The sequence below is a fragment of the Anopheles moucheti genome, chromosome 3 (genome assembly GCF_943734755.1).
Source record: "Anopheles moucheti chromosome 3, idAnoMoucSN_F20_07, whole genome shotgun sequence".
Taxonomy (NCBI): Eukaryota; Metazoa; Arthropoda; class Insecta; order Diptera; family Culicidae; genus Anopheles; species Anopheles moucheti.
The window spans coordinates 91,525,465-91,666,606 of record NC_069141.1 but is presented as its reverse complement, the minus strand read 5'-3'; the positions used below and the strand labels follow the sequence as shown (position 1 = coordinate 91,666,606).

Sequence of the window (141,142 nt, the reverse complement as noted above, 5' to 3'; positions counted from 1 at the left end):
CCAGTGAACGATTGGCGCGTTTTCTGAATTTTCCGCTCATGCTCCGACTGGCGCTGGTGTATGATGCCGGCGGTTTCTTTTTTTCCGAGCGTGGAAATGTTGCTGAAACACACACGCAGCTGATGCAATGGGTTCATGTATGCGTTTTGGGGAAGCGTCCATTATGGAAGGCAGAAAAGAGATACCAGCTTGTAGGGATAATCGTATGATAATTGTGATGAAGGTGATTAGGAGATTCCAGCGCCACAATGTGCAACAGAGTGCTGGGCAAATCACGAAACACAAACGGTGCGCTTTCACCGCATTCTGAGTTTACAAAACAAATTAACCAAATAATTGATGAGATATTGTTTTTGATGGTATAGTTTCTCACAAAAGGGTTTGCTCATTCCATTCCCATCAGAGTGCACATGATGAACAAATAATCATTCCCTTACCAGGAATTCTGTAGTTAAAAGATTGAAACATAACAAAATGCTAAGCCCAAAAGAGTAGCTTCAAAACACACTTGACCTTGACCCTTCGAAGCATACTTCCAGCTGACAAACAGCATCCTTCTGAAGGCCTATTTAATGGGAGTTTCGGGCCAGAATTTCAATACATCCAAGCAATAGCGTACGTACCAACCGTTGCCTCTACGAGAAACTCAAGTGGGAATAAGATTCGTACCAATCGAACATCGAAATGATGACATCCATGTCGCGGATGTGCTTTCCCGTTGTCAAATGCTCTTATTATAAACATCCAAGGGTGGCCCCTTGTCGAGCGAGAATATGACGAAGGATTGGTTGAAGGGATGTTGAAATGTTTATATACGCGGATGTGGAACTGTAACAAGGCGCTGAGACGCGCTTTAGATGGGTCTTGATTGTGACAATCGACACATATTTGGGTCGAAACGGCAACAACTTGACAAAGTTTTATCCATTACAACTTCAGTTTATCGATCGGTGCAATAATTTTTTATAATGCAACTGTACGTTGTACGTGGATGACGCTTTAAAATGCTCTTAAAAAGTTGCCCTCTTGGTGAGAGATTTTTTACTGTTTTAGTCCTAAGAGTCATGTCATGGGAGCCTTATTGCAAACTTCAGGTAGGGTTTGTTTTTGGTTTGGTCTCGACCAGCGCATTTAATTGGATCATCCAGACTTTTGTTCCTCAAAATATCGATCCCAATCGAGAGGCTGTGTCAAACGACGTGCATGGCATCGATCGGTCGATGTTGCTGGAATTGAATTACATTTTCAATCTGCACTGTTCGACCCCGAAAAAGCGATGCCTCTGTGCACTGCCGGGGACGGCAGACCATCCTCGGCTGAAACTGCCCAAAAACGGAAAGTCATTTCCATGCACAGCGAAGAAACTGTTCGGATGATGTATGGAGGTGTCTTATGACGGTTGAGCTACATGAGTTCCATTATTTGGATGCCAACGGCGAAGAAGAGACCTTGCGGTTGTGCTCGAAACGACCGAAAGGTAAATTGCAAACCAATGCTCGAGCATCCCCCGAGGGTCGGACAAGTAAGCGCCGAACAGGATCCGGTATCTTCTGAATGGTCCAATAAATTATGTAGCAGCCAGCAGCATATGGAGAGAGCTTTTGGCGAAAATGTTATACTACACCTTCGAAGGGTAATTTTTGGCATGGACAGGACAGTATGAGACGTGGACGTGGTACAATTTCAAAGTAAATGTGTCATTCGGTTTCAACGCTTTGTATGACATAAGCGGGACGGGAATACAATTTCATGCAAACGTTCTACGCAGGAATGCAAAACCACATCTTTCTTGTACTCATTTGGCTCGAATCGCGGACGTTAGGCGTGGGGGCACCACTGATAAAACGGCTACCCCAACATGTACCGGTCGGGGGAGGTGCATTACTGACTCCTTCCCGTGCAACTGTTGCGTTTGCAGGATCGTTTAGTTTCATTCGCTTATTTTCCACCGGTAGCTATATCATGATGAGTGGCAGTGCGAAGTGTCCTCGGAGAGTTGCTGCAAAAGATACAACTAAAAGCTCATCCCATCCCTTACGAGAAGCGTACGAGTTTTCCAACCGACCATCATGACACGCACGCGAGTCGAATCCACGCGCTAAAGGGTAGGTCTACGGCACATTCAAAACATTCTCGTCCTCTACAACACCGGCGACCGTGCTTCGGGTGTCATAAAGCGTTGAATAATGTATGATCTCATGTGTGACCGCCCGGCGACTGATGCCGAATTTGCGATTAGAGTGTCGAATTATAGATGAGAATCGGTGACTCTACAGTACGTGCAAATAGAACGGCAGTAGTTGGATAAGCCGTTGTACAAATAGGATTTAAACAAATCATTTCGAAGAGTTACCTTAAACATTAAGGAAACATTGCTTGTTATTACCAGAAGTTTGTACCTTTCTAACCACCACCAAATGTGGTGAATTTTGCTTTTAATCTCCAACAATCTAACACCTGTTACTACTCTACCTAATAGCTTCAATGCATTGATTAGTCCACGAGCGGTAGACACATTGTGCAATATTGGTTTCATTGTAACTCTTTGCCTCCTTTCGCCCATACAACATCGATGTGCGTCCCCACGTCCCTATAAGCTTATTACTAATCTATTATTCAGCACACCAGCTCCATCGATTCCGTCGGATCGACTTTTCCTAATCAGCTTGTGGTAATTGTGGAGCAATCAATAGCTTATACGCCCTGGATGACGGGCGGAGAAGTGGAGAATTTCTCCTAATGGGAACAGGGAACAGGGTCGTGGAAGTCCTAATACTCGGGCGGGTTCAATTGAAGGCGACGTGTTGCATCGAACACTGTTTAATTATGCCAGCATTGTTTTCAGCTGTAAAAGAGCAGCTTGTGCTTGTGCAGGGCAAGAAAATGTTATTGTGTAGCTTCGGCACACTTTATAAAGCCTAGATGTGGGCCCGTCGGAAGTGTAAAATAATTGTGAATAATTATTCCCTACGGCCATGGCATGTGCACACAAGGTTTATACGGCTGTTAACTATGGTGCTTTAGTCTAAAAGCATACAAAATACAAACCTCCCTGCTATGGAGGACACCGTACAGACGGTTGGCTAATATCTAAAGTTGCTAAATTTAGGTCCCGGTAGTGGAATAAAACCGAATGTCTCTTCTAGTGGAAGTATCTCATTGCCCTAGTTGGATTAGGGCTGGCTGATTTTATTGTACTTTTTATTGGGATGATTATTATGTTCGTTATTTATGTTTGCTCTAGTTACATCCCCGCTTCATGGGTGTTATTTAAAATTTAATTTGCGACTGTCCGTTAGGTTGTACCTTTGGTACGTGGGTCTGGAAGTAAGGTACATTTTTGAAGATTTGCAGACACTGGAGCTTGAACTTCTTGTTGTATAGGCCGTACTTGCGTTACTTCATAATGTTCTAAAAAGTACCCAAGATGGGATTTGGCCATCTTTCGTATTTCATGACGTTTTGCCTTGTACGTGTTTTCCTGCAACACCTTCACGTGCATCATTGTTTTCGCTTCAAAATTAATTGCGGTTTAACGCTGGACGAGAGGGTGTCGTTGGATCAAACGTCGACGGGGGTTCTACGGACCATACCATAACTCTGTAGCACCTATATTTATCCTCCCCAATGAATTTGCTCGCCACCAAACAGGGGAATGTCGCTGCCGAATGGTGCGCAAGAAGCGAAAGCATCAAGTTCGAACCTGAATAGCCCCGAGTCATTTAACATTCGTGAAATATTAATTATCAATTTGGGGCCTTCAGGCGACCGCCGTGCCTGCTAGCGTGCCTACAGCAAAGGAGACACGCACACGTGGACTCTGTGGAGTATCGGTATCACGTTGAGTTTTGCCCTAGCGGAGCCACAAACCATGGCGCTAGCATCTAGCAAGGACACACTAAGCAGAAAGCAAAGAGCCACGACATCAAAGCGCAAACGAGAAAAAGGTGCGATACTTACTGCTTCCGCTGCTACTACTGCCGCCTCCACTGCCTCCTATTCCACCTCCAGTGCTGATGCTTGTCATTCCTCCACCTCCTCCTCCTCCTCCACCACCACCGAGGCTACTACTTCCTGCCCCAGGTGTGACCGATGTGGAACATGCGGTTGCCGCCATTACTGCTTGTATCTGCTGAAACGATGACGTTGAGCTTGCCTACTTGCCTTCCCTTTTGTGGCTGATAAACGAGGCCGGAACAGATGTTGGCGAGCGCTCTTATCTTTTCGACGAGTTATGTTTTCTGTCTCCCAGTGCTTCTGCTTGCCGTCAACACACAACCAACACTTGTTTGTCTACGGGTTCAGCTATTCCGCGCCCTGTTCCACGTGTCGGACGATCGCGTGCTTTCGAGGGTGGATATTGAGCACTGTTTACATTGGTGTACGCGCTCGGAGATTTGGTCCTGCGGTCACTTAAGGGTTGTTCTTCGTCCTTTTTTTTCAAGATAAATATACCTCACTCACACGAAACACATACACGCGGGTTGTTCCATTGACATTTAGCAGCTTTTCGAACGAAATCTTAAAGCTGAACCCCGACAGTCTTCATGTCCTGTTTTTTACTACGCTCACCTACATTTTGCCCGAGCGCGGACACACTTCATTTTTCACGCATCGTTTTCGTTTAGCTCGGCAGGGAAAATGGCGAGAAGAACCGGGTGGGAGGAGAAAATGAGTCACCGGGGATGGAAATAACTCAACCCCCGAAAGCTTAAGTGAGCGAAGGAGTTCTTTCTGCTTGCGCTTCACGCCCTTCACGAGTGGATAAAGAACGCGTTAAAAAGGCGGACAGAAAAGGCCTAGAGGAAGGAATCGATGAGCTCACACACCATCGCGAACACTAACTGCAAAGTGACTGGTTCGGTTGGCACTGTTGCACGGTCCGCGAGCGAGCCACACCGTTCGGAAGCACCGCTGAGGAAAGGCCAAACAGAATGGGCCAGCGCACAGAAGGAGAAGAAGGCGGCGAAGGATTCGTTACGGTGAGACACATTTTTCTTCGCAACTTCGCGGGGAATGTGTTCCAACTGTGCTGCTGCTGCTGGCTGTGTGATGTTGTTCGGCGATGGTTGTTAGTTCCTTTCCCGCGGCAAAAAAGGTGTTGCACGGTTCGGCTTTTCCTTTTTGATGATTGCAAATTCCTTCCCGGGGCGACTTGTGGGACGAAGTTTTCCTCCACGGTGTGAGACAATGCGGAAGCGTTTTGTTCGACTTCCGCTGGCGAATTGTGTGTTTTGCCGCTGTGTTTCCGTGTTTCGATTTTTTATCTTTCGTTTGTCATTGTCGTGGCTCTCGAGTTTACAGGCCTGCCGGTTCCTTCTTCATGGCTTGAATGATATCCTTCGCGAGCTGCAAATTGATTGAAGTTGTCAACTGATGGCGGCGTTAGCATGAGAGCTGTTTGACGAAGGAGCTTTTATTCTGAAAAAAAACGGAGGGAATGTGAAACGAAAAGCTTTTGTTAGTGGGAGTTCGGTACTTCGTCGATGCTATTGGTCTGGTAGCATTTAATAATAAGATTTTTTTAAATGACATTTACAATTTCATAATTCCATCCAAAGGGTTAATAATTCGGCCGAATGCCGTGACTTTTACTCTTCGAGTAACTTGTCGAGCGCTCATGTCGAGTTGTCGTCATAAGCGAGGGTGGCTTCGAGTGTAACCAGTTGCAAATTTGGTTTATTGACACCATTTTTCAACCCGTCCGTAAAAGGTGAACATATTTGTCAGACTCAACCAACCGAAAAACGTCCACCAGTGTGGGGGGAAAACATACAGGCGCAGGTACTGGCGTTTGCTGATTTGCAACTAGTTCTTTTTATTAGGTGCTTTTTGCGTGCCTATTCGTGTTGCATGCACCAATTTATAGTGCCCTAGCCGTTTTGTACCTTTGGTACATTTTTATACGAAACGCGAAGTGGAAGTGGAACTGTTTTGTACCACCTGTCTGGTATAATTTTACGCTGGTCTGAACGTCGTAGCTCATCGAATTGAGAGTTTTCAGCGTTGGGTTTAAAGTAGCCGAAATAGAAGTGCGGGGAAATAAAAGGGGTGATAATAAGAGATAAATTGAAAACGATCAATAACAACTCGTTTTAAATGAAATATTTATTTTCCACCATTACCTTTTTTAACTTCTATACATTGGTGTGTTGCAACAAGAAAAAATAACTATTGCATAAAAACTTAAGTGACACCTCTTGTCACTTAGAACGAACATAAATTGTACGTGTTTCAGACGGTAGGGATACTGAACTTTCCCAGTAAATCCTTTAGGATGTGCCGTCTGAAAAAGAAATCAAATGTCCCACACGTGGTGTTGGTCTTAGCAAATAAACATTTTACGATTCCTTTACTGCCCGCCTGCAGTGAAGCAGAAACGCTCCTCAACAACCATCATCGTCCGGATCGTCCGTTGAACTTTATTGGAATTTGTTTTACCGAGCGCGTCAAACAACCACATGACCAGCCAACACCTGTTCTCCTTTACAAGAGACAGCGAAGGAAATAAAACTCGCCTCATCGCAGACACGAGAACATTGCGCACAGACTGAGTCTTGGGTGATGTTGGGTGACGTTTTTCACTTTCCTTTTTTCCCTCAAAATCCCATCCCAACGGAGCGGCATAATCGATCAACGGAAAGCAAACACGCCGACCATTATAGCAGTGAAAACCGCCGGACACAATGCAGCAGCAATTGTTTTCGGTTGGCATTAGGCCAATCGTCATTAAGTTTCCCAGTGCCTGCATGTGTTACGTTTCCGCCGTCTACGTCATCAGCGACGGCGAGAAATGGAATAAAAGAAAGAAATTTAATTTTTAGGCGACATTTAACCGAACTCTCGTTAGATTGCGTACCACGTGTCGCTGCAGTAGTGGTGAGCCGAGATGGAAGAAAAAAAATCCAAATACAAGACTAGAGAATACAGACAGAATGAGTAGCTTGTCAGTGACTAGCCGCAGTCAAACGAAACGATCGTCAGGCGACTGAGCAGTTCTAGGACCAAGAGCTCTAGAAGCAGTACAATCTCGAAGTCGTAACCACCAGTCAGTTCTCAAGCAGTGAAAAATAGCTCGGGGACATGTCGGCGACAATCCGGCAAGGACGAAACGGTCGCAACGTGCCTCCTATCATCACCAAGTCTGGCATGTTTGTTTCATTTTCCCCGCGAACTCTTATTGCTCACCATGTAGCGGGTTTACTTTCGCTAGCCGCGGCTGCTCTTGCGCTGCTGGTAATTTGAATTGTAAATTGAAAAGTTAACGTTCTCTGACAGCAAGATGGGGTGCTTCTGCGATTCGCGCAATGCACTGCCACAGACTCGTCAAAATGGGGCGTTTAAATTTGCTACGAATAAATAGCAACAAATCGGTGGACATTAATCGCGATTTGCTGTACGATCGCAAGTCGGCCAGGGTCATCAACAGTATTGTCCAACGCAACCCAAACTGGTGGCTGTTGACGTCACGTGGGCGAGAAAATGTAATCGGAAGATGCAGGGGTCAAAGCAATGAGGATAGACCATTTAAAAGAGATAAAAAGATCATGTCCTGTAAATGATCCAAATGGCCAGCAACTCCACGTCCTGTCCATGAACTGCTTCGGCACAAGACGTTATGGAGAATTGAAGAAATTTGTCCTACGCGAACTGGAAAGGTCTTGTGCTAAGTGATACATAGCCTCCACCAAACGGCAGAGCATATTGGAGGGGTTCTGGAAAGTGGCTCGTTCAAACAAATCGAATCATAAATCGAGTTAGTAACAACGACGCTTGGGCAAAGGATGAGTATACGCTCGAAGCGATAGGGGGCCTTTTGCCGAAGAAAACACACAGCGCGTTTCGATTCGAGACGGATGATATTTCATCACCAGGCATCATCCGTCGTCTTTCTCATCATTACCATCATCATCAACATCATCATGGATGTCGCTTTGCGAAGGTTGACGAACAGAAACCATGATGGGATTAAATGCATATAAAAGCAAATCCTGGACAAATCACGGAAGGAACATCTTCACGTACATGCTCATCCTTTTGGTGTCTAATTCTGGGTTCGCTTCTTCGCTTTGCTCGCAGGTAGGAGTGGTTGCGTGAAGTGAAGCATAATCGGTGTGCAATACTAGTCTCATGTAATCGCAAACCAAACCCAGGCCGAGCTGACTCCTAAGGGGTGCGCGTACTCCATGGATGGAAATGAAAAATGTTCACGTGGCATGGTGTACGTGGCCTGTTTGATACGTGATGCTCGTTAGTGAAGTGTGAAAACGAAGGCAAATGTGTCACTAGCACTGGGTTGGCGAGAGTTGAAGAAAAGTATTTGACTGTGATATGGGTAGACTCCTTAGGCATGATATGCATCTATTCAATCAGCCATATTGAGAAGCATTCGGGATATTGCTAGGTCTTGTAGGTAGCATCAAGTTTCACTTTATATAATTCTAACAAATACACATTTAAAATGCCATTTTTCATACTAATTATTCAGAGCATCCCCATATGTGTGCAAGATGAAATAACGCAGTTTGAGAAAGAATTATTGATAACCGTCCCATAATGATGTCTCATAATTATTTGTTTTTTTTTTCACTCAATGCCAACCCATGAAAAACAATAAATTACGTGCTGCTGTTTTAATGGATATTATGTTCACAAACAAAACAAGTCTTCCGCTGGCACGGCAAGATTTTCTAGCCGAGCGCCGAGCCAAAATGAAAAGAACATGGTACATAAAAATCGAAATCTTGTACCGAGCAAACGATACCGCTGGCTGGTGGTGGCTGGAGATAATTATGGTATACACGGCCGAGAGGAAATTCACAACACGAGCCAGCAGCACAAACGGCGTTCAACATGCGATTTGTGTGGCCCCGTTCTAGTCGATGCAATGGGCATGGACCTGATGGGGTCTTGCACATACTGGCACGAAAGCAAGCACCCCGAATGATCAACCATCAAGTATAAACCCGTAGCGTAGTACCCGTTGGGGCGAGAAAACGGAATCAACCCTCCAGTCCTTGACACTGCGGAGAAGAAGGGGAGTGGGCCAAAAATCAATGTTTTGCTGATTAATTATGCGACCATTTTGGGGCTGTGTCCGATTGGAGTGATTCCATGGTTTCTGGAAGGAAAAAAAATGAGAGCTGGGTTTTTTTGCTTCCCAGCTCTGTTTCTCCTCTCATTGCATGCCACACGACAATGACTGCGTGCGTGTACTGCGTTCGATTGTGTGGAGGGTTTAAATGAGCTCACTGGACCATGTGGCAATCTTAGCCCGTCGCGATTAGGTCCCGAGGGATTTGCACGTTAGTCACGCTTTCTCACTCCTTGAAAAACCATGCTTCGCAGGTAGAACTCGAGCACACTGGTGTAATGTTTCACTGCATAAATTCAGCCGCCGGCACGAGCACACGCACAGGATTGGGTACGGGAAATGTGCAACAGCGTATTCCTTTAGACACGAATACCACGCGCCTGAATATTCAGAATACCGGTCGAGCCGCCGGGGATCGGTGTAGCGTCTACGCGCGCTAGTGTTTTCGCAAATTTTATGACCAACTAGCACCTCGGTGGCGCCAGAAGGACATCCTAACCTGCCTGCGTTCCCTGCCACCCGTGTGCGCCGGAACTGCAGGGGTCGTATAGTCGGAAGTCGGAGGATGGAAAGTAATTATTTTGTCAACCTTACAGCAAACAAAACGGGACGGTAAGGTGGAACGGAAACCAGTGAGTCTCTTCGTGTGGTTCCGGTTTGGTGGTTTGGGGTTTCCCGCGAGACCGAAGACACAAGCCCGTGGCAGAAGCTTGGGCAACCCAACGAATTCCAATTAATTTCGCATCAACACAGTGCAAGTCTGCTTTTTCACCGCAGGACACGCAAGCGAGGGTTGAGTTTTTCTTCTTATGTTGTTGCATAGTTTACCATTCCGAAACGAAGGATTCGTTTGGTGTCTCTGTGTGTATGTGTGCCGACTTTACCTGGTAGAGCTAAGTTTGAATGTAAAATTGTGTTTCTTTCTTACCTGTGAATTATTGTCGAGAAGAACAAACGTAACGCCGGCGAAGAATACATTAATTCCCACTTAAGCTGATTAACATTATGTCTGTTTCGGATGCTTGTTCGGTTCCTTGGCTCTATTCTACATCTTCACCTTTGTTTTTAGAGAAAAGTGTAATATTCGACGCACAAATACCACCACAGTTATCTGCCTTACAGATTTGTTCACGGCCTGTAGAAAAAGAAAATCGCAGCACACAAAGACGGCCACCAAACTAAAGTAATCACTTGCTTTGTAAAGATAAAGAGTAGAATACAACCACACACAAAAGCACGCAGTAAATGAATGGGTCAAAGGGTGTCCTTTCCTGAACGAACGCCTGGTTGTATCCTTACGGCTCCCCAACGATAACGACACATGATACCGCGTGGTGTATTGTCACGCAAGAATCACTCACGCACTCACGAAACGCTTTGCACTCACTCTCGTCACATCAAGGCAAAACGACGGGACCTTAAACTAATTGAGGGGTGCGACTTCTTCGACGAAAAAAAGTGCCCGTATAGCCTACACTACACTTCGCTGCCTGCTTTCGCAATGAATTATTGCGTTTTCACCCGTAGGCTCGGTTGCTGAGGTAGACGAGCATGAATTAGAAGCATTTCGTCAACGACGAACGTTGGTAGTAGCAGTGTGAGGAGGTTTTTCCCCCATCAGAAAGGCCTGGCCCAATAGCTTTGATGTATTTGGTACTGAGTAGGCCTAGCTTCTCACAAACGTCGAATCGTTGTGCATCTGCTGCTCACCACCTTGGGCGACACAACTTCCTCACTATCATCTACCATCAATCGTGTGAAAAATCATTCACTGCCCACTGGAACGCACGGCTAACGACTTTGCGTTTGTCGACACAATACACTTGATTGTGTGTTGGTTAGCATCGACCCAACAGGGTCAAGCCGGGTGCTGAGCGAATCACATAAAAAACATCACAACCCTGCCTTCTCGCTAATCACGTTGCTCTGCTGCTGTGATTCACCTGGAAGGCACGCTCTGCGGAACGAATGCTCAGTTGCGAGTGTTGTTCGAAAGACGCACGAATTGTTAGACGAACCAATTCTTTGAGATTCTCACCGAAGATGCACAGATGACCGTCGCGAAATGACTCAACGCAAATACGCGTTTGGTGAACGGCAAACACTTGAAAACAAAGCTAACCTTAAAGCAGCGAAACGTCAAATGGTTTTGGAGTTTGCTTGGGTCTCCCCAAACAATAGCGTTTTTGACAGCTAAAGGGAAGATTTGGACGGCCAAATAGCGGATGAGGCCACGAACGCACCTAACGCGTTCCGCACGGTTCCCGGTTTTGATCTCAACTGAAAGAGGAGCACACTCTCTGTTGGGGAACTCACGACTAGCGCAGAATTTCTCGGCTCTCCGTATGTTGCGGCGGGGCCTTCCGGTGACACCCCTTGGCACGCATTCGCAAGGGATGATAGGAAATCCAAGCAAAATAAAAAAAATAGGCACACTTGCACACAGAGCTTCTGAACCGTGTTTTGGTTTGTTGTGCTCTCCATTTAGAATACAAGGGGAGGCAAAACCGGATCGAGAGAGCTACATTTCGCGAAGCTTGCAGCGGAAGAGCAATCGAACAACCACGTTGGAAACGCGTGCGCGTTACTCACTCACACAGATGCTTCAACTTGTTCTAAGGAAATTATAGCGAAGGAAGGTGGGGGCACGGGGAATCCAGTATGCCAACAAGTCATGCAAACGAGCTGCACGGAACTACGCGGGTCTCCGCTGAACGGGGATAACTGTTACTGGCGTTACATGCTTCATTTCACAAGAGGCACTGCGTGTAACGCTGGGGCAGATGAGGGTATGTCTCGTATCTCGCGTCGCAGTAAACGACCTGCGGCAGACTGACTGCATCTGCAATCTTGACAACAGGGATGCACACCCAAGTGCATCCAAAATGAACACGGTTTTGTGAATAATGTATGCGCGTTGTCTTGTGCAGCTGATGCACTGTTGAAATCATTGTATTTAACCGTTGCACTGCGTACGCTTTGCAAGTTCCATCACATTTAGAATTAAGTTTAATCCATAATCAGTCTTAAGTCGTAATTTGGCTATAAGAACATGGTTAAAGATGCTATCTGTTTGAGTACCGCCGCATTACTATCGTAGTAGTTCACTTAAAATGCATTTTTCATTGATAAATGTTGATTGCCAGCTGTACCAGCTGTAGGGCTGTAGGGGAGCCAAGGCGCGCGGGAGCAGTGAGTGCAATAGTACAACACGCGAATGAACGACGATCGAAGAAACACTCATCAGCGTAATCTTGACACATTGACTAGGCAGATGGGTGAGAAAAAGGTAATTTCCCTTGTCTGTCTGTCGTCGTCTGTGTCAATTATCACTAGGAAAGCTACTTTCAAGACTGCGACTAACGGATTTGCCGCGAGATCCAACGTAGTACAGCACGCTATCATTGACATTGTGTCACAATTAACAAACCTACACGGGGGAATAATGCACCGAAATGCATTCAACGATAGCACCCCATGGCGAACGCGACCCGGAACGAACAATGTTGTGCCGTTGAGGTTGACAACCGAACTGTACGCTCTTCGCTAGACGAGAAATGGTTGTTGTCTCTTGTTATGCTGGCATGAGTTGCTTTTGCCAGTTTTCATGCGCAATCGAAACGACACTCACTCACACAGCGATTGAAGGTTCACCTTTTGGGAAAATGCTTCTTGTGATAAAAAAACACGCCACAGGCGTTGTTGGCTGCGTTGTACCGGCAAACAAAATTTGTTCGGAGGAGAATTTCATGAAATTTCTATTTGAAACTCTGTATATGCTTCTATCAAAGTCAGATTGAAATGAAACGACATTGAATAGAGTAAGAAACAAGACGCTTGTGGGCAAAATTTATTAACGATCGCTACCGCGAAACTACAGTAAAACCACGAAGAAACAAAACAGACCCATTTCAAACATTATTCAAACATAAACAAGACAAATTACATATTACAACAATATTATAACATATGCAGCGCAACACGAGAAACGAACAAGTAACGGAAGGCAGCGTTCACGTCCTTCCCTCCTAAGCAGCGATACCATTACCCTGGGTTCCTAAGCAACGGGCTGAGTGGGTCCCTTCTTGTTGCGAGATTTCGCGCCATTGCCGACATACTGCTGCTGTTGCTGCTGTTGTGGTGCAGATTGTTGCGACTGTTGCTGATGATGAGCGGCCGCGCCGGATGAAGCGAGGAGCTTTTGACTCGCTTGTTTCTGCTGCTGAAAATTAGTGCGAACCTCGCTCATGGTCGGGGACTGCTTGGCCCCCGTTGCCTTAAGCACCGTCGGTGATGGTGATTTGATCTGAGACGCAGCAGCAACGGTCGGCCCACCAGATACGTTCTGATTGATCGGTTTGTTTTCATTGTTTTCGGGCGAACTGGAAAGATTTGGGATGCTCTTGGAAGGTGTAGTATGGCTGGACATGTTGGTGGTGCCCGCATTTTTGCCATCCGGAGCAGCTGTGTGAGACGATTGAACGTTTCCATTTTCTACAACGGTGAAAAAGCAAGTCAAATTCAATATTAGAGAGGTTCATCAGCTGATGGTGTGGAAAAAGTCTTACCCAAGTCAGCGGCAGATTTGGATCGATTGCCAGCATTGATATTCTTTTGTGTGGAAGGCTTCGGGACCGATGGTTGCGATTCGACGCCATTCTTATTTTCACTTGACGAACGCTTCAAAGCGTCTGCCTTAGATGGTGGTTGCTGTGCTCCGTTTTGTTTCGGCTGGGAGTGCTGTTGTTGTGGGCGTGAAATATTGTCACTGTCGAGCGTAGGTTTCTTGGGCGAAGGATCAGCATCGGAAAGGGAACTGTCGGTACCGTCCGAGCTTGCGGACGAAGCTTCCTCCATCTGGGCGGGGAATGGACAACAAAACACAGAGTATCGATTGAAGACAATGCTTACGTTTTTCTCGAGGATACTTACGTTAAAACTCGAATCTTCCTCGTGTGCGTACTTGTCCAGCAGTTCCTTGCATCCCGCATCCTCGAACGAGTCCTCATCACTTGCCTCTTCTTCGGCACTTTCCGCTTCGCGCTGGTTTAGATTTCGCTTCTTCGAGACAACACGCTTCTGTCCAGTGCTCGATGGGCGATCCTTGCGGAATATGACGGCATGCGCTACGTCAGAGTTGGCATCGAACGTACTGTAGGGGCGCGTGCAGATAACCATTCGTAGCGGTAGAATGATCCGCTGCAGCCAAGTCACCTGTTTGGGATCTGCCTCCTGCTCGACTTTGGCGATTCTCTGCAATCGCTGACCTCGGTACTTAAGAGCACGTAGCTTCCGTCGCTTGTTTTGCAAAAACCCTACCACGGACGAGGGTAGCACGGGACCCCGGCCAACAAAGCGAGCACCCATGGACAGCGCACTACGCACCATCCGCAGTGCGATCAGTGCCGGAAGGAAGAGTAACCACGGCAGCGGCCGTATCAATGGTGGGCCGGAAATGTTACCGCCAATGTCTTCGCTCTCTTCGGCTGCTGACGCTTTGGAGCTTACTGCAGCCGGCGACGGTTGTGGAAGAGACCATCGGGCCGTTTTCTCTATCGTCCACAATAAGTTGTCGACGCGTTTATATATGAACTGTCCGACGGATGTTGTTGCAGCGCGGGCCACCACATCGTAAAGCATGTCCGGAACGGTCGTACCGCGTGCTTCGGCAATCTCCTGCACATACGGGATCGAAAGTCCAGGAAAAACGAAAAGCGTAAATGAAAGGAATCACACAGTGCATGGTGTGTTATCAGAGTGAGCAATCAAAACATGTCTACCGGCAGTTGGAAGCGTCTATGTGTTGTCACTTAGCTTTGCGGCCTCCCGTGCCTCTGTGCACTTACCTGCTCATCGGCCGTACTGATCGCCGTGGTCTTTCCCATGACTTCTATAGTAGTTGTTGCTGCTGCGGCTGCTGGTCACACCCTGACTCAGTGCTCGATCCCAAAGGCAGAAACAATTGGTTGTCCGTTGATCGTATCGATCAAATCTGCGGTTTGAGGGGTTTGAGATGATAAGTGAGGTTAGAGTTCCCAAGCGTATGTAGGCGAGCAAGGACGTGTGCGGAGGAGGGCGCCATCATCTTAATTCGATGGCTAATAGTACGTTGCTGTAAGTTTTTACAACTACCAACCAAACCGGCAAATCGATCTGATGCTCACTACTACACAAGACGAAGCAACAGGTAGAGCAAGCGGCAGCATGGCTCCTAAATCTTTTTGTTCTACAAATTGATTGGGTTGTAAAAAAATAATAATTCACTTCCAAAACTGACCTAATCGCTACTGGGGGTCATTCGGCAAAGTGTGGTGAATTCGTAAATATTGCGTTCGGAACGGTTTATTTCGTTTTCTGACTTTCAGTCGTTGCTATCATTCAGAGGCAGAATTGCATTCCTAACCACTATCAAAGACCGCGTGCATGTTGAGCGAGTGAGAGTTCAGAGATTATCGCATGTCGGGTGGGTTTATTAAATAGTAGAGCCTGTATAAACAGCCGAAGCGCGGCACACTGGGGCGCACAGTTTGGCCACCGAGGACTTCTCCTGGGGCCGTTGATGATGTTGTCTTACCTTTGGTTACGACACCTTCACAGCTTCCCGCAGGAAGCGACTGCTCAGAGGGAAGCGCTAGGAATGATAACGCGTTGCTTTCTCCGGACGGCAACTAGTAGATAGAAGAGAACATGCACGACTAACACTAACGATCACCCGCACAATAAAAGCACTCACGCAAACAAACGGGGATGCACACTAGAACGAGGAATGATCAGGAAAGATCACAGAAACGGGCTCCGGTCATCACAGGCGCACCGCTGATAACACACAGTCAGAGTGCACTTATAGGTGGCACAGGCAAGCGAGCTTTTTTTTTGGCTTCGTTCTGCCCTCGATCAGACGTGGTTGACAAATAATTCAGTTACATTTCCCGACCTACTGACGTGCTCCGTTTCATTCTTTCATTTAGCCTTTCTTCTTCTTCTTGTTCTGCCCTTTCGTTAAGTCTTTTAACTTGTACAGTATTACCACCTGTTTAACCGTAAACTAATCACTTTAAAAATCGACGAAGCACATTAAACGATCAAATGAGATCGCCCGGTTGCGCTGTTATTCGGTTTACTCCTGATGTTAGTAGCAGCTACAAAGCTTCGACAGGTTTAAAGGACAGTAGCAGCACCAGCAGCCACCGTTCCGACTGTGCACCTGCAGTGAATTGACGAAGTAAACTGAAACGAATGCATCCTTCGAACGGAGGTAATCTTGGGGTCGCGGTTTGTGTGTTTTGGTGTTTGCAAAAATATCATCCCTCTTGACACCCTTCAGACGCGTGCGCCCTGCTAAGACAGCTTATCCCCACATTCACGATCGTGTACGAAGTTTTGCTGGGGTGCGGTGATGGCTGAAGTCAGTGCTCCAAGGCAGAACGTTTGTAAATATACAGCCTCCTCTCGCAACTGGATGCATTCGGTGATCGATAGCGCTTGGAAAGTGCAGCCAGCCAAGAGCAAAAAAGTGCTAGGGAAGTGTTGCGAGCTCTGCACTTCGGTCGGAAGGGGGAGTTCGACACTGAAGATGTTTTCCATTTGCGATGGTTAATGAATTGTGTGCGATAATTCTTCGTGCGTCGTTTCAGTCCAATGGTTATCGGAGATGGAAACGTATTTCTCTTCCAGTAAACAGTTTGTCCGAAGTGTGTCAGATTCCAACGATCCAGAGGCTATGAAAAGTACGTTCAGAACACGTTAGCTAGTGTGCGAATATTGTTTTCATTAATTAATTTTATATTTTGTATTATAAGGTTGGATTCGTGTAACAATAACGGTCAAGTCGTACAAAATTGAAATTTCATTAAAAATTTCCTGCGGAAACGAATAGCTTCAGAGGTTTGACAAACAGATGGCGCTAGAGAAGTCATCGCACGCGGGGTTTACTCATCGTAACACCAACGCATAACGCTAGCCGAGTTTTTACATCGTTTGTGTTTCAATAATTGGAAATAATGCGACTGCTCCGGTTGAATTGAAATAGGATGTAAATTGAAATAGTTAAATGTTGTTCAACCCGTATCCACAGTTCGTTAGAAATTTACCATTTTTACAAGCACGTTTAAAAAATCCGGAACGAGAGAGCTGTGCCGTGTGCGGGCACCTTTAGCGCACATGATATTTCTCACTGTTTCTCTCGAGTGAATCTCGTAAATGTGTGAGTGTTGCAGGCTACAGGGGTTGGACAGAAAACCCCTGCAAAGCGTAGGGAACGCGTAGCATAACCGTGCGAAGCCTCCCGACATTAAATTCAGTTCTCTCTTTCACCTCTCGAAGCGAACATCGAAGCGCGAGGTCGCAGTCGATTTCTTTGCCGTAAAACAGAAGAACTTTTCAAAACAATCGAAAAGTCCGAAAGCTGAAATAGTTAGCAAAGAGAAAAGTGGTTTAAAGCTATATTACCGGTACGTTTGGTGATTAACAGTATGTAGACTAACAATGTACGAAGTGCTGAAACAAGGGGAGATTGCACGGCACAATTCTTCGCTCCAGTGGCCTGTGTGGATGACTCACTCGCTGATCCTTAACGGTTTGACTTCGACAGGTTGCAGTGAAGTCTGTATGTAGTCCTTGATCGGACCAGCAGTGCGTTCCCTATCGGCATTTTATTGCAATCACCTGGCGCTTTATGTGTGACTTCTGTGAAGAAGCGCGGAAAAAGAGCAGTGCTACTGACCCTTTCAAGAGGACGGTTGTCGTTTGTTTTCTGTTCGCTTTTGTGCTGTGGCCAACTGTGTATCTATTTGCACACTCTCCTTTTTGCTGCTCCGTTCCGTTTCGTTTTATCCGTCCCATCCCGCCCGGGCTCTAGACGACCCTTACGGCTGTTCTGTTCAAACCTGATTTGGTCAAGTGTCTGCGATCGATCGGGGTTGAGTTTTCGGTGTGCGTCCAGAGCACCAACACAGGAAAGGTCGTTTTGCTGACGGTGGATGTTGCTTGGGTTAAAACCAACATCTAACAGCTTCCGGTCCCGGCCATAACGCGCAGGGGAGGAATTTCGGGTTCGTGTTCTGTGCTCGCCGAGATCGCGTCCACGAGCAGAGGATGAGAAACCACGCGTACCACATGGGTGACATTTGCGTGTGTCCGAGTTCGAGCACGGCGCACTGGAAAAGCGGGGCGGTTTGTTGTTCTCGTTTCGCGCAACAGGGCGCGCGATCTATTCTTCACATGTGCGCCCGTCCTTGTACGGTCAATTCCGTGGTCCTCAGGCATCCCCCATCCAAACCCCATTCTGTGTCGTTTAGCGTAATGTCGGTGTGCTGCGTAGTGTTTTGCTTTAATTTGCCTGCTAATGAAATGAGCAACATTACTAGAGCGCGTGCGCGTGTGTGTATGTGCATTACTTCATCGTCCGTGTACAGCACAATATCCAGTTTTGCTCGTGTGTCCAGTTTCCAAGCATGATGCAGCATCCGTCCACCCCTTTCGCCACCCTTTTCATCGCTAGTCGCGGTACGTGATGGTGGTGGCAATGGTGTGTGGTGGTTGTCCTTCTCGAAAGCAAGTTTGCTGCTGCCCGTGGAGACCGTAGAGAGTGCAAAACAGAAGTAAAGAGTCACACATTCTCTGAGCTCATTGCGCCTTTTGCGACTCTTGCCACGAGTGGGACCACGTGTGCGTGTGTGTGTGTGTGTGTGTGTGTTTGTGTGCTTAGCTTCGTATTACGCACAAACCCCGAAGGAGAAGGAGAAGGAGATCTAGCAGGCTAGCAGCGAAAGCAATCACTAGCGCTTGACCGCACTGCTAGTAGCTGTCAAACGCAACATGTTGTCAACAAAAATCACGGGGTTGTTCACTTCTCTACATAAAAGGAGCATGGAGTGAAATCTTGAATATCCAAACAACGGAACAAAAAAGCGCTGCCTCGCCCGGGGACTGGTCAGAAATCGAAAGCAACTTAATTTATGCGGAAAGCAACAACAGCGAGTCGTAGAACCGAATCTCTTTGTACTTCTAATGGACGGCTTATCAGGACGGGGTGAAAATGGAAAGATCGCAACCGCAACGCTATCATTATCATAATTTCCGCTTCGACTGTGGGTGCCTTCCATTCCTTAGACGACGCCTGCGTGCCTATTGTGATCGATGGGATTATTGTAAAATGGATGAATCCGCGCGCATGGGCAGTGCTTACTTTTGTGCGGTTTTGAAGATGTTACCTCCGGCGTCTTGAGTGTGATTGCGTGCGTAGCATTGAAACAATTCAAACAAGAAGGTGTTCGTGTATGTGTCCACGGGCGGTGTGTATGTGTGAAGATGTGTGGTGTGGGCAGAGCACTCTTCGTTAATAGTAGTTGTTGGAAGATGCAAGATTCCAGTAATGTGGTGATTGTTGGTCAATTACTGGCAGCTCATCATCATCATCATCATCATCATGAGCATCACCATCATCACGCTCATCGTCATTGGCGGGTTTCGGATGCTGCGTCAAATGCAGAGTTTTTCACCCCCTCGAAACAGGCTAAATTGTTACTTCCAACAGAAAGCTTTTGTTTTATTTTTGTATTTTGTATGTTGTTTTCTTGCTTCTGTTCGGTGCACCCATACAACCCCAATTTCACGTAACACACTCGCCGGGGTTCGATGGGCTGTGGGACCAGGCACGAGGAGAGTCATTATCTGAAGTGGATATCCATCATCAGCGTAAGTCTGAAGTGCGTATGGCGGGGTGTTTGCGTGTGTTAGTGGCGTTGGAGTCGATTGGAAATCGATTGGTTTCGGAGCAATTTTCGTCAATCTCGAATCCCGATTCCGCCCTCCTGTCAGTTGCGCTTTCATGCGATGAACGGAAAGCTCGATCGGCGAGCACACCCCGGCATGAGAAGTGGTTTTATGGGCACCAGAAAAACAAAGGCAAGAAAAGGTAAATCACTTCAACGCCAGGCCTGGTTGGTTGGGAGGGTCCTAAACTACACCCGCAACAAGAAAACACACAAACCGTGGGAGCAATCTGGCATCAAAAGCGGAATTAAACAAACGACCCCTGGAAGGCAGGACGATCGATTGTGATTGAAAATGGCAATAGAAGTGTGGCGCGATGGGTATCTCGTTCGTTGTTGCTCTGGCGAGGACATTGTGCTGGGAAGCGGAAAAGGAAAGTAAACGCAATCGGCACAAATATGGCACGACTGTTGGCACAACATGCAGAGAAAGTCACCAATCTGCGAATGCATTGTCTCGGTCGGTGTAGGACCAATCTGGGCACAGGAATTTCGCCGTCCGCACGTCGCATTGTACGAACGACTTCAACGGGAGGATAAGCAAGAAATGGTGCTCCGCTCAATACACTCGGGTCAATGTTTTATTTTGTGGGGGAATTTTCGGGGGAATCACAAACCGTGATGAATGTTTCATGTCGAGTACGGCAAATCTCTCTAAGGCCTCATCAAGGAAATAATATACATGGAGGCGGACTAATTATCGGAGCCCGGAGGTTTATTGATTGAGACATCTCCGGCGGGTCGTGTGCAGCCAGTTGAAAAACAGGGCAAAAACGGGATGGTTTGCGGGTCATGGTGTGGAAAATTGGAAGCCGTGCATGTAAGTCTCAGCTCGGAATGCGCGCCGAGTGGAAGTTATCGGTCCAAAAGAATCGGCCGCAGTGAAGAAGTGAAGCCGTGGATTTCCGAAGCCGAACCGAAACCGTAAATTATTCCAAACCGAACGGAAAAGTTCACCGATCAGTGAACCTCCGGATGGTGTGCGAGAGCAAAAAGCCTTCCCAAAACGATGGAGGAGTAGATCGGCGATGGACGGTGAATGCTCCGTTGGTTTCACCGAACCGACCCGGAGTTTGTACTTAATGTCTGCAACCCTCGCTACCCCCTCTTTCCCAGCCCAACGCCACAGACGAATCGGTGCGCCACCCGCGTACGAATAAATTTCCCTCCACCGTATGGCCAGGAAGATTTTGTGTTGCTGTCCTTGTCCTGCTGCTACGGAACGGTGCTCCATACATGCCGGGTCCCGTGCTAAGGCCACGATCACCGGCCCGTCTCGACCAGCAAAACACAGCCAAACCAGCAAATGCCGCAATTGGCGCTCGGGTTATAATAATCTAATTATAGTCCGTAAAGTCAACATACGGTACTCAATACAAACATGATTTATTTAGAAGGAATTTCCACCACCACCACCGAGACGGAACGCACACACTGGTGTGTTTGCCTGTGGAAGAGATGCTGGAGTGCCAGGGTAAACGCATACAGCGGCACACTGCGCGCGCCATTCTTGGCTGACGAGTGCGCGTGTGCCGGTTTTTGCGCATCGCCACCAACCTCTTGCTTCCAACGCCGTCGGGACTGTCGATGAAACGCGATCGCTTGCACGGTGCTCCAAAGGTTGGACGGAGAGCGCCCTGGTAAGGGTTGGAGACGATGCGCTCCATCATCTCATCCTTCAGCGTTTTGTGTCTGTGGGGCGCTGGAAAGAAGGAAACCGCAAAACCGGAGCCGGTCATGCTCGAGTATTATTTCATCCAGCGCGTTTTTTCCTTCTTCTCTCGTTGTGCTGTGTGTAGCCGTTTTGATTTACCTTCTTTCCACCGGTGTGGAGAGAATCTTTTGTCCTAATGTTTCTGTTCCTACTGCCTGCTGCTTCGAGAGTGAACGGCTAATAACGGTGACTGATATATTTTTCCTTTAATAACAAACATTAAGGGTTTATTTTATCGCAAGCGATGTACCGAAAATCAATCACGGAAAAGCGAAGGTTCCGAGGGCTCCGTTACAGGGTGGTTCCATGCACGTGGTCGTGAGATGCTATGTTAGCGAATCGTTGCTTTCGCGACCCACATTGACAGACCGATTGACAAGTGAGATGATGATTGGATCTTTACATTTCTAGACGGTTGGTCTCATCATACACGATGACCAGTCGTTCTTACGCACCCATTTTAAAACACATTCCGGTTGGTCACACTATTCGCTCTCCATGCCACGTGGGAGGTAATGTGCATGGTTCGGTTCGTCCCGTTCGTACTACATACGCAACGTAGAGACAGCTTGGCAAGCAAAACCAGAAGAACCACCTTGCTAACGGATTGCACATTGGATCGTATTACACGCCGAGAGATGCAAGAGAGTCAGGTCAGGTCTATATCAAGTCATCATGAAACGGTCTCGTAAGATAAGAACATGATCTTTTTAGTTGCAAGCTTGCGTCAGTTGTTACTTTGGGTTCCAGATCTACTCAACAGGATGCCCTTTTCCTACTTGCTGAATATCCGATGGATTTTCGTTTATTAAACTTTTTCATATTTGTTTTGGGGATTTTGAAAACTGTACAATTTTTAATGCGAAATAATATTAAACACGAAAGTACTTTATTTCCGAGCAACTATCCACGGGCTTCTTTGAAGATTCTTTGCTTACAAAGAATGCCTTCTGAAGTTTGTCAAGCAAGCGGTTTAAATAAAAGTGTTTGAATTTTGACGTTCCAACGGTCGTCTCCGAGGGATCGTCAGTTCGAAACGGCTCGCGCTCTCACTATAAGCCGATGATGATCGGTCATGAATTAAAAGCCACAATAAAGTACGATAAAAAGGAGGCAAACGGGCAGAAAGCAAAAAACCCCGCGCAAGATGTCTGTCTGCACTCTCCTCCCGTGCCGCTTACGGACGGCATCTTCCACAAGCAAAGTGAAGCATACAACGGCATGGACAACAAAAAAATATCTCCCCCTTTTAGACGTGATGATGGAACACACGGCGGAGGGATTGAACCACTCATACACTTACTTGCGCAGAAGGGAGCGAAGCGAAGGAACGGGCCAATATATTGATGAATTTTATTGAAACAAAACCGATACAAAAAAGCGTTCGTTCGACGAGCTCGGGCGTGTGTTGGGTCGTTGCGGTCTTGGCTGCTTTTGCGCGCGTTGATGGATTGATTTGTAAAGTCGGTCGAGCGAGCGAGAGAGCTTTTCTTCTCGCCACGCAATGGCCGGGTGGAAAATTCGATCTTTCATCCGAATCGGATCAGGGGGAACAAAAAAACTCGGTCCCGGGGGTTGTTTTCTCTCTCCAGCCTGCAAACAACACCGCAACGAATCATCCGCAGCCACTGCAGCACCTGCCACGCCGCACGTCCTTCTTCCGTTCCCACTGCGCGTAAAGGTTAAGTCCCGCCAACGGTGGTACGGTGGTATGCGTTGGTACAGTTCGCACCCGGCGAACAAGTTTCGCGTTGTCCTTCGGGGGCCCGGGTCCTCCCCGATGCAAGTCCCCGTCGAAAGCTTCGACGCGAACGATGCGAGATCAATCGATTAATCAGCCGGCCGGAGCTTCGATCGATCGGACGGGTGGGTAGGCCGATGCTCCCCGAATGTTTGGTGTCACATGCATATGCGGGCTTAAAATGTCAACGTAAATGTTGCACGGAAAGTTGTTCCGTTCTGGTTGATGGAGGTTGGTCGCTTTAGGCTATCCTTGGACTGAAACTGTCATCTGATTTAGGGGCTGAATGCGAGATGACGGTAAAAAGAAGCAGTTCCAACCTTTTGATGTCCGTAACATATCATTCTCCAATTGACGCACGAGGAACGCGCGAGTGTGTGTGCGTTTTTAGCGACTCTTAATTCTAGTAGAAAATGTGTGAAAATGATCATAAATGAAAGCGCCAAAACAATGCCAAGCGATTCATTATTACCAACAAGAAAAAAACTTGTGAAACTTCCGCCTTCTCCAGAAATGGACATCGGCGCAGAAATTGCTCTATCATCGTAATCGTCGTTATGCACGCGTCTGTCGTTGTTGTTGTTTTTTTTTGTTTGTTTGCTCTCAACCGCTTCCACATGCGTAATTACATAGCGCGCTCATCAATCGTCAAGTTTCCATTTCGTCATCCATCATCAGCGTGTTCGCGTGTGCTGATCAGGAAGACGGAAAAACGGTCCACTTAGCCTGAACCCGTACGGGATAAATATAAAACGATGGTCCCTGAACCGCTGAAGTGCACGTGTCGTTTGTTGTTTAGTTGTGTCGCTGAAGAAAGGCCCCAGATGCAACTCCCTTTGATGTTTCCTTGAGACATGGAGAGAAAGCAGAAACAGCTAAACGCAGTACTTGTTTAAGGCACATGGAAAGAAAGTGAAGCGTGTGCGGTTCGCTTCGTTCTAAACAAACCCCGGCAATAGTTTGTTTAATTTCCATTTTTCTACCTTTTCCACAGGAAACGGTCGGTTTGGTGTTTTGGAATACTTCGGGGAGCGAATACCCCGGGAGCGGCGGGATAAGGCAATAAATTCTCGATCAACTGAAACTTCGTCGATCACGACGCAGAAGGATCGTGCAGCATCGCGAACGCGAGTTCGGTGACCCTGCCGGTGTTCCGGGGCAGCAGTGGCAGGTTCAATTGGTTGATACGAGTACGCTGGTGCACTTGGTGGTGCACTACAATGCGTTGAGTAGCGGCGGTGAGTGGCAGTGTGTGGGAAGTGAGCAAGAGAGCACCGCGGGCAGAAAGAATGCAGGGTGATCTGGTGCATTCGGTGTACAAATGATATTAGAAGTTGTAGGTGCGCGGTGTACGCGGAGGGAGTGCACCTCCGAGTGGTGATGTGGAGCGGCAAATGTTGCACCAAGGCAAGAAGTGTTTACGAGTGCGTATCTAGTGCGAGTGGCGAGTGAAGGGTCGTGGTAGCCTCGTGGTAAAGCAAAAAGCGAAAAGATCACATTATTCCGAAGTGTAAATCAACACAGAATAGATTGTGGTGGTGATTTTGTTCCTGGTCTAGCAGTTGAGTGTCTATGTAGTGCGAGAACCAGACGCATTGCAGCTGGAGCAAGGATACTGCAGATCGATCCTGTGACCTGTTCCTTCCAGCTTCACTCAAAACCGCAGCAAGAAAAAGGTAAGTCAACTTAATGTTTTCCACTCTATACGGTTGTTTTTGCTACATAAAGATAACTATGCTGCATGTTGCGAGCTGTGCAACAAGTGCTTCCAGCGTGAAGACTGCAAACCCGCTCCCCAGTCCAGTTTCCTTTTGCGATGGCGCAATAATGATGCGGAATTCCTTCGCGTGCGTTGATGAGCATGAGGCCGTGCAGTTCGCACTCGTTCGCAGGACAGGACACTTTGGGGACGACTGTGCGTTGAGCTGCACAATGGGGATTTGGATAAAATGCCGTGGAAGTTTGCGAAGAATCATAAGCAGCAAATATAAGCAGCACCGACCCGATCGACTATTGTTGCTGTCGGTTTTTTTGGTCCTCTGCAAGATGGACTCTTGAGAGATCTCGGCAAGAGCTATCAGATTGAAGCGGAGGGCAAAAACTGTCCTTCACTCGACCCGTGCGCGTAGAGCCTGAAGTGTACTTGGAACCTTGGAATGGTTTATGGGAATGCACTTAAAAAAATGGACAACCATTCGACACCGTCGATTATTTCGACTCCACCGGCGTTGCGATAATGAGCCGGATAATTGGAATAATGAGCGTAGAGCGAGTTTTTTTTGCATGTGAGGCTCTTGTGCAACAAGGTTGCAACAAGAGAACACGTTAGTCGTTAGTCGCCGGAGTCTTCAAAACGTTATGGTTGGGATTTTTTTTTTTGCTTTGGGGAATTGGCGCTGGGAAAAACAGCTTGACAACCTGTTTCGTTCGGCTACCAAAGGTCTCCAAAAACTAAGCATTTTATCATTAATAACGTTGGGAACGGGTTAGGTTTGCTTCGCGAGATGAATATTGATTTCATTTCCCATACCTATTTATTCATATCTTTATGATGCTCAAAACGCACATAAATAAGCTTTAACGTCCATGGTCCATAAACGTTTACCGAAAGCGTATACAAAAAAAAATCTCCACAAAACCCCAGAAATTCTTCAGCCTTATTAAACGTAGGATCAATATTTAAAAGTCTATCAAAAGCAGACGATTCGTTACCGATCCGCAGCTCAATCGAACGTCGGCGGGAAAGTTAATAATATTTCCACATAAAATAATTATCGAGCTATGCTCATGCTCATGCACGGGAATTGATTCGCTGCTTATCCGCCTTTATTGCCTTTCGGGTGAATATTTCTTCCACTGTCAAGCTGATCGTAAAACGCAGCATCTCAAATCTCATTCGAGCGTACCGATTTTAAGACGATCGAATTTCAACGGCAACAATGAAATGTTTTGAACTTGAATCGGTCACCTCTGGATTGAAAAATCGAAAAAGTAAGGAATGCACGAAAGAAGGGAAACAAACAAAATAAAAAAGAAGGTCGAACTAATTTCGGGGACATTCGGTGACAAAGCCACCCAGGACGAAGCATCGCGTGAGGAAGGCGTTCCGATCCACGCGAAGATCGTTTGATTCGTTCGCTGTGATTATGAATTTCGGTTGCCGGAAGAAAGGCGGCGATAGAAATGGACCACCGAAACGTTCGACACGGGAGCGAAAATTGCCTCCAAAGGTATATATTTGTATCGAACCGATGGTTCCGTGGCCCTTTGCAGACCCCGTGTGTCTTCCTGGGATAAACACACGTATCACCTAAAAACCAGGTATCATTCCGTGCGGACCCGGCAGGGGTGCTTCCCAAATGAGCTCCGATAAACGATAAACAACGGCGAACAGACAATTAATAACGCGCCTAGGCGCCGGCAAAGAAACGAAGGCGGGACGTTCTCCGGTTTTTCTTCGGTGGCTGCTATACAGTTGCTCCACAGCACCGGGGGCTTGTTCTGTTCCGGGCTTCACCGCAAAGCACGGGAGATGCGTAATTTTCCAGCGCCACACGGGAGATGCCACACATTAATGCGCTAATGATTCAATTTATCCACACCGGTATGCCGACTATCGGCACAGGCACAGGGTAATTAGTGTTTAGCTTTACGATCACGTGCGATCACACGGGCTGAGCATGTTTTTGGGTGGTTGGCAACATGGCGAAACAAAAGAAGTGATCATGCATGAAACCTATGTTTGTATATTGGACCGATCCATCTTCGGTTCATGTCGTGGAAATGTGAAAAACATCATTCTTTGGATTGTCGTGTGACGACGTGGGAATGAGTCGTGAAGCTGCCATTTAAATTTAACGACTCTAGCTGACTGATAATCTCATTAACCTACTGCCAAATGAACAGGTGTTATCCTACAATCATTGTTTAAGTTGGAGAAAATAATAAAAAAATCTCACAACTCCTCACGAATAAAGAAAATGATATTACACATTTTTAGCGACTGCTTCTAAAATCAGCTTTGAAAATTAGAAATTGATTAAGCTTGAGATGTTTTGAGACTTAGTATTGTGAGCACTTTTGATTAGTAACGCTTTGACACTCGACTGCTAATCAACCTCTATTTGAAAATGCTTTTGACACCTTTTTCCATGCTCAAGTATTTTTTTTCCTTTTCCAAACACCCTAAATCAGATATAAACAATAAACTCCATTCAAATCACAATCCATCTCTGTCATTAGTGGAGGGAATCGCATTCCATCACTGAAATTGTATTTACGTAAACTCGTCTTTATTACGTGGGAAATAACCATCTGCATTGCAGCGGGAAAAGGTGTGAAAACTAAACTCGCCCAGTGCTAAGAGTTGGACGCATTCCGACGCAGTTAGAAAAAGTGGCTTCTTCGTGCTGCTGGAAAGAAAAATGAGATATCCAAAAATTAGGCTACAATTGAGCGGATGAAGCTCATTTAACAAATTGCTGTTTCTTCGGAGAAATTTTCCTAACCAAAAACAGACGTCACCGCCACAGCGCCGGGTTCTGCGTTGCTGGACACGCTGGACTGGAAAAAGGTCAAGTAGAACCTGTAGCTGTTTGGTTGATTTCCTCCAGCCCACATCCTCTCCTCGGGGGTGTATCCTTTGCCATCCAGCGCAACAGTTAACTGCTGCTGTCTTGTGCTGTCTCTATTAGGAACGCTTTGTTTCGCTGCGTTTACCACGCCATCGACTTTAATAGATAGATTTATGAACACGGCCGATTGATACGCCGGCCCGGCAGACGGTCGGTTTGGGATTGGTAGTTCGGCTATGTCGATAGGCATCAATTTATGCTGCTCGCGCGCGTTGTGACGAGACTCACCGGGTTCAGAAGCTCGAGCTCGAAGTATTCGTTTGAATGAAGCAAAATAAAAAAACAACATGTAAACGGCGTCTCGCGCATCATCGAGCCCGAATTATGCCGTGATTGACGCTTGCTGCTATTACTCGTGATTATTATTCTGGACGGCTCGGAAAGTAGTCATTCCACCGAGAACGATCGTGGATCACGTACAAGTACAGGCACGTATATACACTCACACCTTCATGAACAACCCCCACCCAACGTACATCGCCGGCGATAGAGAGCTCCCGTAATAACTGTCTTTTGCTACGGTAAATGATGCTGCGGCTCGACTGGCTTTAAGGGTTCTTGTGGTGATCTTCTCGACGCGGTCTTTTTTGTTGCCAGGGTCTTCACTCTCCGCAGAAATGGTGCTGTGTTGAATGATAATTTTCATCGTTTTCGTTTCCCCAACCGTGAAGTCGCTGTGGGTCCACCCGAACCGGGGGGCAATATCTCGTGGATTGCGCCTTTCGGAAAGACGTCAGAACAAGAACGGAAGCTACTGGAAGAGGGACACTTCTGCTGGGCAGAACTTTTTTTGACACGAGGTGGGGCAGGGTAAAAATCGTGCATGAAAATCGTATTTTCCCGCCAGGTCGCCGCACGACTTCATGTACGGCACGACTTCCTTCCAACCTCGGTTCAATCCATCCGTCATGTCGAATTAAAGACGCACAATTTTCCTCGCTGCAGCAATCATTTTCGGACGGATGGAGACGAGCGATCGGTCGCGGACGGCCATGATCGTCCTGCAAGGGAGGAGAAATAATTAAACGATCGAATGATTCCGTCCCATCCAAGGTGCCATGGATTTTGGGCAACGTTTAACATCCGAGCATATTCCCACAGCGCCAAAAATTACCTTCTCCAGTTCCAGAAGTTCCAAACGAGCAAAGTATGAGGCTCCCAATGCGTTAAGTCGAATAATAACGAAAGACCCAACGACAGCCATTCGACACGCAGCATCAGCCTTCATTTGTACGACACGTTAATCTTCTTCGAACCAGCAGGAGAAAGAGTGGACCGTAGACGCGGTGGAATCTTCTTAATTCGGCTGATTTTGGAGTCCGATTTAGCGGCGGCCGAAACAACGGCAACGACAAATCGGCGATGCGAATCGGGGACTCCTCCGCCGGGGCTGGCCGTGCAGCGAGGCTTCCACAACATTCCAGCAAGTTGTCATCACGTCCAGACCACGGACACATGCTGGACTTTGGACAATTAGCTTTATTTATCTTCTTTCCTTTTTACTTCGCTTTGCTGCGTGTGCCAGCGAGTATGTACGCTGCGGGAAGAACAAGCAGCGACGAAAATTATTGTAAAATATATGAAATATTTGTTGGTTGATGGGCCGAATTGAAGTTACACTTGAGTGGAGATCATCTTTTGGTGGAACGATTTGTTGATTTGCGGAACAAAAGCCAAATGGACCAAAGGTGTGTCTACCGTAGTTGGGAGCCATTTTCGAACGAAAAAGCAACCGACCTACACTCAGGTCAAAGCTATTACAATTATTATTTTACTTGCCAGGTTTGAGGTTGTTGTGTGTGTGTGTGTTAGGTAGACGGAGACGAATGGACAGCGAACATCCCGCAACGGCAAACTCGGGACACTCGGAAGGGGTTGAACTGACTTGTGGGTAAGAAGGTCAGCAGAAGAGATGAAAGTACGTGATGAAACATTCACCAATCCGGGTGGAGCCCCGAGTGAGAGCATCCCGTGAGAGTGGTCTTTCATGCTTAACCATGTCGATGCGTTGATGCGTTACATTCGTCTTACTATTCTTTAAAATTTCCTGCCCCGTGAACCCTCCCTCCTTTCGGGCTACCTTCATGCTCCTCCCCCCCCCCCCCCCCCCCCCCATCAGGAACTAACCCCAGGATCTCCAAGGGGTAAAGTTGATCGCTGGCGCAATTTATAACGGAAGACGAAGAGCTCCAAATTGTCCGATAAACGGACGCGCATTCCGAGTGAACTGGTTGACTGGAAATAAGGACCTGGCAGTGTAGAGTGTTGCGCAAAACGAGAAAAAAGGCCATAACGAAGCGAAGAAAAGGAGCACGATTGGGTGCGCCTGTACGGTGCGGCGATGGCGGCGGCGTCATGAGAAGCGTTTCCAAGCCGTCAAAGAACAAACGAGCGCAGTTTGAAGGATGTGGAGCGCATTCCGGGGCGAGCTGTCTTGCTTGAGGATTTCTTTGGAATGCGCCAATTGTAGCAAAAGTGCATCAGAAGATTTCTTGCGCTGGTCATTAAGTGAGTCGTGGTGGGGAAATGTAGTGTTTGGGAAAGAATAGTTATTACAGACAGAGCGATATACTGAGTAGAGAATTTTGAGAATAAAATATACGAGATAAACGGCTATATCCTTCCACGTGGATCTTCTCGATCTTTGTGTCTATTTCGCAAGCCCATGAAGGCTTGAACTGAGCGGAATCAATTTTTATTTCTGAGGTTTTGCTCTCCAAATTACAGAGCGCCGTTTTTGAAGTAATCTATTACACGACTCCAAAATGAGCACTATACTTATGATGCTATCCAAAACGGTTCGTCAATTTTTCTCGCATTTTCACGGCTTTTAGCACGCGTTAATTTCTCGATTTCCCCTTTTAACTTGAGAACCGTCGCACTAATATCATCCATTCTCGTTACATCTCCGCTCCATGAAGACGCAAAAGCGCGTAAATGAATGCTACTACTTCTCAGAACGGAGTACTTCGAGGGCAACCGAAGCTTCCTGGGACCCTAAAAATGCCATCGCGCTTGCGTGTTGTGTTCCATCGTAGCAGATCGTGAAGCCGCTGTTGGTGGGAAAGTGCAAAAAAAAAACGCCAAAAGAAAGAAGGAAAGCAAAATGGAAAACCGAGAAATTGTACGTTTGCGGTCAGCAACAATGACCACCACCAGGGACACACCGTCGAAAAGCAGTTGCCAAACAAAAATCAAAGCAAAACCTCAAACCCCTCCCGCTTGTTCCCCTCACTCGGGCCCGGTCCCATCCCGTTCCGTGGGTGATGGAAAACGGAAACCGCGACTGGTAATTTTCTCACCACTTTTGCTCCCAATAACATCGCATGAAACAAAAACTAGGTGTCTGTCAGCAGTTGGGATTGGTTCGGGTTCGGCGTTTAGCTGTCGAACGTGGGCTATTACTCAAGCCAAAGTCGTACTACAACCGTCGTCCGCTTATAGCTGCGTGCCTCGGATTGGACTGTTGCGACGTTCGTGGACGGGCACAAATCTATGGAATGGTCGGATGTACATGAAAGGTACGATAGGTACAATGTTTTTTAATTAGACAGACACACACAGACACATTTAGCTTTGCTTTCCGAGCTGCCGTAGTCTCGTGTCGTGCTGTCATCAGCACCACCGACTGTCCAGCTTGTGGCACTGTTACGATCTCCAGCGTTCCGCCGGGGGTGCAATAAATTTTTCCCGCAACCGTAAGAAAACGCAATTGTTGTAAAACGTCTCCACGGCTCAGCAGCAGCTATCATTGGCCGGGCGCCAAATAAATATTCTCTTTGCGCGTTTGCCACACTCTGCCTTCTTGGGTGGCGTTGATTTTCCGTCTTGGGTTTCGGTTGCAAAGTGGAAAGATGACGAACGGGAGGGGGCCAAGCATTGCAATACGAGCGCAGAGCTAGAGCTAAACGTTTCTAAGCCACTGTATTATGGCTTTGGGGCATTCTGGTGGGATTTCCGGTGGATCTTCTGTGAGATATTCTTCATAACTGGAGGCAACATAAATTCTCTCGTTTGCATCTGGAAAGGAAGGTGATAGGAATCAGACCGAAAGTAATAAAATCCAAAGCAATAATAAAAAGTTTGTTTTGGTATGCTCGATCGCTATCACTGGGAAAAGATTTTCTAATGTGTCCCTTTTTTGTTTACAAAGATTTCGCTCAATGTCGAAGAACTCTTTTAGCTAAAAGGTTAATAAAACTTAATTTATGGGAATAGATGAAGAATTACGGTCAATGTTTGTTCTAGCAGATTTAGTTAAATTCATACTTCCCCTAATGGGGAACTACACTTTAAGCTACATTTGTACAGCAAAACATGCGTTATCTTGTTTCGGTCCCAACAGGTTGTGCTGTGTTTACGTTGAGGCAGATTCATTTATTGCGACATACTGTTTAAAATTTAATTTCATCCCAAACTTCCCATACCGCCTCTGCACAGAAAAAGGGTAAGCAAAAGGGTGCCACCCGCATTTCTGTCCCCCGAAATCGACTCCAAACCTGTGCGGAACCTTTTTATCAAAGTTAACGCACGATGACTGGTCGTTCGGTAAAGTTCCACCGAGCAGTTCAATCCGTCCGATGACACATAGCCGTCGGCACAAGCTGTGGCGACCCCGGAAAGTTGGTTGAAAATGGGATGGAAAAAGGGACGCTTTGGTCCGTCTGTACATCGGGCTGTGTGTTGAACGTGTGCTACCGTGAGCTATAAAAGGTGATTAACAGATGGGAGCTGTACATAAGGTTTGGTGGGAGGTTTTACGACTGCTGCCCGATCCGTTTACTGTTTGGTGCCGATATTAAAATTGGGGGAATATTTAATCTGATGGAATGGATTTCGAACCGTAACCGAGCTGGGTTACGGTCCAACGTTTCTTGGTGTCGGTGATGGTGATTATTCCGTTCCCTGCTGATGCTGAATCGAGTAGAACAGGAGATACATTTGGCAGAGTATCTTCTAGAGAAACGCGTTGCATTTTTTTCCAAATCGTAAACGATTCACCCAAGGCTCCTCGGGGACTTGTTCGCTTTTGCAAGTGCCCGCACCAAGGAGACAGAACGTCCAGACACACAACATAAAGTAAGAAATGTAATAGGGGGACCCTTGAAAACAGCCGCGAGGACACCGGAAAATACCTCTCAGCTATTTCCCATCGGGAAATTTGAACGCATGTCGCGAACGACGCATACGATCCACCTTCCGAGTTGGCCAAGCGGGAAAATTCGTAATAGGAATTTCCCCCCTATCAAGGACGTAAACATTTCGGCAACACACGCGTATCATCCGGGGTACGAATTCAAGTGGTTTGCTTTGGCACGTCGCCGTCTGTGCGCATGTGCCTCAACAGAACGCGTTCGTCCTTTTGTGTGTTGAGCTCACCCTAAGGATTTTTTTTCTTCTGATGGCTTCACGTGGAGTACACTGCCAAACGCATGCTGGGCGAGTTCTGCAGGGGGAGAGTTTTCATTTCATTCATTGGAAAATTGAGTATGGTTTTTTTTTGAGGGAGAAAGTGTTACTACGACTACGACGGCTGTGTCGTTCCCGGCGTCGGTGTTTTGGGTTGGAAGTTCTTAGTGGTGGTGAGATTTCTTGCGCTAGAAGCTAAGGACGCATACAGAAACGTGACACCACACGCAGTACCGTGGCTGGCGTCCTTTCTTTAGATGATTTGACAAACGAAGAGTGGAAGAATGGTAACAGTTTTCGTTGTTTGGCAAACAATGAGCGAGCGGTTGTTCCCCTTCGGTAGGGTCGTTTTGATGTCAACCCCCGAATGCTCGTTAAGCTCCCAGTTTTTGTGTGCGAAACATGTTAGTTTGTCCACACTTCCACGACGCTGCTCGGGGTATTTCTGGACCATCACCAAGCACTTACCGAGCCGATTGTACTGATGGTAGTGTGTTTAACTGTTTAATTTCGATCTGCCTATTGACTTGCTTCACTTCATCGGCATGCTTTGATGAAATTTATCTTCAGTTTTATTTGATTGGTTAAATTTCCTCCCGGAACACCGAACATCGCGATAGAGTGTGTGTTGTGCGGTGAGCGGTAACAAAACACAGGACAGTGATGGACGAGTAGCATGAATGAATGAATTTCCCGTCCCGTTGCTTACACTTCACACTGGAAAACGAAACGCTAGAGCACAAGCCAAAAAGCCGTCTAAAGTAAACACCGGAAGTGTCAAAGCGAGGTTTTGAGCTTTTTGTGGGATGTGGTTCTTTTCGCCTCCACTTCGGTGTGTGTGTGTTTTAATTTGATACTGTTTCTTTGTCACCATTCTGGGCGTTCGTTTCCGCTGCTTTCGAAAGGGGATTTCCTTTTCATCCGAACTGTTGATCGGGTTTGCATAAGTGGTTGGCTGGTTTGTGGTTTTCCTGATTTTTCCTACACGATGCACCCATCCTCCTCGTGTTCGTCTCTTTCGCTCGATTCTCATACACGTACCGGTCGTCTTTGTGCCAAGTGTTCTCGCTGCCAGGCATCAATATTTCACTGTCATCTCACCCTCTATCTGCCCCGCGATGTGGCCAGGGAAAAGCGGGAACGTCCCAGGCGAGTGTCCCGTGCGGTGGCGAGCGGGAAATGCTAAATAAGAAAATAATTTAATGTTTGCAAGCTTAGGCGGATCGTTGCGGAGCTGCCTGCCTGCCTGCCTGCAGGATTATGTCCAACGGTAGGCACTCGAGTGAAGGGGCTAGATCCACTAGCCGTGTGAAGGGAAAGGGCAAACGTTTAAGCGCTCCGAGAACACGACCGAAAAGACACGGAAACCACATTAGCCCACTTGTGCCGGTTGGTTATCAGCATCTTACACACCGGTGGGTCCGCAAACTGTATTGCGAAATCCATCGGTAAAGAGAGAAAAATTAAGCTTGAAGGGCTACAACATTGGCGTGTGAGTAATTTTTTGCGAGAGACTTTTTATCAAAACCCTTTTATTATGTACAAGATAAGGAAAGTGTTGGTTCAGTTTTCTAAAAAAAAGCTTCTTGCTTTAGAGTGACACATTTAGACATTTATTTTGAGCTCGAATCACCAATCTTTTGTGTAGAGAAAATTAAAGAAAAGCTTAATCAAATCAAGCTTACATCTGTATTGATAAATTTAGTTGTTTTCGACGATAAACATCGCACCAAACGCGCGTACAATTTAACGAGACTGTAAAGTCTTTATTCTTGTGCGTGGTTATTTAAATCCTCGATTACATTTGCCCTCATATCCATGTCCGCATCATCATCGTCGGTCGGTAAGCTTACAAGTCTCACACCATAGAATTAGTCAGCAAGCGCAGATAAGGCCTCGGTCCAAAAGAAACCTTGTACTGTAATTACCCATATCTGACTCGTCCAGACGCCCGGGACTCTATATGGTTCGCCTGCATAAAGTGAACGTTCAATTTCCAAAATTGCTAAATCGCTACATTGCCGGGCATGTTGTAGCTCGCATCACCTTGCTGGTAACCTTCTGGCTATGGAACGGGATTTGGCCTGCCAGGCGGACAGGGAGTAGTTTCGCTCGAAATCAGGCCCTTCCTACATACACACACGCCTTCGGACGACCGTTGGTAAGGAAATGGAAAAATCGTAACAGTGCGCTCGTTATTATGTTGCGCGAGCACCGCGTGAGCATTATACTGCTTGGGGGCCATCCTCCTGCTCGGCGTGTCGTGGAACATAAAGAATCCTATGCACCCGAGGGGGCGATACCATGACGCGCTGGTATGATCCGGAGTTATGATGGAGTTTGATGAGCAACCGGGCAACGGTGGCAGGCAGTCTGTGGAGGAAAGGGTAAAGGGATTTTTTTTCTGTTGCAGTACGTAGCATTACCAATTCATTCGGCACAAGATTATCTTTATCTCCGTTCCATGGTGACGTTGAGAAGGTTGAGGAGAACTATTAAAATCCCTCGTCGAAGAGTCTGCGCGCGAAGGAAGGAATCCTGTTCTGTACTTTGTTTCGTCCTGCTGTTGCTGCCTGGTATGTTCTTTTCGCTGCGGGATGGCTGATAAGAGATGCATTAGCAGTTCCCATAAGTAATACGGGCAGCATAAAACTCATCAGCAGCGAGCAATAATGTTGCTTCTTATTTTCAACGATTCGCTCGCACCATCTGCGGCCGATATTGACACATTGCACGTTGGGATAAGGCATTGCACGTTGAGCCTTTCTTTGTGAGTGTGCTTGAAGCAAAACTTCCCTCCACTTACCGTGTGGTGTGTTGGTCCGATGCAATCTCGCTCTGTGGAGAGTAACTCCAAAAGAAAGGACGCCCTTGTTTGCTCCTCTATTAATAATCGCCCATGCGAATCACGTGACTAACTTGCAGGAGGAACGAGCAAACCTTACGTTGTGAATGTTCCCAAAGTCCCCCTTTCGGAAGGGAACTTTCTGTCCCCGATTTTCTAAAGCGTCCCTAGAAGGTATGCTTCGTTTCCCACTCTTCGAGCGGAACCAAAATTCGAAGAAATTTTCGAAGACGATGAATTTTCACACCAACTTCCACACCACCGGGATACATGTGGCCGTTTCTTGATTTTGGGGAGTGTTCCATGTCAGTCCCTTGGTACTAAATGAATTTCTCTGTAGAAACCCGTAGGGGATGTTTTATTCTTCACGGAAATAGGGTCGTGGCCACTTGCTGCCGGGAAGATCCGGAGATTGAAGTTCGATTCGGTTTCGTTTGCTGCTCATATTTTACGACCCGTTTTTGTATGTGCCTTCGCTGCCTAGGAAAATAAGGTACATACCTCTAACCGTGTAAGAATACGTGTGCATCGTAAACTGCTTGCGATCCGGTAGCCAAGCAGAACGTACGTAGTGCGATCCCTTCACATCGGAAAATCCCCCATGTGCGTTCACTGTAGCATAACCGCACTGGAATGTTTCGTTGTCGCTCTCTTCCTCACACTGTTTCATATCGTCCACAATGACCGCCTTGTCGTTGGACACGCTGTTCAGGTGTGTGGAGGAGAGTTCGAGCGGTGTATACTAGCCGGTGCACCAGTTGCATCGGTCACAATACCATCATACGGTCCAGCTGCCGAGTCAGTGCAGTCAGTGACTCTAAACACGCAGAAATGAAAAAAAAAGAACAAGACCAACTCGTCTGCTGTAGTTTTTGTTTGGCTAGAACTGCAACTTTTGTGTGTTCGTTTTTCACCGAGCGATCGCGGGAGAGTGAAAGACTTTGTATCCATTGAATATGAAAGAGCGAGTTTGTTTTGCTTTTTTGTGTGTGAAAATGAATTGGAAGCAGGCAGTCCCGTGCATCGAACCAAGAACCGATGCAGTTCCATTTCATTGCACCTGTAGGACCGGGGGAAAGCTTGGGGAATTCAGGGTAAGAATGTACGTGATGGAATTGAGGGTGGAAAATGAGTTCGTTCTGGAAATGTTGTAGCACATGTGCAAATCATAATAATATGCCACAGCGAGTCAATTCTGATACACTTCAACTGCTGGGCGAAACATGGCAGTATGGGAGTTGTTATGAATTGGTTCTGGATGCATTTAAACTCGATGCACTCGGGAGGGTGGGCGAACTGAGTGCATCGGTGAAAGGCTCCAGACTATTTCCAATGGGGTGGTAGGTACGCTGTGAAACGGGCGGCAAAACTCAACTCAACGCGGATGAATGGATGCATTGGGTGGAAAGTGTGTGTACTGTAGGTGCAGGTGCCGAGTGAGTAAAACCAGCCCGATGCAGAGAGCAAAGGGTTGTCCCTACATTTCCTGTCCCGTCGTCTACAGAGCCGCCTTGGTGGAGTCTCTCTTCGGAGGAACTGACACTGGAGACGGTAGCATCTCGTTGGGTGTTTTTTTGTTGTTGTTTTGTTTAGTTTGCGTTTTAACTTTCGGTTTGTTTGTGTGTTTGTTTGTTTGTGTTATGCATTCATGACTGCCCGCCACTGTACTGACGCGCAAGGGTGGAATTGGGTTTTTTCTTCCTCTGGTGAGTATTTTGTTTTGTGCTTCTTGTGGATAAACATTGAACGAAAAGACCTCTTCCTGATCAAAGCTTGTGAGCGGAAAGACAACAGATTTGCGTTCTCTGTTTGCTCAACTGCACACGTGAATGAACTCCCCACGAGGACTGATCATATAGTACGTTGGATGAAGAGCAAAACATATTTGTATGTTTTACCTTCGAAGAGGAATTATTCGTCTAAAATCAAGGACCCAGGAAGCGCTCTAGGAAGGGTTACGTTGCTTGCTCTTGTTTTTATCTTCCTTGGTCGTCGTAAAAGAGAAGAAGAAAGTCTACTTTCATGGAGCAGCAACAGTAATGTATTAGGGCCGTATATTAACTAGTTTAATTTACATAATCATTAATGTATACTTACATCTCTTCAACACAGCATCAGTACGAACTGAGGAATTCTATTTGATGCATTTGGGCTAAATCTGTATACCAGTTGCATCGATTGCATGCAATATTGTGTTATACATTTTCCTGGTCATAACAGCTTGCATGCTTGTTATGAATTGTATGCAACCTTTCAAGCTACTGATTGTGTACAAGGTTAAGCACTTGCTACACGTTGTCATCGTGTACTGAATAGTTGCAAATGAAATAATATAAGTTTGTATAGTGTCATATTTTTTATGAATATTTTTTAGAATAAATTGGAATAGAAAATTGGAACAAAAGAAATATTGTCATAAAACTTGGGCTTATTACGTACAATTATGTCTTCATAATTATTAAAACGTAGCGCACAAAATTATACATATAGAGAAACAAATAAACATGTCACTTTATCAGTTAAAAAACATTAGGCACCGCTTTGTCGGTGGGTCAATTCATGTGTTCCGTTTTTCAAAATTTTCCCACCAAAATCAGTGACACGGAACCGGAAAGGACCATGAATTTAGGGGTCTGTTAGGTTAGCCCTCATCATGAGGCAACAAGTGCATGCGATCCATTCTCCCCTCGATTACTCTATCGAGAAGCATTTCCTGTGTCTTTGCTCCTTCCTCCTCGCTTAGCGTTTCAGTTCGTTGAATACCTCACTTGATTTTAAAGGGATGGCGCCCTCCCTCGGTCATCAAAATTTGGCGTCGGTGTTTTAAAATCGATTTGCGTCAAGATGATTGTGCGTTGGAGGTCCTTCTATTCTGGTTCGCGTTTACGTTCAAAAGTCGCATAAAAACATCTTGCGCATCATCAATCGTAAGAAGAAATGGACGTCTTCGGATTCGGAGAGACACCTATGGCCATGGTGTATTTGATGTTTCAAAGAGTAGCATACATTCTGCTCGCGAGTATTTTATGCGGCATGCTCTCATCGTCTCTCCATCACTGCGGGGAACTCGGGAGAAACTCTCGCGGTCATATTTTCTTGAAGTATCCGTGAGGTATTCAGCGCGGCATTTAAAACCCTCTCATTCATTTTGAGTCACGATCTTGGACGATTCGAACGTGGGTCAACGCGATTCTTTCAGTTTTCAGTTCGTGTGTTGTGTGCATAGTTGTTTGGTTCCAAAAACAACTATTCGTTTTCCTTTTTCTACATTTGGTGTTTTGTGTATCTCTGGTTTAAATATTCAAATAAATGGTAGGATCTCAAATGGAACAAATTGTGCTTCTGACGTAATTATCTTCTGCAGTGTAGTGCTCAGAAAATGCAACCAAAACCACGGTTCAGTTTATGCTGCGGTGACTTTTATTACATCTCGTGCTCTCGTGCGTGATAGCATCAAAAGGATCGGAAGCCTTTTGCAGATCGCCCTCCGGTCTTGGGAAAGCCGGCAAGGGTGCGGTGCGCCGCGAGGTGAAAACGAAAGAAAACACTCGAAAAAGGCAATTTATGTCGCTGTTGTGTGTGCGCGCGCTCGAAGGCTCTTCGAACCGGGCTGTACGGTGCAGGTGAAATGGTGCACTGGTGCAGCAGACAGGCGGGATCGATCGCACCAAACACAACGACAAAACCCTTGCGGACGAACAAGTCGAACGATCGAGGATCGTGCGATCATAAAGTATTGCGCGGGCCCCTTGGCAGCCTCACGTTTCTTCCTTTATGTTCATATTTTCAACGGCACCGGTGACTCTCTGTATATGTGCGCTACTAGAGAAGTGTCCACGTGTGTGTATGTGTGTGTATGTGTGAGTGTTTTTTGTAAATGCAAAGCGCAAGTGTGGAATTTGTAGTTTAATGCGCGGAAAAGCGAAAAAAAAAAATAAGAGTACTCGAGTCGAGCAGGCTTCCGGCTGCTAAGTATGAGCACCTTTTCGCCAGCAACTGTGAAGCACACTTGAGCATTTGTTGCTGCCAACCAGCAGTAGATAGAAAACATAGTAACTACCTTGTCTCTAATAAACAATTTGTCGATGCGAGTCATTTAGGCATTATTTATGGTAAAACGCACTTGATTCCGGTAACTAAAATGGTTATTACTGCATTTGATACACATCGCATAAGGAATCGCTAAATCCATCCCTGTGATGCACTTTGTGGAGCTGCGTGTTGTGCATAATTCCTCCAGTTGATTCGCTTGGCACAAAAATGCCATTCGATCGAAAAAACTCGTTTTCCTCGGCACGGTGTTCGATGTGTTTGTGTACTTGGTTGCATGGTCGTTTTCTTTCGGCGTCGGGGTTTGTTTGTTTTATTTTTCGAATGTCTCAACATTTCGATGGCGCAGAGCGATGCAGAGATTAAAAGGAAATCGAATCAGCTTAACTTCCATGTGTGTGCGCATTTGGCTTTATGTTGGCGGTTTTCGCGTGTGTGGAATTGGTTAACACATTACCGAAGCCATTATGTTCGCTAGAAAGACGCAAGCAAAGGCGCCAGTCTGGATGGGATGTGAACCAATAATTTGTTAGTGCTCCATCCACATTATTAAAAGCTTTACGTCCTTTAGCCGAGATTTTGACAAGTAATCAGAAAGAATTCTGCTTTCTATATTTCACCTATATTTCCTTGTTCAATATATAAGTCAAGAAAGGTAGCTCAACGTATTACTACGTTATGAATATGGCTGCCTTGCATCGGAAACTGTTACTTAATATATGCAACTAGCAAAGGAACGGAAGCGAAAAAGCAAATCCCTCGAGCCCGAGCTGTAACGTACGGTGGTTTGTGGTCGTATGTCGCAATTACGACAAATGTAACGCAAGATCCGGTGGACCCAGATAATAACAAAAATAAAGGCGGCTTAAAATCGAAAGGCAACCGCAAGCCCTTAACGCCTGATTCGGATCTTGGCCCTGCTGGCAAACACGCAAAACTCAATCCTGCAAGTCGTTTTGCTCTCTTTCACGTTCCGTTTCTAGCACTGTGGAACGCAAGAAGTGATCGCCATACAGTCCACGGTTGTATTAGTTGATTATGATTAATGGTCGCCAGCGGGACGGGAAGTCGTAGTAGGTAGGGAATGGTGTTCCGAAGGGTGTTTAGATGTCTGGCCAGTAAGGCGGGAGTCGATCATATTTGTTGCTTCCACTCCTAGGGCAAGTCCACGAATGGAACACATAAGACTGAAGAGCGCCCACCAGAAGAGCACCTTCTTGAGAGCACATGTTGCGCGATCACTCGCAGTTCCGATTGGTACACGAGGCTGGCCTCAAAGGAGGGGTGGGGTGGTAAGATTGAACAGGATGGGAGAGGAAATAGACACTGGTTTAGTGTAAAGACAAAAATAAAAAAGAAGGAAGTATCTAGAGACAGCGACCAGCATCAGGCACCAAGCAAACGTAAATCAAACGATCAACCTGAAAGAAGGCAAGGCAAGACACAAAACCTGTTGAAGAGAAACCACGCACTTAAGGATCAAGAAAACAAAAACAGCAATGGAGTGTGGGGGAGAGATACTGGTGGTGGGGGGAAGGGAAAATAAAAGCATTTGATGGCGGGTCAGACAAGAAAATGAAGCGAGAGGCAAAAAACCTTACATGCTCCAGGGGAAGAAAGCCACGCGAATGTCGTCTTGTCGGTGATCAATGAAAACCGATGCGATAGAGAGAAGTTAAAAATTTCGGTTACACCATCGAAAGACTTCAACGCGCGTCGGGGTTTTTAAACGACGAACCCTCCATGTTAGGGCGGTACCCGAGCGTGTGATCGCAGTTAATTTGAATCGCTCTTGTACCCTGACGGGTAATGTCATGCAATGTTGTTACGTGTGTGTCACTTGATGGGGCTTCATTGGGGCTGCTTAAAAAAAGGGTATTTCTTCCCTTCGGGAAAGGACAGAAACATGACCTGAGATCAAATTGACTGTTGATACGAAATGTTACTGGTTTTTTTTACGCCTTCTTCAAGTGCGGCTTCAGAAACGTGAGCATGGGTTGGAAAGAAAGCGAGAGAACAATCCAAACAAATGCCGACAGTGCCTGCATGATCGAGGCGCGATCGAGCCCCAAAGGGGCAATGTGATCGCATGTGATTCACGCTCTCGTTTCGCGCTTCGTTTGTATTTGATGTTCTTTTGCCTGTGTGGGAAGTGTTTAGAAGGCTCGAACGAATTTCACTCTGCTCCCTGACACACGAACGTACACCGAAACCGATCAGGTTTAGAGGCTGGGTCACACGGTGAGAGAGTATGAAGGGAGCGGATCATGTTAGGAGCCAAGTGCGAAAACACTCTTAATCCCAATCTGCCAGACCGAGATCAGGTCTCTAGCTTACGGTAAATCACCGCAAATGGAAACCCGCTCGTAGAGTAGTCGCTCTTTGGTGGAAGGGGGGAATGTTTTGAGCCTCCCGTTTCCCCACACACTTGCACCCCATACAAAGTATTCCGATTACGCTGGCAGCACCATAAAATAGCACTCTGGACGCGCGTGCGTGTGTGTTGCCGTCGGGAACGAAGTGATGAAAGAAAAAATCTATCTAGCAAAGCGGATTGTTTTACGCTAATTCTATTTTCTTTACTGGTGGCTCGAAATAAGGAATGCAGAGGCATCGTTAGAGTTTTATGTCCATGAAAATTAGGACATAAAATTATCCCAAGCGGCAAACCGTATGCTCCAGGAACACCTTGAAATAGCTAAGCATATTTTACATTTTTGGCATGGAAATGGAGAAGTTGATTGTAGACACCAACCTGCTGAACCATGCTGACAGTTGTCTTGATTGATCTTTATTTGATATGAAACATGAAAGATTGCGGTATCCCGATCCCGAATGATGGATGGAAACGCTACAAAGGAATGCAAAATTCGGTAACCAAAAAATGTCGTGCTGCTTGGGAATTTCCTTTTCCGAAACACCGAAATGGAGCTTTCAAACCCGTTTACGAGATACGGTTTTCATTACGAAACGCTTCAAACATTTTGTGTACTTTTGTTCCTCGGTTCGTTTCAAGTGGTGTAAGGCGTAAACTCGCACACACGTTATCTCCAATCGGAAAGATCGTCATGTTGCGTGTTCTTTTATCACTCGAAAGCAATGTGCCGGTCGGTTAAGGTTCACGTGTTTGCGCGAGAGTTTCCATCGCAGAATGAAACAGTCGTAAAACAAATTCTTCTGCAGATAACACGGCAAAAAGGCTTTGGGACATCATTGAATGAAGCTCCGCGGTATAAAATGGAGGGAGAAACAGAAACCCAAGCCAGAAAGAAGGGAAGAAAATAGATTCCATTTTTAAAACGCACCATAATAAGGCCCAGCAGCTGCATGAAAAAGCTATTTTCTTTTGGCCCTTGCTGCTACGAAGAGGGCGTCGTAATAAGGGGCGGACATGACACCGATATGAGACGAGCGGTTTCTTTTTCTTTTTGCTGTTGTTTGCTGGTTCCGTTTGTGCGCAAGTAGTAGAATTAATGGCAGGCAAAAATGGGAACAAAGGGGGACTGGGGGAGAACATTTCCAGGGCAGGTGTACGGGGATAAGCTGTGAATGAGCTTCCAAAAGGCACCAAAGGTAAAGGGAGCCGGAGGTTGGCAATAATTTGTAATCGTTACGCACGAAGCCATACGATCAGTCTGATTGTGGTGTTGATACCAGCTCTATGTTGCACCGATTTCATGATTTTTTTTGCAGGTCGTACAGCAATGTGCATCCTTGCACTGGCTCTGATGTAGCAAACAATACAGGAAGTAATTATTTCTTGCGTAGCGAAAATCTAAACCATAGTATGGCGCGCCAGAAAGAAGCACAGATTCTACCGCATACCTGGTTGCATATTTTCGCAGTTTATTCCCGTATTTCTGTTCCTGTGGATCGCGGCTCGGGTGTGAAAAGAATGCTGCAACGGTGCAAGAAATCACTGCTGAGAAAATTAAGTTGAAACCGCAAGGAAAACCCTTAAAGTGGCAACAGTGAACTAAATTCATGCCTTATAAGCCGAGCCAAAGCAGGTATGGATAGGAATTCAGGCCGTAAATGCACATGCATTCTTTAAAGTTAGAGGCATGATTCGTTGAAGGGTTAACCAGTACTGTTTTGCATCGCACAGTGCCTTGATGGTGCCTTTGAAAATATGCAGAAAAAGGAAAAAGTTGCGAGGAATAAATTGCGCGGAAAAGTGTTGCCAATGCGACGGTAGATTTGAGCTTTCCGCAAGGTGCAACCAGTGTAGCCGTGCGGATCTCAACCGTGTGCACAATTGGAATCAGAACATTTTCTGCAGCAGCACAGCTCTCAATGGATGGGAGTGAAAAAAGGTGCTGGTTGTTAGTTTAGCTTGTTCGTCCTCTCCGATGGAGTTGGCAGGCGTAGGTTTACAACAACCTTTTTCAGCGATCACGGCCTTAAAAGCGAGGGGAAAGAAAAAGTTTACGTTCAAGAGACGACAGACGGTTAAAGACACCATCGGGTTCCCGTGTGTTCCCGCGATGTGCGTCTGTGGTTCCTTTTAACGTTTCCCTTCGATGGGCCAACGGCTCTTCAAACTATTATTAGTATTATAATACACCTCATGCATACAGTGTGTGTGCGAGAAAGAGAGCGCACGGTTGCACTTGCAGTTCTGCTCCACCAAGAACGTCCAGAAACAGAAGCAGAAGCTGCCCTCCGGGGCTCCATGCAGCGTTTTATTCAACGGTTTTTTTTGTTTGTCTCTTGCGAGTTTTTCTTCCCTACATGCTGTACGAAAGACTTCAATGATCTTCGTCGAACGTACAGCGACGAACCCGAACCTCGTGCTAGGGTCACTTGCGATGCATACACGTGAAAGAAAAGAGAATAGCAGAAAGGTTCGTAAAGAAGTTGTATATGCGTCTGTTTGCTGCAGTACGGCCTGAGGCGTTCCGTGGATGGAATTCATAAAGATTGCGGTGAGGTGACGCGTTGGTGGGTGGGTAAAAGGGAAGAAGGGCAAAGATCAAGCGAGAGGTACAGAAAGCGTGGAGTGGTAGCAACGACACGCAAATCAACCTGCCCAGTTGGCCAGTTGGCTAGGGCGTAAAGAGTTCGATGAAGTGGTAGCTATTTGCTTTGGCTCATAATTTGTTCCTCGTTGCCAGCAGCAGCAGCAGTACGGGCTTGCGGTGCGTTTTTGCACGTTTGTTTCACGATCATTCTGCGCCATCTTTTGGCATACGGATAAAGGATCCAATTCCGTTGGAGTATGCTTCCAATATGATACTATCAACGCAGAGTTTTTCGTGCTTCTTTCTTTTTTGTCGTATCCATTTTTTTGGTTCTTCAAGGCTTGGAAAATTGTGAACACAAAAAAATCACTGCCACCGTTGCATCTATTCTTAGGTGTGTTGTGACTCCGCCATCGCAATTAAGTCGATACAGAGGAATCTACTTCGGGGCAAAAGTGATCATTTTTCAAACGCACAGCAAACCCGTCCAGAGTCAGCAAGAGAGATGATTGTGTGTTGGCTTGCGGCTATCGAAATGTTGGATGATTAAGCGGGAAGTTTTGTGTTTATACGAAATGGCCATTTATACCACGAATTCTGGCAAACGTAAATGATCAAGAGGCGGGCCCCGGCTGTCTGGTAGCCGTCGGAGTGTTGTCGAGTTCGGTAGCGATAATTGGAGGACTTTTTGGTGGAAAACTTCTTCCCTTAGGGATCTGCTGTTCCTTTGTCATGGATCAAGCGGGCAAACCGCCTCAGTTGCATTAATTTAGTAAAAGTAAAATGCCATTCATCAGTAAAAGTCCTGAAGGAAGAACACACTCACAAAGAGAGAGAGAAAGAGGGATTGTTAATTGTACGCACGAATAAAAACTGACGCATAATCATGGAGTCATAACTCAAAACGAAGGCATGAAACTGTACCAGAAAACATCCTGGAGGAATATAAAGGTGACTTAACCAGAAATATGGCAATACAACTCGAAAAGAAACCAGATATATGATTCAACCCTTCATTTTCAATTATTTAAAATAGTTCCACTGGTTTGGTGTGATGTAACGGCAGGTAGATTCGTACGGACACGAGGATCTTAGCACACGAAACACATGCCTCACTGCCCCGCTGTCTCGCTGAATGCAGAAAAGTGACATCTGAGAATAACCTTTTGCACTTTCGTTCGACTCAGCGAAGGAAACCCTCGAATCTTGAGCTTATTATTTTCCCGCCCATCTTCTACCGATGTAAGTGGTGAAAAATTCACACGCGTCCAATTAAGCTCAGTTAATAAAGCCAGCCCAAAATCTTGTTTGCAACTGCACACTCCACTCGTTCCGACAGTGCTGCTCATCATTGTCAATGCTCCTATGCTTTCATGCCAGATCACACACTGTAAAGCGCTTTTGCATTGTTTTCTTTTTGGGGATTTTCAATCTCATCTGCAGCACCGGGCCAGGCTGAGAGACTGGCGAGCAAAAAGTGCTAGTAGTCGGAATGGGGTTCAGCAAACGACCCACAAGCAAATCCCACCCCAATCCCTGCCCTCCTTGGCGCAGTTCGGGAATGCGAACGCGTTTATGAACCCGCATTTTCGTTGCGTTGATTGTGCCGAGCTCAATTTTACGCGCACGTAATTCGCAGTAATTGAGGCAAGCGATGCAAGAGCCACCAGGAGGGGAAGAGAGTAGCCAGGAGCGGGGAGTGGAGAACAAAAACCCCACACAAGATAGGTTAAACTGGGCAGAGGGCAGTGTGTTTTTGGGACTTTTGCGTGATGGTGGCTGCCGCCGGGTACGGCAAGAAAACTAAGTCACGGAGGGAACTTATGAAAGAGGAACACAGCGCTCAAATGCATTTGAAAGCAGAGAGCCGGGAAGAGGATCATGAAGAGGATCGGGTTGAGCTGAGCAGATAATTAGCATAGCATAGTTCGAGGCAATCATCATCACCCATCGGTTCGTTCCGTTCCGTTCCAAGCCGATTGTGATGGTAGCATGCAAGCGAAGAGGAACAAACTAACAAAAAATACACACACACAAGCAAAAAGAAGCCTCCTGGAATGGACATTTAAATATGGCATCGTTTTAAAGGTGCAACACACACGGGCTAGTTTGTTGGTTTAAGCGTGCCTTTCAGCAGCAACAGGTCCCGCACCGGAAAGGGTTCCTTTCTGTTTGACCCATTCCGGATAATGTACGACGGTTTCACGCTGCCTTCTATCACAATTTTACGGCGGGCTACCGACCCAACCATCAATCATCGGCACAACCTACTTCGGGTCACCTGTTGTCGCGGCCTATTCCCGAGGCAGAATGTGGCGACGTTGGGGAGCGAAGGAGGTCACCATCGGTCTATTGAATCGAGCTCAGCGGTTCGTCGCCTGCCGTTGATTGGCCTTCAATTACCGGTTGTGGCGTTCGGTATGGTCGGGAGCGGGGCACGATGAGCGACTTTAATTATATTGCATACTCAAACCGTGATGCTTTCGATGTTTGCGCTTCATCACCGGCGACATGGGTACTCCGACGATCGTGTGAACGTCTGCCGAAGAAAATATGACGGGTTCGTCGCTTGCTGTCTCTTCGTTCGACGCAAGTCTTGCGTTGTGCGTTGTGTTGTAAATCAATAAAAATGAAATCGATTCGTATAAAACGATACATATCCGTGCATCGGTATATGATCATCGAATTTTGTCTGTGTGTGTGTGTGTGCTCCGTCTCTTTCTGTAACCTCCTTCCTCATGGCTTATTATCGGGTGGTGGTGGATTGTTTTATAAGCATACGAACGTCTTTAATCCGCCGTGAAGTTTTATTGGTAGCGCGGTCGTTTTCCGAATCGTCTGCCACGCCATCGTAAGGTGGCCAATTTAAACGCCCGAATCTCAGTGGAATGGGAAAATGGCACCTACACACAACACCACCCATACTTAACACACAAAATATGGCTAGCTTTACGCTTGGGCTTCTGCGCCCGATCGCAAAACCGTACGGCTGAGCCAGGAGTGAACGAAAAGCGGTTGATGTCTTGCTGTGCCGATTCCTGCACGGTGCAAGTGGCCAGCAGATAATTTGGAGATGTCGCAACATATGCAGCGGGTGTTGCGTAGTTCAACGTCAGCTCGATCTTCCCATGCTGGGTTTTTGGCGATCCAAAATAATTTATAGTGCGATCCTTCGTACGCAACGCCACCGGTGAACTTTTGTACGTACAGTACAGCTGCAAGCGCACCGTAAATTTAATGTTATGAGCATGATTTCACACAAACACGGTTCATGTCCCAGCACGGACAGATGACTTAAAAATTCGATTAACGTGGATTCGAGCTGCTCAATCTGACTGGCTGATACGCTAGAGCGGGTGGTAAGCTTCATCTCACACGAACGCAAGCATTAGGCCATTTAATCTGTGACGACTTTCAACGATATGACCCAATTTATTTGCCACGGGAGATCTGAAATTGACTAGAAGCATGAACCAACCCAGCGGCAGTCACAAAAACCCAGTGTGGATGGGAATCCATGAATGGTGTTTCTTTTGAATGTTTCCATTTCCGGTTAGCTCAGTTCCTAGCGTGAGTGGAAGCTCACAGAAAATGTGTCAACGTTTGAACGATATGTACGACGTTCCCGGAGGCTTCAAAAGGGAATCATTAAACAGAATGGTGCAGAGTTAGAAGACGGCAGATAAACCATTAGATTACAAACAACTTTCGATTGAAAAACCGTTCCAGCCTTTTCTCGATTCGTTCCCGTTCGAACAGAATTAGTCCCCCAAAACAACACGCGCGCCGTATTTAAATGGTTCTCCTCAGCGGGTGACTTTGGCCGCGATGAATGGGTATGTTTTTTCGCCACGGGCTACTCCCCATTTTCTGACTGTGCTGGGTGAATTTTTGCTGTCATAATTTTTCTACTACCAACTGTTTGATGGTGGTCTTTCCGTAACGGTTACTTTCGTCGCTTAGCTCATCCATCAAATCTTTCGTGTGTTTCGCGTTTGGGCAAGTGCGCTTCTGGTGGATACGGCTTGGATGAAACTAGTGGTCGTTTGTTTTAGGCGGCGCACCGTTGTTGGAATGTTTTACAATAACCGGCACGAGCTTTTCTTCGTAGCGTACTGCCAGCAAAAGGGTGAAATATTCAAATTTTTCGGGTCTGCAGCCTAACAGAAGTTGTTGTCCTTTACACACCGCCCATGGTAGACTTGTTGAGCTCAAATCGAACAAACGAAGAAAAAATACTTTAAACATTTCAACATTCTGCTTCGGAATTTGGGTTGAGCTGTCTACGGCAAAAAATCCCGGTGTGCTATACAGTGACCGATGTTATGTAGTGGCCATCAACATGGGCAATAAAACCAACCTTCAGAACCGGACATCCAACAGAACCGGCCGATGATGATTAACCACATTTTGTTTTCCAATTAGCCGGATTTAAATTTTCTTCTGCTCCTCATCAATTCTCATAGAGTCTTCGGGTCTTTCTTTGGGGGATAAGATGAGACGGCAGTCTTCCTCAACAGACGGTCGATTGCAATAAAACCCGTACTGCTCTTATGTGTGTATCGGTTTGTGAGGGTATTTGTGTGTGTATGTGTGCATATGCTCGCCAGGTTGGTGAGATGTGTGAACATATTCATCGTGAACGAGGGCATTGTGCGAACACAGCGAAGAAGTTAGTTATGAGGCCCGTTCCGTTCTTCAGGCACTAAACCGTTTCTAATATGATTTATCTTTCCTATCGACCGCCTCCCGCGTTGGCCGGTGTTTTGGCATGTGTGTAGAATTGGCGTGAGAAGTGGAGTAATTCCATTTCGGATTTGATGGGAGTTAAACATGAACTTAAATTGAAGGTATGCACGCTAAGCGAGAATGCCGCGAAGAAGCAGTCCGGAAATACAAACAATATTTCACGCGATCTTTTTTTTACCAACGCAACGCATAAACCCCACTCACAAAGTAAATCTTCCACTTCCTTTTGCAGCACAAATTTAAAGAATTGTAACATTCAAAAATCAATCCGCAACACTCCCCACGCATGATGGGACGAATCGATTTCGTAACCCATTCTACACGCCAGTTAGGAGGACTGTCTTCTGACAGTGATTTACCGTAAAATCTCATAAAAAGAACGGTAGCGTAAACGATGCACTTCGGACGGCGATGGTGTTTTCAGCCCGTTTATTTTAATGCTCTTGTGCGTTGGACAACATCGTGTGTGTTGCGTGAATTATTGGATTAATGTTGGATTAAAGATTGACAAGCAGGATGAAGCAGAGGAATGAATGTGTTTAAATGGATGTTATTTCACAGCCAAACGAAGAAAAAAGGGTGTGACTTTTAGCTGATGGCGAAGGAATAAATTAGTTCCCCGAATCGCATATCCTGATGGGGCGACGTTCCGCCACCTTACCGGAAAGGTGTGAAATTATTTGTACGCCTGTTAATTCTCACACCTTACGGGTGCCCCAATCAATCCCGGTTGAGCCCCGTGAAGGAGAGTCATTCGGATCGTTTCTCCAAGCCCGTAAAATTGTATCTGCATGTGGCTAACAAGAAACCCAACCCGACCATAATGATCACTTTTGTTTCATGCGGTGGGATGCGATGTGATGCTGCTGGCCAATCACACCGATGCGTCCTTACGTCAGCAGGGAAGAAAGCACCCTCATTTAATTAATGATTTCCCAAACTTCCAACGCAAATCGTACGGACCGTTTTTTCCAAGTGTTCCTGCTAACGAAATCACCTCCATCCTGCCGGGGGTATCTCTTCTTTCTTTCTTCATGTCGACTGCCAAACACTTGATCGTGGTGTACTAACGATCTTCAGTTAATCGTGTGGAGCGTTGTTTAAGCACCAGCACCAGCAAAGTGGGAATGGGAGATTTTGGTCGAATGAAAACTTTCGTTTTTCCCAGCGAAATGTTGTTGATTTTCTGTTTCCTTTCCGTTTTGGGTTGTTTTATTTGTTATCACCATTCCCACATTCCCGCAGCATAGCTTAAGGCTAAGGCCAAGACTTTTCACATTTTACGATGATTTACATTCGGTGGAAGTTTGTGTGTTTTTGCTCTCTCTCTCTCGCTCTATGCCGGTGGGCTTTTTTCCGGTGGCCACCGTTTAGCCTGCGGGTGATTTTCAGTTTCATTTAATTGTTGCTGGCAACATTCCGCATTCATTGTAAGTCAAATACATGCCATACATCCGGTCAGCGACGGGTAAAATAATGGTGAAGAGATAAACGACAGATTACGATTTACAGGTTGTGTTATCTAATAATTCACCTCACGAGCAGTACGGCACGAGGCTTGGGAAATTGCAATAAAATTTGAAGGTGTTTTAAGATACATTTCACTCGCTTTCTTAATACACTCGGAATGCTCGTTTACCGAATTGTTTTGTTGAGTGATTTCTTTTTCTCTCGTGCATTTTACGATGGGATGCAATCGACTTAACGACCTGACCTGCTGCGGGTGACGCTCGTATAATTTTAGCCCTCTATCGGGGTCCCAGGGTGTTCGGGTGGTAGATTTTCTCACTCAAACAGCGCATGACAACAATTACACGGTTGGGAATGAAATTGGAGCATAAAACCCGGACATAAATGGCATAATAAAGTCACAAACAGTGCCGTCGCAGGAGAGCGTATTTCATATGACGGGGGCCTAGCGATCATTTAATTTCCTTGCGAGTTTTTATTAGATCACTAACTCTTGTTAGTCCGTTATTGTTTTGGGTAAGATTCCAAAACTCTCGAGATTTGCAACACCTCCGCATGGCATAGGTACTGTACACCACCACCCCGCGAACATCTTGATTTGCGTTTCACATCGCAACCATTCAACATGATCAACAGTGCTTCATTAGAAGCAACGATAAAGAACCTGTTTACTTCGTGCAAACGGATCGTTAGCGGTGTGGACGACGCGTATTGATGGGCGTTTTGCGTGATGCCGCTGATCCGTGCGTGAGGAACTTTAGAACTCGCACAAGCACAATCCGCTGGTGCTAAATTGAGGAATCGCATCGCAAACGCAACGTATTTATGGCTTCGCGACCAGCCATGCTCAGCGCCTTCTCAACGCAACGGCCTTGTTTTACGAGCTTGTTCGAATAAATTGAAAACTTATTAGGAAGAAAATGTCTAGGAACAGTGGGCAGAGACGGCAGACAACCCATCGAAAACTCATAACCCAAAGGCACCCCAATCAACGCGCGCAACGAGAGGGAGTTAAAGGGCTCGTGTTCAGCTTGCGATACTGACTAGACAAACTAGTGGCTAACGGCACATGATAATCAAATCCTTTCTATCGCGATACCCGATCGCTTCTATCGCGTATAGCCTAGAACGCGAGGAAGGCGTTCCGGGTACGATCGGCGAGCCTTACCCATAGCCCGTCGTCATCCAATCAATTCCCAATCGAATTTATGAGCATCTAAAAACAAGCTAAAAGCTTTGACTGATTGGCTCGCGGGGGTGCTTTCGTCGTTCGTCTCATCAACATCGCTTAAGTCTTTCCTGTGACTGTGCCTTTCCTTGAACTCAAGGGTCAATGATTACCGCCTGAACCTTCTGGTGAAGCCCTTGGGTGACCTTTAGATGGGGAAATAAGATTGAATGGGTGGACCAATAGGGATGAAGCAGACCAACAGTTAGTAAGCTTAACAGCGACACGTGAAATCGTTCGCCCCGAAGCAGAAATTGCGATCAAATTGAAAAATGTCGGCGTTTTAAAGCTGTTGTTTATGCAACATCAAGAGTCTCCGTATGTACATTTAGTATTGCAGCTCATGAATTGTGTATATTTGATGCTCAAAAATTATCTTATCATTTGGAAGGGAACTTGAGAAAGCTAATCGAGCTTGTGCCAATTGTTGTTCATTCAACCTGGTGTAGTTTTTTTGCCTTTCGCTTAACAGCTCATTAACAAACTTCGTTTAGGCTTTATTAGGAGGCATCAATCTATTTAAACTTATGTTGAGTATGACGAATTTAATGTTTGTACGTCCTTTGACTTCGTTTCAGCACCAGATTAGATACTTTCACTTTTTGTGAGCTTTTTCATCATCGATTAACCCCTGTCGTGCTTTGAACTTTAGTTACGTCGCACTGGATTTGCCCTGCCGAAAAATATCAATCGAGTGTATCCAACACGAACCCATACCCGACTGCATCTTGGCAAGAAGGTGAAGGGTTTGAAAGTAAAAAAAATATAACCACACTTTTACTCTTTCACTGAGAAACTCAAAATCGAACGAACGCTTAAGCCTTCCAAACGCACATAATGAAAGCTTAGTGACACTGGAACAACACGCCGAGCGGGGATTAGCTTCCGCATCTTCGACCGGATTTTTCGTTCGGTTTTATCCCGTGGCGAATCGGGTTGGAACTTAATCAAACAACAAATAAAAGCAAAAAAATGCAAACAACCCTCGGCACGCAATCTCGCAATGCAAGATGCCATTTGGGAGGATGCGAACTTTGGAGCTTCTGGCGCTCGTTTTGTTGAGGGGTGAAAGTTTGGAATATGGATGGAAACTGGCGCCTTTTCGTTGATGGATGATTGTTTCGAAAACGAGAGAACCCTGCACTGAGCGATGTTACCCGTGCGTTTCCCGGAAGCCACCGGCCGTCGAGTCATCATTTATCATGTTGGAAAAAGGTTCATTTTTCACTCGCAAAATTTCGCCAACAATATAATCGCGGTCAACCGTCTTGCGCAAGGCTTTCTCTTGGATAAGAAGGAAAACACTGAGGCAAGCTGAATTGCAACGCCCAAACCCATGACAATATTCTGAGCGTGAGACCTCAGAGATCAGGTGAATAACGTTACGAAGACAGATATGCAATAATTCAAACTCAAACAATCATTGGAGATGAAATCGTGATGGTCATTGTGCCGCGCCCTTCCAATTGCCTTTAAAGAATACCAGTGTCGTTGTATGCAGCCTATCAAGAGATGTCTTCCGTCTGCTGTCAAGTGACTGTCAAGCAACAGAAATACCTTCCAGCAAGTTTCCAAATGTGTGCCCCGTGCCTAAATCTGTTCAGCATTCCTGTTATTTGAATAGATTTAAGGTTTTGCTAAGAAGCGATTTCGTTCACTATATTGACACGCGTATATGCGTTTTGTTATCGGGTTTGGTGTTGGAGCAACGAATCTAGGCGAAAATAGCAAAGTCACCCAACGGTACGACCTGTTTGAGCATCGTACAATCGTACAAAATCGATACGAAGCATAAAACCACTTTTATGTCGGTGTGCGTTTGATGAAACTTCAGATGGAACTGTTACCATCTCGGACCAGAATCGATTGATTGATCTTGTATTCGCTCTTCCTCGCACTCAAAAGCAGAGGGTGATGGATGATGATGAAACCACTCAAAGCTCCATACAAGACTAGCTGTATGTATGTGGGCACCACAAATAACCTTGAAGTTGTTCCAGAGCAGGATATGTGTTTACCCTTTATTCCTGCTGGTATATGTTTGAACGAAGATCTTCGACGTCATCCTGGCAGTAATGCGAAAAACTAGTTTTACGAATCGATTAATAATATGTTTGGGAAGCGAAGATCACGACGTCGGATAACGATTGAATTAAGAAATGGGTGATTGAAAAAAAAAACTCAACCGATTTTCACTATTAGTTCATGCGAAGAAAAGAAAGATTGTTGGTATAGATTCTTCAGTTGAACCAAAAAAAATCCCATAGACTCGGTCTACTTTTATCTGAACTTTAGCGAGATGCAGTATGGCAGTTTTAGGGGTGTTTACGCAATTAAACACTCCCGAAGCCGAAACCCCGATACCGGAAGAAAAATGACCTTTTATCAGTGGTAAAAAACTTCCACCACCAAACAATAAATCATGCATTTGCCAACACGTAAACCTGTGAAACCGATGAGGGGGTAAAAATGTGCCAACGGGCTATGGTGGCCATAAAACGGAAAGCGTTCCACGCTGAACGACAAATGACACAACGCGAAACGTATCTAACGCGCGCATAAAATCAAGATGTCCGACTGCTGGTGTTCCTGATCGAACCGCACGATAGTAATAGGCTGTTTTTCTGCCCATCAAAGTGCCCATTGCGAGCGATATTGCGCCGGATGCGGCATGTCAATCTGAAGCAGTAGGATAACAAACCTACCTATCTTAACTGCAACTATAAAACCTCTTTTACAAACGCCAAGTTAAAGGAGGTTTGTACGGGTAGGTCATTTGCATTTTAGATTGACGGGACACGGGGAAACGGGCAAACGGTTCATAAATATAGCAGACAAGCTGTAGGACACAGGATTCCCAACCATTCCGGCGAGAGATTGAAGAAGAGAGACATCAAATCACCCACTTTTGCAGTGAAACTTACAAACAGATGGATGATAGTAGATCGCTCGGCCGTCTCCCAATGAATAAGATCAATTAACAAAACGATCGAACAAAATTCCTCGGATGGGTTCGAGGGAGTGGATGATCAAACTCGACCGTGGACCGTGGCCCGAGAGAATCAAGGTGATACTGACCAAATTCAAGGGATCAACGTCATTCCTAGGGGAACCTTTGTCCATTCCGGACGGAGTTCTTTTACGAGCTGTTTTATGAGTTAATCTTAATTTGTTTCCCAACTGTTGGGTGGCTATGTGCGATCGTCTCCATTCCTCGTCCAATACGCAATGTGCCACCATCATTCTTTATCGCCGACCAATTTGAGTGCTACCGGGAGCTCCAAATGGCGTTTGATCGGGGGCAATATGCAAATGAAAGAAGACCTCGTTTCGCTGGAGAGCTCTCGATCTCAACTCACTTTCCAACGGTAACTTTCATGAAAAGTGAGCAGATGGAAGCACAAGTCGTCAGATGAAATACAGACACATTGTGTGATATTTGGGGAATTGCTTAACGTACCATCCCGAGCGCTTATTCGCCAATTAGCATTCTGGTCAGGTTGCTCCATTCGAGCGGCTTCTAATCGTTTGCGATGTATCTGCGCGTTGTTTACGATTGCATAAAACAAGGATTTCTGCGTTGAAGATCATCAATTATAGGAGCCGTCCTTTTTTTAGAGGAATTTCATCACCGGTGTAGCAGTTAGGCATTTATGTTCGAGGGAGTCACCATTGAAAATGGTTTTAGCATACCACCTTCTCGAACTCTAGCAGAATAATTCGGAGGGAGATCAGTGATAATCGGCAGCATGATTGATGATAAATATTTAAAAACTCTCGGGTTGGACGAAGGAGCGATGTAGCGATGGTTGGGGTGAATATTTGTATTTCTTTATCGTAACGACCGCTCGAAATTATTCAAATGCTTATAGTGATATCAAATTTGACTGTTAAACAATCGACGAGATGCTCTTAACTCTCCTTCTTTGGCGCATACGTACATACACATACACACACACATTCGTTCACATTCCTCGATCGCGTGCTTTACTCGAGGGTTTCCCGTTTCGTTTCGTTAATGGAATTTAAATCAACAACTTAGAGATCCGTTGAACCTTCCGTAGAGATAGAGCGCGGCACTAAGAACAAACAGAGTGGAAAAAAGATTTAAAAGCAGTGAAGAATCCAACAGCACACACGAAAAACGTAAAAGCTTACATAAGTTAGAACTCGTTCGAGAAAGAAGACGCAAGAACAACGAAAAACCAAGTGAAGTGACAAATTTGAGCAATAGCTTACCCAGAGCCGTGGGAGAAGGCGAGGAACGTGATGATTTCTTGAGAGTGTTGATCGTATCGTTCAGTGTTCGAAATAGCAGACCGCTCGAGCAAAATGACGGTAGGCGAAAGTCCCACCAAGTCAACGGTGCGATTAGCGACAACAAACGCCCCACATCACAATGGTACTCCGGCTGGCGCGGCAAATGCAACGGTTGGAGGTGGCGGAGGTGGCACAGCCATCACAAAGCAATGGTGGAAGGTGTGCTTTCTGTATGGAGGCAACCAGGAGAAATACTATCGACAGATCTATGGTAAAGCAGCGTCGGAACGATTGGCCGCTGCCAGTGCCAAGCAGATGGCCACCACGTCAGAAGTCACCATGGAAGGTGATAAGTGTAACGCAAAAGTTCTTACCACCGGTAAAAGCATTCCGACACTTCCGACCAAGAAACAATCGCCATCGAGCCGGTTCCGGGCATCACCATCAGCGACCAACTCAGCATCTCCAGCGTTGGAGGATAGCTTTCGGTTCCGTAAGGAGTCCCCGGTTATTAAGTCGGCTTCCTCACGATCAAATCTCGCCATGCCAACAGTAGCCGTGCCCGGTGAGCGTTCACCCCGTCCGAATCCTCCCGCCGGGATCCTTCGAAAGCGGGTGACAGTTTTAGACGATTCGTTTCTTCTGGGCAATAGTGTAGAACTTCTCGGCTCTGAGCTGGAGGCGGAAGTGGACGAGCAACGGTCAGACAGTGGCATCAATGTAGATGCTAGGCAACCATCGCCACAGGTGGCCGCCGATGAACAGCACCGCCTCGAATGCCATCGACCAGGTATGCGACGAACGTTCCACCTTAGCGGAGAGGAACTGCGTCTCCTCAACTTTGACCACGAGCAAGACATTGCCGGCTCCCTGGCCTATGCCGTGTCCAACGGTACCTCGTCGACGGCGGCGACTCCTGCCCATAAGCATCAAATTAGTGCCGCAAGCAATCCATCAACATCATCATCATCATCATCATCATCATCATCACCACCATCAGCAACAACGACAGCAGCATCGTCATCGTCGTCGAAGATTTCTACCGGGAACTTGATGCGCCACTCGGTACTAAATGCCGCTGGGAACGATGGCGGATCGTTAGCGGGAACACCGATTACAACGGGAGCTTCCGTCGCAGTGTCAAGCAACAATGAGTGAGTAAATATTTGTGGTCACCGGCGAGTGCCGGCAGCGGCTGTGGACGCTAATGAGCCAGACATGGGCCCGCTAGAACTCGCCCGCTTTCGGAAGAAGCGTCTCGTTGTCTTGTTGAGTTTGCGCCGCCTCCATCAAACATCCTCTCGTTTGGTGGATCGTTTTTGTAGCAGAAATTATGTATGCAAATCGTTTTGGGTGGGGCAGTTCCATTATTGAAGTGTTTGTTTCGCAGTGATTGGACTTGGAAAGCTTTCCACTTTCCACAGCGTTACGCAAATAGTCCACCGTTTGCGGTAAAGATTGATACTTTTGGGGACATATCAGTGGTGTCCATGCTCGGTCCATGGTTTGGTCAATACTCCAAGAACTCAATGAGACAGAAATGGTCTGAAATAATTTAATTTCCCATCAGCATTCTTGCTTTTCCAGTTGCATTCGCTGGCTCAACTTGTGAGGCAACAAATTACTCTTTGCTGGACGACACGTATAGAAGTCCCATTATCTTACACCGAAGACGCAAGTAAATGATAGTGATTACGAAAATATAAATTTTCTTTCCTCCCTCTTCGTGTCGCGCGGGCCATCAACCGAATGCAGCGAATCTTAAATGCTTTCGGACACCAATTTTCTGCCCGGACAGTACCGTTGCCGGGTGGGACATTCGCGCTCAGTATTTCAATACGATATACGACAAAATAACGAATAAAAACAGGCAGAGAGAAAAACACAACGCCAACAAATTACACGAATACGAGAATACTTAAAAAGTACAAGAAAATTGACCAATTTATGTTGAAGTCGTTTTTTTCGGTTGGTTGAATTCGCTTTTTCCGTTGCGCCTAATTTGGTTGGGCGCGTGAGGCACAATGGGCCCCGGAATGCTACGACGCTGCTTCATAATTGCACAAATCATAGGATTGTTATTTCGCATGCCGTTTTCTCACGGCAGATCCTTTCCAATCAAAGGTACTACCACCTTGTTGTAGTGTGACTCACACGGTACGCGGAGAGTAACTTGTGCGTTCGGTGCAGTTTGGTACACTTTCTAACGCTGCGTGGTGTACGTTCGAAAGACCTTCAAAGCGACCCAAACGGCCGTAGTTTTGCTTCAGTAAACAAGCGGATGGGTGCTTCCACTGACCTTCCTGAGCGAGGGACGACGGACGACGCATCCTAAGACGCTGTTGGGACGACGCAAAAACGCACCTTCATCGTCACCATTGCCAATCAATGCGAATCAAGTAATGTTCGGGGTCGTTAGTTCGGCATCACACACGGTTTTGCAGACTGTACGTTCGACGCCTCGAAGGGTTTACATTGGTGGTTCGAATTTAATTAAGTGAAATCCTCTCCCCAATGCACCGCAAACCACTCCCAGCTCCCGGCGGTACGATCCAAAGCATTCGGCACAGTCTGGTGAAAGGAGCAGATGGAGTAATGGTAATGTGTTTCTGCCACAAATAAAAATGCTGTGGCTGGACTTAACTCAACCCCAGATTACCATGCCCGCCAGTGCAATCGATTTTGGCGTGTGAGAAATTCCTTTTCGGGAGGGATTTCCAGGTAAATCCGGATTTTGTCAAATTAAACCCATTTGGGTAGCGAAAAGGGAAAACACAATTAATGGAACTTCTGTTGTGCAGCTGCGGTGGAAGAGTGGAATACCGGCAATCGTTACGGGAACTGTGTACGCGCTCAGGGTAGACTCCAAAAAAGCGGTGAAATAATGAACCTGTTATAAAATGGGCATTACATTCCCTTATCTTTCATGTACGATAAATGTAATTGAACAATCAAATTTCTCCTGTGTCAATATCGGGAAACCTTCACAAACTAATCGTTCAATCAGAGTAAAACACATGGATCGCCAAAGATTCGTAAATACGTGGAGCTTACTGTTGCGAGCAAAATGAACGGAATGAATTAAGTTGTAATTAATTTCTCTCTCGCTTTCTTTCTTCCTTTCCAGGGTGTCATCGTTCATTCCATCAGTACAAATGTCGTATCCATACCAAAAATCTCATCATCAAACGCAGCCGCAGAACGGGCACCCACAGCATCAGCTGATACTTCAGCATCCTCATCAGCAACAGGATCACTCTCCTCACCATGCTCACCCCCATCCGTACGGGTACGATGTGGGGCGAAGTCCACTGCGAAGTCCTCAATCGCCCCCGCTGTACAGTGGGAAACCGCCTGCCCCTCCACCGCAGTCCTACCACTACCAACCACCGACCCCCCATCACTGTCCGCCGTCTCTCTCAGGACCACCATCCAGCATAGCGGGCATTCCAGGACAGCAGCCCGGAATAGCCCTTCCTCTGGGTGGTGCGGTTGGTGGGGATTGCTTTATGCTGCCACCTCTCCAGCCCCATTCACCCGACTGTTTGCCAACGGTGTCGAACACCAGCAGTACGGCCACGAATGCCCCGTCTGTACGATCGGTATACCCGCATCACCAAACGTATTCTTCGATCGGATCTTCCCATCATCCGTTTCAGCCACCTTCAACGGCGGCCGCCCTCATTGGGCCATCGATGCCACAGCATCCTCATCAAATGCCCTATTCCTCGATGCACCAGCATCTGCTCGGTCTCGGTAGTGGTGGCGGAGGAGGCCCTTCGACAGCACTCGGGCCGAACTCGGTAGGAGGAGCCCAGGGAGGATCGGGAAGTGTGGGGTTAATGGGAGCCGGTGGAGCTAGTGGACCACTTGGAGGACCGGGAGCTGGAATGGGAGGAGTGGTAGGTGGTGGAGCTGGAGGTGGTGTCGGACCGGGTGGCGGTATGGGAGGTCATAACTACTCGCAGTCGGATGATGATAGTGGCTGCGCACTGGAGGAGTACACCTGGGTTCCGCCCGGGTTACGTCCGGATCAGGTACGTCCCAGATTGTATTTTTTGTTCTCTGCAGTTTCTCTCTTCATTAACCCTGTAGTGCCAAACCGATCCCTCAGTTGTGGTAGTAACTTAGTAGCACCTTCTTTTCGACTATGTCAAATTGACAGTTGTTAGGTTAGGTTGACGTATCGTTCGGCAATTCGGGCACACACACAGGATTGATTGTAATTGAACCTTAAGAATTTTCCCAACTCTTTGCAAATAATTTGTTTATGAGACTTCCGAGGGTCTCTGATCACTTTTTCGCCACGGTGTACCTGTGGTCAAAGGAATTTCATAATTACACCCTACACAAACACACCGTGCTCGAGCACGGTTCGCCCTTTCGCAAAGCTCGCCCGATCGGCGCTTGATCTGTTGTATTTTTTGTTCTTTTTCCCACTGCTTTTATTGCACTGCTTCCCCCAGCCCCTTCGGTGTGGGTCAGCTCTTCGGTGGTGGGTCCACGTTCGACAAGGGAACTTGTAAAACAACGACCCCAAGAAGAGCGAAAGAGAAGAGCACAACAAAAAAATTATAAATTGCAAGAAACTAGTTCGACAACGTAATAAATGCACTGCAGTGTAAAATTATGAGCGAACAGGATGGGTTGATACACAGTGAGCTGGCGAACATCTCACCTTGCGCCAGACGCGGTTGAACGCGAAGGAAGCAGCGTTGGGTGAGACTTTCGCGTATTGGCCGTTTTCTTTGCGTGCCAGTGTGCATCGTCGTCCTTTGTTGTTTTGGAGACAGCCGCGGAGTGAGCGAACCGGAGCGACAGCACAGTGAAGAAAGGAACGAATGTTTTAAAAATTGCAATTTTATGCCTTCTGCAATCTCCGGAATGTCGTCGGTAAAATCGATTCATGCTGATAACATTCCGATATTGAGGCCTTTAGTAGGAACAAAAAATAAATTTGTCCTCCATAACGACCGTGCGGCGACTGATGGAGAAATCAATTAAACGCAGCGCCCCCTTTCGTAAGAATAGATGTCTCCCTCCCACACCCACGAGATCGATCCGACAAGTCCCATGGTTGTGGCTGCTTAAAGGATAAAGTTGTAAAGTGAGAATGGAAATAAATTGTAGCATTTTCAAACCAGCTTTTGAGTATTATCTTTTAATCGAACTATTACGCCCTCGTGCAATAAGAACACACATCTTCGTTTGGCGAATGGAGCCCGGTCCTTCTGGCGGCGTCTTGGTCTGCCTAGAACGAGCGCGAATTACCGCTGAGGACGCATTGGTGGCGTTGGGTAGGGTGACAGTTGGCAGTGGTTAGTGTTGCAGTTCAGCAGGCAGTCCATTCACCTCCCGACGTACAACGGAGACAAGATCTAAGGGACTTATCAGACATGGTAATGGAGACTGAGCGAAGCAGGGACGAAGCCGGGAATTATAATTCCAGTTTTTGCATCACCCGGCAGCGTTCAAACTCGCCCATAGCAGCACTTACACACACCCGTACTAATTACGGGCTAGCCGTCAACTGAAGTGTTATTGCTACCGTTCGTCCTACGAGTGCCCGCACTCTGCTATCTCTGGAACCTCTCCGAAGTGCTCACCCGGTGCATCCCTTCGGGTAATGGGTATCATCTGCTTCCGGTGTGTACCACACCGCTCTCCCCCCCCCCCCCCCCCCCCCCCACTCAAACATCCGATCGCGGCCGCGCGATTGTGTGTGGTACCTTCTCCGTACTTTCGGAGCATGTTTCGGCTATCGGTGACTTCGATCTCTGCAAAACGTCCACTTGCGAACCACTGCCCGATTTGGAGTTCCTTCGATCGTAATCGAGCCCGACCGGGATTGGATCGAGCACGGCCGCGACATGTTTGCACGCGATTCTTTATTTATTTATGTTCCCCTTGCGCCGAGGCCCTTTGCCACACGCAAGATTACCATTACTCTCCTTCAGGGTGGTAAAGAGAGGAAAGGGACGGGAGGAGGGGAGGAGGGGGGGGGGGGTGAAATGCTTCTCCAGCTTCGAATTCTCTGATGTGGACAGGAGTTCGGATTCTGTCGCCCTGCCCTGATCTAATCTAATGAATGTCTTTGGATTAGCAATGGCAGCAGTGAGGCAACATGTAATCAAGCGCTTTGCTGGCCGAGACAGTCTAATGCACATCTTGGAGTTCTTGCACACAGCGAACACACGTACGGTGGAAAGTTAATAAATAAAACCAACACCGTGCCCCACACGGCTGTGTCCACCCCATTCGATTATGGTCGTTTTGCAATGGCCGCACGAAGAAACGAAAGGAAGTAATTGGAAATATTTTTTAATCGGCCTCCCGGCTGCAACCGCCTGAAGGGGGTTTCGAGGAAGTGTTGGGCAGGAGGAGGGCAAGAGAATATCGGTATAATTCATATGCAAATGTACGTAACGGCTGCTATTGCTCAAAAGCGCCCTTCATCCAGACCGAGTGGAGAAAGCCGGCAGTCCCCTCGTTTACCGTCCTTCGGATAGGAATTCGTCTCGTGGTGGACTCTTCTGCGTCCTCTCTTCATCAACCTCGTAGGACTTCAATAATCGTTCGACGTTTTCACCGTCCGGCTCCGGACATGTTCGGGTTGGTTTTAATCACTTGTCTAGCCTGATCGAACACGTGGAACCGTTGCAACAATTTCCTTGTCCCGGACGGGCAGTTATCCTTTGTATCGTGTTTTTCTACTAACTACATACCGATAAGGTGTACAATTTGCTGCTATTGATCCCGTGCGTTTGTGTGTCCGGTTTGTTTAACATGTTTCTTTATCGTCCGTCCCGTCCGCAGGTCCATCTGTACTTTTCCGCCATCCCGGAGGATAAGGTCCCGTACGTAAACAGTATCGGCGAACGGCATCGAGTTCGACAGCTGCTTCAACAGCTTCCACCGCACGATAATGAGGTGAGTGTTGGGGAAATAAGGGGTAGCGGCTTTGACCCTCTCGCATAACGTATCGTTTCATTTCGATTCCAGGTTCGCTACTGTCACTCGCTGACCGATGAAGAACGAAAAGAGCTGAAGCTGTTCTCTGCCCAGCGCAAACGGGAAGCTTTGGGACGTGGCACAGTCAAACAAATAACGACCACCTTAATTTGCGAGCGAGTAAGTGTCCTTGTGCGGTATTTGCTTGCAACATTGCGGTTTTTAGCCCACATTTTACAGTTTGCACTTCCTTTGCTTGATTACAGTGTGGAGAGTGTGCGTCTTCCGGTGACATGATGGTGTTTGCGTCACGGTTCGAGTCTAACACCTGCTGGCATCCGGCCTGTTTCGCTTGCTGCGTGTGCAAGGAGCTGTTGGTCGATTTAATCTACTTTCATCGGGAGAATCGATTGTACTGTGGTCGACATCACGCCGAAACCCTCAAACCCAGATGCTCGGCCTGTGATGAGGTAGGGATGGAGATAATTCATCCTGCATATGCTAGAATTAGGATGCTTACTTACATCTCCTTATTGTTCCTTTGCAGATTATCCTCGCTGACGAATGTACGGAAGCGGAAGGACGCGCATGGCACATCAAACACTTTGCTTGCTTCGAATGCGATAAACAGCTCGGCGGCCAGAGGTGAGATTCCAAATGGTCCAGTTTTTATAAATATGTAGACTAATGTAAATGTTCTTGTTTCAGGTACATCATGCGAGATGGCAAGCCGTACTGTCTGCACTGTTTCGACGCCATGTTTGCGGAGTACTGTGACTATTGCAGTGAACCGATCGGCGTGGACCAGGGCCAAATGAGTCACGATGGTCAACATTGGCATGCGACAGATCAATGTTTCTCCTGCAGTACCTGTCGCTGTTCGTTGCTCGGGCGTCCATTTTTGCCTCGCCGTGGTGAGATTTACTGCTCCATAGCCTGCAGTAAAGGTGAACCTCCGACTCCATCCGACGGTTCCCTACCAGCTGTCCTGTTGCATGGCAACACACGAAACAATCGAACGCTAGACGAACAGCAGCAACACGAAGAAGGCAAAGAATATGATCCCACGAATGCCAAATCATACCGAAGCTCTCCATCACATCGGTCCACCCGATCACCGGAACCGCTTCGAAGTCCGGATCGAGGTACTCGATGTCTCTCACCACCACGCACTGAGACAAGCTATGTGGAGTCGAACTTTGATGGCAATGGGAACGATGAGATGACCCTTTCTTGCTACACGGCTGCCACCAGCATTACGACATCGTTGTCGGCTGCAACGGGTAATACCAGTACGACACTTGCCACCACTGCCACCAACAATACCGCCAACACCGAGTCGGCAACTCCAGCCAACGATCACGAAGTACAAAGCCATGAGAGCATCAACGGTAGTAGCGATCGGGAACATATGCTCAGTCCTGGTTCTAACACAACAGGAACGACGACGACGGATGTATCAAGTGGTGGCGTGGGTGATTCAAACCGACATCGCATTCCTCAGTGTTCGCCGGAATTGAACCGACTGCTGCACAAAGATCGCAGTCGTCAACCGCTCGATTTGACCGATTTGGGACACAGTCTCGAGCAGCATTGGCAATCGGAACGTGCGGGAAGTGAGACGATCTCCGTTACTGCAGTCACTGCCACCGTTCGGACACAAACAGCCACATCGAACGGGCCCGCTAGTGTGAACGTTGGAGCAATTCTAACATCCTCCATGCCGGAACTCAACCGTTGTCTAGCACCGGGCAGTGGATCGGCAAGTTTTAGTGGCACCAACAGTCCCACGCCTATGCCAATAGAGGACAGTGTCGTTGCGATGGGCGATGACGCGGATGAACAAAACCAAAACGCCTCGGATGCGTCGCATTCAATCGTGGAGCTTCCGACGCCACCGCCCATAGGTAAATAACGCAGCAGAGCGTAAGGATAGCAACGAGGTTACTAACGTAAAGGTTGTTGTGTTGTATTTCAGTTATCAAGAAGGAGGTTCGCTTCGAGGGAGATTTCCAGGACTCGCTGCCCCGGACAAAGAGCTACTGCCAGCGCAATGGTGGACAGCGCAATCGGGCAGCTAAATCGTCCAAAAGAAGAACAGATTACGATCGCTACGAGCATGGTTCCTCCTCTCGGCGCCATCATCATTCGGGGTCGCAGCAACAGCATGCACACGATCGGCACGAACGCAACGGTGATCGCCAAGGTTCTTCCTCCAGCAGACGTTCACCTCGTCGTCGACGCCATAATACCCGCGACGAACAGCAGAGCCACAGGAGAAGCTACGCCTCGGATGAAGATGAGCTGGCGGGGGACGAAACCGACAACTATCGCCGACAGCACCATTCCCATCATCGGGAACAGCGCCCTGTGGATGATTCGGATACACGTAGCGTTTGCTCCACGTGCTCGTCAAGCTCTTCCAGTGCCGACGACGATGTGTACGAGCTGCCGCTCCGGCGCACCTCGTACGGTGGCACTCGGATACACTATATGCCAAACAACTCGCTGGCGTGTGCCAGAAAGCGAAAGCAGCTGCAAACTTCCGGTGTTGGTAATCAGCATTTTGAGAAGGACAATAAGAACTGTATCATATCGTAGGTAAGCAAGTACATGAGTGTGTTGTGTTGTCCATTAATTCCAAAACTGTTACATATCTCTTGTCTGGCGGGTGTTTTTCCTGCTGCTAGATTTAGAATTTGAACGTGGAAGCAATATTAATAAATTAAGAAAAGAATGGTCGAAATGCATAAGGGTAGGGCTCGTAGTATTATGCGGAAAAGAAAAGATTAGCGCAAGTTCGTATCTTGTGTATCAACGCTTTTTGATTCCAACGTTTCACAATAGGTGGCGCTCTCATCGTACAAAACGATACATCGTGAGCTTGACAGCTAAACCTGACATGTGGTAAACAAATGTTAGTTGGGTGACGTACGCATTACGTTTTTATTCACGTGCGAAGTTGTTTACATCGGTTCATTTATTCGGTTCTTTTATTTCCATTTTCAACGTAAGTACAATGTAAAACTATACGAAATGATTACCATATTTTCCATCAATCACTGGCCTGGTACAAAATCGTATCGTAGTCCGTAATCGGCCAAATTTAAACAATTCCAGCTCCCTAGGTATCCTTAGCTAATCTTAGCTATCCTTAGCTTATGCTAATGTATCGTCCGGGGTTCGACCCGCTACATGTTAAAGGACTTCAAACTTATGGCCCTGGATTATTGGCCTAGTTAGCCTAGGTTTGTGGAGAATATATCTCATTGTACAGCATAAGGTCGCACTTTGTTACGTGCGTTGCCTTGGTAGATGGTTTCATCGTCGTGTTCAGTAAACCGGGCCACCTGGGTCTTGTTCACTTTTCTGGCAATTTGATAACGGGTTTGTGTGGTTCATCCCAGTAAAGCTCGCAGTGCTCGATCAGGATGCTCTCCGAACGACGAAAGGCGCTACTCATTCGCCGAACCATTTTCGCTGGTAGCTTGCGTACCAATGCGCAAGATGCAATGACCGGTGATTGTACCAAGCGACTGAGTTTGTCCGCACTATCGACCTGTGGGATGAAGAAATAATCAGTGCAAGGAAACTTAGGGAAAAGGATCTCACTAGCAGCAACTTACCCTAATGATATATATGTCGTGTTCCAAACAAAACGCTTCCATCAGCACCTCCTGCATGTGACTACCACTCTCACCGTGGTCTTCGGTCGGTGCCAAAAAGCAGAAATTGTACTGATCCGGATTAGCGGCCAAGCTGCGAATTGCACTAGCCAATCCAACAACGAGTCGTTTGTCCTCCAGCGCACTCAGTAGCGCCTTCCGTGCACTCGAACCAATCCCAACCGTGTGGAATCCGTTCGTCTCCACCATCTTTCCTTCGTCCTTTGCCTTCAGAACCATGTTGTGCTTAGATCGATGATTAAACGAGGATGCCAGTTCGCACTCACACGTGCTGCCTTTCCACGAAACGCTGTCTGCTTTCACCTTCGGGAGGAAAAGTTGATTGAAGTTGCAAACTGCAACAATACACACAGAAGCGTCGTTGGGTAAAGTTGTGAAATGATGATGGCCCACTTAGTGCCAATTGGCAACTCTTTCTCTTGTACACACGAACGAAGATAAGAAATGTTTAGCAGACACACTGCACAAAACACAGTTCTTCACTTTCAATGTCTCTTCGTGAGGTTTCTTCTAAAGTGGAAACACTTGCCAAACGGCTGGTACACACTGAAACAGATTACTCTCTCAGGGTGGGTTGTTCGATACGCAATGAATCAGCATTTGCTGTGGCAAGGTAGTTTTATGCTTGTAATACTAGGTCGCGATCGGCTCACGAACACAAACACTCGGCGTGCGCGTTCGGAATTCGCAATGTGTGTGATGTTACAACGAACAACCCTTCGCTTCCATGAATGAAATCTAGGGGGTGTATTACTTGAGCGATGGCCGCACTTGCGCAATGGGCAAGCATTTTTATCAGCCGGTTTCCGATGTCGAATGGGAATGAACCTGTACGGACGTGAATCAGTTTCGGACGCGAAACATCCACCCCCTTTTGGCCCACTCGATGGGGGCACGCCTGTTGAGAAGGGGCCCGTGTATGAGACGAAATGATGCAACACGTTTATGTTTTTGCGGATGTGTTAGCACTGCAGTAATAGAAGATCCGTAAAGAAGGATCACATGATCAAGAAAGGAGGGCGAAAAGAAATCATCCCCTCAGAAGCGCGTGAGATGAATGATTCACAATCGTTATTGTGAAGATGTGCTTCATGCGAATTCAGTGAAAATTTCAAATACAAAGAAGACATTTGTATTGCCAACGATACGTGTTGAACATGTGAAATGTATGGGAGTCCCGAAGAGGACTTCCCCGTAAAAGTTCGGAACTGGAATGTACTGGATTCAGATAAAAGCCATACAAAAGAATGTCGATTCAGTCCCCCAACTGGTGATAATGAACGCGTTGGCTGTAGTTGTTATCAGGAATGTCTTGACGGCTATCAAAATCAATCTGTGTATACAGTGTTGTAATCTCTTCCCTTTTCGTTAACCTTAAAAGGGTTTGTCCGCTTTGGCTTTGGTGGAATCCTCAAAAAAGGTGATGAATGAATATACTATCCGATAAAACAGCTAATTTCGGCGGGGCACGTCCAGCAGATAAGAACACTAAGCATAAGTTATCCAATGTAGTAAGTTTATTGTACTTCATTTGTTACATTTGTTATTTAGATTTTGCTATGCTAAACTAAATCGCTAGCACTATTTTACACGTGTTGTTGCATGCTATACACAGAAACACACGCACTGTGGTCTGGCACTTTTCCTTATCAATGTCTATAACGACACCCTTCGGAATATGCGGCTTTGGAACACGGCTTTTGCACGATAGTTCTTATGATTGTCTCTGGTTGATCACTGAGTGTAACGATTTATCCATGCAGAAGCTTTTGGTTTGGGCTCACTTTTGCACCGCACTGGTACAGTTCAGCGAAATCAAACGTTTGTTATCACTGGTATGATCACACTTGCTCGATCTCGGTATGCTTCGATTCTTGATATCCATCCGTCCGATGGCAATGAATCAAAGTACTGGAGCAACCGGTAAATCTTCTCCTAGCAGCAGGAACACTCTGCACCATCAGCAAAGATTTTTTTGTAGGTATTTCCACATTATCACTTGGATACTGAGCATGTGGCGGGGTTACTTTTCCGGTAGCTTAATAATGGGCTTAATGGGCGATTCCCAGTGTTCCTCGCAGTAGTCAACGAGCTGGTCCTCCACATCGGTGATGGTTTCGTTACATTCCTCGGACCAGCTCTTCTGCAGCAAGGCACACGATTCAATGCGCTGCGTACCGAGCATTCGACTTAACTTTTCTGCGCTATCAACCTGTAAAGAAAAGATGGATAACAATTGTTAGTATTGCACGGCAAAGTTGATGGTAAATCCTCCCGTTTTGTGCTCCAGCTAAAACATTGTTTTTATTGCATCATTTTAGTATTGCAACCCAAGCGAAACGAAAATAGAATCCATCGGAGCGTATTTCATTCGATGTGACGGTTACGGTTCTGTCAACCGTGAAGGGAGTTTCAACTGAACCTACCTTAATTATGTAAATGTCATGCTCGAAACAGAACGCCTCCAGCAACACCTGATGCATGTGGTTGGCCGGATTTCCTGAAGCAGCCAGAAAGCAGAAGAGAAAATCTTCCGGCGTCTTTGAAAGGGCGTTTATCGATTCAGACAATCCGACGATGGCACGGTCCTCACGGTTTGCGGTAACGAGCGCACGGCGAACGGTTGCACCGATCGGTTCCTGCACCATCCCACCGGTGGTGTCCTTGTCGCTCGAGTCGATGAACATATTCGTCAACTTTGCGTCAATGCTATCCTGAATGTTGCTGCTAATGCTGCTGGTACGAATCTTCGTCGCTATCACCATCTTGTTGGATTGATTTGTTATCACCGTCGCTTCTCCGGTTGTTGCCGTTATTGCGTAATTCAAAACGCTTGCTTGTGGTAGTTTATCGTGGACACGATGGGGATTTTGCACGCGGCGTACGGAAACGTCACAGTAAACTGGCGCAAAATTGATACGGTCCGAAGCGCGAAACACACGTTCCTGGGCTAATGGTTTGATGCGTATGGCTGATTGTAAAATACACGAAGTAAAGTCGGTTACGCATGCTTTTATAGACGCTATCCCCACTCGCGGTGGGACGGTACTAGGCCCGAACGCGAAACACGACATATTCGCGCACAACACCCGATCGCCAAACCGCCCGAACGATTTAATGCTGTTACGCGTGCGGTGCAGCTGTGTGAGTTCGCGTTTGAGGCCGTCTGGGAGTAACCGGTTTCGCAGTTCGGTTGGGCCGGATAGATTTGAACTGGGAAAATCCAGAAGACCTCCGTAGTGAGAAACGCATTCAACTTGTTGGGGAGTTTTGGTGCAATTGTTCCCTCCGCCCGGAACGAGACATTCGTAGAAACGAACTGGTAGAAAATCCATCTTCTACGGAAAAGTTTGTGTACCGGTCGTTGGAAACTTTACTGAATAACATGTTCCATTTTTGTTTCACCTTCATCAGACCTGTAGTCCTTGGGCCAAAAGAATGCAATGGGTCCGGTATGTCAGGTCCCGGAACTTGTGCTATATTTGCCACTCGCATTCTATCGGCAACTGGCCACAATTTGGACTCTATTGGGAGGACACGTCATTTGACGTCAATGTACGCTCTCCACAGCGACCTTTGCACATATGTTGACGGTAGACACACTACTCTCTTTAGGTGAAACATACCGAAGATGCTTGATCAAAGTCCAACCCGAAACGTGAAGCGATCGTGTACGGATCTTTCGGAACACCCCAATATTTGACTGCAGGCACCAAGTTTCTCCATACGTTTGCAAGTCATCGTTCTCTGGGCAATGGGTCGTGAAGTTTCACGTTTCACAAATCCGGTTACCGCATAGTTCGTTTGGCATGAATGAACTCCATGCAAATGAGTCGATCATGGAGCATGCCATTTTTTCGATGTTTAAATGCATTTGATTCTGGTAAGGAGGATCTTTAGACATTTGCTAGCAACCAAGAAAGTAAAAATACGCAATTTTATTCGGCGAAACGGGTGTGTGTAATGGGAATAACCCGCGCAGCAAGAATCGGAAAGTCTTTAGATAATACATGCGAGTTGTTTCTATTTTTGTCAACAACTGATTCGTGATGCTGATTTTTGTTAAACTGAGTAGAAGAAGAAGCTGAACACTAAGATTAAACTCACTTGCAAGCAAAGTTATACTTGTTTGTGTCTGTAGGAACTGTTCCGGTGAACCAGAGCGCAAAACTGGTTATTGTGATGATGGTTGATAAAGGTACGCTTCACAACAAAACGGGGTGGCGCAGCAGACATTAGAGAATTATTGTGTTTTTAAGACGTTGCTGTCGGCGCTACAAAACACATCATCACACGCAAGCAATTAATCTCGTTCTTTTCTTTCGCGCTATCTTCGCTCTGTGTCCCTGTGTGTTTGTAGCCCTGCGTCTTTTCATCCATCCATAGCAGCCGAGGCAAAAACATGTCGCAGATTGCACGTCACGCGATCAGAAATCAGATGAATGGGGCTGGCCTCGTCCACGTCTGTCGGAGGTTGCGGATGGAGCGTATTTTCCACACCACGACATGTAAGACCTCCGTCAAATTTCGCACCTTCGATACTACTACAACCGGTACTACAAATGCTAGCGAGCGTGAAAAGCTGTCGATGGACCGATGTCGTCGCTATAGTAGTACGACGAACCGAACCGATGGATTGGAGCCTTTGCAATCCACCCCTTCACCAGCAACTCAAGCAGCTCAGTAAGTACACCACCAACTCCAGATGGGAAATTAAAACTACTAATTAAACGCTAACAACAATGACTATGCAACAGCGTGTTTGGAAGGGGACTTATGGAAAGTTAGTGATAACAATGGAATAAGTTAGATCAATTAACAAGTTCTAAAGTTTCCTAGCGATATGTGGCGAATGTGTCATTAGTAAGGAGAAAAAACATCGTTGTACTCATATTTGTTTTTGCTATATTACGAAGCAACTTTGCACATTGATTTTCTTGCAACGAAATTGAACCGTTTTACTTACGCAAAGCAGGTCACCGTCACGTAAAACGTAGCAGAGAGGGCTCGTCTTTCACTTATCAACTAGTAGGAAGTCATCATACCCTTGCCGGGCTGTGTACGCGCAGTTATTGTTTATTCGTTGTGCGCCGATTAAACTGACCAGCCTAAGAATCGAAACCAATTGGGCGCGTAAATTGGTTCGCGTATACGTCAACTGCACCGTTTCATGTTTCACGCCCAACAGTCCCAAAACGGTTGTTTGTCAAATCATTCGGTCGAATCAAAAAGAGCCAAGTCGGCAGGTGCTATTTTTAGCATATAGAAATGTTTTGCTACATTGTCTGTTGACCAATCCCAACGATCCGGTTGCTACGTGGCTTGATGTTTTGAACGATTGAAACCGCCGCAACGAACGCTCCCAAATGTCTACGGCTTACTGTCGGAGTTCTGACGACCGGTTCAAGGTCCGTACAACTGGTCCAAACCAATTTCGCGGGAAAGAAGAAACATGCAAACATAAGGTGTGATGAAAAAATCCTATTGCAGGAATGCACCGTTATTGTAACGATCGTCCCGATTTCACTTTCGTCGTACTTGTCGCTTTGGGAACCCATTGTACGTCCACACTGTGCCCTCAATTTCATGGGACACGTGAGTGATTGCGTATCATTAGGACATGTGACCACAGTTGGCAAACGTAACTTATTGTATGTTTGCCATAAAATGGGTTTTCTGTTTATTTTTGCCATTCTTCTTAGAAACAAATTTTCCTAGATTTAACATCAAGGATTTAAGAGGCTTTACTAAATAATCGACAACATATCTACTGGAGCACTAGCAAGTAAAAATATTTGAGGTCAGTGTACAGATCGCATCGAATTCTTTTCAGCATATAATTCACGTAATGATCGGCGATCACCTTTCCCGCTCTGTACGGACCCTTCACAGTGGGAATCGGCGGGAAACATTCATGATGGTACATGACACCATGCAACTTTTTTTACCGTTGAAGCTATTGCTGGAGTGATCAACGCATCGATAGCAAGGTTTACCGACCCATCGTTATGCTACGCAACGGTTTAATTTGAAGAAAAAGGTGACCGAATTGCACAGTTCATATCATCTTGCCAACAAGATCAACTACCTTTGCACAGACTTTGGCTGTGGTAGGCTACGTGACATCGCTACCGTAATTGAGTACAGCAGGATAAGGTGATTTTGTGGGAATCTTGCTGACCGTAGCTACTTCTAGGTGGTCCAATGTAGCGCGCGTACGCATAGCATAAATTGCTATCAATGCCTTGCTTCATACGGCCAGGCTTTTCGGTTCGACGTGATCGTTGAAACGTGCGCAAGAGGAGATGACCTAAACGAAGGACATTCCACTAGCTCATGGGGACTTTTGATCACACTTTGGGGTTCGCCGCAAATCCATTCCTGTAATAACGGCCAAGGGAAGTAAATTCGTTCGTGGGTTTACCCGAGAAATTTTAGTTGTTTAACCTTCAAGTAGGCCACCGGATACCCGTGTATTTGTTTCAACTTTGAACTGCAATTACTTTTGATTCATTGCTTGTATTGAACTGTAATTTTCAGTAGCCTCCCTCCGGGTTTGATAGTATGCAATGCAATAGTGATGGCCAAATTTATTCCACGCTGCAGGTGAAGCAACAAAAAGTCTAGAAAATTAAATAAATTATAAATAAATACATTACATAAAATTAAAAATATAATTGTACAGGAAAGTAATTTCACGTTGCAATTGTTTTTCTGAATTTTTCCATCTACGAGCAACATGCAGCTGTGAAGAGTACATTAAATTCCATTTTCACTCTTCTAACTCAGAGGCAAACCATACGTGCATAATGGTTATTTCTCCAAGCAATATGTGATTGCGAGTAAATTTGAATACAAATTTTATATTTACATTTTATTTTTTCATTAATTACCAATGATCCCCGAATGATTCATTACGAATATACGAATGATTACTTGTTTCTTTTTTCTATTATAATATGTGTGATATAAAAAATGTATATAATTTTGCATTATAGTTCTATATTCATTTAACATTCCTATTTACAAAGATTTGCAAGAATATGAATAGATAAAAAGCATTGTTTAGCTGCGAAAACCGTTAATTATATACGTCAAAACGTATGGAATACCTGGGTATGCCGGTTGCCAACTTACGTGTGTAAATTTGGTTGACAACTCTACGGTTAAAAGTGTTGAAAATTGTTGCAATTTTTAGGTTTTCGCTAAGATGTTGTATTTACTTTTGTGTTTTATCATCCATAAAGGATCACGCCTTCATCGACCCGTCAAGAAAGCGTACGGGCGGATTTGGACGTGATAAGCGTGCAGCAAAAGATCTTATCGAACACGGTGCTATCGCGAGAGCACATGACACCGGAAATCACACTGCACCTTATAACTCCCGATTGTGCCATCTACCATCAGCCTGTTGGCGCCGACAGCAATGGCGCCGATACTGGTTTCTCCGCGGATCCGTTTTGGGGATTTTTCTGGCCCGGAGGTCAAGCACTAACGAGGTGAGTAAAAGTACAAGAGTCGTGAGGCAGCATGGCATGTGTGAAATTTTGTTTGATCGTATCTCTGATCCACTGTGACGCCGCACGCTATCTCGTACAGGTTCATTCTTGACACGGCCCACGTTTTCCGCGGGAAGTCTGTGCTGGATGTGGGTTGTGGCTGTGGAGCTTCCGCGATTGCTGCACTGATGGTCGGGGCGAATCGTGTTACAGCAAACGACATCGACCCAGGTACGATAATTTACTTTGCATACTCTACAATTGCGCGAGTTTGTTTATTTTCCCGAACTTTTTCTCTCTAATCCGCCACTGGGGGCGGTTTGGCTTACTTATTATCAGTCGCTTTGCAGGCCACATTACTGAACGCTGAGCTAAATGGGATCACGGGTAATCGGTTGGTGGTAAGCTGCGATAACTTTATCAGCAATGGCGCCGACACCCAAACCACCAACCAGTATGAAGTGGTGTTATTAGGCGACCTGTTTTACGATACCGAGATAGCAGCTGATCTGCACCCATGGATACAGCAACTGGCACGTGCTGGAACGGAGGTAAGACAGATGTCGGATGTTTGGCAAGCATTCAACACTACCGATTAGCACTAGATTCCTGTCTTGCGCGATACATTCTACAAATCCGAGTTGAGGTATACGTAGTATTTCGTCATATTTTACTATGGATGATCATTGCAGATTTTCATCGGTGATCCCGGGCGGCACGGAATTACGGAAACGGGTGTACTGAGCGATATGGAACTGTTAACCCGCTACAAATTACCTGACAATATTTGCCTGGAAAATAGTGGATTTTCCTATGCCAATGTTTGGCAGTTTCGTATACCCAAAGATGGCAGATGATGGACAAAACGTGATCGGTTATTCCCGCAGGTAATTTTTAACTGTATTGATTATTTACTTTACGTAATTTAACTGATTAATGCACTATGTAAATCGCCTTGAATGATTTTAACACGGCGTTCAAAGGGTGAATGTACTGGATGGGCGGCCCATCTTTTTAAACCGTTCAAGCTATGACGGGCATCATTGGTTCCTATCGGTAATTAATCGGGTTGTGTTTAGTGATAATAGTGATATGATACGTGCATTTATCTGTGGGTTACAATAATGCTATCTACGAGCATACCTTATCGAAGGAGACGAATTGAATGTTACAGATTTACCATATAAGTCAATGTCGTGATGGTAACAATAATGAATTGTACTTTTCTTGTTATCAATATTTTTGTCAATTCATAGTCGCAAGTCACCCTGTCTTTTTTAAAATTGCGCTTTATCGAGTATAGGGATTTCTCGAAGATTTAGCCTAGTTTGAAAGTTTGAACGATCTACCTGTTGTAAAACAGTGGTAGAAATTCAAGAACACCTCTCGTCTTAACAAATTTTTGATAGTGGTGTAATTCTTATATGAGGATTTTTATAGTTGTTTTATGATAACAATAGAAATTAATAATAGCAATCTTCGAAACCCAATTGAATTTTTCAAGAAATTAAAATGGATAATCAGTTGAGGAGTAGTTTTTTCAAATTTAGCAAAAGACACTCTCGCGTGATTTCAAAGTTAGAACCAAACTATTGAAGGTTTTGTATATTTTGAAAGTCGACCAGATGTAGAGAAAGAACGACTTACATTAAAATTGGTAGATTTTGTGAACCCTTTTAAATTTTTCGATATTTCGCTAAAAATGTCTAATTAAAATCATAAAATTTTTCCAAAAACAATGAACCACCTTGTGCAGAAGCCTTTCGAGGCAATGTGGTTTGACAGTTGTACCTCAGTTGTCAAACGGTGGTGCACCAACTGACACGAGACATAAGGAGCGTTTCATCATCTTTTTCACCTAGCGACTGCGTTTCTGTGTTTTTTCGTGCCTTTCTGTTCGGTGGTGTTGAAACATCTCGGATAATCAAGAACCATCGACAAAAATCCGGGTGTTGCGAAGTGGAAATGCGTTCAACTCCCGAAAGAAGGGCCGAAATTACTACTACACAATGGTGGTAAAGTTGTGCTGAACGCGCGGAAGAAACATCCAACAATCGATACCTTCTGTCTCTTCGTCGACCTTGAAAAAACGTGTGTTCGGGGAAGCAACTGTGAGTCTGTTCTGTGTAGCACATAAAGACCACCGCTTGTCGGGGAAAAGTGTACTGACCAGTGGTTGTGTGAAGCGGAAAACACCTTCAAAACATCAACGGAAATTGCAATACACAGCAAAATGTGCAATATGTTAACTTTTCTGAAGCAAAGTGAGCAAGTGGCAACTACTACTACTTACGAAATCCGCACCTCGCACGGGTTTACGTCATATCTGACCGCCCTTATCAGTCGCTAGATGGGACGGTGGAGTGTTGTGGCAGCAGTGGTAGCCGTTTTTTTGTAGCAGTCCGGATCGTCGCAGCCACGCAGCAACGAAACAAGGCGAGCAAATTAACGCGCACTTACTTCCCTGCCAACGACAAACCAGCAGCTGGAGGTGGTCAGGAGAAACAGCAGGGTACACGAAACAACAGACGGTCAGTGGGTTAGCAACAGCATCACGAAAGCCAATAGCCGTCGCAGTGTCTTACGGTGAACCGGATGTATGGCACAACGGCGAATCTGTAGTTGCACGGACCAGACCTGGAAGTAAATCGTGACTCGGTTGATATCCACGTTGTATATAATGTATATACCTGTCATCTTTCTACGATCCTTTTTCTGCCTTATTTCTGATTCTGTGCTGTACGCCGACGTCTAGTCGCGATAGCAGCAGCAACACCTATTCCTCCTCGTAACAATCTGTCAAACCGCCTGTTTCTGGATCCGAGATCCGGTGCAAACACAACTCACATCGACGAGGAAGATTCACGAATTCGAACTGCTGAATTGGTGACTCTATGCTATAAGTATAGTAATAGTAATTGCTGATCGCGAAGAGACCCACCTTTTCTGGACACATAATTTCTCCAAAAAAGTGCTACATTGTGCACGATAAAAAAGGTGCAGCAAAACGTTTAGTGCGATAACTAATCCAGCAGTATGGCATCGACCTTGAAGAATCATAAAACAGCAGCGGCCGCGGCAGTAGCCACTGCCGGTGCCGCCGGCGCAGGAAAGGGAAACTTCGGTTGGCTGGCCCACGTGAAATACGAACACCTGATGGCAGGTATTTCCGGTGGTGTCACGTCGACACTTCTTCTACATCCTCTGGATCTGATCAAGATCCGGTTCGCCGTGAATGATGGACGAACGGCATCAGTGCCACAGTATCGTGGATTGACCAGCGCATTCCTGACGATATTCCGCCAGGAAGGCTTCCGCGGGCTATACAAAGGAGTTACCCCGAACATGTGGGGTTCCGGCAGTGCGTGGGGATTCTATTTTATGTTGTAAGTATTGCTCAAAAATCCGAGGTACCTTGCGAACAAATTGCCTGACTAATTGATTCCTTTTAGCTACAATACGATAAAGACATGGATACAGGATGGAAATACGGCCCAACCCTTAGGACCTACGCTCCACATGTTGGCTGCAGCCGAAGCAGGCGTTCTAACGCTTGCCATGACCAACCCGATATGGGTGGTGAAGACGAGGCTATGTCTGCAGTGTAATGAGCGCGTTACGGCCGGTTCTGGTACCGGTTATGCCGGTATGGTTGATGGTCTTACCAAAATCTACCGCACGGAGGGCATTCGAGGGCTTTACAGGGTATGTGGAGGCTAATACTGTTCTATTGTCCTGTTTTATGAAGATTGTGATTATTGTGTATTAATTTCACAGGGATTCGTACCGGGAATGTTTGGTGTATCGCACGGAGCACTCCAGTTCATGACATACGAGGAAATGAAGAACAAATACAACCAGCATCGCAAACGACCTATCGACGCCAAACTGGTAACAATTCTCCCTGCCGCGCCTAAAGCGCCGCGGGAGTTGAATGTGCCTGTCCCAATAACTAATGCTTTATATTATGTTTCTTTTCATGTTGCGCCGATTCACCGGTTAATCAATGTAGACGACATCCGAGTACTTGACATTTGCCGCCGTTTCGAAATTAATTGCAGCCGCCGGTACCTACCCATACCAAGTAATACGGGCGCGCCTGCAGGATCAAAACCATAGCTATAAGGGCACCTGGGATTGCGTGAAGCTGACATGGAGGTACGAACGGGTGTCAGGGTTCTATAAAGGTCTCTGGCCGTACTTAGTGCACGTAACGCCCAACATTTGCCTAGTGATGTTGATCTATGAGAAGTTTACCAACCACTAAGAATAGAGCGTAAGGGCAGAATGACTCCACTGTCTACTTTACGGGTGATACGATCAATCGTTCGGTGCGGTTCAATGTTCTCACCTCAATTCCCCTCGTCTATCCCCGTCCACCGCGGTCGAAGCGATCGATTTGCTCCATTCCTGCTCTCGAGAGCGTCCGCCTCTCGGAATATCCTCTTAAACCACCTGCACGTAAGCCCTGGTCTCAGGGCTCGGGAACGATGCTCGTTTAGCGTGTAAGTCGTTTCAATTCCATCGCCACTAATGTGTTGTGTGTGTCGAGTGTGTTTGTGCAATTGGCACAAACAGCACCTGCATGTCTATTTATTTGTATCTCTCGTTGACTTCTCACATTGGGCGTATACAAGCTCTAGTGATTAGGTCGTGGAAGTGGCAACTCTTTGCATCAGTAATTATTATTACTATTACGATTGTTGTTATAGTTAACGTTAGTTTTACTTCTATCATCAGTGCAAAGTTTGATACAGCACCACCTAAATACACATATAATTAAACCATAATTATTTCTGGAAAACGAATGTAAAGTTTAACACCGGTTCTATCGTAATTCTGGCTCAAATAGCTCAAAACAAATTATGTATTTTTGTTCAAATTATTTTAGATTGCAACTCAACTTTTCATAGCTCTAGGCTCAGATTGTGTAATACTGCAAACCATAGTGTGTTTTTCTTTGTCATTAACGTTGTTATCTTGTGGTATGATAAATTGATTAGCACAGTTTATCAAGTGATGTGAGACTATTATTTCGGTTGTCGTCTTATCTTGTCACAATGTGTAAGGAAGTATATGGTATTGGTAATGGCATAATGTCGACATAGCCTGCGTGCACTCGACACCGAATGTGGCAAGTAGAAAACACACGGAAACGAACGGAATAGTGTTTGAATTTCGGTCAATTTCTATTACCAAGCAATACAACAATAGGATGCAGCATCAGATTGCGAACTGGAACAGAAACCTTCCTTGAACCGGCAGAGAAATATCAAACTGAACAACTTTTAAGAATTAGATAGTAATCACATCCTCAAGAAGAGTAGTTACTACTTAAGTGTATTTCAACTGGTTAAAAGGTGGCAAATGATCATAATACATTAAATAATCAAAACCAATCAACAATAATGGAAATATTCATAAAACAATTGGATTATGTAAGACACAGAACCTTAAAATATGGATATGAACAGGGAAAGGATTTCTACGTAACAGATTAGAAATACAAAGAACTTGAATTAATTTGAAACCACTATAAATTCCACACGGTTCTCATTGGTTATCAGCCATATGGCGCGTCTCTGCTGGTCGTTACCGATAATGAGTACGTTGTGTTGGTTGGCGTCTCTCGGAACACGGAGCAAACGCAAAAAGATGAACAAAACTTTATTGGATTGTTATGAATTTAAATTGCGACGCAGGCCACATGATTGTTGAAACGAGAAACACTGAACTTTCGAAAGCGATAAGAAAACTCCGAATCTTGGTGGTATGATGATGAAATGCTACAAAATATGGCGTATGCGATGAAAAACCTAGGTCAATATGAATTGAATATCAAACGACCAGCTACAGCCCGCAAAAGCGAAATTTTGCACCCAAATTTAAGCAATTGAGATACGAAAAGACGTTACCGCTGTAAGGGAAAATTCGTAAATGTTTGTCACGTGAAAAGCAATTGAAACAATGGCGGTGTAAGTTGATACCCGGGAAGGTGTCGGGTATTTTGTTTGCTCTTAAAGCTTACTTTACTTCCTGCGTTTAACTTAACGAACGAAGTATGTCCTTCTCTTCCTTATTTCTCCACTTGTTTGTAAATTCTTATTTTCCCGATGTACTGTTTTTGTTTTAGAGTTCGAACTGTAAGGATATAGTAGAAAGTAACTGAACAGATCGATGAAACAATCTATTTAATAAATAAATGCAATTAAAAGATGCCACAGTGCAAAAGAAAGACTCGTCCGCAACAAAAAAACACATAGAAAATGGATGAAAAAGTAATGTTTTTCTTTTTTTCTGATCTTTTTTTCTCCATCTCAGATATGAATCGTGGCGCGGATTCTATAAAGGTCTCGGTCCGAACCTGACCCGGGTCATCCCGGCGACGATGGTTACGTTTGTAACGTACGAACATGTATCACACTATCTATTGGATAAAAGCAAAGCCAGGAGCAATACGCACTAAAGCATGGGAAGTGGTTCCCTTGTTTGCTCCTTCGTTCGGTATAAGTGTTGATGCCAGTTATTATTCAGCTTCGTTGGCGGTTAAGAATATGTTTACTGCACAAAGTGGGAAGGCGAAACAATATGCCATTAATCCTTTACACGTCTAGAAACTACCAAAAATTAGGTGTTGATTATCTATAAACATGTAAGCGCATATCGTGCTCCTAGTTCCTTCCTGTGAGAGTTCGTTACCAATTGTGCACGAAAAATGCGGCTTATAGTAACAACACCTTTCCAGTGTTTAACTAACTTACTACTAGCAGGATATCCTTTCAAATGCGTTACCGCTCAAGAAGGAGAATTTCCCTACGTAGTACCCGTTTTGGCGAAGATGGTGAAACGGTGGTTTCTTCTGGGTTGGATCAATTCTACGGTATAGTATATCAGTACTAAGGTGTGGAAGCGCACATCCAATTGTGCATCTGCAGAAGTAAACTACAGTCATACACATTTAGGTTAGCAAATATATTTCCTACAAAAAGACTGTTGGATTATAAATGAACTACAGTGTCGCTGTATGTCAGGAGCATGCGAAAATGTCCGGAGTGATATCACATTCAATATTCAATATCTGATGTCTTGATGTCAGATACTACCAATCAAGTGCCAATCTCCACATGTTCAGTGAAATTTGTCTACCACTTTCGCTGGACACTTTGAGCACAGTATCCCATATTGCACTGTCTATCGACGGGTATCCTACAAAGGTATCCTTCACAGCAAAAAACCGAACAAAAAGGTTATTTGTCGGCAAAAGCATTGTGGGACGCGGATGCGCTCCAGGCGCATGTGTCGGAAATCTGCAATCTATAATTGTCAATGCTCCGGACGTGAGAAGATACAGTGATTTTTGTAAATCTTTTACCTTACTATATTGATTCGTAATCAGGGTTTGGGTTATTTCCTAAATGCTCCAAGTTAAATAATAATATTTTAACAGTACGCTTTAAAGACCTAATTCGATATTTTTTAATTTTCGTTTTAAGCATCCATAAATTGACTCGGTATCAGCTGATTATTTTGTACGGCACTGTAACCATCAGAGCCACCGGTGTTCGAGGTGAAGTCAAAACAACACACATCGTTACCCCCCAAAGGGATTAGGCCAGATTGTGGAATGAACAACAGACGGGACACGATTTGTCATGAAGCATATCGACAGCCGGCAAGGAGAGTGCACGTGAAGTAGTGTGTTTAAAAGTACCAGCTGTCTGTCGTCTGTGGTGTGGCAAAACTCCCGCATGGTAATAGCGGTGCCACCGTAGTTAAAAGCTGTGATATTGTTAACGAGCTATATCCGCACACTCTTCAGCCGTGCAGTGTGACTCCCGGCAGGATGGTATCTTCGGATGGTTTACATTGCATCAACTCCTCTAACAAGGTACGTGCGCTTGTAAAACGTAAAACACAAATAATATTAACTTTTAGGTAAAACATCGGGTTATCTTGTGGGATCGGGATGGGAATTCCAACAAGAGCTTCAGCAGCGTCCTTCGGAATGGGACTGTTGTGTCATAAGCACCTGACAACCGTGGTAATCCAATATTGACCGGAATGTTTCCCTAATTCCAACCTAATTCTTCGTCGGAATCGCCAAAACTATGGCCATACGTGGTGGACGCATAGCTTTTTATGTTTGCGGGGATGTTTACTAGGGAGTTTATTCCGTGCGTTGAGGAAAGGGGAAGATAAGATAGTGAGCTGCCGTGTACGTTAAGACGGGCAATTGGACGATAGGGTTGCCTGCCACGACGCGAAACGTCAGCGATGGTTACAAGCGGTAGTTCTTTATCAGTTGGTTTGTCACTTTCGCTTTCACTAACGAAAAGTTCTATCTGTCTTCCACTGTACTCCATCCGCACATACTCCCACCCCTTGTCCTGGTGGGTGCTATGGACGTGCGGAGCATCGGAGACTCTGTGTACGCGATGCGTATCATGGCCTACGCGTGTATGGTCATAATGGCGGAAGGTCTGCCATACGATGTGTGTGTACACGTGCGAAGGGCGAGAAGAATCACAGGAGCAGGGAGAGATGACTCAAAGCTTGGTCGACTCGCTTGCGTGGACTCCATCTTCACCAACACGAAAAGAGTAGGCAACCGTCAACCTCCGCCGTCTTAATCTCTTATCAATCACGCTTGGTTCGCGAGTGGCTGAAAGTGTGTGCAAGAGTAACGTACGCTTCACTAGTGTTTGTTTGCGATTTGTAACAACCCGTGTTTGGTGTGTTGTGTGTCGTGGCTGGCCTCTGGTGTGTGGAAACAGTTTGGTCGCAGTCGCTAAACCTGCTCCGATATTATACACTTCCCTATCCCGAGACTTGGGTGTACTTGGGTTCGGTGTGGTCACTTCTTCCGAAATTCCCTGGCCTGTGTGCACACATTGCAGGTTAGTGAACACCCGTGGTACGGTATCTACGACGGTCAACGAGTGCAGCGTTATCCTGTGCCCATCATCAAATTGTACATGAGTGTTTGTGATTGCGGGTGTAGGTGGTTTGTGCTTAAATCAACACATTTCTCTCCGATCCCTTCGCTGCTATATCTATCCGTCCGAGAAAGATCCTTCCATCCGTTCGTTGCTCCGCGTACGTCCGCCCCGATAAGCGTCCACTGCCAGCCTGTGCCAGTGTACCACCAAGCGGGTTTATTTGCGTATTTTCTTGAACGGAGCTCACGGGTAGATGAGGCGCCCAAGTGTAGCCGAGTATGGAAACGCATTACATTTCCACGATCGTGTGCGCCACTGTCGCTTATCTAGAGAATAAACAAACCAAGCCAACCGCGTCTTCTGAGGGAATGCAATAGGGAATGAATCTAGAACGCGTCCGCCACTGCCCGATGTCTCCGCCTGCTGTGTGACCCATTGTTTAGAGCAGAGTTGGTGCAAAAGGTATGCAAGTGGCTGTCGGAAGGCTAGTGCTGTGCGCAAAGACGATTCAAGCGGCGCGACGAACAACTGGTCAGACTTCGCGGGAGCCCTTCGTAGTCAGTTACTAGCGATGGTTACAACCGTTATCACGGCGGTGGCTGCAGCAAGACGCCATACTAACTGTTCCGAGGATAACTGTGAGGATAGCGAAAGTGGTCCGAGACTGCCCGGCCCGTTACGAAGGCTGCGTAGACAGTCATCCCGACTGAGGAACCTGCTGCCATTGCTCAGTGGAACTGTCAGCGGTGGAAAACTGGAGAAAGTCCCCATCGAACAGGTATTGCCCGTTTGCAGCGTCATCGAACATTGAAGGGAGTGCCGCCGGAGTTAAAACTTTGAGAAGTGCTTATCAGGTGGTATTGTTGTTTCCATTCAACCAAGCGGCAGGGTGAATGGTCATATCCACATGACGAACGTCTTTTTGACTTGCAGTGAGATTGGTTGCTGTTAGAATTGAAATGAGTCACACTCTACTTGATTGACGCTTTCGTTCCTGCCAGAACCACAAGCGAAACGATTGAAAATTCTGCGAAGTATTCCTAGCTGCAGTGAAAATGGAACGATATCTTTACTGTTGTTTATGCGATAGTCTGAGCAAACAAGAAGCCGTGTGATAAAAACCCCCCCGCAGCACTAGAGATTTTCTCCTCCAACGTAGTGCTGCGATTAGCTCTCAACTTGGCTCGGTCTGCTAATAGGGATGCAAACGATATTAGTTGATTGGAATGACTCACGTGCACGAATGCTATTTTCGTAAGTGTCCACAACGTGTTGCTGGCAAAGAAGGGCCCAGTGATAGATGTGTTGGTACTGAAGGAAAATGATCGCTATTTTTTGTGTTGTGTTCTCGATCGACTATTTTTCTACTTGGCACAATCAATAAATGGGTTCTGTGGCATGAAGATTTCATTCTGTCGGCGGTTATCGTTGGTTTCCGGTTAACGAACGAACGTAATCACAAACGATGAAATTCTTCAGCGATGAAATACACTCCATCTAGAAAGATTATTCAGTTAATTAATCTAGAATGCGGCGTCCGTTAATGCTTGTTCCGTAATCTTTAAGGAGAAAAAAATCGATCATCGTGAATGTTGGCGGTTCGCTGTGGCCAAATCGGCGGTAAACGGTTTATTTTTCCAAACCAAAATCCTTGATTCTCTTTAACCTCGCGTGTTTTTTTGTCGATCGGGGATGAGGTCATGGCAGCATGATTAAGAGGCTGGAAATACATTAACGACAGTAAATAGGTTTCTTATAGAGTGACAAAAAAACGAGCGTTTAAAACACTTGATAAGCGCTCGAACGATCATGTCAAACGGAGGTACCAATCCGATTGATGAAATGCCGGGAAATGTCGAGGATTTGGTTACTTTCATGTTCCTGAGGCCTTCTCTATTACTGGCCGTAGCCTAGCCACCGGCGTACGATGGTATGCATTCAAACGTTAATGAAGATATCATAGGCTACGGCAACGGGAGTTCGTTTTGGTGTAATGAGAATGATGGAGAAGTTCGATGAGGCATGGCGAACGGACTCCCCCTGCATGTGACAGGAATAAGCCCCTTTTAGCAGTTCCGCATCGACGACCGACTAGTCAGCCGACCAACCAGTCGTAATTCGAATAAAAAGACGGGCCCGACACACCGAGGTGATGGGGATCCTTTCTGAGGCTTCTCTTATTAGCTGGCACAAATGGAATCCTCGAGGTCAAGAAACGTCTTACAACTTCATAGGTGAAAAACCGCCCCTTGTAGCATGGGCCACATTTGCCTGGTGGACACAATTTCTAAACATTACACCATTCGTGTGTATTTGTAGAATTTCAGGCCGCATTTGAGGGAGGGACACCATTTCCACCACCCCGTGCTCCATAAAGCTGTGGAACTAATGTCGACTTTCAACACCCATCGCGCAACCACCAACAAGGTTGTTGTGTTGTGTGCGAGCGAACCGGCAAAGGGTTTGTTGTAGTTTGTGGTAAAGAAACCTGCTTCAATTGACTTTAGATATAATTACAACAGCAATATTGGGTTACGGACACATTTTTGTTTATATTGCGTCGTGTTGGTGCGCACTGAAGTGTGCATGGCGGCTGCAGGAATTGCAACTCGGCTCCCGGTCCCAAGGAAAGCCCTTCGGGTGGGAGTTTTTTTTTTGGGACCCGGACCTGGAACTGGTTTAAACCTCAACCACGAGAAATGAGTTGATTAATAACAGAGATCAATAAATAAAGTGTACTACGATGTTACGTTGCTGTAGTCACGCACAATCAATGGCCAAGCAACTGTATTCTAGATGCCAGTTGTAATCATTGCACGATGTTGAGATGGAGGGTTTTTTTTGTTCCGTCCGTGGAATCCATCAACCTCTGAAGCATGTCGTTGACAGCATTTGGTTTCGGTGGAAGCGAAAACAATTTGGCTTCAGTGTCGTCCTTGTCCGTGTATCACTTACCGGATCGCCGGATCGCTTCGTCAACAAATTGGAATGATATTTTTTGTTTGTGTCACCAAGATGAAAAATCCTTTTTTGCAGTTTGGAATTGGGATCGAGGTAGCTACATTCCAAAGATTGAGGCCATTGATAAGGCTTGCGCAATCGCTGCAAGAGCAATGGAAAGACAGCAATATTCGCTTGATAATAATGAATGCTGACGGAGGGCGACTGGCTAATGATGCTAGTGACATGTCGTAATGTTCCAGAATGGATGAGATTCCAGGGGTCTTAGATCAGAATCGGAGCCTGGGATTCGCGTACGGCGGCACGCATAGCATCGAGCAGATCGCAGGGATGCGCTCGAGTTAGTCTTGTCGTGCGATCGATCGGAAGCTGAAGCGCTAAGAAGAGAGCAATAAGATTCCCAGAACAGCGGGGAAAACAGCGAGAAAAGCGCTGACATTGTGTAGTGCCAGTAGTACGGTGCGTGTGCAGTCGTGCTCAAAGTTGACGCGACGTGAAATTGGACACCGGCCGATCCGCTCGTCGCCTTCTCCAGTGGAATTCGAGGGTTTGCTATCGAAAGAGGACGTGTACCGGAACGGAACCGAAGGAAAACAACCGTTCTGAAACCTGTTCTATAGCAGCCGGCACAGAACGGAACGGCGGCAACCCAAACCACCATCACCTCCAACCACGATCACAGCTCCGTCCGTGGCTGTGGATCTTTCGCTTTCATTAGTGTTGCGAGGTGTTTTGTTTTGGTGCGGCGGCACACTCTACGGACGACAGGTGTCGTGGGCGCAATTCGTTCGCTCGGCTTGCTAATCGAATTAGACCCGACGGTCGCAACGCGTCGCAAACAAACGCCCCGCGGGAATATCGAACACGGCTGTTGGTGTTCTCGCTGGCTGCTGGACATTCTGCCGAAAAGGCACGCCATTCATAAAGCCGAATCCTAAGTGAACGGCGGATCGCGACCGCCTCATCAAGTACGGGATAAGACTCCGCGAAAATATGGAGCAACCACCGGCAACGCGGCGTCTAACGCGCGACGAATCCGAGGACAGTCCGGTCGAGTTCGTGGTGGTGGAGTCGGACGTATCGATGTCCGATGCGGGGCTCAGCTCGCCGGAGAAGAAAGCGAAGAAGAAGCGCAGTGGCCTATCGTTCAAGAAACTGCGCAGCAATGCGCAAAAGCTTATTCCGAAGCGGGGTCGAAAGGATTCGTCGTCGAAATCGTCCGAGACAAGCTCTCTTGGTGGTGATTCGGGCATGGTGAGTGGCGGTACGGATGACTTGCTTCCGGCCACCCCTTCCCCGCCACCTCCTGCTTCACCAACGGGGACAGAGACGTCTTTCGACACCGTGCTGAAATCGACCGAAAGCCTACCGGCAATCAAGGAGGATCCGGTGCGTGAGGCAGCGCTTCTTGGTGCACGCTCGGACGAGGACATACTGTTGGATGGAAAGGACAAACAGCGGCAGAAAAAAGCGCGCAAGCCAAGTCGCGCGGCTAGTTTCATGAAGAAGTTGGCTGGTCGTTCCAAGTCGTCGAAGGTGGCACCAAACCCGGAGGGATCGTCGGTAGCCGGTGGAGCTTCAGAGGGCGACGAAATATCGTCCGGAACGCTGGAGACTCCGCTGAGCATCAAGCGCCAAACCCCGGAAGGTGCCATGTTTGTCTCGGGTGCTGAGCTGTACCAAGATGGTGACCGGGACGATGGAACTTCGGTGGATCCACCATCGCCGATTTTGGTGCGGCAGCTCGATTCCGAACCGACGGCACTCAGGGCCAAACGGACTGAAATGAAAATCACGCTCACACGCAGCCTGGCTAAACCGTCGACGATGGAAACCTCCCTGGACGGCGAAAACACTGATGTGAACGGGATGCGAAGCAACGATGGAGGCATGAGCAATGGTAAGGCTTCTTCCGGTTTTTAGTTACAACCCATGCGACGAAGCCAAACCGACTTCGTTCGGTTGTGGTGACCGTCGGTAGGGTTCGGAAACTCGACTGGTTCGGGTACAACCACTATCACATAGCGTGCGCTGATGATGATGTTGATAATTCTCTCCCCGCAGGTCTGAACGTCGCTCGGAACGCGGCGGCTGAGAACAGGGAGCTTGCAATCGACTCTAAACCAATTAGCTCAGACATCGTTTCTGTTCCGACACCGAGGGTATCAATCGGGATTGAACAATCGCCGCAGTTGATCGCAGCCGTTCGTACGCAACAGTCATCGTCATCCACGTCATCCGTTGATGCGCGTCTGTCCAGTCTGCTGAGCGGCGACTACATCGCGGAGATCAATAAGTTTTCCATCGAGAACATTACCAACGCCAGCGCGGGTTTAGTAGCAGGAGGAGGAGGAGGAGCGGGAGGAGAAGGAGTAGCAGAATTGCCACCCTTGCCGCAGCCGCGTGCATCGTTGTCGATTCGGGAGCGATTCTTCCAGCAACCGGTAGTGACGAACGAGTCAGCCTCAAATTTTGATTCCCAGGACGTTGCACCACCGTCGTCGGTTGTCGTCGACGAGGAAATAGACGGTTTTATGAGGAAAGCGAGAGGAGCGAGTTCGGCCACCGGATCCGGAGGATCAGCGCGTTCGAAAGGGGGCAGCAAGAGCCCAGCGACGGTTGACAAACCTACAGCGGGCGCCGCCAGTGGGCAGCAGCAAGACTTGTCGTCGTCGTCGGCCTCATCGTCGACGTCGGCAAGTAAGGCAGCTTCTACGGTACGTACACAGGAAGCGGCTAAACCATATCAGCTGGGTAACAGCCTAAAGAATCCCAACAATTCTGGATTTAAATCGATCGAACAGCAGCAGCCGGTCGACCAGCAGCAGCAACAGCAGCCGCAGGATTCAGTGCCAGTGAACGTCGGTGTGGACAACGAGGGGACCTCGGAGAAGCAGCAGAACAAGGAACAGGGCGACACCATCCCAACCGAACCGACAATAGTTTTCGATATCGGAACACAGGTACGCCCGGACAGAACCTCCACTATCGTTAAGCCTGCCGGCGGTCGCTCGGTGGCCACAACGCTTGCCGTACCTACCGCGGGACTGGAGAGCGGTGCCCAGTCGGGGACATTTGCCTCGATCGGTAGCACCTCACGCTCGCTAGAGGAGCTGATCGGCGTTGGAGGTGGTGGTTCGTACGACGACAATAGTCAAAACAACACTAGCGAGGGTTCGTTACGGCGCATTGCTTACGTCGAACAGCCGACCTTCTACACGCCAGAAGAGGAAGAGCTGCTGACAGGCAAGCCGCCGCGATCCTCCTCCTCCCTGCTGTCGAGCGCGCTCGAGTCCGGCGAGTATTCGCTCGAGTCGGAGGACTACCTCGAGAGCAAGATGTCCCCGCACGGTGATCTGCTACTCGAGAAGGGGGCCTCCGACCAATCGGTAAGTGTCGTTGGCCCCTGTTCCTCGATCTTTTCTAGACTTCAATTGTTGTGCAAAACTGCCTGATGGGAGTGATCGAGACCACTAGTCGATATGTACTACCAAGTTGGCCACCTCATGAATGGAGATGTCAGATAGACATACGGTGATCGTGAATTCGAGTTGTGAATGCTGTTACAGGAACAGATTATCATTATCGTTCATGTGCGTGTGTGAATCTAGTGGTGATGATATTTATTATAATGATTTGAAAGAGAAAGATTAACCCCAATGAGCCTAGAGTTGATCCATGATCTTGGTGGTCTGATTTAAACTAATTGCAAATCCTGAATGAAGTCTCAGTTATATATTACCGTTTGAGTTCGTTTCGATCAGTTGATAATTCTGCTGTGCAATACAATTGTTGCAAATTACGCATATCTGAAATGGTTGAAAGCTTGTTGCACCAATCAAACAATTTGTTGCACACTTATTTTTCTTCACATGGAAAATCTTCATATTTGCATATCCCAGGTACTGCAGAAGATGCATCTAAAATATGAAGAAAATGATAAAAAAGTGCAACGTTGCCAACAAGCCGTGGTGCTAGTAAATCATCGTTATCAGATTCGCGCTATCTCTCGTAGCTAGTTGTTGGAGCCAGCAAGAGTGTATTGCAACAATGTCCTAATAGGTTCTGAACAGTAAACTTGGTGCACCGCACCCAGGCCGTTGAACCTGTAGCTTGGATGGATGGGCTTTTGGATAACCGACGGATATGATATGACACGAAGGGGGGGGGGGGGGGGGGGGTGGGGGGGGGTCTGGGAATCACGAAAATCATGCTATGTTATCTAGTTGTTGCAAAAATACGAACAATCTTTCATTCCCTACCTCCGTAGGCAACAATGGCAACCGGACAGGCCGAGAAGCGTGAGCATCTCTACAAAATTCTCGTCATCGGCGAACTCGGTACGGGTAAGACGTCCTTCATCAAGCGGTATGTACATCAGTTCTTCAGCCAAAACTATCGCGCCACTATCGGAGTGGACTTTGCGCTCAAAGTGCTCAATTGGGACCAGAACACTATCATCCGCCTCCAGCTGTGGGATATTGCCGGTAAGAAGTACGCGCTTGGAGACGATCGGTTAGGGTTCTACAATAAGCGATGCGTTCTTTCAATTTCAGGACAGGAACGGTTTGGTAACATGACCCGTGTATACTACAAGGAAGCAGTAGGTGCATTCATCGTTTTCGACGTCACACGCAGTGCCACATTCGATGCAGTGATCAAGTGGAAAAACGATCTCGACTCAAAAGTGCAGCTTCCCGATGGCAAACCTATTCCGTGCATACTCTTAGCCAACAAGGTACGTTCAGTGCAACATTGCATATCGGAATCCGATCGCTCATCACGCTGTTTTTTTCCCCGTAGAGTGACCAACAGAAGCAGGGCATCGTGACGACACCCGCGAAACTGGACGAATACGTCAAGGAGCACGGGTTTGCCGGATGGTTCGAAACATCGGCGAAGGAGAACGTCAACATTGAAGAAGCGGCCAAATCGTTAGTTAATAAGGTGACTATTTTTGTTGCCTTCTTCCTGGGTGGTAGCGTTTTAATGTTGCTTTGCATTGGTTACAGATTTTAATGAATGACAAACTGTTAAACACGGGTGAGGTTATCGATTCAGAACGGTTCGGCTTAGTTGGAGCAAAGACGGACTCGAGCCAGAAAAAATCCTGTTCTTGCTGACCAAACCCTAGACCTCAAGCAGCCTCGTGCCCCAACACACACTCACACAAGCGTCCAAGACCTTATTTGTTTATTACTGTGTGTTGTGGCGTGTCGTTTATGTGTGTGTGCATGTGTGACCGTTCTTCAGTTATGCGATCGTCTATTATTTGCTTACGTTTGTTTGTTTAATTTTTAATTGTTTTTTTTTATCATGTTTGACTTTCCATTGTCCAATCCCTTCTCCATTCCTAACCTTACTTACATTTTTTATTACTTTGATTACCACTAACTATTATACTACTCTAAAATTGTACACTACTCCACAACTATGATCATAATCGCGTTGTTACTAAAATACTAGACCATTAACAGAACCAAAAGCAAGTAATGTTCCCCCCTAACGCGACCATTCATCAACTTATGTTGCACACGATTCGTGAAGCTTTCGGCTTCGGACGCCTCAGAGCAGATGTCTGCAAACGGACTGCAGCCAACAAGGATCGACCAAGCCTAGCCACTTACAATGGTACCCGCTGAAGGGTGAACCGGGATGAAACCGAAACCATCCACAGTGAAGAGATTTACGGAAGCAGGAATGATGTTATAAAACCTCTCCCCCATCCACCGCACTCGGGGTGGGCGATCGTTTGTTATTGTTAATGATGATAAAGATCTTGTTGGCGTTTAAGATGTATGCCATTGGCGAACAACTGCCATTTTAATCGATGGTAAATTATTTTCACGTTGATCGTAATAAGAAAAAGGAAACAAATTGTAGGCACACGTGTTCAACTATTGAAAGTCTAGCCATAAAAGTCCAACAGAATTACCGCTTTAAAACTCATGAAACATGTTTCGGACTAAAGAATCTGAAAAGAAAGAGGGATATGTTGTGCAGCAAGAAGCTCACCATGGCTGGGGATGGCTTCGCAAATGCTCCGTTCACATCATGGCCTTTACCACGCTCAACAAAAACCCATCGTCCAGCAGCCAACCGAATCGACATACAACGTATAGGAGAAAGAACGCCACGATCGGCTTAACTTATTCGGGGATAGTTCGTGTCGCGGCTAATATTGTGTGAGTATCGTGTGCGTCCTGATGCAGCTGAAAGGATACCCGTACTATAAATCGATAGGTTAGAGAACAAGAGATAAAATGTTTTAAACGAGGAAGAAATTTAACCTTGCCTAACTTGTGAAAGAAACCAACACTTAGAAGTATTGGGTGAGAAAAAATGTAGCAACGAATGGCAAAAAACACAGCACATGCTTGCTGGTAAAAGTTTATGTGCCATTATGAATTATTTTCTGTTTTCGCGAACGCTTTTAGAGTCATTTCAGGTACAAGAACCGAAACATCTCAGAACTAGCCCTCGTTCCGATTGATTTCCATTTCCGCTGTGCAGCAAACCAGCTGTTGAGCAGTTTGGACTGGATTCGTTATTTGGTGAAGGGCATCACACCACTGGGAGGCATCGCTGGAAACGAGTAAGTATTTGATTTTGAATATTTTTATGTTTAATGCTACTTTGCTGTAGAAGCGAAGAAGCAGTGTGTTCTTGTGGGGTATATATTAACAATGTTGTGGCCAAATTTGCTTGGTGATTGTTAGGTGTTGGGATAGGTGTTAGCGGGTTTTGGCAGTAGGCGGTTTGAGTGACAGATTCCGAATCCTTTCCGGTACCATTGTGCGACAATCGTTTAATATGGCCTTTATCTTTACAATGTAGGCGAACTTGTTGGTGGACAATTAGTCCTCAGGATTTGACCAGAGTTAGGTACTTCACAGCACTCAGATCATTACTGTGCACCTGTTTTCTAGTAGTAGTACATTTTGAGGGATAAATTCTCCCGAGAATATCAATCCTGCTTGTCAATGTTGCGAAACGGAACCAAACCGTGAACCCTAGAGTAGAATAGAAAATATATCGAATAAATGTAGAATCATCTCCACTGGCCCGTTGGCTCGTGGCGCCCAATTTAATTGCGCACACTTCACGAGGGAGTGTTCACAAACACATACATTAGTGGGCAGAGCCAGGAAAAAATAGACCTATAGGTTTAAGTACTGGAAACCCACCGCCCGTACAGGTGCAGACCAGGTAACAGGTTTCGTAAAGAGAATCCATACGAATTAAAACCGGAACTTCCGCGTGGAAGGAAGCGCCAGAGGCTCAATCAAGAGCCCGCACTTACACACAGCCTCGAACAAAATGAAGATCTCAAAACGGTAGCAAACGATGCTGATGCCCATTTTTCCCTCTCCGATTATAGTCGGCTATTTACGCTCGATTTTGGGCACGCGTTTAGGCCATCTTTAGGCCCCGCTTTTTATGTCCGTCCCTTCCCCACACATCTTCCTTGCTTCGCGCCGATCTTTCCCTCTTGCGATCCACCTGAATTCGCCTGATGGTGTGGTGCTACCGCGAATGTGTTTCTGTTTTAACAACTAGCACAGTTTAACGTACAATTAATCTATCGGGAACGTAACGCAGCAGCAGCCTGTATCGCGGCCACACAGAGCAAGAGGAGAGGGATAACAGTGTGTGGTACACACGGGAAAAAAGGCGCGAGTAAAATCAATTAGCCTTAACCGCGATGGGAGGCTGCTGGGGGATATTGCAGCCAGCATCCTCTGCTTGGGCATCATTAAAAGAGTACATGAAAGCACCATCAAAAGGGTGCGAAGAGATAAAAACGAAGAAACACACACAACATAACTGCACTCTCTCTCTCTATCTCTCTCTCTCTCTCTCTCTCTCTCTCTCTCTCTCTCTCTCTCTCTCTCTCTCTCTCTCTCTCTCTCTTTCTCTCTCTCTCTCTCTCTATCTGCTCGCCATAACACTGCCGGCCACACCATCCACCGTCGCACACAAAATGTTCGACGTGTTCGACAAAGCATAAATGGCGAAGAAATAGAAATGGGAAAAACGCACCGCACCCAAATACCTTATGCCCAAAGTACCACCGCGATGCCGCAAAAAGTGCCATAAACAACACCGATTAGCGAAGGGAAAATCTGGTCAATCTGGTCTGCCGGTATTTTTGGGCCGTAAATTATACGCCTATTTTACACATACACGCACAGGCACGTTTGCGCACGCACTAATTGTGAGGCGAATGTTTAATGATAATAATCGGTGGCTTGCTCCGGTGTGCCTGTGTGCCGTTGTCGAGTATGTTATAATTGCATTATAACGACTTCATTTGGATCGCGGGACCTCCTTTGGCTCGCGTTCCGGAGGAGATGGGCGCACAAAAAGCGATCGTTTTGTACGATCTGGTCCATAATTGTGATCGTTTCACAGCTCTTCGTGTTCCTCAACCGAGCAATACAACAAAACCTATAAACTATCACCTATGGTTGGTTGGAAGTTTAAACTTGGACTCACTGGAGAATTCAATTTCCACTTCCACGCTCTTCTCGATGCTGAAGCCCATCCAAATCAACTTAGGGGTTTGTGCAAAAGTGCCTATTTCCACCTTCGAGAGGAAACAGTTTTGCAGTTCTAGAACGGAAGAATGTTGCTTAAGTAACTCACGCCTTCACAGTTCATGTAGTGTGCCAGATGAAAACCTTATATCGATAGAAAAAATGTTCTACATAATGCTTTATGCTATCTATCAATTCAGCCTAGGATAAGCCCGTGTGGAGGAATGTAGTCTGGTGGAATTCGTACGTGAAGGAAAAAACTGTAATTGCATTTTTTGTTGGTTTTACTTTATGGTAAGTATGGAGCATCTCCGACCAGCTGAAAACATTTCCTTCTATCGGAAAACACACACACCTCCTCACGTACATTCCAAGCTTTTTCCATTCCCCTCATCGGGACGTTGATGGCTGACGGAGGCTTTGAATTTTCCGATTCCGGTTTCCAGGCGGCATCTTCTTTTTTTGGGCGTTAATGCGCTAAAAACTATGGAAATAATTGTTTTCTCGTTTAATGTTGTTACCTACTTGTTTAATGCTCTGGCTACTCCGGGCCGCGTAATGCTTTTCTCGAAGTGCGATGTACGGAATTTTCCTTGGAAGTCAAACTTTCCAGACGGAACGGTTCCAGCCCTATGACCGCCGAAAGGCCAGATGAGGGTTAAAAGATGGGAAAAAGGGGTGGGGGGGGGGGGGGGGTGGCGTTCGTAGTGAAGGAAGCTTTACATTACCATCCATTACGACGAAAGTGTTTGGCCTGACTGTTGGTGGAACAGAAGGATTGGCGAGTGCAAGAAAAAACACAAATTCGAGTGTAAATTTGATGGATGCATCCTGTAATGATGTTGTACCGGGGTAAATGGTGCGCGATACAATTACGGCTGTAAACATTTATTGCCCGCTAATAATCGTACACCCTCTGGTTTGGCCGAGCCGGAGTTCAGTAGAATCCCGCCTTACGGACAAACTTCCGCAGCAACATGTACGACACCAGGTGTACCAGGACAATTTGTGCTGCCATGACAAGATAGTTGAGATGGAGCGCCTCATAAGATGTCGCATACCCAGCGTCCTCTAGAACGGCTTTTCCGTTTGCTAGACAGGTGGTTGTTTCGTTGACATTCGATGACTCATTGCAGGGGATCGACTCCATCGGTAACCAATAGTAGACGGAGACGCCCTCGCTGGCGTAGAAGAAAAATGAGAGGTACTTCAGCAGCGGAAACGCCCGCAGGTTAAGATACAGACCACCAAGTAGCATAAAGGCTAGAAACACGATGTTGCTTGTCTCGATGGCCAGGTTCATTGTACCGGTTGTGCAGGACAGCAAATAACCTAAAATGTACCAGCACGAATGTTAGCTTTGTGCGTAGTGAAGTGCTCGGAAAAAGTCCCATACCGTAAGCCATTGCCAGTATACTCGCGCCACTAGATACTAGCGACATGCAGCAGTACGTGAGAATGTCCGTCGTGAACCCGACAAATGCGTACACCACGCCAATGAATAGAAATGACTCGAAGAATGCCCGTGGAACGCTGTACAGGACTTTGTGGGCGTAATACACGGAAAGGTTATAACTCTTCTCGCCAACTTCACGGCGGATCAGTGGCATCTCGGAGGGAAATGTGTAGAACACACCGTAGCTGATCGTGTAAACCAGTTCGCTTATCATCAGAAACAGTGCTCCCCGAATGTCCTGGATTGAGGTTTGTGAAGCTGGACGTACTTCGTAGTATAGGGACGCTATCACAACGCTGGTAAACTACATGGGAATGCAAGAAAGTGGCTCGTTCAGTGGCCCGCCATGGGATGCGCTTTTTGATTTCTCACCAAAAATATAGCCGTCACCGTGAGATACTCGCGCACATTACGAAAACTATCGAGAGCCGTACGATGGAGCAGTATCATGAGCTGTTTTGCTCGGCACACGCGATGTTTGTCGTTGGCCAGCTTCTGGATGATCTTTGCCTGATGGTACCGGGTCATGAGACACTTGCGAGCGATATTTTCCCGACACGCCTTACGCACGATCTCGTACCGATGGATGGCTTCATCAGCTTCGCTGGCCACGAACGTAGTTGCATCGGGACTTACGAGCTGGAAGTAAAAGTCGGCAGGATTGCCACTCGCCGGCAGCTGCTTGCCAATGCTGCGAAGAAACAATGGTTCGTGCTGAATGCTCAGATGGACGAGTAAATTGGGCAGTAATGCAGGACTTACGAGCTGAAAAAATCTATTCGATCGGCCGTCGGTCCCTGATAGAAGACGGTTCCACCTTCTTGCATCAGGATAACATCGCTAAAACACTGAAACACTTGTGAAGGAGGGTCGTGAATCGTGCATATGACCGCTCGTCGACCATTGGCACACAGGCTCTGGAGTGTTTTCATTACCGATGCAGCATTGAAGCTGTCTAATCCAGTAGTGGGTTCGTCGCAAAAAAGAATGTCCGGCTCGGTAAGCAACTCGCCGGCCAAATTCACCTTCTTTCTCTCGCCGCCCGACAGTTGAGCGATCCGCGTCCCCCAGCAGCCCTGTAATCCCAGCTCGTTGATGATGCGCAGCACAGCGACATATCCGACATTTTTAAGTCTGGCCTAATGAAATTCAAACAAATCTTCAGACTTTAGTCTAAGGTTAGTTTTGTTGGGACCATCCCTAACACGGACTGGATTGCGCACTCAGTAGCACGGAATTTGTTTTGGCAAACAAAGCTGTCCGCCGTTGGTCCCTGAGAGCGATCCACAATCACAAACAATCTGCGGGACCTACCACAAAGGTTAGATGCTCAGCAACGGTCAGTGTCTGTAGGGCGATCTCGTACTGTGGCACAAATCCCGTCAGCTGTTTCATCTGCGTCCTGGTCACGTACAGACCGTTGATAAGCACCTTTCCATGGACGGTGGTAGAACCCGTAATTCGCATTGAGATAGCGGCCAGTAGCGTTGTTTTGCCAGCACCGCTAGCGGGGATTAGAAGAGCGGACTGTTTATAGTTAACCGGATTGTGACTGAATGGAGAGTAGGGCCGCTGGAGTATTGGAGATTATTACGTTTGGCGAGGAATTTAATCGAGTTTAGGCCATTTCGAAAGCATGGGCGAATGTAATGTTCATGCTTTTGTTATGCTTTTGATAAGCGAGGGAATGATGAATGATAGTTGTATGTAGTTTCAGTTTCATGTAGGCTGTTGTTAATTTTACGCTCAACAAGAATGTTTGTTGATTGTGGTGCGAGAACCATTTCTGGTGCGTGTTAGGACAACTTCACTGTTACTAACCTTGGGCCCATAATGGCCACCAAATTGTCGGATCGTACTGCACCGCTGGCTGCAAAACAGACAACAGTTAATGAATTTTTCATTCATCCGAAGCGCGTTACGGGTTGCAACTTTGTCACAATCTCCTCGAAATGACAGTAACGATCTGCTCTAGATCAAGGTTTGCGCACGAGCTCACTATCAGCACAATTCGAGCGAGTCGTTTCACCAAACAAACGGAAGCCATTTGCGTACCATTTCGAAGCAATGTAATTTCTTTCTTTATTTGATGCCCTGGCCGACCATGCCACTCGTTTGCGGATGCCAACTGTTTGTCGGATGATGGCTGCACACTGACGGTTAGATTTTTCCATTCAAGCAATACTGCACCGCTCGCTGAAAGCGTGCTGCTATTCGGTTTGTTTGTACTCATTTTGTCTTAAACCAGTCACTTAATCCACACGTAGCATCGCCACAGTACCAGAGCAGAGATATTCACAACTGTGAACTATATTTGCCAGAAGATCGACAACTGCACACCTAATCGATTAAAATGAGTTCGATGGATTACTGCTGCCATACGAAACTGTACACGATCGTTGTTCGGTTGTGACTGGTGTGATCACATTCCTCGGAGTCTAGAAGATACGCGCTGGGGTCCCCACCAAACGACAATCAGCGCTGATAAGGAAAGGCGTGCTTGCCTATGTGCTGCCGTTTAGTGCCCTAACCTTCCCGTGATGCTGTTTCAATATAAACCATAATGTATGTACCCAGGCTACCACCATGTTTGATGATCGCTTGAACATGCTTGAACCGATTCATGATCGATTGTGTACATTTTTGCCAACTATAACCCAATGGCAAGGTTGTTCTGGAGGAGGAATGCTGAGTGTGTGTGAATGGTGAACAATTATTTGACCTATTGATAAGATGCCTGTGTGACTCCAACGATGTCTACGCTAATCGAAGGAAAAGGAACCAAAACAAAAAGGTATATGATTCATTCCCTTTTCTGAACTCAACCACGAATCCGAACATCAAACTATTTATTCTTTTAAATAAACTTTTATTAAACACACAAAAACACTGTCCACAAAATGCTTCATATAAACGCGTATGTACGTAAAAGCGTTTAGAAGGAAGCGTCGCCATCAGCAGATAAACGGATAAAGAGCAGTACAGTAGATGTTAATATCACAAATGCGTATGTTGCGGAGCAAACGGACCAGTCTGTTAACTTCCAGTAACAGTAAGTAAGTGGTTTGATTTTTGCTGGTTTGTGAAGGTAGTGTAGCGTATTCGCACGTGGTTATTCTTCTTCTTGATGACAATCTTTGTTGGGGGACAACAGAGAGCAAAATGGAAAGAATTAATTACCGTTAGTGTTTAGAGTCCAGCTTACAAGAGCTAGAGGAGCGCACGGTCTCTCAGTCGTCATTGCATATTATTTTGAAGCGCGTTTCCTTTCGTCGAAGTCTCCGCGCATGCGATCGGAGCCACCAAAAAGCGACCGGTTTTGTGATTTTTGACACCAAGAGAGCATCCATGAAAGGAGATAACATCAATCCGATCCGAACAAGAATCCGCCATGTTTGTACATAACATATTAATATCGCATACTCACGTTATCATTCGCTTTGATGGTATTGATCAATCATCAGAATGAGAGATCTTCTACTATTGGCTATTAGTTACGCATAATATCAAACTAGGGAGAGCCATCGATAGAGTAAATAGCTCACCTACTGTGGCGAGAATCCTCCGTCTCATTTTATCCATCCAGTTCCTACAGTGCGTCTCATAACTGGACAGCAGGTAACTTTTTTAATTATTAGGAGTAGGAAACATGGAGTGCCACTATTTCCGAAGACATTATGTATTGTTTATTGTTCGGTTATTTTGAAATATTTAATTTTGTTGTCGTTAGGGAGTGTCCGGGGGTTTAGAAGGATTCCATACATAAATATTTTCCATCAATATTCCACATTGTTATTTGCATAAAAATAAACTTGTGTACAGTTGTGGTACGCACTGTACTGGTTGGACGAATGGAAAGAGAGGAAAGATCAGTCGACGGATCAAGCGCCATGATCACTAGAGGGAAGGGTACAGCTATATGAAATGCTGCCTGTTGGTACGGAAATTTGTGCTACCGCTTCTTTTGGATGCTCTCTTGGTGTCAGAAACCAAAAATTCCATCGTTTCTGAAGCATTCTCGGTCGATTCCGGCGGGAGACACAGAAGAGACTTCAACGAGCGGAAATGGCATCAGACTACGAACTTTATTTTCATTTTTCTCTTTTTACGAAAATAATTAATTAAATTCAATTCATTTTCAATGGAAGTGGAATTGCAAAAATACACACAAATAAAACAATACAAATCTTGTTTAGTTTTAATTAAGATGTTTGAAGATTTTTATTTTCATTTAGCTAGTACAGGCGGTTGTTCTTGTTATTGTTTTCTCTTCTGCCGCTTCTTCTTTCTATAACGCTTACTATTACTGATTCGTTTCATTCGCATGTTTTTCTACTGTTTTGTTTTTTTTCTGTTTTTGTTTGCTTGTTTTGTATTTCGCCATCATGTATGCGCCGCAATATTGTAACATTTTCTTTCTCTCAGTGGAGGATCAATCCCCTTGGAGGCCCAGGGCGGAATTTTTAAAGGGGGTCTATAATTTTGCTACGGCATTATCGGTGTTAGGGGGGTGTAATTCAAACATGATTTAACAACACCAGCAAAGTCTCGTTGCGTAGCCCTGTAACCGGGCCGTTAAGCTAGTCTCTATATATAAACGCTTGTATGCGCTAAGGAGAACCATAACGCCACTACTTGGATCACATTTTCTACGATTTACGTACATTTACGAATCCTGAGTAGTCGCCGCCTTCTACGATTTTTCGCCCAAGGTACAGTTGCCAATTGATTGACTTCTTCGGTAACAATCAGATAAATTTCCTAGAATCCTTTTTCTTTTCATGTTGATGTTTAAGACCATGAACAAAAAACGGTTGACCATGAACAAAAAAAAATGGTTGAACGGTTGAACGGTGAGCTTTTACTTACTGAACTTTTTTGCAACAATTGACCATGTTTTGTAGCATTCTTCGATCCATTAGGCCACGATAGTTGACAAAATGCTGACAAATTTGTCAAGTGACAAAATCAGCTGGTCAACTGTGAAAACCATTATACCGTTGCCGCGCACACAATTGTTTTCAGATTTCCAATACTGCAGCGTGGAATAAATTTGCCCATCACTGTTGCATTGCACACTATCAAACCCGTGAGAGCGATCGCCAGCGCAAGTGAGATGGATGAAATGGGAAGTCTCCCTCATCTCGCGCTCAAAATCGCCGGCGGCTGGATCGAAATTTCTATACAAAACCAGCTGTTTTCAGATTTCCTACACCAAGAGAGCATGTATTAGCAGGAGGTAACATGTATGCCCCCATATTTTGTCAAGTGGGCCATCACTACCCATACCATCAAAGTCATGAGCACCATCGGTTGTGTAAGTGAGATGAAGTGAGATGAGATGTTGATGGTATGCGTAGTGATGGCCTAGGCCATCTTGATTTCTACGCCATTGTGTAAATTTTCGCACCGACATTGGTTGTTTTTCGGCAAAAACGGGTGGCTCTGCGTACAAATAACTGCAATAAGTGATTTTTTCTTCATTCCGCACTTGTACGCTACGCGCGATAAGCGATCCTTGCAGCCAACGAAAAGGCGTATCGTTCACCGTGGATCAAAGCTGGAAAAAGAAGGAGGATTACACGAAGCTAAAACGTCCTTCCGGACAACTCGGGCCTGCGGTATTGTGCCCACGTCCGCGGCGATCAGGGACAGTGGTGCCTTTTCTTTGCTGCATTACGTAAAAAACGATCTGCTGCAGTGAACCAACTGTCGAGACTTTTAGGTGATAACATCCCGCAAGCCGTATGTGAAAGTTCTGTTCCACAACCAATCATCAACAAGCCAGTGTTTTTGCGTAGATACAAAACGCAACCCGGTAAAAATGAACCGATAGAATCGCACGATCTGCGGCGGGTGATGAAGACAATCTTGTGCAATCAAACGGTGATGGGTGTCCCGATAACGTTTGCTGGCTATTATAGAACATTCCGTGGTTCGGTGCCGGACGTGGGTGTGATCTTGCGCGATCTGGTCGTGTGTGTGTCTTCTATGCCGAGATTGGATTTTACTACGTGTATCGACTCTTGCACCTCAAGCCACTGTACAAACTGGTCCATAAAAAGCACCACGAATGGACGACACCGTTTGCTTGGACCGCTATGTACTGCCATCCGATCGGACACATCATCAGCAACATGATCCCGTCAATGATCGGCATACAGCTCATGAAGGCACACATCTTCACCACTGCTATCTGGTTTCCGTTGGTAATCTTTAACACGATTCGGGATCATTGTGGCTACCATTTGGCGTTCTTTCCCAGCCCCGAGGACCACGATTATCATCACGCGAAGTATGAATCATCAAGCCGAACTGCTGTATGAGGGATATTCTTGCAGAGCTTTATATGAATGTTTGTTGTATGTTTATAGATTTACTGAGTGCTTCGGAACGTTCGGGTATCTCGATTGGTTGCACGGGACGGACACACAGTTCCGGAAGTCAAAGCAGCACCAGCGTCATCGTACACTTTGAGGCATTAAATCGGCCCGAGAGTTGTAGCCGGATAGTTAATCCGAAGCCACCTGTTTGCCATCCAAAGCTTACGAGTGAGCGTGGTAAGGAATACCTCGTTCCAAAACATTCATCGCTCTTTCGTGTTTCTAGGAAACATAGAAACAATTCGGCATTTTACTTGGACCTTTTCTCTACTTATTTGCTAAACATTGATAAACTCAAATGCGAAACTGCCAACTATTGATTGCATTGGATGAAACGGTAAGCTTCCTTCAGCTCGCTTAAACTTTCCGTCGTGTTGATTTGACGTTTTGAATGTAAACAAGTTGTCTACGCTTCGCAAGCTTGCCGGACAATGCGAAAATAACAGTGAATAATACGAAGAACGTGTAATTAATCTACTTTCCCGAAGTAGACGATTTCCCGTAAGAAAATAGTGATACAGAAGTAGTTGTTTTATCGTTTGGCTCGAGTGTGACAGTGCTACGGTGTTTATTACAGGATGAACCTACCGGATCGGTTGGGGAGGGTTTGTCAGCTGCCAATAGCGGCTCTACCACCACCGGAGTTGATTCTTCGGTAAGAGTTTATTCCTGCGTGCATCCCGGTTGCAAGAAGCTGTACTTCAATGAGCGGCTTCTAACAGAGCACGAGAAATATTACGGTGGAGAAGGAAGCTCGTTGCGATCGCCACCAAGTGTCAAATGAGGATGGAAAGAACGTTGCAGCAGGAGACAGGCAGGACGTTCCTACACACGCCATAGTCATCTGAATGCGCACGAGCTGCTAAATACCGGTACACTATCCTTTCACTGTCCGTGGGCCGACTGTGGGGCGGCTTTTGCACGCTCGTACGAATTGTAGCACACCGTCAGGAAAAGAAGGAAATTCGAAACGTTACGGCGTTGTTGAAAATGGTCCAATCGGGTTCGAATGCTAACGGTTGGGTAATACGATAAAAAAGCTTTATTTGCACGATAAACGTTATTTCATTATGTTTACAACTAAATGTACAAAATCCAAATCGACGAACCAACTGAATAAAAAGCGAATTTATGTTTATGAACACTGTACAAATATGTATACATTTCAAAAGATTATGTAGCGTTTTTGTATTATTATTTAAATAATTTCTAGTTGAAGTGACGAATTTCCGTAAAATAAACAAGATGTTATGTGACTTCTGTGAAGAAAGAAATGTTTTTTGCAATTTTCACTCACTTCGCTTCGTTGCTCCGCGATTATCCAAACGCCATCCAGGAGCGCCGCATCCATCACCATTGTTTTCATTTTCAAACTCTCCCGTACGAAATCCCATACAAAGCAGCTGTTTTCAGATTTCTGACACTAAGAGAGCATGTATTAGCAGGAGGTACAATGTTTATCCCTTCAGCGTGCATATTTTGTTGCTTGGGCCATCACTACGCATACCATCAAAGTCATGAGCACCATCGGTTGTGTAAGTGAGATGAAGTGAGATGAGATGTTGATGGTATGCGTAGTGATGGCCCACTTGACAAAATATGGGGGCATACATGTTACCTCTTGCTAATACATGCTCTCTTGGTGTAGGAAATCTGAAAACAGCTGGTTTTGTATAGAAATTTCGATCCAGCCGCCGGCGATTTTGAGCGAGAGATGAGGGAGACTTCCCATTTCATCCATCTCACTTGTGCTGGCGATCGCTCTCACAGAAATATGAAAACAGCTGGTTTGTATATTTTGCATATCTAAAATTTATTCGATTCATTCATTATCTTTTTTATGTTATGATAAAACTAACGATTCCTTTTTAAATTTTAAATCCATTGAATTTGACTCGAAACTATGTACAATAAGAAAAGAAGCAGAAGAGGAACGTCATGCTCCATACAAAATGTATGAAATACCCGGGTATGCTGGTTGAAAACTTACGCGGTAACGTTTGAAATAAATGAAAATTAAATACTTACTGCTTGTTTAAAATTACAATGTATACACCAAAAAATCGGAAATGAGTTTATTATCCATGTTTAGCAAATGAGTAGAGAAAAGGTCCAAGTAAAATGCCGAATTGTTTCTATGTTTCATGTTATTGAATACATGAGTTTGTAATTAAATAGAACAGCTAGAAAGACGAAACAACGATGAATGTTTTGGAACGAGGTATTCCTTACCACCCTCACTCGTAAGCTTTGGATGGCAAACAGGTGGCTTCGGATTAACTATCCGTTTACAATTCTAGGGCCGATTTAATGCCCCAAAGTGCACGATGACGCTGGTGCTGCTTTGACTTCCGGAACTGTGTGTCCGTCCCGTGCAACCAATCGAGATACCCGAACGTTCCGAAGCACTCAGTAAATCTATAAACATACAACAAACATTCATATAAAGCTCTGCAAGAATATCCCTCATACAGCAGTTCGGCTTGATGATTCATACTTCGCGTGATGATAATCGTGGTCCTCGGGGCTGGGAAAGAACGCCAAATGGTAGCCACAATGATCCCGAATCGTGTTAAAGATTACCAACGGAAACCAGATGGCAGTGGTGAAGATGTGTGCCTTCATGAGCTGTATGCCGATCATTGACGGGATCATGTTGCTGATGATGTGTCCGATCGGATGGCAGTACATAGCGGTCCAAGCAAACGGTGTCGTCCATTCGTGGTGCTTTTTATGGACCAGTTTGTACAGTGGCTTGAGGTGCAAGAGTCGATACACGTAGTAAAATCCAATCTCGGCATAGAAGACACACACACGACCAGATCGCGCAAGATCACACCCACTTCCGGCACCGAACCACGGAATGTTCTATAATAGCCAGCAAACGTTATCGGGACACCCATCACCGTTTGATTGCACAAGATTGTCTTCATCACCCGCCGCAGATCGTGCGATTCTATCGGTTCATTTTTACCGGGTTGCGTTTTGTATCTACGCAAAAACACTGGCTTGTTGATGATTGGTTGTGGAACAGAACTTTCACATACGGCTTGCGGGATGTTATCACCTAAAAGTCTCGACAGTTGGTTCACTGCAGCAGATCGTTTCTTACGTAATGCAGCAAAGAAAAGGCACCACTGTCCCTGATCGCCGCGGACTGTGGGCACAATACCGCAGGCCCGAGTTATCCGGAAGGACGTTTTAGCTTCGTGTAATCCTCCTTCTTTTTCCAGCTTTGATCCACGGTGAACGATACGCCTTTTCGTTGGCTGCAAGGATCGCTTATCGCGCGTAGCGTACAAGTGCGGAATGAAGAAAAAATCACTTATTGCAGTTATTTGTACGCAGAGCCACCCGTTTTTGCCGAAAAACAACCAATGTCGGTGCGAAAATTTACACAATGGCGTAGAAATCAAGATGGCCTAGGCCATCACTACGCATACCATCAACATCTCATCTCACTTCATCTCACTTACACAACCGATGGTGCTCATGACTTTGATGGTATGGGTAGTGATGGCCCACTTGACAAAATATGGGGGCATACATGTTACCTCCTGCTAATACATGCTCTCTTGGTGTAGGCAATCTGAAAACAGCTGATTTTGTATAGAAATTTCGATCCAGCCGCCGGCGATGTTGAGCGCGAGATGAGGGAGACTTCCCATTTCATCCATCTCACTTGCGCTGGCGATCGCTCTCACAGAAATATGAAAACAACTGGATTTTATGGAAAGTCAGTGTTTAAACATTGCATACCTTTCGGCGGTTTTAGATCAAAATTGCTCCTTTTATCAACACTATAGATTCGGAAATCCTGGAGCAATTTCGTTTATACTTTAAAGTCACAAAGTCGATATTCTTCTCTGCATTTAATTTATCACATGGAAACAAATGTTTTATATAGCCATGGAAGATATTGTTGATCAATTTTTTACGTTCTTAAAAAAATGTTTTGCTATAAATTAACTCTACTTTTAAATTTCCAAAAATCGCACAATCGGCACAAATTTTTTGGGCCCCCAACACGGCAAGGCCCTAGGCGACCGCCTACTCCGCCTACCATTTGATCCGCCGCTGCTTTCTCTGCTTCGTGTACCCAGTTTTTCCCCTTTGTATTTCCGCTTGCAGTTTTTCAGTATTTCAGTATTGCAGTATTATCGTTTGCAGTTTTTCTACCACAGACTGTTTGGAAGAAGAGTATCGTCGAGTCGTTGCGAAAGGGCAGTGGCTGGATCCACAACTACCATGTGCCCAATGGAGGATCAATCTCCTTGTAGGCCCAGGGCGGAATTATAGTTGGGGCCTTTAATTTTAAAAACGATGCAGGAGAGAAGGGGGACATTGAGGGGACTTGAAAAGAGACAAGGCGAAAAGCGCACTAAGAAGGGGCCTACTCTGCCTACCGTTTGATCCGCCGCTGGGCCACCCCTAATCATCTTCTTCAAATGGTCCGCCAGGGCCATCACCATCTTCGAATACAATAACGGAACCGGCTATATCACCACCAACACCAGTTACCACTGTATCTGTACTCTTCTAAATGGAGCTACAATCATACGTGCGCCAATTTCGAGAAGCAGCACGTGGTGGAATTTACAACTACAGCATCTAAAAAGCACTTTGCCATCGAATTGGTTCGATCGCTGTGCTTCCAGGATTTTCGCCATGCAAAACTCAGTTATACTTCTTCGATCTTAACTTAACTTAACAAAACACTCAAGCACCAGTAGTTGGTGGGGGACTTCATCGATATTGTCTGTTCTGCAGCGAGTATTTATCACACGCAATCTCCTAACATGAATGTTCAGTCATACGTATGAACACATGAACTGTTCGCGATGAACTGCGCCTTTACCTCCTTTCACGTATACCAGGTATTGACCAGTTCCGGAACAACACACCGACTGCAGGTGAGATGGGTCATATGTGTTTGTGACGATATCGCCGGTAGCACGGAATATACACGGGAGATTGTGCTGCAACATCGTGCTACAGGATCCTTAAGGCATCAGTGTATGATACCATCCAGATGATGCGTCCACCACAGTACCCGATCCTGTTTCCACGGGGTGAAGCCGGTTGGACTCATGGTATGTTTAAGATATGTCGCCGAGGAAGACAGCCGAGACCATCGAGCACGGGGACATCACAGATAGTGGTGACGTCATCAATGAGAATGATCCCCAGATGGAGCCGAATGCAGAAGAAAATTCATCCAATCAAATTACTCCACGTAAATATGCCGCGTATATATTGCATATCCTGGCGGGAGATCGCTCATTCTCTGATGCATTGTGAGAGGTAGTCACCTGTCATACATTTTGCATTACAGAATGAGCGAGTTACTAAGTTGTGACCTTCGATTTTTTTGTTTATTTATTATTTAGTGGATTGTTTAACATTGTGTATCCCATTAAACAAACAACGCAAATTTTATATAATAATAATTATTTGTGTTATGCACAGCCGGTTAGATTTGCATAGCTTTTAGCATTTGAAAACTAAAATGCTAGGCCAAGTTTTTGTGTTGAAAGACTACCTCCATGATCATTCACTCACGTTGATATTTTAGGCGTTGAACAAAAATTAACGGTTGATTTCTGTGGTGAGCTTCTACCTACTGAACTATTTCAACAATTGATTATGTTTTATAGCATTCTTTGATCCATTACAAAATGCTGACAAATTTGTCCAATGACCAAATCAGCTGGTCAACTGTGAAAACCACTATACCGTAGCCGCGCACACAATTGTTTTCAGATTTCAGATACCAGGAAGCATGTTTTTCAAGAGGTGGAATAAATATGCCCATCACTATTGCTTTGCACCCTATCAAACCCGTGAGAGCGATCGCTAGTGTAAGGAAGATAGATGAAATGGAAAGCATCCTTCATTTCGCTCAAACTTTCCGTCGGCTGGTACGAAATTCCATACAAAACCAGCTGTTTTCAGATTTCCGATACCAGGAGATCATGTATTGCAAAAGGTGACATCTTCCTTCCCACTCCCCCCCTCTTACCACACTTCCCGGCGCTTCCCGATAGTTGCACATCCTAAGTGCAAGTGAGATGGATGAAATGGGAAGTATCTCCACCCACCTCCCACGGGTCATCACTCACCTCCCACGGGTCACCACCCACCTCCCACGGGTCACCTCCCTTCACCAACGAGTCACCACCCACCTCCCACGGGTCACCACCCACCTCCCACGGGTCACCACCAACCTCCCACGGATCACCACCCACCTCCCACGGGTCACCACCCACCTCCCACGGATCAAAATCTCCCTCCCACGGATCACCACCCACCTCCCACGGGCCACCACCCACCTCCCACGGGTCACCACCCACCACCCACGGGTCACCACCCACCACCCACGGGTGTCCACCCACCTCCCACGGGTCACCACCCACCTCCCACGGGTCACCACCCACCTCCCACGGGTGACCAACCACCTCCCACGGGTCACCACCCACCTCCCACGGGTCACCACCCACCTCCCACGAGTGACCACCAACCTCCCACGGGTCACCACCCACCTCCCACGGGTCACCACTCACCTCCCACAGGTCACAACCACCCACCTCCCACGGGTCATCTATCACCTTCCACGAGTGACCACCAACCTCCCACGGGTCACCACCCACCTCCCACGGGTCACCATCCACCTCCCACGGGTCACCACCCACCTCCCACGGGTCACCACCCACCTCCCACGGATTACCACCCACCTCCCACGGGTCACCACCCACCTCCCACGGGTCACCACCCACCTTCCACGGGTCACCACCCACCTCCCACGGGTCACCACCCACCTCACACGGGTTACCACCCACTACCCACGGGTCACCACCCACCTCCCACGAGTGACCAACCACCTCCCACGAGTCACCACCCACCACCCACGGGTCACCACCTACCTCCCACGGGTGACCACCCACCTCCCACGGGTCACCACCCACCTCCCACGGGTCACCACCCACCACCCACGGGTGTCCACCCACCTCCCACGGGTCACCACCCACCTCCCACGGGTCACCACCCACCTCCCACGGGTGACCAACCACCTCCCACGGGTCACCACCCACCTCCCACGGGTCACCACCCACCTCCCACGAGTGACCACCAACCTCCCACGGGTCACCACCCACCTCCCACGGGTCACCACTCACCTCCCACAGGTCACAACCACCCACCTCCCACGGGTCATCTATCACCTTCCACGAGTGACCACCAACCTCCCACGGGTCACCACCCACCTCCCACGGGTCACCATCCACCTCCCACGGGTCACCACCCACCTCCCACGGGTCACCACCCACCTCCCACGGATTACCACCCACCTCCCACGGGTCACCACCCACCTCCCACCACCCTTGTCCAACATCTTGGCCGCCATCTTGTCCTCCATCTTGGCCGCCATCTTGGCCACCATCTTGGCCGCCATCTTGTCCGCCATCTTGTCCGCCATCTTGTCCTCCATCTTGTCCGCCATCTTGTCCGCCATCTTGGCCGCCATCTTGTCCGCCATCTAGGCCGCCATCCTGTCCGCCATCTTGTCCGCCATCTTGTCCGCCATCTTGTCCGCCATCTTGTCCGCCATCTTGTCCGCCATCTTGTCCACCATCTTGTCCGCCATCTTGTCCGCCATCTTGGCCGCCATCTTGGCCGCCATCTTGTCCGCCATCTTGGCCGCCATCTTGTCCACCATCTTGTCCGCCATCTTGTCCGCCATTTTGTCCGCCATCTTGGCCGCCATCTTGTCCGCCATCTTGTCCGCCATCTTGGCCGCCATCTTGTCCGCCATCTTGTCCGCCATCTTGTCCGCCATCTTGTCCGCCATCTTATCCGCCATCTTGTCCGCCATCTTGGCCGCCATCTTGTCCGCCATCTTGTCCGCCATCTTGTCCGCCATCTTGTCCGCCATCTTGTCCGCCATCTTGGCCGCCATCTTGTCCGCCATCTTGGCCGCCATCTTGGCCGCCATCTTGTCCGCCATCTTGGCCGCCATCTTGTCCGCCATCTTGTCCGCCATCTTGTCCGCCATCTTGGCCGCCATCTTGTCCGCCATCTTGGCCGCCATCTTGTCCGCCATCTTGTCCGCCATCTTGGCCGCCATCTTGTCCGCCATCTTGTCCGCCATCTTGTCCGCCATCTTGTCCGCCATCTTGTCCGCCATCTTGTCCGCCATCTTGGCCGCCATCTTGGCCGCCATCTTGTCCGCCATCTTGGCCGCCATCTTGTCCGCCATCTTGGCCGCCATCTTGTCCGCCATCTTGTCCGCCATCTTGGCCGCCATCTTGGCCGCCATCTTGTCCGCCATCTTGGCCGCCATCTTGTCCGCCATCTTGTCCGCCATCTTGTCCGCCATCTTGTCCGCCATCTTGTCCGCCATCTTGTCCGCCATCTTGGCCGCCATCTTGGCCGCCATCTTGGCCGCCATCTTGTCCGCCATCTTGGCCGCCATCTTGGCCGCCATCTTGTCCACCATCTTGTCCGCCATCTTGTCCGCCATCTTGTCCGCCATCTTGTCCGCCATCTTGTCCGCCATCTTGTCCGCCATCTTGTCCGCCATCTTGTCCTCCATCTTGTCCGCCATCTTGTCCGCCATCTTGTCCGCCATCTTGTCCGCCATCTTGGCCGCCATCTTGGCCACCATCTTGTCCGCCATCTTGTCCGCCATCTAGGCCGCCATCCTGTCCGCCATCTTGTCCGCCATCTTGTCCGCCATCTTGGCCGCCATCTTGTCCGCCATCTTGGCCGCCATCTTGTCCGCCATCTTGTCCGCCATCTTGGCCGCCATCTTGTCCGCCATCTTGTCCGCCATCTTGTCCGCCATCTTGTCCGCCATCTTGTCCGCCATCTTGTCCGCCATCTTGGCCGCCATCTTGTCCGCCATCTTGTCCGCCATCTTGGCCGCCATCTTGTCCGCCATCTTGTCCGCCATCTTGTCCGCCATCTTGGCCGCCATCTTGTCCGCCATCTTGTCCGCCATCTTGGCCGCCATCTTGTCCGCCATCTTGGCCGCCATCTTGGCCGCCATCTTGTCCGCCATCTTGTCCGCCATCTTGTCCGCCATCGTGGCCGCCATCTTGTCCGCCATCTTGTCCGCCATCTTGTCCGCCATCTTGTCCGCCATCTTGGCCGCCATCTTGTCCGCCATCTTGGCCGCCATCTTGGCCGCCATCTTGTCCGCCATCTTGTCCGCCATCTTGTCCGCCATCTTGTCCGCCATCTTGGCCGCCATCTTGTCCGCCATCTTGGCCGCCATCTTGGCCGCCATCTTGTCGCCATCTTGGCCGCCATGGCCATCTTGTCCGCCATCTTGGCCGCCATCTTGTCCGCCATCTTGTCCGCCATCTTGTCCGCCATCTTGTCCGCCATCTTGGCCGCCATCTTGTCCGCCATCTTGGCCGCCATCTTGTCCGCCATCTTGTCCGCCATCTTGTCCGCCATCTTGTCCGCCATCTTGGCCGCCATCTTGTCCGCCATCTTGTCCTCCATCTTGTCCGCCATCTTGTTCACCATCTTATCCGCCATCTTGTCCGCCATCTTGTCCGCCATCTTGTCCGCCATCTTGTCCGCCATCTTGTCCGCCATCTTGGCCGCCATCTTGTCCGCCATCTTGGCCGCCATCTTGGCCGCCATCTTGTCCGCCATCTTGTCCGCCATCTTGTCCACCATCTTGTCCGCCATCTTGTCCGCCATCTTGGCCGCCATCTTGGCCGCCATCTTGGCCACCATCTTGTCCGCCATCTTGTCCGCCATCTTGTCCGCCATCTTGTCCGCCATCTTGGCCGCCATCTTGTCCGCCATCTTGTCCGCCATCTTGGCCGCCATCTTGTCCGCCACCTTGGCCGCCATCTTGTCCGCCATCTTGTCCGCCATCTTGTCCGCCATCTTGTCCGCCATCTTGTCCGCCATCTTGTCCGCCATCTTGTCCGCCATCTTGGCCGCCATCTTGTCCGCCATCTTGTCCGCCATCTTGGCCGCCATCTTGTCCGCCATCTTGGCCGCCATCTTGTCCGCCATCTTGTCCGCCATCTTGTCCGCCATCTTGGCCGCCATCTTGTCCGCCATCTTGTCCGCCATCTTGGCCGCCATCTTGTCCGCCATCTTGTCCGCCATCTTGTCCGCCATCTTGGCCGCCATCTTGTCCGCCATCTTGGCCGCCATCTTGTCCGCCATCTTGTCCGCCATCTTGTCCGCCATCTTGGCCGCCATCTTGTCCGCCATCTTGTCCGCCATCTTGTCCGCCATCTTGTCCGCCATCTTGGCCGCCATCTTGGCCGCCATCTTGGCCGCCATCTTGTCCGCCATCTTGGCCGCCATCTTGGCCGCCATCTTGTCCACCATCTTGTCCGCCATCTTGTCCGCCATCTTGTCCGCCATCTTGTCCGCCATCTTGGCCGCCATCTTGTCCGCCATCTTGTCCGCCATCTTGTCCGCCATCTTGGCCGCCATCTTGTCCGCCATCTTGGCCGCCATCTTGTCCGCCATCTTGTCCGCCATCTTGGCCGCCATCTTGTCCGCCATCTTGTCCGCCATCTTGTCCGCCATCTTGTCCGCCATCTTGTCCGCCATCTTGTCCGCCATCTTGGCCGCCATCTTGGCCGCCATCTTGTCCGCCATCTTGGCCGCCATCTTGTCCGCCATCTTGGCCGCCATCTTGTCCGCCATCTTGTCCGCCATCTTGGCCGCCATCTTGTCCGCCATCTTGGCCGCCATCTTGTCCGCCATCTTGGCCGCCATCTTGGCCGCCATCTTGGCCGCCATCTTGTCCGCCATCTTGGCCGCCATCTTGTCCGCCATCTTGGCCGCCATCTTGTCCGCCATCTTGTCCTCGATCTTGTCCTCCATCTTGTCCGCCATCTTGGCCGCCATCTTGTCCGCCATCTTGTCCGCCATCTTGTCCGCCATCTTGGCCGCCATCTTGTCCGCCATCTTGGCCGCCATCTTGTCCGCCATCTTGTCCGCCATCTTGTCCGCCATCTTGTCCGCCATCTTGTCCGCCATCTTGTCCGCCATCTTGGCCGCCATCTTGGCCACCATCTTGTCCGCCATCTTGTCCGCCATCTTGTCCGCCATCTTGTCCGCCATCTTGTCCGCCATCTTGTCCGCCATCTTGGCCGCCATCTTGTCCGCCATCTTGGCCGCCATCTTGGCCGCCATCTTGTCCGCCATCTTGTCCGCCATCTTGTCCACCATCTTGTCCGCCATCTTGTCCGCCATCTTGGCCGCCATCTTGGCCGCCATCTTGGCCACCATCTTGTCCGCCATCTTGTCCGCCATCTTGTCCGCCATCTTGTCCGCCATCTTGTCCGCCATCTTGGCCGCCATCTTGGCCGCCATCTTGTCCGCCATCTTGGCCGCCATCTTGTCCGCCATCTTGGCCGCCATCTTGTCCGCCATCTTGTCCGCCATCTTGTCCGCCATCTTGTCCGCCATCTTGTCCGCCATCTTGTCCGCCATCTTGTCCGCCATCTTGGCCGCCATCTTGTCCGCCATCTTGTCCGCCATCTTGGCCGCCATCTTGTCCGCCATCTTGTCCGCCATCTTGTCCGCCATCTTGTCCGCCATCTTGTCCGCCATCTTGGCCGCCATCTTGTCCGCCATCTTGTCCGCCATCTTGGCCGCCATCTTGTCCGCCATCTTGTCCGCCATCTTGTCCGCCATCTTGGCCGCCATCTTGTCCGCCATCTTGGCCGCCATCTTGTCCGCCATCTTGTCCGCCATCTTGTCCGCCATCTTGGCCGCCATCTTGTCCGCCATCTTGTCCGCCATCTTGTCCTCCATCTTGTCCTCCATCTTGTCCGCCATCTTGGCCGCCATCTTGTCCGCCATCTTGTCCGCCATCTTGTCCGCCATCTTGGCCGCCATCTTGTCCGCCATCTTGGCCGCCATCTTGTCCGCCATCTTGTCCGCCATCTTGTCCGCCATCTTGTCCGCCATCTTGGCCGCCATCTTGTCCGCCATCTTGGCCGCCATCTTGTCCGCCATCTTGTCCGCCATCTTGTCCGCCATCTTGTCCGCCATCTTGTCCGCCATCTTGTCCGCCATCTTGTCCGCCATCTTGGCCGCCATCTTGGCCGCCATCTTGTCCGCCATCTTGTCCGCCATCTTGGCCGCCATCTTGTCCGCCATCTTGTCCTCCATCTTGTCCGCCATCTTGTCCGCCATCTTGGCCGCCATCTTGTCCGCCATCTTGTCCGCCATCTTGTCCGCCATCTTGGCCGCCATCTTGTCCGCCATCTTGGCCGCCATCTTGTCCGCCATCTTGGCCGCCATCTTGGCCGCCATCTTGTCCGCCATCTTGTCCGCCATCTTGTCCGCCATCTTGTCCGCCATCTTGGCCGCCATCTTGTCCGCCATCTTGTCCGCCATCTTGTCCGCCATCTTGGCCGCCATCTTGTCCGCCATCTTGGCCGCCATCTTGTCCGCCATCTTGGCCGCCATCTTGGCCGCCATCTTGTCCGCCATCTTGTCCGCCATCTTGTCCGCCATCTTGTCCGCCATCTTGGCCGCCATCTTGTCCGCCATCTTGTCCGCCATCTTGTCCGCCATCTTGGCCGCCATCTTGGCCGCCATCTTGTCCGCCATCTTGGCCGCCATCTTGGCCGCCATCTTGGCCGCCATCTTGTCCGCCATCTTGTCCGCCATCTTGGCCGCCATCTTGTCCGCCATCTTGTCCTCCATCTTGTCCGCCATCTTGTTCGCCATCTTATCCGCCATCTTGTCCGCCATCTTGTCCGCCATCTTGTCCGCCATCTTGTCCGCCATCTTGTCCGCCATCTTGGCCGCCATCTTGTCCGCCATCTTGGCCGCCATCTTGTCCGCCATCTTGGCCGCCATCTTGTCCGCCATCTTGGCCGCCATCTTGTCCGCCATCTTGTCCGCCATCTTGTCCGCCATCTTGGCCGCCATCTTGGCCGCCATCTTGTCCGCCATCTTGGCCGCCATCTTGTCCGCCATCTTGTCCGCCATCTTGTCCGCCATCTTGGCCGCCATCTTGGCCGCCATCTTGTCCGCCATCTTGTCCGCCATCTTGTCCGCCATCTTGTCCGCCATCTTGGCCGCCATCTTGTCCGCCATCTTGGCCGCCATCTTGTCCGCCATCTTGGCCGCCATCTTGTCACCATCTTGGCCGCCATGGCCATCTTGTCCGCCATCTTGTCCGCCATCTTGGCCGCCATCTTGTCCGCCATCTTGGCCGCCATCTTGTCCGCCATCTTGTCCGCCATTTTGTCCGCCATCTTGTCCGCCATTTTGTCCGCCATCTTGTCCGCCATCTTGTCCGCCATCTTGTCCGCCATCTTGTCCGCCATCTTGGCCGCCATCTTGTCCGCCATCTTGTCCGCCATCTTGGCCGCCATCTTGTCCGCCATCTTGGCCACCATCTTGTCCGCCATCTTGTCCGCCATCTTGTCCGCCATCTTGTCCGCCATCTTGGCCGCCATCTTGTCCGCCATCTTGTCCACCTTCTTGGCCGCCATCTTGGCCGCCATCTTGTCTGCCATCTTGTCCGCCATCTTGGCCGCCATCTTGTCCGCCATCTTGTCCGCCATCTTGGCCGCCATCTTGTCCGCCATCTTGTCCGCCATCTTGTCCGCCATCTTGTCCGCCATCTTGTCCGCCATTTTGTCCGCCATCTTGTCCGCCATTTTGTCCGCCATCTTGTCCGCCATCTTGTCCGCCATCTTGTCCGCCATCTTGTCCGCCATCTTGGCCGCCATCTTGTCCGCCATCTTGTCCGCCATCTTGGCCGCCATCTTGTCCGCCATCTTGGCCACCATCTTGTCCGCCATCTTGTCCGCCATCTTGTCCGCCATCTTGTCCGCCATCTTGTCCGCCATCTTGTCCGCCATCTTGTCCGCCATCTTGTCCGCCATCTTGGCCGCCATCTTGGCCGCCATCTTGTCCGCCATCTTGTCCACCTTCTTGGCCGCCATCTTGGCCGCCATCTTGTCTGCCATCTTGTCCGCCATCTTGGCCGCCATCTTGTCCGCCATCTTGTCCGCCATCTTGGCCGCCATCTTGGCCGCCATCTTGTCCGCCATCTTGTCCGCCATCTTGTCCGCCATCTTGTCCGCCATCTTGTCCGCCATCTTGTCCGCCATCTTGGCCGCCATCTTGTCCGCCATCTTGGCCGCCATCTTGTCCGCCATCTTGTCCGCCATCTTGTCCGCCATCTTGTCCGCCATCTTGTCCGCCATCTTGGCCGCCATTTTGTCCGCCATCTTGGCCGCCATCTTGGCCGCCATCTTGTCCACCATCTTGGCCGCCATCTTGTCCGCCATCTTGTCCGCCATCTTGTCCGCCATCTTGTCCGCCATCTTGTCCGCCATCTTGTCCGCCATCTTGGCCGCCATCTTGTCCGCCATCTTGGCCGCCATCTTGTCCGCCATCTTGTCCGCCATCTTGTCCGCCATCTTGTCCGCCATCTTGGCCGCCATTTTGTCCGCCATCTTGGCCGCCATCTTGTCCACCATCTTGGCCGCCATCTTGTCCGCCATCTTGTCCGCCATCTTGTCCGCCATCTTGTCCGCCATCTTGGCCGCCATCTTGGCCGCCATCTTGTCCGCCATCTTGTCCTCCATCTTGTCCGCCATCTTGTCCGCCATCTTGTCCGCCATCTTGTCCGCCATCTTGTCCGCCATCTTGTACTCCATCTTGTCCGCCATCTTGTCCGCCATCTTGTCCTCCATCTTGTCCGCCATCTTGGCCGCCATCTTTGCCGCCATCTTGGCCGCCATCTTGTCCGCCATCTTGTCCGCCATCTTGGCCGCCATCTTGTCCGCCATCTTGTCCGCCATCTTGTCCGCCATCTTGTCCGCCATCTTGTCCGCCATCTTGTCCGCCATCTTGTCCGCCATCTTGTCCGCCATCTTGTCCGCCATCTTGTCCTCCATCTTGTCCGCCTTCTTGTCCGCCTTCTTGTCCGCCATCTTGTCCGCCATCTTGTCCGCCATCTTGTCCGCCATCTTGTCCGCCATCTTGTCCGCCATCTTGTCCGCCATCTTGTCCACCTTCTTGGCCGCCATCTTGGCCGCCATCTTGTCCGCCATCTTGTCCGCCATCTTGTCCGCCATCTTGTCCGCCATCTTGTCCGCCATCTTGGCCGCCATCTTGTCCGCCATCTTGTCCTCCATCTTGTCCGCCATCTTGTCCGCCATCTTGTCCTCCATCTTGTCCGCCATCTTGTCCGCCATCTTGTCCGCCATCTTGTCCGCCATCTTGTCCGCCATCTTGTCCGCCATCTTGTCCGCCATCTTTGCCGCCATCTTGGCCGCCATCTTGTCCGCCATCTTGTCCGCCATCTTTTCCGCCATCTTATCCGCCATCTTGGCCGCCATCTTGTCCGCCATCTTGTCCTCCATCTTGTCCGCCATCTTGGCCGCCATCTTGTCCGCCATCTTGTCCGCCATCTTGTCCGCCATCTTGTCCTCCATCTTGTCCGCCATCTTGTCCGCCATCTTGTCCGCCATCTTGGCCGCCATCTTGTCCGCCATCTTGTCCGCCATCTTGTCCGCCATCTTGTCCGCCTTCTTGTCCGCCATCTTGGCCGCCATCTTGTCCGCCATCTTGTCCGCCATCTTGTCCGCCATCTTGGCCGCCATCTTGGCCGCCATCTTGTCCGCCATCTTGGCCGCCATCTTGTCCGCCATCTTGTCCGCCATCGTGTCCGCCATCTTGTCCGCCATCTTGGCCGCCATCTTGTCCGCCATCTTGGCCGCCATCTTGTCCGCCATCTTGGCCGCCATCTTATCCGCCATCTTGGCCGCCATCTTGGCCGCCATCTTGTCCGCCATCTTGTCCTCCATCTTGTCCGCCATCTTGGCCGCCATCTTGTCCACCATCTTGTCCGCCATCTTGTCCGCCATCTTGTCCGCCATCTTGGCCGCCATCTTGTCCGCCATCTTGTCCGCCATTTTGTCCGCCATCTTGTCCGCCATTTTGTCCGCCATCTTGTCCGCCATCTTGTCCGCCATCTTTGCCGCCATCTTGGCCGCCATCTTGTCCGCCATCTTGTCCGCCATCTTGGCCGCCATCTTGTCCGCCATCTTGTCCGCCATCTTGGCCGCCATCTTGTCCGCCATCTTGTCCGCCATCTTGTCCGCCATCTTGTCCGCCATCTTGTCCGCCATCTTGGCCGCCATCTTGTCCGCCATCTTGTCCGCCATCTTGTCCGCCATCTCGTCCGCCATCTTGGCCGCCATCTTGTCCGCCATCGTGTCCGCCATCTTGGCCGCCATCTTGGCCGCCATCTTGTCCGCCATCTTGTCCGCCATCTTGTCCGCCATCTTGGCCGCCATCTTGTCCGCCATCTTGTCCGCCATCTTGTCCGCCATCTTGTCCGCCATCTTGTCCGCCATCTTGTCCGCCATCTTGTCCGCCATCTTGTCCGCCATCTTGTCCTCCATCTTGTCCGCCATCTTGTCCGCCATCTTGTCCGCCATCTTGGCCGCCATCTTGTCCGCCATCTTGTCCGCCATTTTGTCCGCCATCTTGTCCGCCATTTTGTCCGCCATCTTGTCCGCCATCTTGTCCGCCATCTTTGCCGCCATCTTGGCCGCCATCTTGTCCGCCATCTTGTCCGCCATCTTGTCCGCCATCTTGGCCGCAATCTTGTCCGCCATCTTGTCCGCCATCTTGTCCGCCATCTTGTCCGCCATCTTGTCCGCCATTTTGTCCGCCATCTTGTCCGCCATCTTGTCCGCCATCTTGTCCGCCATCTTGTCCGCCATCTTGGCCGCCATCTTGTCCGCCATCTTGTCTGCCATCTTGTCCGCCATCTTGTCCGCCATCTTGTCCGCCATCTTGTCCGCCATCTTGGCCGCCATTTTGTCCGCCATCTTGGCCGCCATCTTGGCCGCCATCTTGTCCGCCATCTTGGCCGCCATCTTGTCCGCCATCTTGTCCGCCATCTTGTCCGCCATCTTGTCCGCCATCTTGGCCGCCATCTTGGCCGCCATCTTGTCCACCATCTTGTCCGCCATCTTGTCCGCCATCTTGGCCGCCATCTTGGCCGCCATCTTGGCTGCCATCTTGTCCGCCATCTTGTCCGCCATCTTGTCCGCCATCTTGTCCGCCATCTTGTCCGCCATCTTGTCCGCCATCTTGTCCGCCATCTTGGCCACCATCTTGTCCGCCATCTTGGCCGCCATCTTGGCCGCCATCGTGTCCGCCATCTTGTCCGCCATCTTGTCCGCCATCTTGGCCGCCATCTTGTCCGCCATCTTGTCCGCCATCTTGTCCGCCATCTTGTCCGCCATCTTGGCCGCCATCTTGTCCGCCATCTTGTCCGCCATCTTGTCCGCCATCTTGTCCGCCATCTTGTCCGCCATCTTGTCCGCCATCTTGTCCGCCATCTTGTCCGCCATCTTGTCCTCCATCTTGTCCGCCATCTTGTCCGCCATCTTGTCCGCCATCTTGTCCACCATCTTGGCCGCCATCTTGTCCGCCATCTTGTCCGCCATCTTGTCCTCCATCTTGTCCGCCATCTTGTCCTCCATCTTGTCCGCCATCTTGTCCGCCATCTTGGCCGCCATCTTGTCCGCCATCTTGTCCGCCATCTTGTCCGCCATCTTGTCCGCCATTTTGTCCGCCATCTTGTCCGCCATTTTGTCCGCCATCTTGTCCGCCATCTTGTCCGCCATCTTGTCCGCCATCTTGTCCGCCATCTTGTCCGCCATCTTGGCCGCCATCTTGTCCGCCATCTTGTCCGCCATCTTGGCCGCCATCTTGTCCGCCATCTTGGCCACCATCTTGTCCGCCATCTTGTCCGCCATCTTGTCCGCCATCTTGTCCGCCATCTTGTCCGCCATCGTGTCCGCCATCTTGTCCGCCATCTTGTCCGCCATCTTGGCCGCCATCTTGTCCGCCATCTTGTCCACCTTCTTGGCCGCCATCTTGGCCGCCATCTTGTCTGCCATCTTGTCCGCCATCTTGTCCTCCATCTTGTCCGCCATCTTGGCCGCCATCTTGGCCGCCATCTTGGCCGCCATCTTGTCCGCCATCTTGTCCGCCATCTTGTCCGCCATCTTGTCCGCCATCTTGTCCGCCATCTTGTCCGCCATCTTGGCCGCCATCTTGTCCGCCATCTTGGCCGCCATCTTGTCCGCCATCTTGTCCGCCATCTTGTCCGCCATCTTGTCCGCCATCTTGTCCGCCATCTTGGCCGCCATTTTGTCCGCCATCTTGGCCGCCATCTTGGCCGCCATCTTGTCCACCATCTTGGCCGCCATCTTGTCCGCCATCTTGTCCGCCATCTTGTCCGCCATCTTGTCCGCCATCTCGTCCGCCATCTTGGCCGCCATCTTGTCCGCCATCGTGTCCGCCATCTTGGCCGCCATCTTGGCCGCCATCTTGTCCGCCATCTTGTCCGCCATCTTGTCCGCCATCTTGGCCGCCATCTTGTCCGCCATCTTGTCCGCCATCTTGTCCGCCATCTTGTCCGCCATCTTGTCCGCCATCTTGTCCGCCATCTTGTCCGCCATCTTGTCCGCCATCTTGTCCGCCATCTTGTCCGCCATCTTGGCCGCCATCTTGGCCGCCATCTTGTCCGCCATCTTGTCCTCCATCTTGGCCGCCATCTTGTCCGCCATCTTGGCCGCCATCTTGTCCGCCATCTTGTCCTCCATCTTGTCCGCCATCTTGTCCGCCATCTTGTCCGCCATCTTGTCCGCCATCTTGGCCGCCATCTTTGCCGCCATCTTGGCCGCCATCTTGTCCGCCATCTTGTCCGCCATCTTGGCCGCCATCTTGTCCGCCATCTTGTCCGCCATCTTGTCCGCCATCTTGCCCGCCATCTTGTCCGCCATCTTGGCCGCCATTTTGTCCGCCATCTTGTCCGCCATCTTGTCCGCCATCTCGTCCGCCATCTTGGCCGCCATCTTGTCCGCCATCGTGTCCGCCATCTTGGCCGCCATCTTGGCTGCCATCTTGGCCGCCATCTTGTCCGCCATCTTGTCCGCCATCTTGGCCGCCATCTTGTCCGCCATCTTGTCCGCCATCTTGTCCGCCATCTTGTCCGCCATCTTGTCCGCCATCTTGGCCGCCATCTTGTCCGCCATCTTGGCCGCCATCTTATCCGCCATCTTGGCCGCCATCTTGGCCGCCATCTTGTCCTCCATCTTGTCCGCCATCTTGTCCGCCATCTTGTCCGCCATCTTGGCCGCCATCTTGTCCGCCATCTTGTCCGCCATCTTGTCCGCCATCTTGTCCGCCATCTTGTCCGCCATCTTGTCCGCCATCTTGGCCGCCATCTTGTCCGCCATCTTGTCCGCCATTTTGTCCGCCATCTTGTCCGCCATTTTGTCCGCCATCTTGTCCGCCATCTTTGCCGCCATCTTGGCCGCCATCTTGTCCGCCATCTTGTCCGCCATCTTGTCCGCCATCTTGGCCGCAATCTTGTCCGCCATCTTGTCCGCCATCTTGTCCGCCATTTGGTCCGCCATTTTGTCCGCCATCTTGTCCGCCATCTTGTCCGCCATCTTGTCCGCCATCTTGGCCGCCATCTTGTCCGCCATCTTGTCTGCCATCTTGTCCGCCATCTTGTCCGCCATCTTGTCCGCCATCTTGTCCGCCATCTTGGCCGCCATTTTGTCCGCCATCTTGGCCGCCATCTTGGCCGCCATCTTGTCCGCCATCTTGGCCGCCATCTTGTCCGCCATCTTGTCCGCCATCTTGTCCGCCATCTTGTCCGCCATCTTGGCCGCCATCTTGGCCGCCATCTTGTCCGCCATCTTGTCCTCCATCTTGTCCGCCATCTTGTCCACCATCTTGGCCGCCATCTTGTCCGCCATCTTGTCCGCCATCTTGTCCGCCATCTTGGCCGCCATCTTGTCCGCCATCTTGTCCGCCATCTTGTCCGCCATCTTGTCCGCCATCTTGGCCGCCATCTTGGCCGCCATCTTGGCCGCTATCTTGTCCTCCATCTTAGCCGCCATCTTGGCCGCCATCTTGTTCGCCATCTCGGCCGCCATCTTGTCCGCCATCTTGGCCGCCATCTTGTCCGCCATCTTGGTCGCCATCTTGGCAGCCATCTTGGCCGCCATCTTGGCCGCCATCTTAGCCGCCATCTTGGCCGCCATCTTGTTCGCCATCTCGGCCGCCATCTTGTCCGCCATCTTGGCCGCCATCTTGGCCGCCATCTTGTCCGCCATCTTGTCCGCCATCTTGTCCGCCATCTTGTCCACCAGCTTTTCCGCCATCTTGTCCGCCATCTTGTCCGCCATCTTGTCCGCCATCTTGTCCGCCATCTTGTCCGCCATCTTGTCCGCCATCTTGTCCGCCATCTTGTCCGCCATCTTGGCCGCCATCTTGTCCGCCATCTTGTCCGCCATCTTGGCCGCCATCTTGTCCGCCATCTTGGCCGCCATCTTGTCCGCCATCTTGGCCGCCATCTTGGCCGCCATCTTGTCCGCCATCTTGTCCGCCATCTTGTCCGCCATCTTGTCCGCCATCTTGTCCGCCATCTTGTCCGCCATCTTGTCCGCCATCTTGGCCGCCATCTTGTCCGCCATCTTGGCCGCCATCTTGTCCGCCATCTTGTCCGCCATCTTGTCCGCCATCTTGGCCGCCATCTTGTCCGCCATCTTGTCCGCCATCTTGTCCGCCATCTTGTCCGCCATCTTGTCCGCCATCTTGTCCACCATCTTGTCCGCCATCTTGTCCGCCATCTTGTCCGCCATCTTTGCCGCCATCTTGTCCGCCTTCTGGTCCGCCATCTTGGCCGCCATCTTGTCCGCCATCTTGTCCGCCATCTTGTCCGCCATCTTGGCCGCCATCTTGGCCGCCATCGTGTCCGCCATCTTGGCCGCCATCTTGGCCGCCATCTTGTCCACCATCTTGTCCGCCATCTTGTCCGCCATCTTGTCCGCCATCTTGTCTGCCATCTTTTCCGCCATCTTGTCCGCCATCTTGGCCGCCATCTTGTCCGCCATCTTGTCCGCCATCTTGGCCGCCATCTTGTCCGCCATCTTGGCCGCCATCTTGGCCGCCATCTTGTCCGCCATCTTGTCCGCCATCTTGTCCTCCATCTTGTCCGCCATCTTGTCCTCCATCTTGTCCGCCATCTTGTCCGCCATCTTGGCCGCCATCTTGTCCGCCATCTTGTCCGCCATCTTGTCCGCCATCTTGTCCGCCATCTTGGCCGCCATCTTGTCCGCCATCTTGTCCGCCATTTTGTCCGCCATCTTGTCCGCCATCTTGTCCGCCATCTTGTCCGCCATCTTGTCCGCCATCTTGGCCGCCATCTTGTCCGCCATCTTGTTCGCCATCTTGGCCGCCATCTTGGCCGCCATCTTGTCCGCTATCTTGTCCGCCATCTTGTCCGCCATCTTGTCCGCCATCTTGTCCGCCATTTTGTCCGCCATCTTGTCCGCCATCTTGTCCGCCATCTTGTCCGCCATCTTGGCTGCCATTTCGGTCGCCATCTTGTCCGCCATCTTGTCCGCCATCTTGTCCGCCATCTTGTCCGCCATCTTGTCCGCCATCTTGGCCGCCATCTTGGCCGCCATCTTGGCCGCCATCTGGTCCACCATCTTGGCCGCCATCTTGTCCGCCATCTTGTCCGCCATCTTGTCCGCCATCTTGGCCGCCATCTTGTCCGCCATCTTGTCCGCCATCTTGTCCGCCATCTTGTCCGCCATCTTGGCCGCCATCTTGTCCGCCATCTTGTCCGCCATCTTGTCCGCCATCTTGTCCGCCATCTTGTCCGCCATCTTGTCCGCCATCTTGTCCGCCATCTTGTCCGCCATCTTGTCCTCCATCTTGTCCGCCATCTTGTCCGCCATCTTGTCCGCCATCTTGTCCACCATCTTGGCCGCCATCTTGTCCGCCATCTTGTCCGCCATCTTGTCCGCCATCTTGTCCGCCATCTTGTCCTCCATCTTGTCCGCCATCTTGTCCGCCATCTTGGCCGCCATCTTGTCCGCCATCTTGTCCGCCATCTTGTCCGCCATCTTGGCCGCCATCTTGTCCGCCATCTTGTCCGCCATTTTGTCCGCCATCTTGTCCGCCATCTTGTCCGCCATCTTGTCCGCCATCTTGTCCGCCATCTTGTCCGCCATCTTGGCCGCCATCTTGTCCGCCATCTTGTCCGCCATCTTGGCCGCCATCTTGTCCGCCATCTTGGCCACCATCTTGTCCGCCATCTTGTCCGCCATCTTGTCCGCCATCTTGTCCGCCATCTTGTCCGCCATCGTGTCCGCCATCTTGTCCGCCATCTTGTCCGCCATCTTGGCCGCCATCTTGTCCGCCATCTTGTCCACCTTCTTGGCCGCCATCTTGGCCGCCATCTTGTCTGCCATCTTGTCCGCCATCTTGTCCTCCATCTTGTCCGCCATCTTGGCCGCCATCTTGGCCGCCATCTTGGCCGCCATCTTGGCCGCCATCTTGTCCGCCATCTTGTCCGCCATCTTGTCCGCCATCTTGTCCGCCATCTTGTCCGCCATCTTGTCCGCCATCTTGTCCGCCATCTTGGCCGCCATCTTGTCCGCCATCTTGGCCGCCATCTTGTCCGCCATCTTGTCCGCCATCTTGTCCGCCATCTTGTCCGCCATCTTGGCCGCCATTTTGTCCGCCATCTTGGCCGCCATCTTGGCCGCCATCTTGTCCACCATCTTGGCCGCCATCTTGTCCGCCATCTTGTCCGCCATCTTGTCCGCCATCTTGTCCGCCATCTTGTCCGCCATCTTGTCCGCCATCTTGGCCGCCATCTTGTCCGCCATCTTGGCCGCCATCTTGTCCGCCATCTTGTCCGCCATCTTGTCCGCCATCTTGTCCGCCATCTTGTCCGCCATCTTGGCCGCCATTTTGTCCGCCATCTTGTCCTCCATCTTGGCCGCCATCTTGTCCGCCATCTTGGCCGCCATCTTGGCCGCCATCTTGTCCGCCATCTTGTCCTCCATCTTGTCCGCCATCTTGTCCGCCATCTTGTCCGCCATCTTGTCCGCCATCTTGGCCGCCATCTTGTCCGCCATCTTGGCCGCCATCTTGTCCGCCATCTTGTCCGCCATCTTGGCCGCCATCTTGTCCGCCATCTTGTCCGCCATCTTGTCCGCCATCTTGTCCGCCATCTTGTCCGCCATCTTGGCCGCCATCTTGTCCGCCATCTTGTCCGCCATCTTGTCCGCCATCTCGTCCGCCATCTTGGCCGCCATCTTGTCCGCCATCGTGTCCGCCATCTTGGCCGCCATCTTGGCTGCCATCTTGGCCGCCATCTTGTCCGCCATCTTGTCCGCCATCTTGGCCGCCATCTTGTCCGCCATCTTGTCTGCCATCTTGTCCGCCATCTTGTCCGCCATCTTGTCCGCCATCTTGTCCGCCATCTTGTCCGCCATCTTGGCCGCCATCTTATCCGCCATCTTGGCCGCCATCTTGGCCGCCATCTTGTCCTCCATCTTGTCCGCCATCTTGTCCGCCATCTTGTCCGCCATCTTGGCCGCCATCTTGTCCGCCATCTTGTCCGCCATCTTGTCCGCCATCTTGTCCGCCATCTTGTCCGCCATCTTGTCCGCCATCTTGGCCGCCATCTTGTCCGCCATCTTGTCCGCCATTTTGTCCGCCATCTTGTCCGCCATTTTGTCCGCCATCTTGTCCGCCATCTTGTCCGCCATCTTTGCCGCCATCTTGGCCGCCATCTTGTCCGCCATCTTGTCCGCCATCTTGTCCGCCATCTTGGCCGCAATCTTGTCCGCCATCTTGTCCGCCATCTTGTCCGCCATTTGGTCCGCCATTTTGTCCGCCATCTTGTCCGCCATCTTGTCCGCCATCTTGTCCGCCATCTTGGCCGCCATCTTGTCCGCCATCTTGTCTGCCATCTTGTCCGCCATCTTGTCCGCCATCTTGTCCGCCATCTTGTCCGCCATCTTGGCCGCCATTTTGTCCGCCATCTTGGCCGCCATCTTGGCCGCCATCTTGTCCGCCATCTTGGCCGCCATCTTGTCCGCCATCTTGTCCGCCATCTTGTCCGCCATCTTGTCCGCCATCTTGTCCGCCATCTTGGCCGCCATCTTGGCCGCCATCTTGTCCGCCATCTTGTCCTCCATCTTGTCCGCCATCTTGTCCACCATCTTGGCCGCCATCTTGTCCGCCATCTTGTCCGCCATCTTGGCCGCCATCTTGTCCGCCATCTTGGCCGCCATCTTGTCCGCCATCTTGTCCGCCATCTTGTCCGCCATCTTGTCCGCCATCTTGGCCGCCATCTTGGCCGCCATCTTGGCCGCTATCTTGTCCTCCATCTTAGCCGCCATCTTGGCCGCCATCTTGTTCGCCATCTCGGCCGCCATCTTGTCCGCCATCTTGGCCGCCATCTTGTCCGCCATCTTGGTCGCCATCTTGGCCGCCATCTTGGCCGCCATCTTGGCCGCCATCTTAGCCGCCATCTTGGCCGCCATCTTGTTCGCCATCTCGGCCGCCATCTTGTCCGCCATCTTGGCCGCCATCTTGTCCGCCATCTTATCCGCCATCTTGTCCGCCATCTTGTCCGCCATCTTGTCCGCCATCTTGGCCGCCATCTTGTCCACCAGCTTTTCCGCCATCTTGTCCGCCATCTTGTCCGCCATCTTGTCCGCCATCTTGTCCGCCATCTTGTCCGCCATCTTGTCCGCCATCTTGTCCGCCATCTTGGCCGCCATCTTGTCCGCCATCTTGGCCGCCATCTTGTCCGCCATCTTGGCCGCCATCTTGTCCGCCATCTTGGCCGCCATCTTGTCCGCCATCTTGGCCGCCATCTTGTCCGCCATCTTGGCCGCCATCTTGTCCGCCATCTTGTCCGCCATCTTGTCCGCCATCTTGTCCGCCATCTTGTCCGCCATCTTGGCCGCCATCTTGTCCGCCAACTTGGCCGCCATCTTGTCCGCCATCTTGTCCGCCATCTTGTCCGCCATCTTGGCCGCCATCTTGTCCGCAATCTTGTCCGCCATCTTGTCCGCCATCTTGTCCGCCATCTTGTCCGCCATCTTGTCCACCATCTTGGCCGCCATCTTGTCCGCCATCTTGTCCGCCATCTTTGCCGCCATCTTGTCCGCCTTCTGGTCCGCCATCTTGGCCGCCATCTTGTCCGCCATCTTGTCCGCCATCTTGTCCGCCATCTTGTCCGCCATCTTGTCCGCCATCTTGGCCGCCATCTTGGCCGCCATCTTGGCCGCCATCTTGTCCACCATCTTGTCCGCCATCTTGTCCGCCATCTTGTCCGCCATCTTGTCTGCCATCTTTTCCGCCATCTTGTCCGCCATCTTGGCCGCCATCTTGTCCGCCATCTTGTCCGCCATCTTGGCCGCCATCTTGTCCGCCATCTTGGCCGCCATCTTGGCCGCCATCTTGTCCGCCATCTTGTCCGCCATCTTGTCCTCCATCTTGTCCGCCATCTTGTCCTCCATCTTGTCCGCCATCTTGTCCGCCATCTTGGCCGCCATCTTGTCCGCCATCTTGACCGCCATCTTGTCCGCCATCTTGTCCGCCATCTTGGCCGCCATCTTGTCCGCCATCTTGTCCGCCATTTTGTCCGCCATCTTGTCCGCCATCTTGTCCGCTATCTTGTCCGCCATCTTGTCCGCCATCTTGTCCGCCATCTTGTCCGCCATCTTGTCCGCCATTTTGTCCGCCATCTTGTCCGCCATCTTGTCCGCCATCTTGTCCGCCATCTTGTCCGCCATCTTGGCTGCCATTTCGGTCGCCATCTTGTCCGCCATCTTGTCCGCCATCTTGTCCGCCATCTTGTCCGCCATCTTGTCCGCCATCTTGGCTGCCATTTCGGTCGCCATCTTGTCCGCCATCTTGTCCGCCATCTTGTCCGCCATCTTGTCCGCCATCTTGTCCGCCATCTTGTCCGCCATCTTGGCCGCCATCTTGGCCGCCATCTGGTCCACCATCTTGGCCGCCATCTTGTCCGCCATCTTGTCCGCCATCTTGTCCGCCATCTTGTCTGCCATCTTGTCCGCCATCTTGTCCGCCATCTTGGCCGCCATCTTGGCCGCCATCTTGTCCGCCATCTTGTCCTCCATCTTGTCCGCCATCTTGTCCTCCATCTTGTCCGCCATCTTGGCCGCCATCTTGGCCGCCATCTTGGCCGCCATCTTGTCCGCCATCTTGGCCGCCATCTTGTCCGCCATCTTGGCCACCATCTTGTCCTCCATCTTGTCCTCCATCTTGTCCGCCATCTTGTCCGCCATCTTGTCCGCCATCTTGTCCGCCATCTTGTCCGCCATCTTGTCCGCCATCTTGTCCGCCATCTTGGCCGCCATCTTGTCCGCCATCTTGTCCGCCATCTTGTCCGCCATCTTGGCCGCCATCTTGTCCGCCATCTTGTCCGCCATCTTGTCCGCCATCTTGGCCGCCATCTTGGCCGCCATCTTGGCCGCCATCTTGGCCGCCATCTTGGCCGCCATCTTGGCCGCCATCTTGTCCGCCATCTTGGCCGCCATCTTGGCCGCCATCTTGGCCGCCATCTTGGCCGCCATCTTGGCCGCCATCTTGGCCGCCATCTTGTCCGCCATCTTGGCCGCCATCTTGTCCGCCATCTTGTCCGCCATCTTGGCCGCCATCTTGTCCGCCATCTTGTCCGCCATCTTTTCCGCCATCTTGGCCGCCATCTTGGCCGCCATCTTGGCCGCCATCTTGGCCACCATCTTGGCCGCCATCTTGGCCGCCATCTTGTCCGCCATCTTGTCCGCCATCTTGTCCGCCATCTTGGCCGCCATCTTGTCCGCCATCTTGGCCGCCATCTTGTCCGCCATCTTGGCCGCTATCTTGGCCACCATCTTGTCCGCCATCTTGGCCGCCATCTTGTCCACCATCTTGTCCGCCATCTTGGCCGCTATCTTGGCCGCCATCTTGGCCGCCATCTTGGCCGCCATCTTGGCCGCCATCTTGGCCGCCATCTTGTCCGCCATCTTGTCCGCCATCTTGGCCGCCATCTTGGCCGCCATCTTGGCCGCCATCTTGTCCGCCATCTTGGCCGCCATCTTGGCCGCCATCTTGTCCGCCATCTTGTCCGCCATCTTGGCCGCCATCTTGTCCGCCATCTTGTCCGCCATCTTGTCCGCCATCTTGTCCGCCATATTGTCCGCCATATTGTCCGCCATATTGTCCGCCATATTGTCCGCCATCTTGTCCGCCATCTTGGCCGCCATCTTAGTGGGGAAAGGGGGGGAGGGGGATGGAAGATGTTACCTCTTGAACGACATGCTCTCCTGGTATCGGAAATCTGAAAACAGCTGGTTTGTATGAAAAGTTAGTGTGTAAACATTGCATACCTTACGGCGGAAAATTGGTTGCAAAGTTAGTGTATAAACATTGCATACCTTACGGCGGAAAATTGGTTGCAAAGTTAGTGTGTAAACATTGCATACCTTACGGCGCAGTACCAGGAGCTACCTCTTCCGTGGATGCTCTCCTGGTACTATACATTCGAAAAATGGTAGTTTTCGAAGAAATTTTTCACGATCAACGGGAAAGTTAGTGTTTAAACATTGCATACTTTTCGGCGGTTTTTGTGCAAAATTGCTGCAAAATTTTTCCCGACCAACGGAAAATGTTAGTGTTTAAATATTGCATACCTTTTGGCGGTTTTCGACCAAAATTGCTGAACAAGGTGCTACCTCTTCCGTGGATGCTTTCCTGGTATCGGAAATCGGAAAACAGCTGGTTTTGTATGGAATTTTGTACCAGCCGACGGAAAGTTTGAGCGAGATGAAGGATGCTTTCTGTTTTATATTATAGTGTTGATATTACTTATTAGCGATCGTTCTCACGTGTTTGAAAGTATGTAATAGCAATATTAATGTGAATTTCGATCGTTCGATTAAATTTCGCGTATTAAATTTGATGCTCCAATTTTAGGTCGGTTGTCCGTGCGTCAAGAAATCCAAGAATTTCTGGGCCGATCTCTTCGCTCATTGTGAAGACACTTGCGATCATTTCGTCACATTTACACTTGCACATTTACATCAGTATGAAGCACCATATGTGCTCCTCAGGCACAATTTGATAGTCAGTAGCAAATTATAGGGATACAACACCACAAAGCACTCACTAATTTTTCTCAAACAAACTGAGTTTTCAATGCAAAAAAACGAAACCGCTTTCAGCACGCACGACAATGTTTTAGCAAGACTACTATGATAGGTTCTTCACTCAACACATCGTTTTTATATCAATGCATACTTGATTTCTTCAAGTATCTTTTTTCGTGTTCTTTTTTTATTTAGATCAACGATTTCGCGGCGATGATCTAAAACTGTATGGATTTAGAAATGGAAATTTTAGAACAATTTCAGTCTAACAACGATGCAAATGTTACCGAGATTACAACAATGTAGTTTGAACAGTATTCTACAAGGGGATATGATGAAGTGTTTGGACAGTTTGGGATGGGTGGACATAAGCTGGACCTACAATCCAGCTTCGATTAAGTAATAATCAAGAAAGACAGAAATGGTATTCCAAGAACCATGAGGTATCAAATATCAAACGGAAAAGAAAGTTCTAATGATTGCAATATGATTTTATTCATATTCTATGACAATGCTAGCTATGTCGTAGTACACTGACAGATTGTGTCGGTTATAACATCATTACCGGCTTGCAAACTTGCAGAAATTATGACAATCGAAATACTAAACACAATACTCCACCACAATACTGTTTCGAAACACGTAGGCTGGACATTTTCACGGTTCAATCGGTGAGAGAAAACAATACCACACCACGAGTATCGCAATGGCAATAGCTGGCAAATATTGCGGAAGTGAAAACAAGCATGGTTTCTATTCTAGCAACTACCGGTAGGATCATTTACGAACAGATGAAAAACTCCCGTTCAAGAAATAGAATACATGAATAGGTTGAAGTAAAAGGGCATATAAGGGTTCACGGGGCGGCCAGATGGTGTATTGGTAGCGCAGTCGGTCTGTACAAGACAGTACCACGGACAAATTTCATTTGGACCACCAAACCTCCGCACGCAGCTCTGACTATCCTACGGGTAAATATAGTAAAAATAAAAATAGAAATGGTAGGCTTAAACATCCTGAAGATGACGTGCCGATAAAGAAGAAGGAGTTTGAATACACTGCATACTTCTCTTGAGTAGCGGTGTAACCGGGCCGATATAGTTAATCAAATAAAATAAAATTATATTAAAAAAGGATATATAAAATCTAAGGAAATATTCGATCAATTTTCTACCTTTTTAATTAGATTTTGTGCAATAAATTAACTCTGCTGCTAAATTTCCAAAAATCGCACAATTGGCACAAGTTGTTTGGGGCCCCGAAACACGGCGAGATTTTCGGCAAGTGCCGGAGAGATACGAAAGAGATGCAAGATCCGTTCTGCCATTTCCCCCACTTCTATAGTATAGTTTTTCTATCCATACAATCCCATATGACAAGTACAGTGCAATATAGTTAGCTGATGAATATTGAGTCGCTAATCGGTGAAAATTTGACAAATAAAAGCCGATAAGAATGGCAGACAAAAAAAAGTAGAATGCTACAAGCAGTTCAGACTATAAAACAGATTTAGAAACAACAGAACAACACTGTTGCCTGCGTTCGATAAGGGATGAAACGTGTAAAAGCGGCTTTGTGTTAGTAAAAACAAAGCACCATAGCTTGAGGCAAGTTCTATCCTGTTCGTAGCGCAGGTAGCCAACGAAGACCATCAGTACCTTTAAGGATATTCTTAAATTCCACCCCTAAAAGATAGAGACACTAGAGACAGTTGGTTCAGAAACTCGAATGTCAGGTAGCAGGAGGAGTAGGAGCGTTAGTTTTTATACCTGTTGTTAGCATAAAATCTGCTAGAGTAGGATTTAGGAAGGCCTTTAAACAAGTGATTACCTTTGCAGAAACCGTCCTTCTACCATATCGAAACGGATTAGCAATCACTTTGAGGCATGCAAGCGCTCGTTGTTGGTTACGATTTGAACCTCTCAAGGACGGCCCTAAAACTACATATAGCATAATACCAGAAAAGGCCCTGCATAAATACAAAAGCCTCCGTCTTGTGAACCGTCTTGGAATGTACCTGTTGAATGTTGTCCATAGATGCTGATGCATTTTGAAAAGCAACAATACCAAAAAAGCAAGAGCATATTGAAACCGCCTCATTTTTTTAGCTTTAATGCCTGCCAGCTGCGAGCAGAAATAGTTTGAGCTAAAATGGAGGAAAATTATAATGCCTCGCCTAACGAGAACAATAAAACCTCACCCCCTGAAAGGGTGCAGACTGTTTTGGGATAACATCCGGTGAAAACCTTCTTTACTACTAGAGCAAACCATCGTTGGTCATTGGCCCAACACTGCAAAACCCCACCGGTTTCCCGAAGTCCCCCGGAGCAGGTTCTTTTGTGGGATAATTAGAACGAGTTAGAAGATTTTTCTTCACCGCGTGTGTGTGTGGATTAGACGATGTCTTCCGGCTCTATTTTTCCTCTAAAGAGTTCAAATCATCTTGCACAAGTACTTCCTAAACTCGTTCCGTGCTGCGCTCGAGCTGCGTACCCACCGGGAAAGGGATCGTTAGCCGAAGCGGGAGTGAATGGCACAAGCGAGAATTATTTATCGAGCGAACGATTTTCCTCGATCATAATCCAGACCACACTAGTAGTTGGTGTTAGTCCGTTAAAAAATGGCCATATCGAGCGGGTGCGGTTTGGAGAGAAGAGAAGAAGGGAAAATGGAAAGCAAAAGCTTCACGCGCCCATGTGCGTCGGATATCAAAACGGAAGGAACAAACGGAAAAGAACGTTTGATGTGATTGATCGATTTGAACGATCGATAGATTGAGCAATTTTCCAGCTCCAGTTACCGGACCTCTTTTTTACGATCGGTACATGATGGGGCTTTTCCTTTTTGGTAGCAAAACGTTACGTACCACTTTACGGCTGTGTTTTTTTCCTTTAGTGTGTTTTATCTGCGCAGGTGATTTTGAAGATTTGAACCATTGACTTTACAGAATAATTCGTGATCCTTTCCATCTTCCATGAGTTGATACGTTTGTTTGAATTTATCATTTGAATTGTACATGATAAGAAATTTGATAATGAAAACGCTTAAGCATATGACAATATTCCTCCAAACCCCATGAAGCACGAAAATGATGCCACGTCTAATCATCGCATGGCTATTTTTCTCACGCCACCGATACCTTTTCGGAGCATTCTTAATAAGCACCTTTACGTAGCAGAAACGGCAAACAATAAGACGAAACCGAACAACTCAATCAAAATTGTTCCAATCCATCGATTAAGGCGAAATTTTCCTCGCGCGACCTCAATAAGTTTTCGCCATTTCCACGACGGTCGACTGGGCCATGGTACCGGGGCGGCAAAACAACAAAAATTCAAACAATTAGACCATTTTCTACACCACGCCCCGTTCCTCTACCAGCCTCTTCCACGTGCATGTCCGAACCGAAAAACCTCTTCAAATTATTCGCGATTTGATGCTTAATCCACTCGGCGCGTGTGTGCGGCATTCCGTTTGAGCGAAACAGTCTAACCTTTATTGAGCGATTACGATCCTTCCATTTGCGTGTGGCGGGTGTTTCTTTCATCGATTCACCCACCTTGGAATGGAGCAGGATCGCAAAAAAAAACATACGTGTGCAATTTTCCCGCCCGGGGCCGGAATAATGTGGGCCCGATTAAGCTATAGCCTGGATTATATGGTCGATAATGCAAAGGCAAAGAAATTTTTTTTTCAAAATAAGCCATCACATCGATGGTTACATTTTGTAGTAAAGTTCGTGTTGCTTTAGTGTGCTTGAGATTAAAAGGTGAAGTTTTCCAAAGTTTCCTCAATAACTGAAGATAGCACATAAAGCTCACCTCACCAGGAAATTTAACAATGCAAAGGGTACAAACAGTATTCGAAACAGCTGCTTCTCTCTTATTATAATTTATTTTCCACAAAATGTTTCACATCTCCAATATCGTTTAGATTTTGTGTCATTGCAGTAAAAGGAGCAACAGCGGTAAACCAAACGAACATGCGCACAAAAAAGCACATCGACCTTCAAGAATGAGGATTGAAAGTGTAGGATTAAACATTTTGTCCCTGCTGTTTTGTGCAGTACACATTTCCTCTAACGAAGCTCGGTTTCTTGTCGAGCAAATTGCAAGGACATCTATGACAGCCACACCTGGTGCCGACAAAAGCCGTCCTGCCGAAAAAAAATGTCAATAATGCAACAGTGTAATTTGGTAGTAAAGCATACAGTAAGGAAAGACGATCCTTTTTGCATCTAATTTTTATGTTGCGTTTTGAGTTGAACAGGGGAAAAGGGGCAAACCCGAAGTACTCATCGGTGTACAAGTGCGATAGGCATGATGGTCCAAACCAATGGTCCTAAGCTGCTGCTGGCAACTCTGATGAAGCTCAGCACTTGCGTACGTTTGTGGATGTACTTACAGCAAATGTTCGTGTGTCGAAAATACGGTAAACAAATAAGTCCGGGTTTTTTTTGCTCTCCCCCTGTTAAACACCTTGCCTTCTGCCTGCCTTTGGCCCATGATTCACCCGGCCTTCTTAAGATGCTGCGTGAGTCTCTCTCTATCTATCAGCCTTCCACAGTGGGCAATGCTTTGCTGTGGGTCAATAGAGTGTAATTGTGGTGCCTCTATTGGTGCCTGATCGTCTCGCTCCTTCGCGCTTTTGTTCAGGTGATCCGGTCTCTTTCTCGTGTGCTTACTTGCGTTGGTTACGGATGCTGTATTGGCATTGTTTTTTTCGTTACCCTTGTGCCCCAGTCCTGCAGCTTCCCTAGTCTTGTCTTCCTGTCTTCTTTTGTGTACCAATATATCCTACCACCCCTAGGCATGATCTTCTGTTGTCCATCATCATCTGTAGGGGAGTTTTTACTTTATTTTTCACATTTTTGGTGTGCCTGTGTGATTTGTTTTGCGTGTGCGTTCACCATTCCAAATGCGCACATACGTGTGTTGGTACGGCTGTGGAATCTCGAATTCCGGTGCTCGTTTTCGAGGGAAAATCAATTTTTAGTCATTAGTAATATTTTATTACAAGCGCACCACTGATCTGGGAAGGAAGTCGGCACACAAACGGACCCAGTGGCAATTTGTGCGAGCGAGAACGGGCGAACCGGGTGAGTTCGGATACCGATTGCGTCGGTGGCTCGATCGCGCGTGCCGCATGCCGAACTAGTGGAAGATTCTGGCGTGAAAAGCCGAGGTCGATCGCAGTTTTCGCGCACTGGCCTCACACTCGAAATTTAGGTGTGGGTGATTGTGTGTGCGGAATTGTTTGTTTTCATTCATCCCATCTCCCAAACGAGCCATTGGTTTGGTGGTGCGCGGCGGTGATCGACCGATCGGTACCGTGAAAGATCACACTGCAGCAGCCTCCGTCGGTCCGGGCAGGTGCGTGTACCAGTCGTCTCCGGGACGTCTCATTTGGTGCGTGGATCTGATCGAGTGCTGATATCGGTACAGCAAGCATGCAAGCGGCACATAAATGACGCAAAGCATGGATCAGTGCCGTGTAGAAAAACATATCCGGATTGTTGCAATAATTGTGTGTTTAAGGCAAAGTCCTGAGCTCTCCTAAGTGATAAGATACAAAGTTTAATGTGATATAGTTAGAAACGAATCGTACAAAAAAGCTCGCCGTGCTAATGAGTGTGTGAAATCGTGCAGAAGATTGCTAAATCATCACCCTGCTTTGGCTCTGTACCATTTCGAATTGACGATAACGAGACAAATAGCAAATACTGACTGTCAAAAATTACTTCATCCCATTCCATTGCCGTTTGAGCATCTCCGACGAATGTGTTTGGTTATCCCCCCAAAAAAAAAAATCTTCTTCCATCATCTTCATTGTATGTGTGTGTGCGTGTACGTGTGTGTACTATATGATCGTCTGAAAAGGTGCTAACGGACATCGTAACGCGTCACCGATTGTAACTAGGGAGCCATTGGAGCCAGTCTATTCCGTACATCGGTGGATTGGTTGCAGTTTTAAAAAGTCACCCAAGTGTGTTTGTGATTATTAAAAATTCGTCCACGCGGCACCCCCGACCCAAAGGTAAGCGGTTCAATCTGGAATGGATTTGTGTTCTACGATGAGCTCATTGTTAAACGATTTCCGGCCTTTAAAGCGAAATAGAGATAAAGTGTAACGGAAGAAATCGTTCGGGATCGTTTGACATAACTCTAAACACTGATAAAGCGATTAAACATGCGCGCGTTTTGCATATCGTTATCAAAAGACTTCAACGAAAAGATAAACGACGAACCCAGTGGTTTGCGATGTTGATCTTCGTTGAAGATACTGGTTTCGTGTTTCTCGCATCTCATATCGATTAACGCTAAACCTGAATGATGAACTTCTTTAATACATTGCTCCACTGTGGTTGTGTCGCTGAACTATATCATATTTTTTGCAAATCTCTATGCTATCAACATTGACCTGCTTCCGTTCGGTGTTGTTTTGGGCCGGACCAAATCAAAACCCTGGGCCAGCGCGATGATAGGCGAGGATTCTTCAAACTGGTTATATAACCTTTCGTCGTAAATTTTGTCCACAAAAATTTCGTTTAGTTCGGACGAAATGCCACATTGGAGCCATGAGCGTATATATTTTTTTGGCACTGTTTCGATCATTCGAGGCAAAAATTATAATCATCCATATGATTCTTTTTTTGCTTGTCTAGGTGGTTGTTTAGATGTCGATTATGAATGTGGAAAAAGAAGTGGGACAGTATCGATTAATTACCATACCTTTCGTGGCAAACAATCAGCCGCATATGTTAAATTCAGCACACAACGCAAGTACGCGACACATGTACGCTCCAAAGCAGAGAGAGCTAGTGCGAGAGAAGGAAAGAGTTAGAGACAGTAAGTGTAGTTACCTTCCTTTTCTCCGCAGCCTCCCTCCTTTTCGGCAGCCATCATCTCATCCGGGATCTTCTATGTTCCGATGGCCAAATATCCAAAGTCCCAGGGGTGGCAACCCAAAGCGACTCGAGAGACTCGCCACAGCCCTCTTAATCATGTCCGATGTGAGATTTTTCGACGCTTCGTCGACAAAACAAAGCCGAAACCACTCGACTAGAGCGACCGGCGGAGATGGTGGTATTAGTAGTAGTTGGACGTGATTGGACCGAATGGCAGTTTGCTCACCACCCGTTTTGGGGGTTTGAATTGAATTTAACTTATTCACGTACCCTCTAACCTTCACGAAATTAAACGCACCGAGAAGATCTCGTTTGAAAGTCTCGTAACGCTTCGTACTCATTCGAGTACAAATACGCCCTGTCTCGCTTTCGTCCCTCTGATGCTGATGCCTTAATCCTCAAAGCCGAAAAAAATCGTTCCATCTCAACCAAAAAAAGGAAACTTGAAGACTTGAACGGCGGGACGGCATGGTTCGACGAAACCTGCGCATGGTATTGAATAAATTCGATAAAGATAATAACAGAAACTACACAAGCATCAACCAGCAAGACCAGCAACGGCAGCATCATCATCACTCATAACTGACCGGTACATGATGACGATTGTTCATAATTGTTCCTCGCGGGCCTCACTCATAGGGTGGTAGCAGGGGGTGGCAGGGTGTGGTATGGTACTTGCGTTTGTGTTGTTACTTGATGCTCTTAAAACTTGCGCCCTAACTCCACCGACCTCGCGCTCAGCCACCCTCTTCGTCCACACTGAGGTGTAAATCTGTTCCGTAAGGAGAAAAAAGTTGTACGTAGAAGCGACCCCCGATCTCTTTAGGCGTTTATCTTACCCCCTGTGCCCGATGCGTACGCCCCGATCACTAGTGTGTGCGTGTGTGTTTGTGGTTGAATGAGAAAACAACCCCCAAAACTGTGCCTCCCGATCTTCTATCGAACAGAAATGCTTCAATATCTTAGCTGGTGCAGGTTCGAGCTGCGATCACCCTCTCCCTAGCTCGGTCTTTCGAACTTCGGAGCTCTAACACATTGCCCACACTGTCAATCCTAACAGCATGTGTGCGTGTGTGTGTGTGTATGTATACCTGTCCTCGTGGTTTCTTCTTCTCCCATACCGGAGGGTAGTATTTTGAAGAGGCTGAAGGTTTTTAAGCGCGCGTAAGTTTATTTAAAAATAGGAGGATAAAGGAGGTAATAATTAGATATTCGATTGTACCACCTTTGCACTTACCCTCGCCCTGCATGTTACCTGTCCTTCCCTGCCATGTGTTGGAGAAAGAAAGAGGCAATCATTTTTTTCTTTTCCTCGCACTGTACCCTAATTTGACCGTGCTTGCTTTTCGACAGACACAGACTCTGATTTAAAAGATCGTTATGTTAAGGAGTATGATTATTATTACAACAACCACTAAGTGACACGCATGTGCACCGGAGCGTGAAAGTAGCAAGTGAAAAGCGACCAACTGTCTAGTTTCGGAACAGTTCTAGCTCGCATTGGCAGAAGTGGTAAGTTCCAGCGGCATCCAGTTTAACCCCTTTGCTGACCGTTAGTTGATGGACAGGTGATAAGGACGTGCCGTTGATTAGGAAAAGAAGTGTTTGCAAGCAATCGTGTGCTGCGCGGTGTGTGCTGTAGGAAACGATTACGATCGAATCTAATGATGTGTGTTGCCTTCTCCGCTTTGTACGAGTTTCGACTTCGTGAAAATCCAAACATTCCGCAAGGAGGCCCGCTTACTACAGGCTAGATACATCGCTTTACTCGAGGGTTATTATGCCGACCCTAACTTCATTCTTTTTTTTATGCGAAGATTGTTACGATTTTCGCTAGCTTCCAGCCGACTCGAAATAAACGGAAGGAAGTGATTTGTAGAGAATGTTATTCACTCACTCCAATTTCCATTCAATCGCACCATTTCACTAATCGTTGTTCATTTCCTCCCTTCCATTCCCTTATCCAGGAGCAACGTCGTCGCATTTGACAAGAGTGATCTAATTTCCAACATGCTACAAAGCAGTCTCGGACAAGCGCAGCGCTTTAAGAAGCGCGAACGCACACAGAACTGGGCGTACGAGGAGAAACATTTTCTGCTCGAACTTTGCCGGAAGGATATGCACATCATCGAGAACAAGCGCCTTGACAGTGCGCTGACGACGCTGAAGAACCGGGCCTGGAAGATCATCCATCAGCAGTTTGCGATCGCGTTCGGTACCGATCGGAACTGTAACCGGCTGAAGGAACAATGGCGTCGGATGAAGGCATGCACGCGGGCTGAGATGCTCGACTACCAGCAGCGGATACAGCGTTTCGGACAGGAGGTCGCCGATCGCAAGAAGCCGAGCGGGTTCACGTTCGAGATCTGGGAGTTTATGCAGGAGGCAAAGAAAGTTTGCAAGAACGAGCTGATGGACGATGTGGACTACTCCAAGATGAAACTCTCGCTCGAGGAAAACCTTCCGCAGGGTGTGTCGATCAAAGACTGCAGTGACGAGAACGATGATGAGAGCTCCTCGATGTGGTAAGTATCAAACCCAGTTGTGGAAGTTTGATCGAGGGAATCAACCAAGCATTGCTGACCGTTAATTTTTTTCCGCTTCTTACTCTTTGCAGGGATAAGAATTCGCAAAACATTTGCGAGGTTCAAATAAAGGAAGACTCCCACGATGAGCTGGACGAGTACGATAAGGGCCCGGCGGCAAAGTACCCACGACTAAGAGGACTCTCGAGCACTTCCTCGCCCTTCGGAACGAGTTCGTCCGCTGCGGATGCGGCTCACAGTCGATTCAGCGAGCTGCTCGCGTCGAGTTTTGCGAGCAGATTGGCCAACAGCGACCATCATCATCATCTCAGCAGTACCGGTG

General features: G+C 48.0%; 11 protein-coding genes across 20 annotated transcripts in view; 5 read left to right on the top strand and 6 right to left on the bottom strand.

Moving 5' to 3' along the window:
- The window catches only part of LOC128304058 (multiple C2 and transmembrane domain-containing protein), a 14,649-nt gene extending 10,532 nt beyond the window's left edge, over window positions 1-4,117 (bottom strand). The window contains exon 1 of the mRNA XM_053041183.1: window positions 3,961-4,117. Within this exon, the coding sequence (XP_052897143.1) occupies window positions 3,961-4,117 (157 nt within the window). The remainder of the gene's footprint in view (window positions 1-3,960) is intronic.
- Window positions 4,118-12,911: 8,794 nt separating this feature from the next.
- Window positions 12,912-16,035, bottom strand: LOC128301201 (uncharacterized). 2 transcript variants are annotated; one of them, XM_053037563.1, is made up of 6 exons: window positions 15,828-16,035; window positions 15,669-15,762; window positions 14,941-15,086; window positions 14,027-14,770; window positions 13,663-13,951; window positions 12,912-13,588 (listed from the first exon to the last, which is right to left on the bottom strand). In XM_053037563.1, the coding sequence occupies exons 3-6, from the start codon at window positions 14,977-14,979 to the stop codon at window positions 13,152-13,154; spliced, it is 1,509 nt and encodes a 502-aa protein (XP_052893523.1). In that variant the 5' UTR covers window positions 14,980-15,086; window positions 15,669-15,762; window positions 15,828-16,035; the 3' UTR covers window positions 12,912-13,151. The 2 variants fall into 2 exon arrangements, with proteins under 2 accessions (XP_052893523.1, XP_052893521.1); XM_053037561.1 differs by having other exon boundaries at window positions 15,669-16,035.
- A 40,967-nt stretch (window positions 16,036-57,002) lies between these two features.
- On the top strand, window positions 57,003-66,594 carry LOC128301484 (protein prickle-like). Its single transcript, XM_053038002.1, has 9 exons — window positions 57,003-58,084; window positions 60,058-60,967; window positions 63,747-63,860; window positions 63,933-64,061; window positions 64,148-64,351; window positions 64,429-64,526; window positions 64,590-65,788; window positions 65,860-66,482; window positions 66,572-66,594. Exons 1-8 carry the CDS (start codon window positions 57,003-57,005, stop codon window positions 66,480-66,482), a joined length of 4,359 nt encoding a protein of 1,452 aa, XP_052893962.1. The 3' UTR covers window positions 66,572-66,594.
- A 253-nt stretch (window positions 66,595-66,847) lies between these two features.
- On the top strand, window positions 66,848-82,625 carry LOC128305594 (mitochondrial folate transporter/carrier). 3 transcript variants are annotated; one of them, XM_053043119.1, is made up of 7 exons: window positions 66,848-66,891; window positions 71,928-72,250; window positions 74,815-75,066; window positions 75,167-75,297; window positions 75,406-75,617; window positions 75,759-75,953; window positions 82,560-82,625. In XM_053043119.1, the coding sequence occupies exons 2-6, from the start codon at window positions 71,970-71,972 to the stop codon at window positions 75,921-75,923; spliced, it is 1,041 nt and encodes a 346-aa protein (XP_052899079.1). In that variant the 5' UTR covers window positions 66,848-66,891; window positions 71,928-71,969; the 3' UTR covers window positions 75,924-75,953; window positions 82,560-82,625. The 3 variants fall into 3 exon arrangements, with proteins under 3 accessions (XP_052899079.1, XP_052899078.1, XP_052899080.1); XM_053043118.1 differs by lacking the exon at window positions 82,560-82,625 and adding an exon at window positions 81,388-81,517; XM_053043120.1 differs by lacking the exons at window positions 66,848-66,891; window positions 71,928-72,250; window positions 74,815-75,066; ... (2 more) ...; window positions 75,759-75,953; window positions 82,560-82,625 and adding exons at window positions 76,791-78,452; window positions 78,519-78,771; window positions 78,844-78,957; window positions 79,079-79,224; window positions 81,388-82,061.
- LOC128305596 (uncharacterized) lies at window positions 66,862-68,118 on the bottom strand. Its single transcript, XM_053043122.1, has 2 exons — window positions 67,508-68,118; window positions 66,862-67,440 (listed from the first exon to the last, which is right to left on the bottom strand). Exons 1-2 carry the CDS (start codon window positions 67,784-67,786, stop codon window positions 67,243-67,245), a joined length of 477 nt encoding a protein of 158 aa, XP_052899082.1. The 5' UTR covers window positions 67,787-68,118; the 3' UTR covers window positions 66,862-67,242.
- Window positions 69,075-70,537, bottom strand: LOC128305595 (uncharacterized). Its single transcript, XM_053043121.1, has 2 exons — window positions 69,994-70,537; window positions 69,075-69,779 (listed from the first exon to the last, which is right to left on the bottom strand). Exons 1-2 carry the CDS (start codon window positions 70,330-70,332, stop codon window positions 69,591-69,593), a joined length of 528 nt encoding a protein of 175 aa, XP_052899081.1. The 5' UTR covers window positions 70,333-70,537; the 3' UTR covers window positions 69,075-69,590.
- Window positions 82,626-82,668: 43 nt separating the features above from the next.
- LOC128305917 (ras-related protein Rab-32) lies at window positions 82,669-93,239 on the top strand. 7 transcript variants are annotated; one of them, XM_053043556.1, is made up of 6 exons: window positions 87,626-88,866; window positions 89,031-90,355; window positions 91,237-91,453; window positions 91,523-91,704; window positions 91,770-91,913; window positions 91,979-93,239. In XM_053043556.1, exons 1-6 carry the CDS (start codon window positions 87,960-87,962, stop codon window positions 92,087-92,089), a joined length of 2,886 nt encoding a protein of 961 aa, XP_052899516.1. In that variant the 5' UTR covers window positions 87,626-87,959; the 3' UTR covers window positions 92,090-93,239. The 7 variants fall into 7 exon arrangements, with proteins under 7 accessions (XP_052899514.1, XP_052899515.1, XP_052899520.1 ...); XM_053043557.1 differs by having other exon boundaries at window positions 87,628-88,866; window positions 89,031-89,929; XM_053043559.1 differs by lacking the exon at window positions 87,626-88,866 and having other exon boundaries at window positions 89,396-89,683; window positions 89,774-89,929.
- A 3,151-nt stretch (window positions 93,240-96,390) lies between these two features.
- Window positions 96,391-99,195, bottom strand: LOC128303838 (protein brown). Its single transcript, XM_053040915.1, has 7 exons — window positions 99,018-99,195; window positions 98,784-98,832; window positions 98,277-98,466; window positions 97,725-98,101; window positions 97,335-97,653; window positions 96,903-97,266; window positions 96,391-96,838 (listed from the first exon to the last, which is right to left on the bottom strand). Exons 1-7 carry the CDS (start codon window positions 99,193-99,195, stop codon window positions 96,444-96,446), a joined length of 1,872 nt encoding a protein of 623 aa, XP_052896875.1. The 3' UTR covers window positions 96,391-96,443.
- Window positions 99,196-102,363: 3,168 nt separating this feature from the next.
- Window positions 102,364-104,488, top strand: LOC128302552 (fatty acid hydroxylase domain-containing protein 2-like). The gene is made up of 2 exons (XM_053039401.1): window positions 102,364-103,257; window positions 103,337-104,488. Exons 1-2 carry the CDS (start codon window positions 103,064-103,066, stop codon window positions 103,437-103,439), a joined length of 297 nt encoding a protein of 98 aa, XP_052895361.1. The 5' UTR covers window positions 102,364-103,063; the 3' UTR covers window positions 103,440-104,488.
- Window positions 104,489-105,151: 663 nt separating this feature from the next.
- Window positions 105,152-106,302, bottom strand: LOC128303810 (fatty acid hydroxylase domain-containing protein 2-like). The gene is made up of 2 exons (XM_053040881.1): window positions 105,843-106,302; window positions 105,152-105,763 (listed from the first exon to the last, which is right to left on the bottom strand). Exons 1-2 carry the CDS (start codon window positions 106,034-106,036, stop codon window positions 105,634-105,636), a joined length of 324 nt encoding a protein of 107 aa, XP_052896841.1. The 5' UTR covers window positions 106,037-106,302; the 3' UTR covers window positions 105,152-105,633.
- Window positions 106,303-140,284: 33,982 nt separating this feature from the next.
- Window positions 140,285-141,142, top strand: part of LOC128304521 (uncharacterized) — a 1,688-nt gene continuing 830 nt past the window's right edge. The window contains exons 1-2 of the mRNA XM_053041714.1: window positions 140,285-140,799; window positions 140,892-141,142. The exon at window positions 140,892-141,142 is cut by the window's right edge and continues 830 nt beyond it. Coding sequence (XP_052897674.1) covers window positions 140,285-140,799; window positions 140,892-141,142 — 766 coding nt within the window. The remainder of the gene's footprint in view (window positions 140,800-140,891) is intronic.

Coding starts and splice junctions, on each gene's coding strand:
- LOC128301201 (XM_053037561.1), bottom strand. CDS start 14,979: ATGGGAAAGACCACGGCGATCAGTACGGCCGATGAGCAG. Junction 13,952..14,026: donor AGGAAGATTCGAGTTTTAAC/GTAAGTATCCTC, acceptor TTCCCCGCCCAG/ATGGAGGAAGCTTCGTCCGC. Junction 13,589..13,662: donor CAAATCTGCCGCTGACTTGG/GTAAGACTTTTT, acceptor TCACCGTTGTAG/AAAATGGAAACGTTCAATCG.
- LOC128301484 (XM_053038002.1), top strand. CDS start 57,003: ATGACGGTAGGCGAAAGTCCCACCAAGTCAACGGTGCGATTAGCGACA. Junction 58,085..60,057: donor GCAGTGTCAAGCAACAATGA/GTGAGTAAATAT, acceptor CTTCCTTTCCAG/GGTGTCATCGTTCATTCCAT. Junction 65,789..65,859: donor TCCGACGCCACCGCCCATAG/GTAAATAACGCA, acceptor GTTGTATTTCAG/TTATCAAGAAGGAGGTTCGC.
- LOC128305596 (XM_053043122.1), bottom strand. CDS start 67,786: ATGGTTCTGAAGGCAAAGGACGAAGGAAAGATGGTGGAGACGAACGGA. Junction 67,441..67,507: donor ACGACATATATATCATTAGG/GTAAGTTGCTGC, acceptor TTCATCCCACAG/GTCGATAGTGCGGACAAACT.
- LOC128305595 (XM_053043121.1), bottom strand. CDS start 70,332: ATGGTGATAGCGACGAAGATTCGTACCAGCAGCATTAGCAGCAACATT. Junction 69,780..69,993: donor ATGACATTTACATAATTAAG/GTAGGTTCAGTT, acceptor TTTTCTTTACAG/GTTGATAGCGCAGAAAAGTT.
- LOC128305594 (XM_053043119.1), top strand. CDS start 71,970: ATGTCGCAGATTGCACGTCACGCGATCAGAAATCAGATGAATGGGGCT. Junction 75,298..75,405: donor AGCAAACGACATCGACCCAG/GTACGATAATTT, acceptor ACTTATTATCAG/TCGCTTTGCAGGCCACATTA. Junction 75,618..75,758: donor TGGCACGTGCTGGAACGGAG/GTAAGACAGATG, acceptor TGATCATTGCAG/ATTTTCATCGGTGATCCCGG.
- LOC128305917 (XM_053043556.1), top strand. CDS start 87,960: ATGGAGCAACCACCGGCAACGCGGCGTCTAACGCGCGACGAATCCGAG. Junction 88,867..89,030: donor CGATGGAGGCATGAGCAATG/GTAAGGCTTCTT, acceptor CTCTCCCCGCAG/GTCTGAACGTCGCTCGGAAC. Junction 91,705..91,769: donor GCATACTCTTAGCCAACAAG/GTACGTTCAGTG, acceptor TTTTCCCCGTAG/AGTGACCAACAGAAGCAGGG.
- LOC128303838 (XM_053040915.1), bottom strand. CDS start 99,195: ATGAGTACAAACAAACCGAATAGCAGCACGCTTTCAGCGAGCGGTGCA. Junction 97,654..97,724: donor CGAATAGATTTTTTCAGCTC/GTAAGTCCTGCA, acceptor GTTTCTTCGCAG/CATTGGCAAGCAGCTGCCGG. Junction 96,839..96,902: donor TATACTGGCAATGGCTTACG/GTATGGGACTTT, acceptor GGTACATTTTAG/GTTATTTGCTGTCCTGCACA.
- LOC128302552 (XM_053039401.1), top strand. CDS start 103,064: ATGTACTGCCATCCGATCGGACACATCATCAGCAACATGATCCCGTCA. Junction 103,258..103,336: donor CACGATTATCATCACGCGAA/GTATGAATCATC, acceptor GTATGTTTATAG/ATTTACTGAGTGCTTCGGAA.
- LOC128303810 (XM_053040881.1), bottom strand. CDS start 106,036: ATGTACTGCCATCCGATCGGACACATCATCAGCAACATGATCCCGTCA. Junction 105,764..105,842: donor CACGATTATCATCACGCGAA/GTATGAATCATC, acceptor GTATGTTTATAG/ATTTACTGAGTGCTTCGGAA.